The sequence below is a fragment of the Schistocerca gregaria genome, chromosome 7 (genome assembly GCF_023897955.1).
Source record: "Schistocerca gregaria isolate iqSchGreg1 chromosome 7, iqSchGreg1.2, whole genome shotgun sequence".
Lineage (NCBI taxonomy): Eukaryota > Metazoa > Arthropoda > Insecta > Orthoptera > Acrididae > Schistocerca > Schistocerca gregaria.
Window position 1 is genome coordinate 274,731,485 of NC_064926.1, and position 144,179 is coordinate 274,875,663.

General features: G+C 44.0%; 1 protein-coding gene across 1 annotated transcript; it reads right to left on the reverse strand.

Annotated features, from left to right (window-relative positions):
• Window positions 1–1,646: 1,646 nt before the first annotated feature.
• On the reverse strand, window positions 1,647–61,827 carry LOC126281456 (cytochrome P450 6k1-like). The gene is made up of 8 exons (XM_049980441.1): window positions 61,783–61,827; window positions 46,637–46,893; window positions 29,630–29,949; window positions 25,579–25,783; window positions 19,964–20,094; window positions 10,826–11,050; window positions 7,966–8,214; window positions 1,647–3,496 (listed from the first exon to the last, which is right to left on the reverse strand). The coding sequence occupies exons 2-8, from the start codon at window positions 46,885–46,887 to the stop codon at window positions 3,315–3,317; spliced, it is 1,563 nt and encodes a 520-aa protein (XP_049836398.1). The 5' UTR covers window positions 46,888–46,893; window positions 61,783–61,827; the 3' UTR covers window positions 1,647–3,314.
• Between the last annotated feature and the right edge of the window lie 82,352 nt (window positions 61,828–144,179).

The following is a 144,179-nucleotide window of genomic DNA, read 5'->3' on the forward strand; positions in this document are numbered from 1 at the left end:
CCCGAAACCCTACCACCCTATGGCGCAAGTCAAGGAATCTGCAGCCAATACGGTCGCAAAACCGTCTGAGCCTCTGATTCAGACCCTCCACCCGGCTCTGCACCAAAGGTCCGCAGTCGGTTCTGTCAACGATGCTGCAGATGGTGAGCTCTGCCTTCATCTCGTAAGCAAGACCGGCAGCCTTCACCAAATCAGATAGCCGCTGGAATCCAGAGAGAATTTCCTCAGATCCAAAGCGACACACGTCATTAGTGCCGACATGTGCCACCACCTGCAGCTGGCTGCACCCTGTGCTCTTCATGGCATCCGGAAGGACGCTTTCCACATCAGGAATGACTCCTCCCGGAATGCACACGGAGTGCACACTGGATTTCTTCCCCTCCTTAGCCGCCGTATCCCTAAGGGGTCCCATTACGCGCCTAACATTGGAGCTCCCAACTACCAGTAAGCCCACCCTCTGCGATTGCCCGGACCTTGAAGGCTGAGAATGATCCTATGAAACAGGGCAGGCAGCTGCATCTGGCTCAGCCAGAGACAGTGCCTGAAACAGGTTTGTCAGACGCACCGGGGAGGCTTTCTGATCAGCCTCCGGGGACGCCTTTTGCTGCCTGCCACGCCTTGGAACGACCTCCCAATCAACCACAGGCGAGGGCTCAGCCCCACTGCGGGCAGCAACCGGGGCAACCACAGCGGCAGACCGATCTGGGGACAGACGAGACGTGGTTGACATCCCCGTGATACCCAAGTAGCCGTGAAACTTGTAAATTCTGTTGTTACTGATTTTGTAAATTTTTGTGGGGTTTAAAATTCGAAAGTGCACTATCTTTCATTGTTTAAGAGAATATCTTGAAGTGTCATTCTCATTGTGTTATTCATTAATAGCTTTATGGTGGTTCCTATAACACCTCTTTTGGAAGAAGGCAAAATAGTTGTGTGTTTCCTGAAATATTATCTTCCTCAGTATTGTCTGAATTCCGCTGAGGCGATTAACAGTTGTAATAAAGTCTCTTTTCTTTCTGGATTTCTTGAGTTCAGAAATTTACCACTCCTAGCTCCAAGTTACAGGCCATTTCACTAGTATTTCGAAGAAATTATAAATTAAACTGACGTATACAGATCATTGATCTAAAAGTCTGGTCTAATTAGGATTTTGCACTATGCTACAACAGTACTGAAAGGGGAATAAATGACATATATAAAAGTTACGTCATTGCCTCATGCCTGAAGGGGTCTTATGAGACCTTTCGGCATGTGATCTGTAATTAATTTCTGTTGTTAAGCTTGAGCATTGTATAAACCTTTTTCCCCTTTTTTCCAGGATATGACTTATCAGATTTCCTTTATAACTATTTTTTGGATCCACCAAAATTTTGCAAATCAATCCCATACATTATTTAAAAGTACATACGATATGTATTTTCTCTTGTATAAAATGAACTAGTTCGTACAGCTTCCTTAACTGAAATATAGTACTTCCGCTAGTTCTTGTTCGAACGACAAACCAAAGTCGATTTTTTTAAAAGAAAGGTATTACTTACTTAATCTTGAGTTGCACTTAAAGGGGCGAAAAAGAATCCTGGTAGTAAGTTGATTGGGAAAGATTCTGTAGTGCATTTTTGGTGTGCAAGTCAGTGTAAAAGAAATCCTTATTTATTTTTGACAAAGATTTATTTTAACATCATACAATAACACTTACAAAACAGTTGATATCACATGAAATGGCAAATTATGACAGATATCCGACAGTTAGAATCATTCTGTTCCCATATAACGGACGGTGAAACGTGCAATGGTGGAGGAATTAGCGGCGAGAAGGAGATATCAACCTACATGACGCCCAGAGGAGGGCCTATGGCTCGTCAGCGGTTGCAACTCAGTCTCCACGCTTTCCTTCCCTGACTACACAATCTCACTGAGATCTTGGCCTCCGCTGGCTGGAGGACTACAGCGAAAGGTCATTGGCGGTTAACAAAATCATCAGTCCTGCCAGACTGTTGAAACTCGATCTGACGGATTCCTGCACAACAGCCCTTCGATTGCGGTATCGAAATAGAGCATTAGGACTTAAAAGAACAGAAATTGGTTTAAATTGAGACACAATGTCGCGAAGGAGGCACAGCATCCCTTTCAGATTGTCTCGTTTCGCTAAATAACAAATATCCACTTGTTACGCGTATAAATGCTTTTTTAACAGAAACAGAAACAAACGTTGTTCAAAGTATCGTGTAAAGTGATGAAGCTACAAAGTAGCATCAGCAGTTGACTCGATACGTTGTGTGAAGTTTGATCCTGATATCGCTGAGATGGCCCATGCTCGGACCGCGTCAACAAAGCATTTACGAGTATAACAAGTGTATACGCGTTATTTAGTGACATTAGACTACATTAAGTATATGTACCTAGTATAAAACTTTTATTTCTCACTCTTTGTACTTCATATTTGCGATCCTACTACTATATGCTACGAAACTGACAAGTAAGTTTGAAGCGCAGATTCTTTGTATGATGAAAGTGATGCTGTTGTGCCCAGCACCAAGCACAGTTTCGTAGCATCTGAAGATCCAACATCTACAGAATTTTTGGTGCAGTTAAGCTATTCAGTACATAACTTTTACCTCGATAGTTCTATGAATTAATGTGTGATAGATGTTCACCTACTAAACCACTACACATTATCCATATGATTTACTAAATACAGTTGTTATCTGCCTAGGCACGCCTAAGGATACTGTATTTGCGAAGTGAATTCGTCCATCATCCGTAAACTTAATTACAGTGAAACTCTGCGACGCTGTAACATATTCACAAGCAACCTGATATCTGCCAACCCCAAGCGCCGTTGTGCATTCACGGCGACCACATCGCCAGCTTCCCCTAATGTGTACAGTGGATCGTCACCTAGATCGGCAGATCCAAAAGACAGTAAGGTTAGCTCCTCCAAAGGTGGTCCGAGGACAACGGGTCACCGCTGGTGGACTGCATGCACTTCCCCAAGTCTTGACGCGTGCTCTGCATTCAACCACCTGGAAGTCAGAAGTGTAACCTCCTCGAAAGAGGACCTGAGGGCTGTGGTTGATCGTCGGGGGACTGTAAGTAGTTCTCCAACTCCAGATGCGTGGGAAGTACCCAGCCGCCTGTAAGCCTAAGCCAGTTGTTCCTCCTGTGTACAATGGATCATCACCTGGCGCGTCAGATCCAGAATACAGAGGAGGAATCTCCTCTGAAGAGGGCCCAGGGTTAGCAGGCCGCCATCGGTGATCTGTACGCAGTTTGTCAAGTGCGGACGCGCGGTCAGCGTCCAGGCGTTCGAGTGCCTACGCAGCGTCGGGCGCGCGCTTGAAACAGAGCGGGATCCCGCCCACTGTTCCAGTCATGAAGGAGTATTTGTTGAAGCGCAGCGGCGGCGTGGGCGTGTCCTCGGCCGGCACCACCTGCAACCCGCTCGATATCATCTTCACCAGTGCCAGACGCATAACCATTTGAGCGAACCGGGTGCCTGCAACCAATAAATCCGCCACTGTGACGAGGAATACTGCACTTGGCAGAAGGTTAAACTTCAAAATGAATGATAACACAGGTAGTACTAATGTAATATTCTACAATATTTATTATTTATTTCACAAAACAATTTTTGGCTGTTACGCCATCATCAGGTATAAAGATAAGTAGGTGCTGACAGATGTGAAAATTATCGAACTATCAGTTTAATAAGTCACAGCTGCAAAATACTAACGCGAATTCCTTACAGACGAATGGAAAAACTGGTAGAAGCCGACCTCGGGGAAGATCAGTTTCGATTCCGTAGAAATGTTGGAACACGTGAGGCAACACTGACCTTACGACTTATCTTGGAAGAAAGATTAAGGGAAGGCAAACCTACATTTCTAGCATTTGTAGACTTAGAGAAAGCTTTTGACAACATTGACTGGAATACTCTCTTTCAAATTCAAAAGGTGGCAGGGATAAAATACAGGCAGCGAAAGGCTACTTACAATTTTTACAGAAACCAGGTGGCAGTTATAAGAGTCGAGGCGCACGAAAGGAAAGCAGTGGTTGGGAAGGGAGTGAGACAGGGTTGTAGCCTCTCCTCGATGCTATTCCATCTGTATATTGAGCAAGCAGTAAAGGAAACAAAAGAAAAATTTGGAGTAGGTATCACAATCCATGGAGTAGAAATAAAAACTTTGAGGTTCGCCGATGACATTGTAATTCTGTCAGAGTCAGCAAAGGACTTGGAAGAGCAGTTGAACGGAATGGACAGTGTCTTTAAAGGAGGATATAAGATGAAAGCAACAAATGCAAAACGAGAATAATGGAATGTAGTCTAATTGAATCGGGTGATGCTGAGGGTATTATATTAGGAAATGAGAGGCTTAAAGTAGTAAATAAGTTTTGCTATTTGTGGAGCAAAATAACTGATGACGTTCGAAGTAGAGAGGATATAAAATGTAGACTGGCAATGGCAAGGAAAGCGTTTCTGAAGAAGAGAAATTTGTTAACATCGAGTATAGATTTAAATGTCAGGAAGTCGTTTCTGAAAGTATTTGTATGGAGTGTAGCAATGTATGGTAGTGAAAATGGACGTTAAATAGTTTGGACAAGAAGAGAATAGAAAAACTTTCGAAATGTTTTGCTGCAGAAGAATCCTGAAGATTAGATAGGTATATCAAATAACTAATGAGGAGCTATTGAATAGAATTGGGTAGAAGAGGAGTTTGTGGCACAACTTGACATGAAGAAGGGACCAGTTGGTAGGACATGTTCTGAGGCGCAGGGGATCACAAATTTTGCATTGGAGGGCAGCGTGGAGGGTAAAAATCGTAGAGGGAGACCAAGATATGAATACACTATGCAGATTCAGAAAGATGTAGGTTGCAGTAAGTACTGGGAGATGAAGAAGCTTACACAGGATAGAGTAGCATGGAGAGCTGCATCAAATCAGTCTCAGGACTGAATACCACCACCACAACAACAACAACATATAGTGCAATGAAATTTTGTTGGATCAATGATTTTAAACCAGTGCATCTACAGAGTATCTCCATTCCCAGAGATAAAAAATGTTAACATTAGGTTTAGGAATAAAACAAGAGGGATTATTCCAATGTAAAAGCGTTGTAAGATTGTTTAACTGAGATAAAATATGTGAAACATTAACTAATTAACTATATACAAATTACAACGGTTGTTCATAGAAGAAAATAAAGTGAACAATGAACTCTGGTCATGTGTTCCAAAAATATGACTGAACAAAATAATCTTGCCTTTAATAGGTCCTAAATTACATACAGATAATAACTGAAGCAGCTGTGATTATACAAAGTAATTTTTAACACAATAAGAGAATTTAAAGTAAATTCAGTAAAGCAACATGAGACTTATGAATAAGAGGGGTAATTTACAACATGACCTGGATGCGATTACGAATAATATCTGCAGTTAGAATTGGCGAGTAAGACAACTGTATCTGGCCATTCAGGACTAAGGTTTGGTTGACGACCATATGTTTATTAATTTCCATTACTTCAAGATAGCCCATTTTCCTTTCTTTATGAATGTGATGTAATACTTTATGTTTCACATTGTAACTTTAGCCTTCTTTAAGCAAGTGGTCTGTAATAGAACTCTTTCATTTCCTAAGTGTCTAACTTCTAAGGTGTTCCTTAAAGACAAGATTATTTTGTTCAGCCAGATCTTTGCAACATAACACCAAAGTTTATTATTCAGTTTATTTCCTTCTATGAACAACTGTTGTAATTTGTATATATTTAATTAGTTAGTATGCCATATATTTCATCTTTGTTAAATAATCTTACATAGGATTAACAGTGAAATTACCCCTCTTCTTTTATTCCAGAATCTAACGTTAACATTTTCCATCTCTGGAAATTGAGATACTCTGTAGATACAACAGTTTAGAATCTTTGAGGTAATAAAATTTCACCGCACCATATAAGTACCTTTGCAGTAGCCAAAAACAACTTTGTGAAACAAATAACAAATATTGTAGAATATTACATCAGTGTTGTAAGTGTTTTCTTTCATAATGTATAAAATATTCCACTAATAACTGACAGAACAGTCAATCAATACAAATAAACTTCAAAACATGAGAAAAGTAATACGATGGAGAAATTATAGAGAGAGATTACCCCCACATTAGCTGTCAAGCAAAGTTAAAACTAGTAAAGCAAACACCCATATAGAGCAGCGTGTACAAACATACCAAGTAATAAGTTGGACCATTCTGTTTCATGGAGGGTGAAAAGTGCCAGAACTGTTTATAACCTGGAAGTACAATATCTAGTATGTAGCACAAAAAAGTATACAGAAAATATGTATACGTTAATATTTGCAGTAACTGCTCCTCAGTTGCTACTTCAACTACGCTTCTCACAGGTGGACAGTAAACGCCTAACGCAGATGCTATATTTTTATGGATTGGTCGGCTTAAACGGAGCGCCATTCTCCCGTTTGTAAGAGTAACGCTGACTGGCAGACTATTTCTGACGCAGTGAGATGGAGGAGTGAGGGAAAGACAGCAGATGATGTACCCTTTCGCTGTTTGCGTGGAGAGGGGCCGTTGCAGTGACGCTCTTGAAGCGGGAACACGTAGCGGGAGCTAGTGCACTCTTGCGTGTACACAGAGAGCGAGGAACAAAGTCTCTACTTAGTACTGCACTGAGAGAGCACCTCTGTCGCTAGCGAATCGGAATGATACCCTATACTGAGTTGCTCGGCATTAAGCGTTAGTTCACTGTGTTGGCCGCGACACTTAATGTGCGGTGTGAACACAGACATAGTGTTATTTAGCGCCTGCGAGCGAACATTGAGTGGCATCGCAGTGGACTGGTTATCTGACCGGTGTACCAATAGTTAGACTAGGGGCAGACAGAAGTCATTGACTTCATCAAGGCGTAGTGAGAGTTCGATTGGTGAATGTCAATCCAGATAGAGATAGTTCTGTTATTTTTCAGCGGAGAACGACGCAGGCAGCAGTCGTCGCAGCTCACGGTATTGTGCGCTACAGCGTAGGTGAGCCCCATCTTTCCTCCATTAGAAATAAAATACTTCATTCATGTCACTCCGTTACATTTCTCACGCGACAGCCTCGACTGTACTTAGAAAAATTCAGTCGGATAATTATTCAAGTTGAGTAGGTATAGCTCTCAGCCATTCTGCCGAGAAAATAACATTCTTAAAGAAAAGGGATAAAAGAGCTTTCCCACACTTTGTATATAAATTTCATTAACAGGTTCCTATACATAAGAGGTAACCTCATATTCCGAAAAAAAACAGAAATTTGTGTATTAGTTAATAAATAAAAGTTTCACATGATTTTCTCAGGTTTTGCAATAAATAATATTTTCCATTCGTATAATGTTTTTCTTACACTAACTAGCAATACTCCAGTACCCAAGTATGCCACTAGTTACGTAAGAAAATAGAATATTTTTGTGTCTTTTCCTTACAGCGGTCGACTCCAGAAAACATTTATTGCTGAAAGTTTTTCAGGCATTTCTTTTTGGTACGTTAGGAGCGTCGAGCGTCTGTCTGACACCTGTAGTAGTGTGGGGTGGAAATTACTTCTTGCAGGAGCCAAAGGGTACTTGTCAGGTCAATCCGTTGCGCAACTCGTCAACAAAATAACACACACACACACACACACACACACACACACACACACACACACACACACAGTGAACAAAAGGCGAACGACTTTTATGATCAAGTCAACGGCGAGGCCGTAGATTTGAACACATTTCTTTGGGGAAAGGCAAGATTTGCTAAAGTTCCCTATTACAATGTCAAATTCCTTTGACATAATTATTTGACATATCACCTTTGACAAAGAAATATAGTATAATACCGGCATAAGATGCTGTTGTTATGCTTGCTGGTTTGGACCGTATGAAAAATGTTGACTTTCCTTCCGTAAATAAATGAAGAGAGTAAAATGGTTACCAATGCAGATGCGAGGTCCGTCGCCGAAGGGCAGGTAGCCCTTGGGTCCCTTGCCGACCACCTCCGGAGCGAATCTCTCCGGGTCGTAGCGGTCGGGCTCTGGGAAGAGGTCGGGGTCGTAGTGCATGGCCATGACGGGCACCACGACCGGCGTGCCCTTCTCGATGCGTAGTCCGGCCACCAGCGAGTCGCACGTTTTCACGCACTCGCGGTCCAGCTGCGGCAGCGGCGGGTACTTGCGCAGCGTCTCTGCAACACCGACCACGGCAGCGTCACGCTCTGGCCAGCCGACAGCGGCCGACCACCAGAGGCAGAGTCCGCCTCACTAGCTGCCTTACCCCCTACTGACAGCGCGAACATAGAGACTAGCTAAATGTACATCTACACCTATACTTCGCGAAACACTCTTGAGAGTGTGGCAAACGTTATCGCCAGTACATCTACATCTTCATGGATACTCTACAAATCACATCTAAGTGCCTGGCAGAGGGTTCATTCAACCATCTTCACAATAATTCTAACAATAATAATGTTATTCCAATCTCGTATAGCGCACGTAAAGAACGAACACCTAATCTTATCTGTGGGAGCTCTGATTTCCCTTATTTTATTATGGTGATCGTTTCTACATATGTTGGTCGGCGTTAACGAAATATTTTCGCATTCGGAGGAGAAAATTGGTGATTCAAATTTCGTGAGAAGTTTCTACCGCAACGAAAAACGCCTTCTTTTAATGAATCCACCGCAAATCCTGTAACATTTCAGCGACACTCCCCTATTTCGCGATAATACAAAACGTGCTGCCCTCCTTTGAACTTTCTCGATGTACTCAGTCGATCCTATCTGGTAAGGATCCCACAACACGCAGCAGAACAGTAAAAGAGGACGGACAAGCGTAGTGTACGCAGTCTATTTAGTAGATTTGTGACATTTTTTAAGTATCCTGGCAATAAAAAGCAGTCTTTTATTAGTCGTCTGCACAACATTTTGTATGTGTTCCTTCCAATTTAAGTTGTTCGTAATTGTAATTCCTAGGTATTTAGTTGAATTTTCGGCCTTTAGATCAAACTGATTTATCGTGCAACCCATGTTTAATGGATTTCTTTTAGCACTTATGTGGATGACCTCACACTTTTCGTTATTTAGGTCCAATTTCCAGTTTTTGCATCATACACATTTCTTTTCTAAATCGTTTTGCAATTTATTTTCATCTTCTGATGACTTTAATAGGCACGTTAATAAATATCGATAGAGCACATGTCCCAACAGACTAATTTGGGACCGCCCAATAAAGGAGGCACGTAAAATCCCGATTTAAAAATCATTTTGCTCATAACGGAATACAAGTCGACACTTTCTGTCGGCACTGGACGTCTCGTGGAAGACGTGCTGAGCAGTATTTGTGTGGACTGGCTTTAGCTACACACTGCAAAAAAGAAATTGTAAACATCTGCCGAAACAATAGAGAAAATGCGCCTCACGACTCTTAGAACTGACACCCTATATATACAGGGCTATTCAAAAAGAAAGAACGCATTTCATACATTTATTGCTGTCAACACAATTCCAACGTTCCTGGAAAGAGAAAAGTTCAAATTTTTATGCATTCAGTGTAGACACCATGTATCAATACAGTGGCTCATTTCCTGCCACACACGAAGCAGCTGATCTCTCGTTATCGAATTCACAGCTTCAACAATGCCATATCGCCGACTTTCAAATGTGTCAGACATAGAGGGGATAAGAACGCAGTCTATTACGTAACTAAACTAAATTCCTCCCGAACAGGCCACGAAGGCCCAATGGTACCGACCGGCCTCCGTGTCATCCTCAGCCCATAGGTGTCACGGGATGCCGGTATGGAGGGGCATATGGTCAGCACACCGCTCTCCCGGCCATATGTGTTTCCGAGACCGGCTTTTACGTAACTCCACAGATAAAAGTCACAAGGTGTGGGTCTGGAGACGTGGGAGGCCGCCGGCAATGAAGTTCTTCTTCTGCTTCTCCTCTTCCATTTGAACGTCCTGGAATGGTGTCATTCAGGTAACGTCGGACGTGCGTAGATAACTTCTCTAAGCACGTACAACGTTACCTGTATGCTTAGAGAATCTCACATATCTGGACGTTTACCTCTGGGGTTACGTCAAGACGTTGGTGTACGAATTCCTCGTAGAATGGGACGAAGAACTGATTACTAGGGTCTAATCTGCCTGTCTCCTGGTACAACGGACACCAGGGACCTTTGAGAGAGTGCGGCAGAAATTCATGCGCCGTTGCAACACGATGATCGTCATACTGAACAACTAATTTGAGCTACGTTTTTGTTATGCGGTGTACGCTTTATATGTCTGTAACACAATAATTACTGTGGTGTGCGTACTGTAAGACCTTCGGTACACACACCATCAGATTATTTGACTTGTCGCTCTAACGAAGTAGGCGAGTGTCAGCAATATGTCTCGTGGTCTCTAAGGCAGCGCCATCTCGTAGTGCGGAGATGGACGAGCGCTGCGCCTGGGCTGTTTTGCTTAGCGGGGCCCGCTCTAGTGGGAAAGTTGTGTACGCGCTGACTACGCGGAACTATGTACACAACAATTATGCATTTCCGACTATTTCCCTGTCTCAATATAATGGGTTGCGGACAAACTACCTCTTCTTTCAGTTTGACCTAAAAGGTTTGAGACACACTGTAGATGTCTGCTTAATTGATGGACCTAAGTTTTCACAATTTAATCTGCTAACACGCCTGAAGCTATGAGTTACAAAGATGGTTTAGGATCCTCCACCATCTGTATAATTTCTATTCTCAGCGTTTGCTGCACACTGTGCGGATGAAAGAGAGGCCCGTGGGTGTACCGACCTGCGATGCACATGTTGAGGTAGCGGATGTCGGCGACGGTGTCGTAGGTGAGCGGCCCCTGGGGCGCCTGGGCCAGCGCCTCCAGCACCTCCGCCCTGAGGCGCTCCTGCACCTCCGGGTTGTGCGCCAGCTCGTACATGGTGAACGTCAGCGCCGAGCCCGTCGTCTCGAAGCCCGCCGAGAAGAACACCGATGCCTGCGCCACCAGGTCGTCGCCTTCGAAGTCTGCAGTGGAAAATACAACAAGTAAGCGCCGTCACCTATTTGTGGTCCCACAGGTTGGTTGGTTGATTTGGGACACGGGACCAAACAGTGTGGTCATCGGTACCTCAGGATTAGGGAAGGAACGATGGGGAAGGAAGCCGGCCGTACCCTTTCAAAGGAACCACAACGGCATTTGCCTAAGGCGATTTACGGAAAACCTAAATCAGCATGGCTGGGCGCGGGTTTGAACCGTCGTCCTCCTGCATATGAGTCCAATGTACTACGAGCTGTGCCATCTCACTCCGTGTCGCCCCACAGAAACTACTGTGTGTCCGAGAATTTCATATATTCCTAGAGCAAAACAGTATATTCTGTACTGGAGTACGTATACAGGGTGATCCATTGATCTTGACCGGGCCAAATATCTCACGAAATAGGATTCAAACGAAAAAAACTACAAATATCGGAACTTGTATAGCTTGAAGGGGGAAACCAGATGGCGCTATGGTTGGCCCGCTAGATGGCGCTGCCATATGTCAAACTGATATCAGCTGCGTTTTCTTAAATAGGAACCCCCATTTTTTATTATATACTCGTGTAGTACGTACAGAAATATGAATGTTTCAGTTGGACCACTTTTTTCGCATTATGATATATGGCGCGGTAATAGTCACAAACATATGGCTCACAATTTTAGACGAACACTTGGTAACAGGCAGGTTTTTTAAATTAAAATACAGAACGTAGGTACGTTTCAACATTTTATTTCGGTTGTTCCAATGTGATACATGTACCTTTGTGAACTTATAATTTCTGAGAACGCATGCTGTTACAGGGTGATTACCTGTAAATACCACATTAATGCAATAAATGCTCAAAATGGTGTCCGTCAACCTCAGTGCATTTGGCAATACGTGTAACGACATTCCTAGTTCTTCTTCCGTAATGTTCGCACATGCATTGACAATGCGCTGACGCATGTTGTCAGTTGTTGCCGGTGGATCACGATAGCAAATATCCTTCAGCTTTCCCCTCAGAAAGATATGCGGGGACGTCAGATCCGGTGAACGTGCGGGCCATGGTACGCTGCTTCGACGACCAATCCACCTGTCATGAAATATGCTATTCAATACCTCTTCAACTGCACGTGAGCTATGTGCCGGACATCCATCATGTTGGAAGTACATCGCCATTCTGTCATACAGTGAAACATGTTGTAGTAACATCGATAGAACATTACGTGGGAAATCAGCATACAGTGCACCATTTAGATTGCCATCGATAAAATGGGGGCCAATTGTCCTTCCTCCCATAATTCCGCACCATATATTAACCCGCCAAGGTCGCTGATGTTCCACTTGTCGCAGCCAACGTGTATTTTCCGTTGCCCAATAGTGCTTATTATGCCAGTTTACGTTACCGCTGTTGGTGAACGACGCTTCGTCGCTAAATAGAACGCGTGCAAAAAATCTGTCATCGTCCCGTAACTTCTCTTGTGCCCAATGGTAGAACTGTACACGACGTTCAAAGTCGTCGCCATTCAATTCCTGGTGCATAGAAATATGGTACGTGTGCAATCAGTGTTGATGTAGCATTCTCAACATCGACGTTTTTGAGATTCCCGATTCTCGCGCAATTTGTCTGCCACTGATGTGCGGATTAGTCGCGACAGCAGCTGAAACATCTACCTGGGCATCATCGTGGTCGACATTTAACATGTGACAGGACACTTCCTGTTTCCTTAAATAACATAACTATCCGGCGAACGGTCCGGACACTTGGATGATGTCGTCCAGGATACCGAGCAGCACACATAGCACACACGCGTTGGGCATTTTGATCACTATAGCCATACATCAACACGATATCGACCATTTCCGCAATTGGTAAACAGTCCATTTTAACAAGGGTAATGTATCACGACGCAAATACCGTCCGCACTGGCGGAATGTTACGTGATACCACGTACTTATACGTTTGTGACTATTACAGCGCCATCTATCACAAAGCGAAAAAACTGGTCCAACTAAAACATTCATATTTCTTTACGTACTACACGAATATGCAATAAAAATGGGGGTTCCTATTTAATAAAACGCAGTTGATACCCGTTTGACCTATGGCAGCGCCATCTAGCGGGCCAACCATAGCGCCATCTGGTTTCCCCCTTCAAGCTAGACAAGTTTCGTTGTTGGTAGTTATTTCGTTTGATGCTTATTTCGTGAGATATTTGGCCCGATCACTATCAATTGACCACCCTGTATACAAGAACTCGGTATCCAGTTATGAAACGTCCCCTTTGAACAATAGTACACGACTGTGCTTAAACTGACACACAATAGTTTTTAGCGCAACGCAATCTGACTTTCAAAAATCCCTACGAAAGAATGGCCCTGACTAACATTAACTTATACGTTTCACAAATCACTTACCTCACAAAAATCTTCGTTACTGAAGCTACTGCAATACAGCGAGCGCCACTACTGCCAGCTAAATAAAAGATTCAAACTACTGATAGGCATAGTTAGCAAATGAAAGATTTTAATAGAGAACAAACAATGTATTTACCTTAATAGTCATAATATATATATCAGTTCATGACATCCATTCTTACAAATTTCAAAACTCCGCCATCTCTCTCCCCACATCCACCACTGCTGGCGGCTCACCTCCAACTGCGCAACGCTACTCGATGTTCACATCCAGCTGCCGCTGCCCAACACTACAATGGCAGACAACAATGCAAACCAGCCACAGACTGCACACGGCACAGCCAGTGATTTTCATACAGAGCTCTACGTGGCGGCTGCGTTACCAATATAAGAATCTAAACAGCCTACTTACACAGTGAATCTACAGGGCGTTTCAAGAAAATTAGTAAATATTTCAAGAGGCGGTAGCATAGCCTAATGGACAAAGTACAAGCATTTTGAATACTAGACTCACTGGGTGATTGGGCTGAAGAGTTTCTAGCAATCAGAACACAGTAGTTTATGTATATAGACTGAACGGGCGAGTAAAAATTTGTACAATGGCCGGAAATCGAACCCGAGTATCCTGCTTATTAGTCAGATGCGCTAGTCACTTAAAAAAAAACTCTTTTTTCTTAAATCTCATTTTGTTCGGTATTGTTCGTTGCATTTGTTTGAGGCGGATTTCTCATTACACCCATTGAAGTTCATCATCGATACATTCACTCTTTTTTTTTTTTTTTTTTTTTTTTTCCTGACCGAACACGCTGAGCTACCGCGCCAGCGCCACTAGGCTACCTCATCGCAGCTGTTCCAATAAACTGCACATATTACCCTGGCACGCCTCCCTCATCCGTCCAAATTCTTACTGTCGCTCCAGTCTACTTTAAATTGCCCTTACACACGAACAGAATTGTCGAGGCTTTCCATGTTCTGGAATATCACTTCAACATGGAAAGTAAATGTAGGATCCAGCCTGAAACCCAGGTGAAGATACTTAAGCAAATATTAAGTCACCGCTTCAGTCTATACCCATAAAATCATATCTGTATGAGATGAGTAAAGTCTCTGAAATTTCAGAACACAGTATGTCATTCTGAACGCAAAGAACTCTCATGACGTAAAAGTAGTTTTGACGTGACACAGAGGACTGTCATAAGACCATTACTTTTCACAAGATATATAAATTACTTACTAGGTAACGTCGGAAGGTTCATGAGGCTTTTTGCGGATGGTGCTGTTGTATACAGAAAAGTTGGGACGCTATAAAATTGTAGTGAAATGTGGGAAGACCTGAAGAGGATTGACGCTTGGAACAAAGAGTGACAGTTGACCCTCAACATAAACAAACGTAACGCATTGCTAACACATAAACAGAAAGACTCTTTTTTGTGTGGTTACAAAATTGCAGAACAGTCACTTGAAGCAGCTGCTTTCATAAAATATCTGGAAGTAAGCTTACGGAGTGATTTGAAGTGGAGCGACTACATAGAATTAAAAGCGAGTGAGGCAGATGCTAGACTTAGATTCAGTGGGAGAATCCTCAGGAAATGTAGTCCATCAACAGCGTAAATAGCTTACAAAACGCAAGTTCGACCAATACTTGAATATTGCTCGTCGGTATGGGATCCGTACTGTGAAGGACTGATACAGGAAATAGAAAAGATCCAAAGAAGAGCGCCAAGTTTCGTTACAGGTTCATTTAGTGAGCGCGAAAGCGTCACAGAGATGCTCAAGCCAGTCTAGTGGCGGACTCTGAAAGACAGGCCTTCTGCATCATTCACAGTAGTCCTCTCAGATTGTTTGCAGACGATGAAGTCATCCACCGTCATGTTAAGGCATCAGATGATCAAAACGAGTTGCAAAATGATGTAGACAAATTTCCGTATGTTGTAAAAATTGGCAATTGACTATAAATCATGAAAAGTGTGAAGTCGTCCATATGAGCACTAAAAAGAATTCGCTAAATCTCAGTTACACGACAAATCACACATTTTTATAGGACTTAAACTCAACTGAATACTTAGGGATTACAATTACGAATAACTTAAACTGGAACAATCACATGGATAATGTTATAGTGAAAGCAAACCAAAGACTGCCATTTATTGGTAGAACACTTCGAAAATGTAACAGATTTTCTAAAAAGGCTGCTTACAGTACGCTTGTACGCCATCTTCTGGAGTACTGCTGTCCGATATGGGATCAGTATCAGACAGAACTGACGGAAGACATCCAAAAAATTCAAAAAAGGACAGCTCGTTTTGTATTATCGCGAAATAGAGGAGAGAGTGGCAAGTTTTTCGCTTCGGCAGAACCATCACATGAAATTTCAATCACCAACTTTCTTCTAAAAGTCCGAAAATATTTTGTTGGCCCCAACCTACATGGGAAGAAATGATCATCATAATAAAATAAGAGAAAACTGAGCTCACACGAAAAGATTTAAATGTTCGTTTTCCCCGCGCGTTGTTCGAAAGTGGAACTGTAGGGAAGTAGCTTAAAGTTGATTCGATGAACCACTGTAAGGCATTTAATAGTGAATTACAGAGTAATCATGGGGTCGCAGATTTCCATTATGGTCTACTTTTAAAATACCAGGAGCATACCGTCCTAGAAAAGATAATCAATATGTTGCTTCCTCCTATGTATATCTTGCGAAAAGACCATGGAGATAAAATCAGAGGTTCAAGCCCACAAGGAAGGTTACCATGAGTCGTTCTTCCTGCGAACCATACGCGACTGGAACAGTAAAAGGAGGAAGTGCACTGGTGCACAAAGTACTCTTCGCCACACACCGTGAAGTGACTCATAGAGTACAGATGTAGACGTAGACTAATACGAATCAAACGATTCATACTCGGTGGGGAAAGTAAAACTTTTCCCTAAAATATTTTAAGCACCTTAAGATAGACAACCCAACTTCTGCACTCGGGGCAGCTGGTGTAAGTGGGATTGCCTATCTTCATGTGCGTGAAATATTTTATGGAGCAGTTTTATTTTGCCAACTATGTATACCGTTGAGTCCCATATATATTTGTAACAGAGATACAGCTATTGGAATGTAAACTAAAAGGCGGCGTTGGTGACCAAGAACAATGAGAAATTCTACCGTTGCATCTTCTGGCGATTGTTTGCTTTAGACGATGTGTCACCTGATGACCAGAATATACAGGGTCCCTATTATGGCTCTAAATGGTTTAAAATGGCTCTAAGGACTGTGGGACTTAACATCTGAGGTCTTCAGTCCCCTAGACTTAGAACTACTTAAACCTAACTAACCTAAGAACATCACAAACATCCATGCCCGAGGCAGAATTCGAACCTGCGACCGTAGGAGCAGCGCGATTCCGGACTGAAGCGCGTAGACCCGCTCCGCTACAGCAGCCGGCCCCTATCATGATGGGAGAACTTACCTACCCATATATCCAAAGGAATCTCTTCCGCCGCCGGCCGCAGTGGTCTCGCGGTTCTAGGCGTGCAGTCCGGAACCGTGCGACTGCTACGGTCGCAGGTTCGAATGGTGCCTCGGGCATGGATGTGTGTGATGTCCTTAGGTTAGTTAGGTTTAAGTAGTTCTAAGTTCTAGGGGACTAATGACCACAGCAGTTGAGTCCCATAGTGCTCAGAGCCATTTGAACCATTTTTTTTAATCTCTTCCGCCAATGCTCGAACCTCATTTTCAAGAGAGTTTAGATAACGGTTCGACTTATGACGATGCGGTAGCACAACACTTCCATTCAAGTGACTGTGTGTCATACCACACCACATATTTACACAGAAACATTGTTCAAAATGTGTCCCCACAAAGTCATGCGGGTTTCCGTTGGACCAACGTCGTGAGTTATGAGTGTTACTGGCATTATCACGAGTGGAAATGGCTTCATCATTAAACACTACTACACCTACATCTACATAATACTCCGCAAGCCACCTACTGGTGTGTAGCAGAGGGCACTTCTGGTGCCACTAACTGGTCACTCCTTCACTGTTCCACTAGCGATTGGCGCTTGGGAAGAATGATTGTTCGTAAGCGTCTTTATGAGCTTTAAATTATCGAATTTTCTCGTCGTGGTCATTTCGGGAGATGTATGTGAGAGGAAGTGCTCTCTTGAAATTGAAAAATTAAGCCTCTCTCTCATGCATAATGACTCTCTTATAGCGTCTGCCACTGCAGTTTGTTGAGCACCTCTGTAACGCTCTTGCGCCGCCTAAACAATCCCCTGACGAAACTCGCTGCTCTTCTTTGGACCTCTCTATCTGTTTTATCAGTGCTACCTAGTGAGGATGAACGATATTCAAAATCGATCGAACAAGCGCCTTATATGCCACTTCTTTCGTGGCTCAGTTACATTTCCTTAGGATTCTTCCTATGAATCTTAATCTAGCATCTACTTTTCCTACTATCTGCTTTATGAGGCCATTCCACTCAATATCACTCTAGGTAGTTATTCCCAGATATTTTACAGTAGATAATGTTTCCAGCAATTTGTCATCAATAGTTTAGTTCAACAGTAGAGGATTTCTTGTCTTATATATGCGCAATATGTGACATTTATTTACGATAAGGGCCATCTGCCAGAACGTGCACGATTCATCAGTCCTCTGCAGCTGAATCTACAAATCGATACTGTCTTCGGCTTTCTTATAGACAACAGTACCATCTGTGAACACTCTTAAGATATTCTGATGCTTTATTCTAATCATTTATATATACTGTCAACAGTAACGGTCCTATCACACTTCCTTCGAGTACTCCGGTAATTATCTGTACATCTGTCGATTTTGTTCCGTTAGGAGTTCTGTCTGCAAGGAATTATTGAATCCAGTCGCAAATCTGATTCAATGCTCGATAAACACGTGCTTTTTATGACTAAACGGCAGTGCGAGACGGTGTCAAATGCCTTCCTGAAATCGGGGAACACGGTATCAACCGGAGCGCTATGAATCTCATGCAGGAAAAGTGCAAGTTGAGTTTTGCAAGATCTTTGTTTGCGGAATCCATGTCAATTTTTATAGAGGAGATTGTCGTTCTCCAAAAACGTCATAATAAAATAATGAATCACTCGACGATTTGCAACTAGCCTCTGCCTTCGTCTCCGTCTGGAATGTGCTGCATCTGCTGCAGTTGAAAACGATAGATACGCAACGTTCGCGACAATCTCGTCTATGGAGTACTAATACATGTAGAAATTCTACACGTGGAATATGCTCCACCAACTGAATAATGCCTTTAACTTCATTCACACCTTTTTTATTTGCAAGTTCAGATGAAACAGCGTTGCTGCCCGCTGCAACAGTCTCACGCAGTGTTCTGGACACACCAGGTAACACCCTTCAATTTGGTTCTCTGCAGCTAGGAAATCATACACTGTGTTCTCTTCAAGCTTTCGTGGACACCTCTAAAATCTCTGGTGTATTTCGGTATCCAGGAGAAAAATAAACTACACATGGAAACCTATGTCTGAAACCATCATCCAAAAAGGCAACAGAGCATGGCATTCATAGGAGACAAGGCCTGTTTATGCAGCAGCTAGCTGCATCTTCTCCACCGGCGCTGGTGGCAATCAGTCGCGATCACTCAGCAACAAACAACATTGCGAGACGATTCACCAGTGGTCCGTCAGCGTACACAGTAACGTTTGCTGCCACTTCGACACTTTGTAGCGTCATTGGATGACGTTTCCGGACACGATTTTTCGAGGTCTCGATTTTTCCTCAAGAGACCCTGTACAACTCCTCGAAGTTCGTCACAACATTCCTGGGACGTCCTGTATAGAACCCCCCCCCCCCCCCCCAAAAAAAAGAAAAAATGCTACCATTAACAAAGGATCAACCAAAGCAAAACAAGATCGACCACATCCTGTCTTATAGAAATGTCATAAAAAAGACGTAAGAAATTCAGTTAGTGAACAACGTCAATTAGTGCGATAGTGATAACGCAAAATAAAGGACATAAGGCACATGAAATTGTATGTTACTCCCCTGAAAATCTTTTCTTCAATATTATCCAAAAATAATAATTTCTTCTAATTTTTACGCGTCTTTCTGATGTAGTGAAGTCTTCAAAAGCACTTGTAGCTATGTTTTTAACCTCCTTCCTTATTTTCTTTATCGAGTGATTGGAATAGCTAGCGATTCCTGCAATCCTCTCAAGCACACATTTTAATGAAATTTTTGATTCCTCGTTGGCCACTTGCATATAATAGTAGCCGTCTGATTAAGAGGAACCTTTTCTGCTCCCTTGGAGCGCATGAATACTGTGCCACGCTATGTGGCAAAATGATAGCAATTAAAATGTTCGAAGTGTGCGGGTCAGCAGGCGACAGACAGATCAGTTGGGCCACCCTTTCGAACAATGGGATGGACTCGCCCCGCAGTCACAACAAGGATGCGTTTCTGCGCCGGCGACACCGTATTTTGCAAGAAATCTCCTCGTAGGAATACGCAGGTAGAGGCTTACCGAATAGTCCCTTGTCCTTGGCCTCCACATTGCTGCTGTCCTTCTCCTCCCCAGCTGGCGAGATGACCCCCTTGTTCTTCAGCTGGATCAGCAGCTCCACGAAGTCACTCCTCTTCTCGCCGCTCTGTTCCCTATAAGAGAGCAAACCGTTTGGTGGCCTTACATTTAAGCAGACACAAGGCGTTGTGAGAAAGCTTTTGCACAGGGTGATTGATTTCCACCGTGTACCAACTCGAGGGATTGGTCGATGAGAGAATACGGAACAAAAAAGGTCTAATGGACTTATGTCCGGAGATGCATGGTTTCCATGTAGAGACCATTTATTCAACCATACTTTGTTACAGAGACTGCGGTTTAATACGATCTGCACCACGGAGCCACAGTTAAAGTGTGTGTTGAGAAAATTTGTGGTAAGTTTCTATGGGACCAAACTGCGGAGGTCATCGGTCCCTAGGCTTACACACTACTTAATGTAACTAACGTACGCTAAGGACAACACATGCCCGAGGAAGGACTCGGACCTCCGACGGAGGGAGCCGCGCGAACCGGGGCAAGGCCCCCATAGACCACGCTGCTAACCAGCGCGGCCAGGATGTTTTGAATATGGTACCATGTGCCTCAATGCATGCGTGTATGCGCCGTAGCATTTTCTGTCTCACACGTTCACATCAGCCAGGCTGCATCCGAATAGTGTCAAGGGTAGCACCAATACGCTGCTCAGTGTCTCAACATATGGATTGGGCTATGCATACACGATACTTTTGCGATGGCCCTATTACCAGAAAGAGCACGGCTTGAGATCCGATGACCGAGCAGGCCATGCAACTGGACCCGCTCGTCCGATCCATCGACCAGGGGAGAGACAATTGAGATGCGCCCGGATGTTAGTATCAAAGTGGTCTGGAGCACCATCATGTAGCATCAACATAACTCTTCGAATCATCAATGGCACTTCTTCCAGCAGGCGAAGAAAGAAGGAAGACTGTTCCCAAACTACGGCCGTCAGTTATACCGGCCCACATATTACGGCTCCGCCGTGTAATAACTAGTGACAATACTGCTCCCGATGTTGAAAGTCTGTCGCTAGTAAGACCTGGACACGCTCCAAGTAATAAGGGTGTCATGGGGAATGTTCCACACAGTCGTTTGGCTTACCCTATACTGAAGGGCCAACTGCGTCGGACAGACACGGCGGTCGCCTTCCACAATTTTGCTTCAAGTCTGATTTCGGGTACATCCTTCACGATTTCTTGCTTCGTGAAAACGGCGTGACACTGTTGCAAACATTGAATGCTGTGGTTGTTGTCGTCGGGGATAGGTCTCCATAATCAACCTCGCTGCCCACCGCCCACTGCCGTTTGCCTTTCCGTAAGTAAAGAAGCTCTCGATTTGAATAAGGAGCCACTGTGTACAACGCTATATCACATCCACTACAAGGTGACTCAGCGAGAGAAGTGAATGGGACACAACAATACCAATTACTATGGCAGGAGAGGGTGCTAATGGCATGACGTATAAGGAACAATACCACTCTCTAGGAGGAAACCATGCGTACTGTAATTGTGGCTGCATGGTACAGCGTGTATTATACAGCAGTCTCTGCAACTGCAACAAAGTATGAGTGAATAAATGGTCCCTAGCACGGAAACCATGCATTCCCTGAGATCAGTTCTTTAGACCTTTTTTGTTCCATATCCTCTCATCGATCAATCCCTAGAGTCTGTACATGGTGGGCAATATCACCATGTGTAGGTATGGCTCACATCCTATTCCATGATATGAGAAATGTCAGCTGTGTACCAAACTCCTCGTCACTGACCCATTGTTTTATGCTAGTAAGAAATAAATACAATTCACAGCAGAATTTGTGACTGTGTACAATATTTGTTTCGGTTTACTGACCAGTAGGGTTACTCGACAGCTGAGTAGCAGGAACGAGGCTGATCATGTGACTAGATATAACCATGGCCATCAACAGAAATTTATCTCGCGGAGAGGGGTCAAGACTCTAAAACTGCCATTTTTGATACGAGTGTAAACGAGCTGGTCACTTTCAAGATATGCCATGTCACATGAACTGAATTTCATAGGTGACACAAAAGAATTACCGATATTATATCTCTGACAATTGATGGTTACCCACACAATATTTGTTGTAGGTAGGTTGCCTCGATACTTAAAGGGTAAGAATGATTTGTTAATTACCTTAAAAGTCCGCTTTTTGTGTTACTAAAATGATCATGGACATGATACATTTTTGAAGTTGATCTGAAGTTATATCTTAATAGGATTAAATCTTACCTGTATCGAATACAATGATCAGTAAGTTAGGAAATAAAATAGTAAAATATTTAGGAAAGCTATTTTTATTCCTATTGCAATAACATTGGATTGGTACTGAATATAAAAAGTGTGAAGTATGAAGAAGTGAGAAATGAGAAAATACTGTTGGTCATAAACAAAAAAGATGCCTCTGACGAATCTACCTCGAAAGTGAAGATGCACCAAACAAATTTTTAAAAAAAGACAGGTTAAAAACACCGCTGTTATCCACTAAAAATTGCCTTGTTACGGTTGAAACAAACACCTGCTGTAAAGCACAGTTGTGTTCTTCGTGTAAAACTAAATGCAGTCTCAGCAAGCTACGACAAGCATGTTATGTTAACCGGGGACCTAGAAACGACGGAGAGGCTCCGTCCCCGCCGCAGCCGCAGTGGTCGACAACCCCACGACGACTACGGCAGTCCACTTCATCCCTCCGCCGCCCCACACCGAACCCAGGTTTATTGTGCGGTTCGGCCCCCCGCCATCCCTCAGGGAACGTCTCACACCGGACGATTGTAACCCCTATGTTTGTGTGGTAGAGTAATGGTGGTGTACGCGTACGTGGAGAACTTGTTTGCGCAGCAATCGCCTACATAGTGTAGCTGAGGCGGAATTAGGAGAGACAGCCCGCATTCGCCGAGGCAGATGGAAAACCGCATTAAAACCATCCACAGACTGGCCGGCTCACCGGACCTCGACACAAATCCGCCGGGCGGTTTCGTGTCGGGGACCGTCGCTCCTTCCCTCCCGGAAATCGTGCGTTAGACCGCACGGCCAACCGGTCGGGCTACGATAAGCACAGTTTGTGCACAGACGAAAGGTTAAGTTCTGCGTTGACGGAGAGAGCGCCGGCCAAGTACGGTACTACCATCTTAACGTCGTGCGGTATTGAAAAGAGGAAGGTTTCATTCCAGAAGTTCCTGGTAGCTTGTCCATGTGTTGGACTGTTCTTTGTCTGTACCCTGACAAGGACAAGTAGGAGGAATCGACAGGAAATGGACTAGGAAAGGGGGGGGGGGTCAGCTTTAATCACCGTGAACAAAGATATCGTGATTAATAGTTTTTCCGCAGGTTGTTGACCGCCATTTCTTCGCTTTCATTGCACACCACGAGGTTGTGGTTCGGTTAGGACATGAGTGCAGAGATGTTATTGCTTACCGCACATTTCAAGTAAACGAGGTGTAAAACCGGGACAAGGATCAGTCCTATTTCACGTCTAATTTGCTATTTATTGTTAGGACCAGGTATCATCGTAAAATAAATGAGTATGGGTGTGGTGTCACCGCCAGACACCACACTTGCTAGGTGGTAGCCTTTAAATCGGCTGCGGTCCGGTAGTATACGTCGGACCCGCTTGTCGCCACTATCAGTGATTGCAGACCGAGCGCCGCCACACGGCAGGTCTAGAGAGACTTCTGAGCACTCGCCCCAGTTGTACAACCACTTTGCTAGCGATGATTCACTGACAAAAAACGCTCTCATTTGCCGAGACGATAGTTAGCATAGCCTTCAGCTACGTAATTTGCTATGACCTAGCAAGGCGCCATTATCAGTTTCTATTGATATTGTAAATCATGTACCGTCAAGACCGACGTTAATCATTAATGGATTAAAGTTAATTATTCCACCAGCTACGTCCATTTTTCTGAAGTCTAATTTCCTTGTCCTGTTCCAGACCTCACGCCAGCCTGCGTGAGCTAAAACGCGTGCCTTTCGGCCTCCTCTAGTAACACGGTGTTGGCTCTCCTGCCAACCACAACAATGAGTCCGTCGCTGTATGGTTTAAAGGCCAAGGAAATTGTGTCGAAATAAAAGTGGATGGTGATCTTACCTTTCATTATAGAAACTGAAATAAAGTACCCTTCCTTCTCTAGAACGCGTCGTCTACCGCGGTGCGACACTGATCACTTAAAAACGGCTGTGTACTGAGCAGAGAAACCACTTCCAACACTGCTCCGCGTTACATACAACAACACTTCAGCACTTGTGATGTGACGCGCTGTGTTTGCGTATCGCCTTCAGCAGAGCTGATATGCAACACTGTCAACAGACAAGTAATTGTAATCGGACTGTAACTACAGCGTGCGGCGCTTAAATCCGGACAAATTTCAATTTGAATATCCCACCATACCGTAGCTCCGCCGGAGGACGCGACTGTCGTTCTTGAAAACGACACGCATCTAGTAAACAGTCAGACCCTCAAAATGACCGAGATGTTGCGGACAAGTGCGGAGAACCAGCGAAGAGCAGCGCTTATGGAAAGTCTTCGCGCGGTGCGTTCGCCCACTAAAATAGTTCCATTCTTCGGCTACCCGAGATCAACTGTTTACGATGTTGTGGCGAAGTATAATGCTTCGGAGAAGTCTGGGGAAGATTCTGCTAACGCGGCGAGGAAACCTCATTCGAGGAAACGCGTGTCACGAACTACGGCATCATCGAAAAGGCTCAGGTGCTGATTTCGGAGGACCCGAGGCAATCGCTGAGGAAATTTGTGTCAGTGTCGAATGTCAGTGAGCGAACAATGCGTCGGAGGGCAGAGGAGGACCCCATACGAGCCGTTTAGTCTAAAACTGGCTCTCGGACAACATTCTCATGTTCGGCCAAATGAGTTCTGGCCCCCGGATTTGAACCCCCTCCCCCTCCATCCCACGACTACTATGTTTGGAGCGTAGTCGAAAGAGTTACGAAAGAGACGAGGCACCCCAATGTCGCATCTCTACGCACCGCTATCGAATATGAACAGCGCTGATTTAAAGAGTGCGTGCGATCGCTTCAGGACAAGATTGGAGGCTGTCATTGCTACTGAAGGCGCGCAGTCCTGAACCGTGCGACTGCTACGGTCGCAGGTTCGAATCCTGCCTCGGGCATGGGTGTGTGTGATGTCCTTAGGTTAGTTAGGTTTAAGTAGTTCTAAGTTCTAGGGGACTAATGACCACAGCAGTTGAGTCCCATAATGCTCAGAGCCATTTGAACCATTTTTTTTTTATTTCAAAACGTTTGTTACTTTCTTGACATCTCTCGTATAGTTATGTGTAAACAGAACTACAAACGTACCCATTTGAATATGGAAACCTGAAATACTTGTATACTAGACCCGACTGTGAGAATAAGGAAATGTACTTTATTACTAGATCACCAACCAGATTTTGAGGCGTAAATACAAATGTGATCTAACTTGACTTTACCGAATAATACACTGGTGCTGGTGACTTACTAGCACGTGCTAGGTAAGCTGTTGTTACTGACAATGTCTGCAATATTGTGAACTGTACGGTGCGGACGTAGCTTACCTGCCCCTGATGACTTGCCACAGTGAGTTTCTGAGGAACTTGCTGGTCTCCGACTGGAAGAAGCTGAAGCCCAGAATGTCACTGAGCCACGGCGTGTAGAAGATGCCGTGTATCTCTGTGCCACGAGCCCTCGTAAACTCGAAGATCTTGCGGCCGAAGGCTCGGAAGGGGGACTTGGGGTCGCCCATAGCATTTGAGTTCACGCCTGTACATAAAAAAAGGTTATAAGTGACATTGCGCTTTATACAAAGTTGAATCGTTTTGCTACGTTCACTGAAATTTTAAGCAGTATCTATGCAACAATATATAGCTGTTTCTATGTACAAGATTATTCTTATTAATTTTTAAAACCCCCAGGGCGACGTGGATGATTTGGAGAAAAGTAATTAAACATAAGACACGTGAGGCGGCAAATGCTGGAAAATAGCTCAAAAGTGGATAAGATATGTTGAACATGTGCAAAACTCTGTCTCGAAATCTGGCAGAAAACCCAACGAGATTATGCTCACATATAGAGTGCACCAGCGGCAATCAACACCGGCATTGCGCAGTAGCAATGCTTATGTCGCTGATGGCAGTGCCACTTAAGTAGTGTTACTAAACACGGTTTTCCGAAGTTCCTTCACCAAAGAAGATCAAGGAATTATTCCAGAATTCCGATTAACAACAACTGCCAACATGACTAACATAGACGTAGATATTCTTGGTATTGCGAAGCAGCTTAAATCACTCAATAAAGGCAAGCCATGACGTGATGCCGTACTTCGCCGTACATTCGGCCGCTGGAATATCGATCCTCCCTTCGCCGGTAGGTGGCAGTGCTACCAGTCATCGGCAGAGGATGTCAAATTGATTCCATACTTTTAGATTTCCAGAGGGCTTTTTTTTTTTTTTTTTTAATGAAACTTCGTAACCACGGAGTGACCCCTCAGTTGTGATCGACATTTCATGAGAAGATCTTGTCTCAACGATAAACGCCTTTCATTTAATGATTGCCATCCAGATTCACGTATCACATGCGTGGCACTCCCTCCTCCCTTTTGCAACAGTACAAAAAGACGCGCCCTTCTTTGAACTTTCTCGAGGACGGACAAGCGAAGGGTAGGCAGTCTGTCCCATTTATAACTGTGTTGACAATAAATCCCATTTTTTGGTTCGCCTTTCCCACAACATTATCTACGTGATCGTTCCTATTCTGAATCTGATTTGTGTATTCATTTCTTGATCTCCCTCTAAGTGATCGTTCCAATTTAAGTTATTCGTAATTGTACTCCATAACTATTTAATTGAACTGACAGAATTTAAATTTATGCGATTTATCATGTAACCGAAATTTAGCGCATTCCATTTGGTACGGTACTCATGTGGATGACTTCACAGTTTTCGTTATTTAGAGTCAATTGCTACTTTTCGCTCAAGCTGTCATCTTGTCTAAATCATTTTACTATTGGTTTTGATTATCTGATGTCTTTACTAGACGGTTTAGTAACACTACTTGAGTAGCACTGCCATCAGCGACATTATCATTGCTATTGCGCAATGGAGGCGTTGTCTCTGAGCACTATGTGAGTTAACTTCAGAGGTCATCAGTCCACTAGAACTTAGAACTACTTAAACCTAACTAAACTGAGGACATCACACATATCCATGCCCGAGGCAGGATTCGAACCTGCGACCGTAGCGGCCGCGCGGTTCCAGACTGAAGCGCCTAGAACCGCTCAGCCACTACGGCCGGCAATGGAGGTGTATATTGCCGTTGGTGTACTCTACATGTGAGCAGAATCTCGTTGGGTTTTCTGCCAGGTTTCGAGACAGAGTTTCGTTGTGGAAACTATGAAAAGCATGTCGCATTGAATTTCACTCTAAATATCGAGATTCTTTAAAACTTCGTCAATCTTAGATATTTTGCATTGTTTTAAATTTCGCACGCTTTTTTGTTGCTTGTACAACAGTATTCTGAGCTGGGGGATCAATACCATCTGTCATTAATCTCTCAATTGCCACCGATAGTACTTCTTTCGATTTAAACCACATGTGGTCTACCCTTACATAGTCAAATCGGAAGGAATGGAGACTGTCTCCTAGGAAGGCGCCAAACGAATGTTTATCTGATATAGAGAGATATGAGAAACAGTCAAATGAAAACTGAACTCCCCCACAATGGGACCATGGAACGGTTCCATTCAAAACTAATTACCACACGTGTAAGATATTTATCCCTCTGGGAGATGAGACGATCAATTTCTGTTTCGTAGAATGCAGTCTGCCACTGACAGATCCACAACTGCACCCATTCTTTCAGTACCTCGTCCGCAAAGATGTGAAGGTGAAAGGTCTGCACTCTACGGACGACGTCACAGTGTTTGCCAACCAAATCCCTGAAGCATAGGCTTGGTCCGATTGGCAGTGTGGTGGGGGCTTTACCGTGCAACAGGATGATTCCACCAACAACATTCCGACAGCCTAAGGACAAACGACAGCAGTGGAAACTCCCACATCTCTCCCGCCAAAGAAATCCAGACTTGAAACTTCCTGGCAGATTAAAACTGTGTGCCGGACCGAGACTCAAAGTCGGGACCTTTGCCTTTCGTGGGCAAGTGCTCTACCGTCTGAGCTACCCATGCACGACTAAGGCCCCATCCTCACAGTTTTACTTCTGCCAGTACCTCGTCTCCTACCTTCCAAACTTTACAGAAGCTCTCCTGCAGAGAATCTCTCCTCGCAGGAGACGAAGGTAGGAGACGAGGTACTGGCAGCAGTAAAACTGTGAGGATGCGGCGTGAGTCGTGCTTGGGTAGCTCAGATGGTAGCGCACTTGCCCGCGAAAGGCAAAGGTCCCGAGTTCGAGACTCGGTCGGGCACACAGTTTCAATCTACCAGGCACGTTCATATCAGGGCACACTCCGCTGCAGACTGAAAATCTCATTCTGTAAATCCAGACTTGTCCACACAAGTTCCGGTAAGGTCATTATGGTGTCCTCCTCTGACTGCAGGTACCCTCTTCTCGTCGAGTTCTTCCAGCGTGGGATCTCAATCAATGCACAGCACTATGAAGACGCATTGCAGAAACTCAGACTTGCCATAATGTGAATACCGCGAGGAATGATGTCGGAAGGAATCATCCTTTTGCACGATAACGCCCGTCCGCAAGCGCGAAATATTAAAGTGCAGTCCATCCCTCGAAATCGCTCGGGGGTGCACTGTAAATCTGATGTAAACTGGCAAGATAAGAGAAGCCCTTTCTACAGGCAGTGTTATTCTTCGACAGAGTGTGTGGCGGCGAGGGGCATTGTGGGTAAGCGCCGTTTTCAGAAGACCCCGTGGGTCGCGGTTGGCAACGACCCAAAGCTATTGGTATCTACATGGAATTGCCAACCGGATGAAGGATACGCTTCAGCGATTTGGTTGGGAAACACTCCAACATCCTCTGCACAGCCCGGATCCTTCACTGTGTGCTTTTAAGATCTATGACGATTTAAAGAAAGACATGCTTGAACGTCGGTTTCATTTGGATGAGGAAGTTAACGAGTGGTTATAGTTGTGGATATGTCAGCGGCAGACTGCGTTCCACAAAAAAGGAACTGATCGTCTCCTCTTCTAATGGGATAAAAATCTTAATGGTTGTTGGGTGATTGATCTCGGAAGGGGGACCAAACAGCGAGGTCCCATCGGATTAGGGAGGGACGAGGGAGGAAGTCGGCCGTGCCCTTTCAAAAGGGACCGTCCCGGCATTTGCCTGAAGAAGTTTAGGGAAATTACGGAAAACCAAAATCAGGATGGCCGGACGCGGGTTTGAACCGTCGTCTTCCCAAATGCGAGTCCAGTGCGCCATCTCACTCGGTAATGTCTTAATGCGTATGGTGATTACTTTTGAATGGAACCATTCCATGGTCCCGGTGTGCCGGGAGTTCGGTTTTCATCTGACTATCGGTTATATTTTGCGTTTATTTTTGGTTGATTTGGATGTATCAGCTAAGCCCAAAATGGTACTGCACTGAGAGACACGAACTGCTTCTTTCTGGTAGTGTGGCTGGCGCAGAAAGGCACTCACCGAAGGCGCAGTTACTGATGACGTCGGTGGTGAAGCGGGCCATGATCTCGCGGGCGTCGACGGCGCCCTGCAGGAGTCCGAGCAGCTGGTCCGCGCAGCGGTCGACGATGGGTGCCATGCGGCGCAGGTGGCCAGAGGTGAAGGCGGGGCTGAGCTTGGAGCGCAGCACGCGCCAGCGCGGGCTCCTCATCAGGAAGAGGTTGGCGTGGCCCAGCGGGTCGCGGAACTGGCCCGTGCGCGCGTGCCGGTCGGGGAAGGAGGCGAACTCGGACACCAGCACGCGCTGCACCAGCTCGGGGTCGCGCACCATCAGCGCGGGCCTGCCGACAGGGTACAAGGTGACCATTACTGAATTGTTGGTTACAAACTTTATTCAGCATGTAAACATCACTACAGGTATTCGGAGATAAGTTGTGACATGTTCTATATGCCTGCCACCATTGGCGATGATGTGCCGCAGACTAATGGCGAAATTCTGCATGACCCGCCGAAGCGTCGGAACATCGATGCTGTCGATGACCTCCTGAACGGCTGTTTTCAGCTCAGCAGTAGTTTTGGGGTTATCGCTATACACCTTGTCTTTAATATCGCCCCATAAAAAAGGCGTAGCATGTGTTCAGATCAGAAGAATATGGCGGCCAATCGAGGCCTATACCAGTGGCTTCTAGGTACCTTGGAGCCAGAATGTTTTTTTCTGTGTTTTTTTTGTGGTTTTAGGGCGCACGACTACAGTGGTCGTTAGCGCCCAGACTAAGTTATGAATGCACTGCGAGGCACAAGGTTAAAACAGAAACTAAAAGAGACAACACTATAAGAGGCACATTAACAGGCAAGGGATTAAAAGAAAACAGCATAATCAAATGTCCTTAGACAGGTTTGTCAAGTGGATAAAACGAAGAACGCGAACAGTTGCTGCTAGGTCATTCGCTAAAATGGCATCCAGAGTACATTGCAGGCCAAGATCAACGCGCAGTGTATTAAAGTTCGGACAAGACGTTAAAATGTGGCGTACCGTCAGAAATTTCCCACCATGGGCAGAACGGCGCTGGCGCAGCCGTCAGCAGATGGCGGTGGCTGAACTGGCAGTGACCAATCCGTAACCGGGCCAAAACGACCTCCTCCCGTCGAGAAGGGCATAAAGAGGTCGTGCAAGCGTTGGGGAGAGGTTTAAAGGCCCGAAGCTTGTTGCCAGTAAGTGTAGCCCAATCGGCATGCCACAGCGATAAAATGCGCTGACAAATGACCCTGCCAAAATCAGATGAAGGCACACAACAAGAAGCTGTCCGAGGTTGGAGGACCGCAGCCTTGGCTGCGGCGTCTGCAGTTTCGTTCCCAGAGATACCGACATGGCCAGGAACCTACATAAAGGTAACCGGAGAACCGTCGTCCGCCAGCTGCTGAAGAGAGCGTTGAACCGGATACGGATCACAGAGGCTCCGGCTGGCGCTCAGGGAATCAGAGCAGATGACAGAAGCAGAATGTCGGTGGCGGCGGATGTAAAGAACAGCGTGGTGGAGGGCAAATAGCTCAGATGTAAAGACCGAACAGTGGCTATTGAGCCGGTATTTGAAACTGTGTGCCCCGACAATAAAAGAACACCCGGCACCGTCATTGGAGTTAGAGCCATTTGTATAAATGAAGATCACATTAATGAACTTCGAACGAAGTTCGACAAACTGGAAGCGGTATACTGAAGCTGGGATAACCTCCTTTGGGAGCGAGCTCAGGTCAAGGTGGACGTGAACCTGAGCCTGAAGCCAAGGTGGCGTTTTGCTCTCGCCCACTTGAAAGGTTGCAGGGAGTGGAAAATCAAGGTACTGAAGGAGGCGACGAAAGCGAACTCCAGGGGGTAGCAGGGCAGATACATACAATCCGTATTGACGGTCGAGAGAGTCGTCAAAAAAGGAACGATAAGACGGGTGGTCGGACATCGACAATAGCCAGGATGTGTCCCCACAGTCTTCCTCCAAACATCACACACTCTCCTACTTCCATGGGGTCGAGCTCCGGCTTACACGAACCATATCTTATCGAAATCAGGATCACTCTAGATAATGGAGATGAATTCATCTTCCAAAACCTTCACGTATCATTCGGTAGCCATCGTGCCATCGAGGAACATCACATCGATTATTCCGTGACTGAACATTGCGCGGCACATAGTCATCCGTTGAGGGTGAAGAGGCTTCTCGATCGCGAAACGCGGATTCTCAGTCCCCCAAATGCGCTAATTTTGCGTATTCACGAATCCGTCCAAATGAAAGTATGCTTCGTCGCTAAACCAAACCATATTCTCATCAAAGTCCTTTTCGGCAGTTTTGCGTCGGCCAAACACAACCGCTTTTCCATGACCCTGGGGCTTAATGGGTCATAAGTTTAAATTTTGTATGGGGAGAGATGCAGGTCTTCAACAAAAATTTGTCACAGTGTCTCACAGTTGATCCCCCACCTGTTGTGCAACTCGTTTAGTCGGTTTCACGGGGTTGGTTTCAAACACAGTGACTGTGTTATTATTGTTTTCAGGCGTTGTCGCCATTTTTGGACGACTGACATTGCCAACACTGCCATCACGAACATTGTTAGCACACATGGACCGGTTGTCTTCAGCTTGAACTCGGTCGCAAACTTCCGTTGAACCGCAGTTGGGCTATTATTGCTCGCATACTAGGCCTATACGCTCAGGCACGCTGTACCGTGACATTTTCACGTGCAAATGGCCGACAGCAACAAGGCGCATGTACATACAGATTCCCATCATGCCCCTCGGCCAACCGTGCAATCTCAACGTCCGAACGCAAACTGTTCAAAAGTTCTGACGATTCTATTTGATATATTTCAATAAATGTCACACTTTAAGTCACGCCAGCTCGGACAATAAACCACTGCCCTTCAGTCCCTTACAAAGATTGGCACACGCCTCTCTAGGTATCCGAAAGCTTTGCGATTGGTACAGTTGGTCCGCTCTAGATACGGTTGCAAACACTGCAACCGCGCGAATGCGTGCGACGCAGTCATTCTCGCAATATCCGTGGTTTGCGTCTAAGGCGAAAGATGTGCTGGTGACAGACAATGGACGGCTGCAATTGGTTTCGACTGACCAAAGGAAATTCTTCTGGCTCAAAAGCGTTTAATAAACCTGCTCCAAAGGGATCAGTGCGTGCAGCGCGTAGCTTTTTTTGATCAGTCTCGTAGTCTTGTTGTTGAAGAAAATAAGTATTAGTTTCCTGCTAGCCTCTGAAATGAACTACACATCTCACTCTTTTGAAAATTTAAAACATCCTAGCGGCTCACTTCAGACTTGATATGGCGTAGGTAGAAACATGGATGCTGTAGTGTCACACGTATTTTGGTGAAACTAAGCTACATACTAGATTCATAACCACTGGACACATTGCACCCCAGTGCCTAGCAACTACAACAGTGATAATTTTTCTTAAAATTAGATAATTTCCAGCACTTGCAATGTTTAGCTATTTATTGCATTGTAATTTATTAACATTGGCATTAATTATTTGCAATTTATAGTCATTCAGCAACAAAATTTGTGTTACTAAAATCAATGAGACAAGTTTATCAAATTTGTCATCGTTTTTATATAATGAACATGTGTAAAAGGAAGCAGGATGTTGATGAGGAAAGTGGAAAGTGTCAGGAATAATTCAGAACTCCTTCAGTTTAACATTATGTGCATCACTGCTTCTCCAAAAAAGTGCCGATCTCAAGTGGGAAGCAGAAACATTTGACTCAATTTTGATATTTCTGGAAAGCCTGCATATGTACTTAATTATTTAACTAATGAAATATTGCACCACTTACGTATTTTTTCATGCTTAGCACGACGCATTTCCAGAATTTCTCATTGTCATAATCAAATATTTACATTAGTATTTTGTGTGTTGTACTGCCTCCCTCGCACTGAAGAAGTCATGTTGAAGTTATAAGGTACTGTGCCTCTTCCATTATGCTGAAAACGACATACTCGCAAAAAAATTGTTCACACTGTTTGTTTCACACTATATGTGTGGTTCAAAAATGGCTCTGAGCACTGTGGGACTTAACATCGGAGGTCATCAGTCATCTAGAACCTAGAACTACTTAAACCTAACTAACCTAAGGACATCACACACATCCATGCCCGAGGCAGGATTGGAACCTGCGAGCGTAGCGGTCGCTCGGTTCCAGACTGAAGTGTTTACGTGGTTTTCTGCATTATGGAGGAGGCCCAGTATCTCATGACGCAACAGTACATTGCAAGATAGGCATAACCCATATACAGACAAAATACTTATGTAAATATTAGCACTTGACTATGAAAATAAATGTTCGAAACTCATAGTGCTAGGCATACGTACCAGATGCAGTGTTTCATTGCTTAATTCAAAAACGTTTGAGCAAAGGTGTCAACTAGCGCACAGGTGTCCAAACAACGGAACACGGGAGTTAGGCGCTCGAGTAAACGCAAAGGTTTCTGACGGTCGAAACTATCGCAAAGGAGCGCATGTGCAGTTGAGACAGTTTAAAAACCGTTGGACTCCTTTATGATGCCTTTCCGCGAACGAATCTAATGTAACTGCGCAGGGACTGTTCAGCACTAACAAACTGGTTTACCACGTGTGTCTGTTGTGAATTAAGAAAAGTTCGGTGGTTTTCCGTGTCTGTATTACTAGTGCACAGTGCCTCCACACTAAAATTAGTACTTCAAAATGAAAGGCAGGAAACTAAGTAGTCAATCTCAGCAGACTGTACACAACGTTTTAATGTTTATGGAAGGTGAGTCATCTCAGGGAAGGAACATTCCGGTGCAGAAAGTTCAGCTGAGAGCGCATATGGCCACAGACGTTTCGCGTTACGCTATCTAGAAAATTAAAAGAGAACGTAGGCTATGGTCATCTAGCGGAGCAAGGGAGTTTGTAACTGTAGATATAAAACGGAAACTCAAAACAATTACAGACAGTCTAGTTTTGATGAAGCCATTGTTTAAAACTTTTATCTGATCGAAAACGAGTGCCTATAGTGAAACGAATTAAACAGGAGTCGAAAGAAATTGTAAACTTTCAAGCAACGCTAGTGTACGGCAGTTGTGGAAGGAATTAAATTTCCAGTGGAAGAAAACAAAATCATGTAGTTACAAATTGTTAGAGAGAAGCGACATCCGCGAAAAAGAATTGCGTATTTGAAGCAATTAAAAAAAGAAAAAAAACAGGGAGGAAAACAAAGTACTTGTTTACTGATAATACAACTCACCGTCTCTTCAAAGCGGTATCAAAGGGATAGTACCTAATAATATCCCATGCAGGCGGTAAAAATTGTTACGTGGAAGTCAAATCAAGCAACGGAAGATTACCGCAACCACGTGAACCAACAAAATTATGAAAAATGGTTGACAGAAAAGATGATATCCAATTCAATTTAAAATCGAACTCTGTACTAATTTTCGTCAATTCTCCATATCACAACGTTAACATAAACAAAGCTCCGACGTCTAATTGTATTAAAGACGTTGTCAGAAATTGGTTAACGAAGGAACGTATCAGTGAATACAATTGTACTCCAGTCAATGACGTTCAGACCGAAGACGTTTCTGGAGACGCCCCGGACAGCGGTGTGGTGCCAGCCTGACTGTCGCCCGCTCTCCGGCCGAACAGCCTGGAGTGATGGTCTGGGGTGTCACTTCTTTTCCCAGCAGTACCCCTGTGGTTGTCATCCACGGCACCCTTACAGCACTCACCGCTTTGTTGCCCTTTACGCAAGCCATCCTGTGCTCACATTTCAGCAAGATAATGCCCGCCCGCACACGGCGAGAGTCCCTACTGCTTGTCTTTGTGCTTGCTAAGCTCTACCTTTGCCAGCAAGGTCGCCGGATCTCTCCCGAATGTCTGCGCCCTCCAACCAGCTCGGATTTTGACGATTTAACGGGCCAGTCGGACAGAATATCCCTCAGGAGGACATCCAATACGATTTAACGGGCCAGTCGGACAGAATATCCCTCAGGAGGACATCCAATACCTTTATCAATCAATGTCAAGCCGAATAACTGCTTTTTTGAGGGTCATAAGTGAACAAACGCGTTATTGTCTTACTTTATTTATGAATGTCTTTCTCTTGAATTAATCATCCAATTTTTATGATATTTTAATCATTTGTATGTCTTTACATGTAGAGTACATCATATCTACAGATTTCCATCCCATTCGGATAATTTCTTCGTGGTGCTTCTTTTTTTGTCTTCGAGTGTACGACGGCCATTATGGTTACTAAAAATAAACTAAAGCTAGCAACTTCATGGCACTTGAGCGGTTGAAAAATGAGACTTCGAAAGCCATGTCGTGTCAGGCAGATCTCTGTTTCGTTCGTCATTGTGTAAGCAGCATGCGATTGAAATGGACTGTATTATTGTATCTCCTGTCACTTGTGAGGTATGTTCTGTGATTCATCTCTTGCAAGCAGAAGGACTCAATGCGGACAAAACTCATCTTCGATTGTTTCGGTTTTTTTTTTTTTTTTTTTTTTTTTTTTTTTTTTTTTTTTTTTTTTTTTAGGGCGCACAACTACAGTGGTCATTAGCGCCCAGACTTAGCTATGAATGCACTGCGAGGCACAAGGTTAAAACAACAACTAAAAAGGACAACACTATAAAAGGCACATTAACAGGCAAGGGATTAAAAGAAAACAGCATAATCAAATGTCCTTAGACAGGTTTGTCAAGTGGATAAAACGAAGAACGCGAGCAGCTGTTCCTGTGTCATCCGCTAAATTGTCATCCAGAGTACATGGCAGGCCAAGATCAATGCGCAGTGTATTAAAATTCGGACAGGACGTTAAAATGTGGCGTACCGTCAGCACTTGCCCACATGGGCAGAATGGCGCCGGCGCAGCCGTCAGCAGATGGCGGTGGTTTCGGATGTATGGGCGGGAATGGGGTCGAGTGATGATGTTATGAGGAGTGATGCAGAAAATTAATGGCTGGTCGCACAGGTGTGCAAGTCGAAAGTGGTCGAGGAAGACATTCAGATATCAAATGGTTCAAATGGCTCTGAGCACTATGGGACTTAACAGCTGTGGTCATCAGTCCCCTAGAACTTAGAACTACTTAAACCTAACTAACCTAAGGACATCACACACATCCATGCCCGAGGCAGGATTCGAACCTGCGACCCTAGCAGTCGCGCGGCTCCGGACTGCGCGCCTAGAACCGCGAGACCACCGCGGCCGGCCATTCAGATATAACATGCATTTATGTAATATGTTTACGAAATTGTGCATTACAGACGTCTTTTCTCAATTTTCTAACTTTCGGAAAATCTGACTAAGATTTCAAGGACAACACTCTTCAACGTTGTCACAGAGGCTTTCGGTTACCACAAGTCTTATGCACGGTGGGTACCAAAATGTCTAATCGATGTTCACAAAACCGAACGAATGGGTAGGGCCTCGATTGCCATCGAGCGAGGTGGCGTAGTGGCTAGCGCACTGGACATGCGTTCGAGAGGATGGTTCAAATCCACTTCCGACCATACAGATTTAGGTTTTCCGTGATCTCCCTAAATGGCTTCAAGCAAATGTCGGGATGGTTCCTTTGAAAAGGAACGGCCGATTTCCTTCCCCATCCTTCATGCAGTCCGAGCTTTTGCTCCGTCTCTAATGACCTCGTTGTCGACGAGACGTTAAACCAAATCTTCCTTCCTTCCTTCCTCAATAACCTTAAGCGCTACAATGAAGAGAGGGAGGACGTTATGAAGAGGACCTTACGGGGAGCGAGACATGGATGCAGTACGTGATCTCTGATACTAAGGAAGTCAAAACAGTGGGTGCACACTCATTGTCCCAATGAGCTAAAAAAACTCAAGCAGATGGTATCAAATCTCAAAATATTTGGTACAGTTTTCTGGGATCGCAAACGATTTTTGACAATAGACTGTATGTAAATAGCGTTTGAGATAAATGCGACATCACAGATTTCTTGTGAGCTTCTTCCTAAACTCCGAAGGGCAATCCAAAAAATGTGGTGATTACCGAAGGAATGGCAATGCTTGACTCTCTATTGTGAATCGACTGAAGGAAAGACTCAGACTTTTCAGCAGGTAGATTTTCGAACATCCCCCCTTGCGCTCCTTTATAGTCAGAACTTGGCACCAAACGACTATCGTCTCTTCCCCAAGATGAAGACCTGGCTAGCTGTTCAGCATTTCACTGCCAACGAGGAGCTCAAGAATGCTTTCAACAACTGGCTGAAGCACTATGCAGCATCTGTTCTTGATGGAGGGGTAAAGAAGCTGGCGTCATGGTATGACCAATGATTGAATTTGGATGGTGATTACGTGGAGAAGTTCTGTCAACATGTAAGTACAGATTACATATAAAAATGTTCTTTTTTTTCTCCTTTTAATCGGCAATCGGAGTTTAATTTATGACTATCTTTCATGACTTCCTTATAGGGTCTCCAAACAACAGAACAATACTCTATAATTGCTCGCACTAGTCTCTTGTGGGCGATTTCCATTATACAGATGCACTACATTTCCCCAGACCAATTCCAAAAAATGAAGTCTTTTATTTGCCTTTCCTGTTACAGGTTTTACTTGATCATCCTACTTCATACTCCTTCTTCATGCTATCTGGAAATACTTATAACCACGTAAAATGGTCAACGTGTACATCAGTGGCATTAAGAATAGATGCTGCCGGTTGCAGCAGTTATTACAGTCAGTTATTACATTGTCTGCTCCGCTAGCTCCGGCCAGCATCCTCCTACGTCGCACCGGAGGTAAACAGGAGACCTGGGTTCGGTGTCCAGCTGTAGGATGTAATTAGAGCTCTCCAGAGACGTGACTCGTAGTGATCACTTGGCTCTGGTGTGCGAGAAGGAAAGTATGGATAAACTTCGCAGAGCTTGGCGCAAGGTGCCGAAGATAACAGACACTAAGAACAGAGCCAACTTCGCTGGCTTACATAGCCAGGCAGAAACAACGTAGACGCGCTTAAGTGGTTAAGGTGAAATGTGTGCAGGCTTCACACTCATGCTACATTGTGACGTAGCTAACCACCATGTTTTCTTAGCTTCTAACTATAGTAAATAGCATTTTCCGTTAAAATGTGTAGCTTCGTCAATCCATGTTTTTCGGTTATTCGGAAAGTCTCTGGTGCTTGCTATAAAACCTGATTTAGGATGACCTTTTCATTCAGCTATCTTAACTTCATTTAGAAGCAACTTCAGCCCGTCAACTACCTATAATACATTCTGAGTGACACAAAACTTCATGTATACGGCAACAGCTCAGCACATTATAACAGAAAACATGTAATGCAACAAAACCACGTACGCTATGTATAAGTTAAAAGTTTATTTAATGCTCGACTACTACAACATAGTCTTAGTATAACACAAAACTTCATGTGACGTAGCGACTATCACAACATAGTCTTAGTATAACACAAAACTGCATGTAATGTTGCAACGACGCACTCCACATCTTCGCCGAAGGCGTATTCTTGACATCAGACACATGGGAGAATGATCACTTGTTTATTAGAAGCCACACAAAATTTTACTCGGCGTATCTTCATTTTGTTCGTAAACAGCTTCGGCATTAAAGTCAGCACTTCAAACAGCTTCGGCATTATTAGTCAGCATTTCGGCTTCCCGTGAAGGGGCTGAAAAACGAGAAATTATGTGAGTACGGGGCTAGTGTGAAGCCCTGGGAGCTCCTAGAGCGCGGTTTGTCGTCAGAACGTACCTCTGTGTCATTCTCCCAACTGCTTCGACGCCACTACCTCGCCTGCTTCTGCGCTCCCCGTGACTTGGACACGACGGCGGCTTCGCCGAAAACTCCAGTCTTCACAGTCTCAACTTTGGCCATCACAGCTTGTTACAGTTGCCGAGGTTTGTATGCAGCGGCGATGTCATCGGGAACTCGGAACTCCTTATTCTCTCAAAGCCTCCTGTTACGAGTTGTGTGGCTTTCAAACTGTGTCACAAATGATTACCATGTCTCCTTTTATACCTTTCCAACAATGTTAACTTAGGTTTCCGTGGAAATATCTCGTGACGTTTTAGCTTCGCCTATTGTTTTCTAAAGCCGCCTCATTACATATCCATTTTAGATGTGTAATCAAGGACGATCGATTGTGATAATAAGCAATGGGCCGTCTATTCGTTATAAGTACTCCATTTACGTCGAAAATTGAGAGAACGTGTTTGAAGATTATTATCCAAGTCGCATCCATTTGCCCGGAGGCTGCTGTCATGTTGCCTTCACAATTGCATCACGCAATGGAAGGCGTCACACGCCTGTAGAGTTGCAATTGGCGTGTGCTCGTCCATGTGAAAGCAAGTGCGACCGAACCTCATGGATGGCGAGTCTTAGAGAACGACTTCCGCTCACTCGGATTCGACACAAGGGTGCAATGCTCTGGATGTATGTAGTGCCTAAAAACCCCGGCGAACGTAGAGAGAAAAGATAATGTTGTGGAACAATCGTCCTCCAGTTGGAAGCAATTTTTCGCCGTGCACAGACGCCTACGAGAGTCTGGGTCATTCAAGCCGCAGTGAGATCGCAAAAGTCTTCGACAAAGAATTGTCCACACAGAAGAAAGTGAGTAGACATTATTGGACCATGAGCGAAAAGAACGAATTTTCTCGGAGTGGAGGAGTACGCGCTAATATGAAACTTCCTGGAAGACTAATACTGTGTGTCGGATCAGCACCCGAAACAGAGACCTTTACCTTTCGCGGGCAATTGCTCTACCAGCTGAGCTGCCCGAGTACGACGCACGACCCGTCCTGACAGATTTACTTTTACCAATACCTCGTCTCCTTCCTTGCAAATTTCACGGATTTTTCCCTGCGAAACTTGTGGAAGTAGCTGTCCTGGGAGGAGGGATATCGTAAAGACATGGTTTAACCACAGCGTGGGCTTCGAGGAGTGCTGGTCGCGCAAGTTTCGCGTGAGAACTTCTGTTAAGTTTGCAGGGTAGGAGATGAGATACGGGCAGAAGTCAAGTTGTGAGGAGGGCTCGTGTGTCATACTAGAGTAGCTCAGTTGGTAGAGAATTTGCCAGCGAAAAACAAAGGTCCTGACTTCGAATCCCGATCTGGCACAGAGTTTTAATATGCCAGGAAGTTTCGTGTGGGAGAAGATTCTCAGCACACACCCTAGCCAATGAAATGGTTATTCTACTTCTTCTCAGTGTAGCCTGCAGGTATTAGTTGACACAGGTGAGATGTATTACGACTCTTAATCAGGTAATAGTCGGAAGTTAGTACGAGGGGCTTTTAATAAGTATTGCGAAACATTTTTTCTCGCCCAGTTTCGGTTGAAGACCATAAGGAGCAACGGGGAACCGTCTGTGCGGAATTGCTTGCGTGTTACGAGGCTGATAGTGAGAATTTTTTACAGAATATCGTCGCAGGCCACGGAAGTCGGTTTATTACTTCCAACAGGAAACAGAACGGCAATCCAGGGAGTGATGCCACACCACCTTGTAATATTTTTGGCTTAGTCAGCTATCATATTAGGCTCCAAGAAGCTGTTCCCAGAGCAGTGGAGATGTAAGAAGTATATATCTGATGAAATGTGGTGTGAGGTACCTGTGACAGATGTTAGATTCGATATCTTTCCCGTGAGAAAGACCGCCTGCATATTGCTACTGCTCTGTTATTGGCTGCTGTGTTCGGAGCAAGGGCGCCAAAACGTTAAAGTATAGTTATTATTATTAGTTAAACCACTCATTGGAATGACTTCACTTTTTAATATAAATATCTCTCAACAGCTGACTATCAGTTAGTCATTTTAGAATTATTAAAAACAATTTAAATCAAAAACAAAAGACTGACGAAATTGCAGACGAAGCACTTCGGAAGCGTTCGGGTCACGACTTTTCTGGTATGACGCGCGAAGTGTTTCGGGCTGTTCGTCACTCTGGATTAGGCACTCGAGATGTACAGTCATGTTGTCTCTGGCAGGATGTGTTTGCCAGTATTTAGTATTAAAAGATTCACTCCGGTAATCATGAGGCACAGACACGTGCCACAAATAGTGTAAAGATACATTTTCGTGAACATTGTGTTTGATCGTGTACTTTGCTGTATCAGAAAGTGTTGTGTTAAGATCATGTAGTCTTCTCATGTGGCTATATTAAAATACGCGAGTGGCATCCCAAAGAAGTGATACGTTATTTCAGAACAGAACCTCGCTAAAAATCAGTTTCAGCCTCAAGATACAGAACCTACGACCTGCGTGCTGTTCTCTGCGCTGGGGACATCAACTTGAAGACAGCAGGTTAATGAACTATAACAGAATCTCCGTATTCCACACAGGGCAGTGGAAACAACTAGGCACCTCACGTGTACTGCATGCACAGTACAAATGTTCTCAGTGACACGTCATCTGCAACAATGCAGAGGAGGTAAAGGAGGATGATCGTTATTAACACCAACAATCAATTCATTCTTCCATACTTGCCGTAATCTCTCGTCCGGAGAAAAAGTCCAAAGCCGCACCCTCATCCGCTAAAGTCGTGGTAACAGTCCTCTGGTTGCTGTGCTTCCTTAATGTGCAACGATCAACTCTGAAGTGTATTGCGCTACCCTCAGGAAACTGAAGAAACGGCTTCAGCGTGTTTGTCACCACAAAAACGCAAACGAACTTCTCCTTCTTCATCTCAACGCAAGGCCTCACACAAGCCCGCACCCGAAAGGAGCTCACAAAATATCACTGGACTGTTATTCCTCATCCATCCTACAGCTCAGATATCGCACCTCCCAACTTCCATCCCTTTGGCCTATGAAGGATGCACTCCTCAGCAAACAGTACGTGGATGATGAGGAGGTTACTGACGCAACAAAATGTTGGCTCTGACGTCGACCGGTAGAGTGGTAACACGTAGCTATACAGGGCCTTCGAGTAAGGCGCCGTAAGGCCGTAGCACTGAACAGAGATTATGTAGAAAAGTAGGTTTCTTAGCCAAAAGAGTGAGGAATAATGTGATGTATTGAAATTCTGAATCAAACCAAACCGCTTTAAGAAAAAAATATATTGTATTACTTATCAAACGTCCTTCGTAGAGTTCTATGTTGAAAGAAGCATTTATTAAATAAATTTCCTATCACGAACAACCTAAGACCAGTATTTACATCAGACAGATATTTTTACAAGACGCAGTCGGACCATACTTCAATTTTTATTGCAAAAAAGTTACATGTCTTGTGGATGGGAATGAACAGTGTAATGATAATGAAGTGTGATTAGAGAGTAAACCCAAGTAAGACGAAAGTAATGGGAAGCAGCAAAAATGATAATAACGGTAAACTTAACATCATAATAGGGGTTTTCAAAGCAGACAAAACGAAAGAATTGTTCTATTTTGGAATCAAAATAACACGTGCTGAACAAAGCAAGGAGGACATAAGAAGCGGACTAGCACATGAAAAGAGGGCGTTCCTAACCCAAATAAGTCTTCTAGTGCCGAACATCGACTTTAATTCGAAGAAGAAATTTCTGAGAATATCTTGAGCACAGCATTGTGAGGAAGTGAGTCATGGACTGTGGGAAAACTGGGAAAGAGAGTGAAAGGTTTTGATCTGTGGTGCTGTTGAAGGATGTTGAAAATTAGGTGGTCTGATAAGATATGAGGAGGTTTCCCGCAGAACTGGTAAGGAGAGGACCGTTTGAGAAACCCTAAGAAGAATTAAGAGCATTATACGCGGTTCAGTCACATTAATCCTTTCAGACATGATTTTTTTATGGAGGGAGGAAACTTTCTCTTTGTGTGCTAATGCTGTTAGGTGATTTTTAATAATTTTAGATGCAAGATTTATACAAAAAAATGCACCCGTTTTCAAGTCATACTTTGTACTGCTTGGCTACATTTTATGGACTAAAGTAACTAATTACGAAATATTCTCTACTGTAATAACTAGTATAATGATCATTCAGTACTTACCACGCGAAATAACAGTAATAATATTCAATTATACAATAGAATGTAGCGAACGAACCACATCCATGTATTCTGGTGGTCACGAGCTGCTGCGCACTGCTGCGTTGACTTGCTGATATTTTCATAGTGATGCTCAACAGTTGACAACACTTGCACGTAATGAAAAGGTTGAACATTCACAAACGTGAACCTCAGGTTTCCATTCGGAAAAAAAGATCCTGCTGCAGCTAAGCCAAAGTAAAAGTTGACGTATACAACTGAAGTCAGAGCGTCTGTGAGGGTTAATGTGACCACCGCCTATGTACGATGCCAAAGTGCAATAGCCATTCCCAGCGGCAGGTGATAGCAGTAGCAGTGAGTGGTATATAAAGCATGTCGGAAAACAGTCCTTGTTGACTAATGCGGAAAAGGAGGCATTATCTGACGTCCCAAAGGGCACATAGTTGGCTTTCCGGCCAAAAGTGGAAGCTTACCGCAATGGTTAAGTTTGTAAAGTGCTCGCATGTCGCCACTTTTAAAGGGGTATACCGTGCATGGCCAAATGGCGCTCTCCGAAATCGGCACAGAGTCAACTGCGGTGCACCAAGGGCCATAGATGGCAAGAGTGAAAGAGGGCTGTGGAGATGTGTAGGGGCGAACAGACCAGCAGCTGTTGAGCAACTGACAGCCCAGATGAACCAAGGAGTTATGTTACGTTATATTATGTTAACCAGGGACCTAGAAACGACGGAGAGGCTCCGTCCCCGCCGCAGTCGCAGTGGTCCACAACCCCACGTCGATTACCGCAGTCCACTTCACCTCTCTGCCGCCCCACACTGAACCGAGGGTTATTGTGCGGTTCCCCCCCCCCCCCCCCCCCCCCCCCCCTCAGGGAACGTCTCACACCAGACGAGTGTAACCCCTATGTTTGCGTGGCAGAGTAATGGTGGTGTACACGTAGGTGGAGAACTTGTTTGCGCAGCAATCGCCGACATAGTGTAGCTGAGGCGGAATAAGGGGAACCAGCCCGAATTTGCCGAGGCAGATGGAAAACCACCTAAAAACCATCCACAGACTGGCCGGCTCACTGGACCTCGACACAAATCCGCCGGGCGGATTCGTGCCGGGGACCGGAAAGCCGTGCGCTAGGCCGCACGGCCAACAGGGCAGGCTGACGAAGGAGTTACTGACAGCATCTCTTCAACGGCCGTTCAACGAACTTTGCTGCGTAAGGGCCTCCGGAGCAGGCGCCTGTTTCATGCACCCATGCTGACTGCTGTTGCCGGCCGCGGTTCTAGGCGCTGCAGTCCGGAACCGTGGGACTGCTACGGTCGCAGGTTCGAATCCTGCCTCGGGCATGAATGTGTGTGATGTTCTTAGGTTAGTTAGGTTTAAGTAGTTCTAAGTTCTAGGGGACTGATGACCTAAGATGTTAAGTCCCATAGTGCTCAGAGCCATTTGAACCATATGACTGCTGTTGGTCGGCGGTGAAAGCTGGACGTCAATGCCGCAACTGGACTCCGCTGGGTGGCGACAGGTGTAGCCTTTTCAGATGAAACACGTTTTATGCTCCATAGGGCAGATGGCAACAATCGTCGGAAGGGTGTAGGTCGGAGAAAGGGAGCGTTACGATGTGGGGAATGTTTTCAGGGTGATCTAACCATTCTGGAAGTCACAATGGATCAACACAAATATCCATCTATCTTTGCAGACCATGGCCACCTCTACATGCAGTTAGTTTTCTCCTTAGCACAATGGCATCTATAAGCAGGACAACTCTCAGTGTAAGTGCATAGTTCGAAGAGAACAAGAACGTGTCTGCCATGTATGCCAAGCCATCGAACTTCTCGGATTTAAACCCAATTGAGAATCTGTTGGACCACCTCGTTCGGGCCGTCCACGCCGTGGATCTTCAACCGAGAAATATTACACAGCTTCCCCCAGCTCTGAAGTCGGCATGGCTTCACACACCTGTCACTACAGTTCAGAACCAACTGATTCTTTTCCTGAAAATCCGCACTGCAAACGTTGCTTATTCAGGCCATTTGGCAGGTCGCCACTTTAATGTGAGCGGACCGTGTAATAGTACGAGTGTTAAGGCGTCAAGGAATAACTACCAATGTACTAGAGGGAGTTAAAGGGGGTAAAAACTGCAGAGAAAGAGAGAGAGACTCGGATACGAGGTACGGCAATAAAGTAATGAGACTGATGTGAAAACAAATATTGCTCACCGTTTTAGTCAAGTTTAGTGTTGTCTCCTTCCAAGTAGTTCCCTTCTAATTGCTGACACTTTTTCCAGCGCTTCTACCATTGATGGTAACATTTCTGGAACTCATATTCTGAAATATTCTCCAAGACCCTCGTCACAGTTTTGTGGACATCTTGTGTAGTTTGAAAAAGGTGTCCCTTGACCGCCTTTTTGACTCTTGGAAATAGAAAAAAGTGGCACGGAGCGATATCTGGTGAATAAGGTGGCTGTGGTAGTACTGAAATTTGTTTTGAGGTTAAAAATTGCTGTACTGACAGAGCAGCATGGGATGGTGCATTATCGTGATGCAGAATCAAGTCATCAGCAATGTTGGCACGGACACAAAGAAATCTTTTACAAAGTCTTTCTAAAATTTCTTTGTAGTAATACTGGTTAACTGTTTGTCCAGGAGGCACCCACTCTTTATGAAGAATTCCCTTGGAATCAAAGAAGCACACAAGCATACATTTCAACTTCGACATGCGAGCTTTTTTTAGTCTAGGTGATCCCTTTGGGCCCCTTTGCGAACTTTGGCGTTTTGTCTCTGGATCGTACTGAAAAACCTACTTTCATCACCAGTGATAACATGGCTCAACAACTCTGGATTGATTTCCGTTTGATCTAACAAATCGGCTGCCACATTTTTCCGTGTTTCTCGCTGTTGTGGTGTGAGATTTATGTAGAAACCACATAGAAGAGTGATGGGAAAACGAATCACCCTACGGGTGCCAGTACAGCCTGCAGCGTAGATGTGGCGACCTCACCCACTGGTAGCAATAAGCTACGGGATACATTAACTAGTACTAAATAATTTTTATGCGTGTTGCGGAGGCATTACTCACTTGTGCATGAAGTACATGCCGACGTAGGGGATGCCCTGTCCCGCGTCGTAGACCCGCTGTAGCAGGTCCCTGGCGGACTCTCTCAGCAGCGCGAGGTCCTGCAGGTGACCCATCAGAGGGTGCGGCCGCAGCGGGCACGCCACGCCGCGCTGCTGCCAGTAGCTGTGTGATTGGCGCACCAGCCACCAGCACAGCAGCACCGCCATCGTCGCCGCCGACAACCACAAGCTCGTCACACCTGCCGCCTCCATGCCGATCTGCAAAACAAGCTCCGACTGTTGTTGAGCCTAACACTGCCACATACTTATGGTACATGCCGACTTGCAAAGAACACGCAAACCAGCATTTAGCTTCACAGTACCGTAATCATAGGATCTCGTACTAAGTGTTTTCGATGATAATATAAACAAAACGTTACAAAATCCATACTCCCGTTAGCTAAGTGGTAGCTCTGCCCTCCCTTATGCCCCCACTGACGACGCAAGACACACCCCCACCCTTCTACTACTTCGGGAACTTTTACATTAAACACAGCTATGTCCGTATCGCAGCACCACCGACGAAACAGGCGTCGGCGCGGGATATACAGCGTGTTACAAAAAGGTACGGCCAAACTTTCAGGAAACATTCCTCACACACAAATAAAGAGAAGATGTTATGTGGACATGTGTTCGGAAACGCTTACTTTCCATGTTAGAGCTCATTTTATTACTTCCCTTCAAATCACAGCAACAGAACGTCCCAGCGTGACTTCAAACACTTTGTTACAGGAAATGTTCAAAATGTCCTCCGTTAGCGATGATACATGCATCCACCCTCTGTCGCATTGACTCCCTGATGCGGTGATGCAGCCCTGGAGAATAGCGTATTGTATCACAGTCGTCCACAATACGAGCACGAAGAGTCCCTACATTTGGTACCGGGATTGCGTAGACAAGAGTTTTCAAATGCCCCCATAAATGAAAGTCAAGAGGGTTGAGGTCAGGAGAGCGTGGAGGCTATGGAATTAGTCCGCCTCTACCAATCCATCGGTCACCGAATCTGTTGTTGAGAAGCGTACGAACACTTCGACTGGAATGTGCAGGAGCTCCATCGTGCATGAACCACATGTTGTGTCGTTCTTGTAAAGGCACATGTTCTAGCAGCACAGGTAGATTATCCCTTATGAAATCATGATAACGTGCTCCATTGAGCGTAGGTGGAAGAACATGGGGCCCAATCGAGACATCACCAACAATGCCTGCCCAAACGTTCACGGAAAATCTGTGTTGATGACGTGATTGCACAATTGCGTGCGGATTCTCGTCAGCCCACACATGTTGATTGTGAAAATTTACTATTTGATCACGTTGGAATGAAGCCTCATCTGTAAACAGAACATTTGCACTGAAATGAGCATTGACACATTGTTGGATGAACCATCTGACATTAGGTTATCGTCAACTGCACGAAGAATTGCCTCGTCCATTGCACGCGTCCTCGACGTTCTAGGTCTTCCCCAGTCGCGAGTCCTAGGCTGGAATGTTCCGTGCTCGCTCAGCCGTCGATCAGTTGCTTCGAACGTCTTCCTGTCGGGACACCTTCGTTCTGGAAATTTGTCTCGATACAAACGTACCGCGCCATGGCTATTGCCTCGTGCTAATCCATACATCAAATGGGCATCTGCCAACCCCGCATTTGTAAACATTGCACTGACTGCAAAACCACGTTCGTGATGAACACTAACCTGTTGATGCTACGTACTGATGTGCTTGATGCTAGTACTGTAGAGCAATGAGTCGCATGTCAACACAAGCACTGAAGTCAACATTACTACCTTCGTTCAATTCGGCCAACTGGCGGTGAATCGAGGAAGTACAGTACATACTGAAGAAACTAAAATGAGCTCTAACATGGAAATTAAGCGTTTACGGACACATGTACACATAACATCTTTTCTTTATCTGTGTGTGAGGAATGTTTCCTGAAAGGTTGGCCGTACCTTTTTGTAATACCCTGTATATCATGTCCTACAGCAGAGGCGCCCACCAAACATCGTGGAGACCAAAAGCCCTCAGGTTAATTGGAAGGTGGTGTGGAAGACGATTCACGCGGTTACACTGGCCACAGACGTCCGATCCACATGGTACATCACAGTCAATGGTAAGCAGATAACCCGATCACGCCTCCACAAGTTAAACATGGCGGAATCGCCTCTATGTGTAGACTGCGGGATGCCAGACACGGACGAACACCGTCTGACATGTGGCGCGGCAGAAGACGTATGGCGCTTGGAGCGACAAATTTTGTCGTATTTTCTACGAGTGACTCCGGAACACATTACACCTCGGTTTCTACTATTTCCAGATCAGCAGTATTTCCCGCGCACCAAGACCAACGCTGTCACGTGGATCTGTGCGCATGCAGTACACTACTTATTTCACGATGGACCTAAAGATGTATTCGACTTTTGGAACTACCTACAAGAACGTCATTGCAAGATCGTACGGAACCCAAAATACAGACACTATTTTTCTAATTACTTAGGGAGTGCCCTACGCGACCCTCCACGCAGCTGGATCATCAACAGGTAGGAGAAGACACCCATTGAGTGAGCTGACATGACTAAGTTCGATTCTCGGTGGAAAAAAATACGACATACGTGAAGACGAACCTGGATGATGAAGCGTAAGGAGAGTAGCGACAGACCCTTCTGCATCATGTACGCAGCACTTTTTTTTTCGTTTTCCCCATATACATTTCTTCGGTGTAGGATCGTGCCGAGATATTGTTTTCTTTACTCAGAGCACGATGCGGTGCTAGGTACATTTATTTTTGTTGTGGTATAAAGCAAAACCGAATTAAGAATATATTTTTAAAAAAAGAGTTCAGCGCGACAGTATGTTAATTCTAAAGGGCCCGGGTGCGATTCCCGGCTGGGTCGGAAATTTTCTGTGCTCAGTGACTGGGTGTTGTGTTGTTCTAATCATCATCATTTCATCCTCGTTGACGCTCAAGTCACCGAAGTGGCGTCAAATCGAAAGACTTGCACCCGGCGAACGGTCTACCCGATGGGAGGCCCTAGTCACACATTATTTTAATATCGATACTGCAGTCTGTAATATATGCAATATGTAGAATGTTTGTTTATGTGCAAGAGATGAACTGATGACCCTAATATTGCCAGGTTAAATGAATATATAAATAAATAAATAAATAAATAAAATAAAAGTATAGTCTTTGAAACATTGTAAAGGTATGTTTACATGTGGGATTCGTATCAGCATTAGTAAGCGCGAAATGCATAGACGCATACATGTCTCCAGGACCTGTATCACGACCTGTATGAGTGCGCTACTTGCAAGTCATACATGTATGATCGTGCATTTAATCTGACAATTTGAATCATTGCAGAGTTGTTCGGAATTCACGATGGCTTCTCAAAACGACGTGCAAGATTTTACATTTTTATGTACTGATGCACTTGCCCTTTTGGATGAAGAAAGAAAAAGCCATGAAACACGATGAGTAGAACCAACTCCACAGAACACTCAAGATAAAATAGACATGTGTAAATAAACACGGCGGCATGGCGCCAAGGAAGACTGGTACTGTGCATGCGTGCCTTCGGCAGCTTGTCGAAAATATCGCGAGAAAGCTATATAAAAAATGCATATGAGACCTGTATAACCAGGAAGATCTGCATATTTGGGTGAACTTTTGTATGAGATGATGTATTGCAACAAAAAAATGGTTCAAATGGCTCTGAGCACTATGGGACTCAACTGCTGTGGTCATTAGTCCCCTAGAACTTAGAACTACTCAAACCTAACTAACCTAAGGACATCACACACATCCATGCCCGAGGCAGGATTCGAACCTGCGACCGTAGCAGTCGCACGGTTCCGGACTGCGCGCCTAGAACCGCGAGACCACCGCGGCCGGCCTGTGTTGCAACATGTCAATTCAACATGACGCTCACACAAGTTTCGATACATGTATTACAGCGTAAACGTGCCTTTACATGTAATAATAATTTCCGTGTATCTCAATGGCCCGGTGATAGACTTTTTATTACATGCAACTACGGTGACTAGCGTGCCACTAAGTACCCCGGTTATCCAACCGGGGAAAGAAGTGCTACAGTCTAATGTGGAATTCGAACACCTTGCTGACGACTCCTTACTTCATTGAGAGGTGAAGGCTATGTTAAGTCGAATACTGAAGAACCCGTGGACCCACTGAGATTCGGTTCCGCGACCTCTCTGTTTCCATGCACACACTGTACCGCTAGACCTCCATGCCCGAGTTGAATACAAATAAATGGCAATTAATCGAAACCCTCTGCTGCCAATTAGTGTTGTTGATATACCTCAATGGGGACAGCTGTCTTCATATAGTTAAAATGCTACCCGGCTGTTGACATTCTTCTGTGCGAATGCGCACACTTTGCCCGAACTCTTACGGGAATCGTCACCTTAGTTGGCGCGAGTAATGAGTGAATGGGCAAATATCCTTCAGGATCATTACGAATGTAGGTTGTGGACAGTTGGGAATGTGAGTCTCACGGGAAGTGCGCAAGGGATAAGTCCCTGCACGCGCTATCGTCAGTGCCCTCGGTGGCTCAGATGGATAGAGCATCTGCCATGTAAGCAGGAGATCCCGGATTCGAGTCCCGGTCGGGGCACACATTTCCAGCTGTCCCCATTGAGGTATATCAACAACACATGTTGACAACTGAGGGTTTCGATTAATTATCATTTCTTTCTAGAGAAGTTGCATGGTCATCAGTGGTATCTGTTCTTTCGGAACAGTTATTATCTTCATGTGAATACAAATAGTTCATCTATATGATCTGATGAGTGAGTTTGCGTGTATCAAAATAGGAGATATATATGGCCGTATATTTTGGTTAAATTGACTTAGAAGTTTAAACTTTTTACATTGATGAGAGACCGTAGACTTTAGTATTTAACATAAATTTCAACTGTCTTCAGAGGGACAACAAATGCCGAAAAAATGTATATATTATACTATATAACTACAAATTACTAATTTAGGGTTTTTCTTTTCGTGTATTGTGAAACCTCGCTTGTTGTTAAATTTTTGTGATCCTAGATCAATGATAAGTACCCTATGGTTTTAATTAGTGAGTTGCGAGTATCGAAAGATGTGACAAAAATGGCCGTATCGTTTGGTTACCTTGATTCTGACCTTAAATTTTTCGCACAGCCAAGGGAGCGTAGACCTTAGTATGTGACATACGTTTCAACTCGATACCTCTATCTATTCCTGAGAAAAAGTGGTCTTAACAGCCGGACAAGACAGATAGACTGACAGACAGACGGACAATGAAGGGATCCTGTAGGGGTTCCGTTGCTACTAATTGAGGTACGGAACCCTTAAAAAAAAAGTGCTACTTGTTACCACGGATCCAGTATCAGAGTCAGAGTTTAACAGAACTTTGGAAGATTTGTGATCAAATAATGCAAAACCGAAAGCTAACATTCCTATAATATTAAAATCATTAGATGAAATGACAATCAGATGACTGTTCAAACCGGTATTTATGGGACTGGAAATATACCATCACTCTTTCTGAAAGGTATCATCCATAAAATCCCACAAACAGCAAGGGCAGACAAATGCGAGAACTACCATGTAGTCAGCTTAACAGATCATGGATTCAAGTTGATGACAAGAATAATGTACAGAAGAATGGAAAAGAAAAATGAGGACCTGTTAGATGACGTTCAAATCAAATGGCTCTAAGCACTATGGGACTTAACATCTGAGGTCATCAGTCCCCTAAACTTAGAACTACTCAAACCTAATTAACCTAAGGACATCACACACATCCATGCCTGAGGCAGGATTAGAACCTGCGACTGTAGCAGCAGCGCGGTTCCGGACTGAAGCGCGTAGAACTGATCGGTTACAGCGGCCGGCTGTTAGATGACGATTTGATTTGCTTCCGGAAAGGTAAAGGCACCAGGCAGGCAGATCTGACGCGACGCTTGATGATGGAAGCAGCACTTAAGAAAAATCACTTTCATAGAATTTGTGCACCTGGAAAAAGCGTTCGACAGAGTGAAGTGGTTTGAAATTCTGAGAAAATATAGTACTAAACTATAGGAGAAACTGGTAATATATGAATATGTACAAGAACCTAGAGGGTACACCAATAATGAAAGATTAAGAATGAAGTGCTCAGATCAAAAAGAGTATGAGGCAGGCATGCAATCTTTCACCCCTGCTATTCAATCTATATACCGAAAAGACGATGACCGAAATAAAAGAAACTTTCAACAGTTGATTCAGGGTGACAAAATATCAATGATAAGATTCACTAATGATATTGCTATTTTCAATGGAAGTGAGGAAGTACTACGAGATCTGTTGAATGAAATGAACGCCCTAAGCAGTAAAGAATATGTGTTGAGAGCAAACCGAAGAAAAATGAAAGTAAAGATTAGTAGAAGAAATGACGCTAGCTATGAACTTACCATTAAAATTGGTGCTCACGTAATAGTGGAAATGTAGGAACTCTGCTACCTTTGAAGTAAGACAGCGTATGACAGATGAAGCAAAGGGCATAAAAAGTAGATTAGCACAGGTAAAGAAGGCATTCTTGCCTATTATAGATCTATTATTACCAAATGTAGTACTTCATTTGAGGAAGAAATTCCTTAGGATGTATGTTTGGAGCACCGCACTGTATGGCGGCCAATCATGGATAGTGGGAAGACTTGGACGGAAGAGAATCGAAGCGTTTGAGATGTAATGCTACGGATAAAACGTGGGTAACACTGAAGAAAAAGAAGGGACTGATTGATAGGACGTTTTGAAACACCAGGGAATAGCTTCACTGGTACTAGAGGGAGCCGTAGGGGGTAAAAAGTATATCGGAAGACAGAAATTGGAATACTTCCAACAAATAATTGATGACGTAGTGTGTAAGTGCGGCTCTGAGATGAAGACTTTGGCACAAGTGATGAATTCGTCGCGTGCCACGTTGCCATGTATGACCAATCAGAAGACTGACGAATAAAAAAAGGGGGCATCGACTAATGCCTTTAATTGTTCATTCAGTTGATACTATTGGGGTGACAAGTTGTGTACCCATCGTTTTGGATTTTCTTTTTCTAGGTGCTAGCCGGCCGATGTGTCCGAGCGGTTCTAGGCGCTTGAGTCTGGAACCACGCTACTGCTACGGTCGCAGGTTCGGACCCTGCCTTGGGCATGGATGTATGTCATGTCCTTAGATTAGTTAGGTTTAAGTAGTTCTAAGTCTAGGGGACTGATGACCTTAGATGTTAAGTCCCATAGTGCTCAGAGCCATTTGAACCATTTTTTTTAGCTGCTAAAAATAACACTCCGAATTATGTAAGCACACACTAGTGCAGTGGTAGCAGCTGTAGTTATTGTATATCTGGCAGATGTTCGTGACATCCTGACACCTATAGGAGTGGTTACTCATGAAATTTGCATCGAAAAAGTCGTTGTAAAGTGTAAATGAATCCCAGTAGCTAGTATGTTTAATATCAGGAAATCCAGTTTGCAACCAGTAAACAGCATAGGAGAGAATCTGAACAGTAACACCATGACAGAAATCAAGAAGCGCTACCTATCAGTTTAACACTTTAAGATATTAGCCACATCAATGTTGTTATAATCAAGAATCAAGCATATACACTTTCAAGATACTTCAGCATGTCTGAAGGTTCACAAAACTACTAAGGATTTCCTTGCAGCTGTTGCAACAACAATCAACGAGAATGGGCAACACGTTGATACGTTACAGGGAAACTGAAAAAGAAAACATATTTGATATGTGGAATGAACATTAGAAAATAGCACAAGATAAGAATGATTTGCAAATTGGAATAGAAATGAATCTACACAGTTTAGTTACTATCTGAAAGATTGTCTTCTAGATCACAAAAATATCATTAGAAGTACAGAATCATGTCTTTCGCACTACTTAATCCAAAGTAACAAATGATGCACTAGGTGCATGAGATGTGTAGCCACGTCGTCAACTTATGGAAGTCTGTTAAAAGTAGTATTTGCTCTATCAACAACGCAATAAGCTGAATGGGAAACTTGTCTCACAAATGTTGGTTTTATTGTTTGTAGACAAAAAAGTTGTGAAATATGTTATTTCTGCATTTATTGATTAATAAATATGTTAATAAATATGATCTTAGAATTATGCGTACATTGCGTTTTAAAGCGTTGTATAAATTTATAATTTAACATCGATGTTAACAACATCAGTCAATAGTTTCGATTATTATCGGCCACCGATGTTTAGACGTCGATGATGAAATCGAAATTAGCATCGATGATACGCCAAATTTTCACTTCCTTACTTTATACCCGATTCGATGGCGATATATAGCTTCTGAACGCCTCATGACAATTATTATAATGAGTGTTACTCAATACCCTTTACCGATTCTAATGGCATCCAGCAGAAAACACAAGCATCGATTTCTACATCCATATCTATACCCTGAGAGTCACTATGAAGTTCCTGGTAGAGGGTATTTTTTATTTTAGGGAATTGTCTGAAGAGACGTTTTCAAATTTTGTAAACCGCTTTCAGTAGCTGTATAGCAAGACTATTCGAAAGAGTAAGGCTTTAATTACTTCATTCATTTTATTGGTTTTTGAACTTCGTGGCTGTGGGTTGTCCTAGGTGGGAAAAATAAAACTAACACAGAAAATATTTATAAGACAGACGGAACTGAGCCTTGTTTACGGCCCATAACAGAAATTGCTGGAAACCGTGATGTCGATGCAACGATTGGTTGCTGACATACGTCTACTCATGCACATCTGCTGCATGCTCTGTCCCAAGTGCTTCGATGTGTCATTACGTTTGAGTGAGTAATAGGAGCAGACGAACTAGTGAGCGCAACTCAAAATGGTGCTCATGGTAAAACAGCGCTTATTCCTTGCCGAGTGTCATGCGAAGTGCAGTTCGTGGAAAATCTGTGCGTAAATGTTGTTAAGGACTACAAGTGTTTTGGAAAAACCTCCAGCAAAGTCGACAAAGAAAAACTTAGTAGGAAAATAGTGCGAAACCGGCTTTGTAGCGAATAAAAGCCATACCATCCGAAAACAGTTCCATCACCGGGAAACATTGCTCGAGTGAAGAAAGGCTTGAAACGAAGTCCGACGAAACCTCGACGCCTTTTATCAGTGCCAGTGGGAATTAGAGATCGTCTTGTCGAAACATTATCGAAAATGACTTGCATCCATATCCTTAAAAATATACCGTTATGCACAGTTTAAGTGTCCAGACGATCTCTCACGTGTTGAGCTCTGAGTGAAGTCGGAGCTAGACTGCTGAAGCAGCAGTTGGACCCTGGTTCAGCGTGTCAAGGTATGCCAACTCCAAAATATGTGACATTATGCATCAGGAAATTCCCATCAGAACTTTAAAGAATCATTACATTATCTCAACATACGTGTTTGGTGCACGATTGTTTCCCCTAACAGGTAATGCTAACCAGCGTTTCCAGAAACGATTTAGTACATATTTCAGAAAGACGTAGCTGCAGCACAGGCTTCTTTCATAACGTCGTCATAAGTGTATGAGCTGTTCAGTGAGGAGAGGGCAATCAGCAAAGGCAGTGCCACCACAATCGCCTCATCTCTGTCTCTCTCTCTAAATGGTTCAAATGGCTCTGAGCACTATGGGACTTAACATCTGTGGTCATCAGTCTACTAGACCTTAGAACTGCTTAAACCTAACTAACCTAAGGACATCACACACATCCATACCCGAGGCAGGATTCGAACCTGCTACCGTAGCTGTCACGCGGTTCCAGACTGAAGCGCCTAGAACGGCACGGCCACACAAGCTGGTTCTCTCTCTCTCTCTCTCTCTCTCTCTCTCTCTCTCTGTGTGTGTGTGTGTGTGTGTGTGTGTGAGTGAGTGAGTGTGCGTGATTTGTAGCTCTGGAGCAAACTGAAGGGAGAGATGTACCTAAATACCGCACACATACTGGAAGAACTGCAGCAGAACAACGAAAACGCTGTTGCTCCTAGGGCAGCTGACATTGTTAAAAATATCGGGAATCTGATAAATAGAAAGTTGAAGAAATATCTTTGTCGGCTCTCACATATCGAAGAAAATAATCGATATATCAAAGGAGAGAATATCGAAGTGCCGGCCTATAAAAATATCCCCTGCACATTGCAAATATACACTCGGTTTAAGACTCGTATGTTTAAGTATTGATTTATTACTTGATACTCTGTACATAAACAAGTTAGGAGCCTGCTTGCCCCTCTTAGAGCAAGAATTTAAGGGAAAACAATGCACGTCTAGGCTTAGCGATAACCACTTTGCAAACGGTGGTAACTGCATATAAGTGGCACAATAAGTGTCCGATGGGTACGTCGATCGGTTTCTTCACATATCGGACGTTTCCAGAACCCTTAATGTCAACTACCCTGTTTTATCATTTTTGCAAACGCCAGCGACTTAGTAGCTGTAATGTCAAAATTGAGTGTTGAAGTTAAACGTTGCAGTTTCTGTTGGTAGAGTCGAACGCAGGTTACGGCAGCATTTCCTTTCACACGTCTCCACCCACCGCAAAGACCAATCTTGTTATTTAGATTTTCGTTCATCATTTCCAGCAACTATTTTTGAAGAATCACATTGGTAATATTGTCATTTTATTCTCACCACCAGCCCCTATTGTAATCGAGCTTCCTCTTTGTGAAATCTAAACTCGCTTCACACAGTCAAAGAGAAAAGACGAAAGATAAAAAAGTAGTAATATTTCTTCGCATAGTGAAAATAAAAACGGCGCGACAGTTTCTGTCGTAATGCACAGAGAGAGGGTTGCCTACCGCAGGCTACAAGACTGTAGGCAACCAAGTTTACGGCATTATATCATTGTGGCAGAAACTCAAGGTTTTCATTATTTACGGATATTAGGTTCAGAGGAGAGCAACCAAGTCTGCCATCACTAATTGTGCCTCTAGTTTTCATTTCGGTAGAAAAAAACCACATGTGTCATTTTAAAAAAGTAATTTTGTGTTGAAAGTGATCTTCGTTTACTTGTAGGGATTGTGCATTCCTACCTATTGTGTGAGCTCCTGACATAGGTGCATCTCTGGACAATTGCGTTTTTCATATTTTGTCTCATTTCTGAAATATATAAGGTGTCAAAGTTAGTTGGAATGTCCAGTATATAAACTCAGGCTTCTCGTAAATGATGCTGATAAATGCAGAGAACAATTGTAGCGAAATACAGAAAGACCTCTAGAGAATCGACACTAGGGGCAGGGACTGGAAATTGACTCTCAACATAAACAAATGTGATGCATTGCGCATAAATAGGCAGCAAGACCCATTATTGTGTAATTAAACGATTGCAGAAAAATCACAAGAAGAAGTCAGATGCATTAAACCTCCGGGAGTATGCGTTCGGAGCAATTTTTAAATGGTAGGACCACATTAAACCAATGGCAGGTAAGGAAGATGCTAAAATATTTTATATATGATCTAGTAGATCATCGAAATTCTATGGGGCTTGTCACTGATGATGTTGATAAATCTGGTTCTAAAGTACGCTTCGTGAGACACCGAAGCCTCCCTTCCCGGACTGACAACGATGACATAAACTGACAGTAGTAATCTCATGCATTTGTATATAGAGAGGTACTTATTTTCACAAATTATCCTTTTGAGTCTATCGTGCAACCAGCTAGAAGAAATGAGAAGATAAAACATAGCGCTCCGACCTAACGCCCCCTCCCCCCTTCATCCCCCACCGCCACCCACTCACCCACCGTGCCGCTAAGTAGCTATCCAGGATGTAGAAAGCACGTTTAAAATCAGTAAGCACACCTAAAGATCGCTACATTCACAACTCACTAGATGAAAGGTATGAAACCACTTCGGAGATGATAGCCTATTTGTAAGCAAAGCAAGGAAATGAGAGAGTTTTATTTCCTCTAGGCTACTATTAATTTTGAATACGAAATGGGTTGATCAAATGGGCTCAGTCGTAGGTAAATGAAGCGGTAAAATTTGGCTCACAGGTACAATACTAGGAAGAGTGGTCAGTCTAAAAAATGGTTCAAGTGGCTCTGAGCACTACGCGACTTAACATCTGAGGTCATCAGTCCCCCTAGAACTTAGAAGTACTTAAACCTAACTAACCTAAGGACATCACACACATCCATGCCCGAGGCAGGTTTCGAACCTGCAACCGTAGCGGTCGCGCGGTTCCAGACTAAAGCGCCTTGAACCGCTCGGCCACACCGGTCAGTCTACATAGGCCAAGTGCGTGGGACTCATAGTAAATGGGACTATCAGTAGACATTATCGTATACAACGAAGAGTGACACGAATGATCACAGGTTTGTTAGAGCAGTGGGGGAAGGTACGAAATAGAAACCAACTATCTCACGAAACTCTGCTTACCAAATTTGCAAAGCCAACGTGAAGTGAGAAATCTACCCCTAAGTATCTACGCGTCAATTCCACAGGGATAGTGAAAGAAGATTAAACTAGTTACAAAAAGCCCAGAGGCAGCTAAGCAATCATTCTCCCTTAGCTCCATACGCGAATGGGAAGAAGCTGTTCAAAAAGGTTCAAATGGCTCTGAGCACTATGAGACTTAACTTCTAAGGTCATCAGTCCCATAGAACTTAGAACTACTTAAAACTAACCAACCTAAGGACATCAAACACATCCATGCCCGAGGCTGGATTCGAACCTCCGACCGTAGCGTTCACGCGGTTCCAGACTGTAGCGCCTAGAACCGCTCGGCCCCCCTTGCCGGCGAAGAAGCTGTAATAAGAGATATAATGAGAATTACTCCCTGCCTTGCACTGTGCAGTAGGTTTTAGGATGGATACGATAATAACTTTGAAACGGAGGACTAGACAGAGAATGCCGAAATACTAAACATCTTTTTACAAAATTATTTCCGAGAGGAACGTCGCACTATAGTTCCTCCTTTAAATCACCACATTAACGACAAAATGGCTTATATCGAATTAAATGACTGTGGGATAGAAAAGCAACTAAAGCAGTTCAACAGAGGGAAGGCTGTTGAACATGACGGGATAGCAACATGGTTATGCGACAGAACTTGCTCCTCTTCTAGCAGCAGTATACCACGGGTTTTTGGAGTGAGGAAATATTACAGATGATCGAAAAAACAAACGCAGGTCGTCCCCGTCTTTAAGAAGGGCCGTCGAGCAGACGCACAAAACTATATGCCTATATCTCTGACGTCAGCCTGTTGTAGAATTTTGCAACACGCTCGAGTATTACGACATTTCTAGATACCGACAATCTCCTCTATAGGGATCAACGTGGGTTCCGAAAACAACGATCGTGTGAGACCAAGCTCACTTCGTTCGTCCACAGGACCCAGAAGGTAGCAGACACAGGTGCCCAGCTAGATATTTTATTTCTTAACTTCCGTAACACATTCGATACAGTTTCGGACCACTGCCTGATGAACAAAATACGAGTGTACGGAAAATCAGACCCAATGTGTGATTAGATTGAAGAGTTTCTGACAAACAGAACACAGCATATCATTCTCATTGTAGAGGAGTCACGACGCTAGAAAATTGTAGCGAAATGGAGGGAGACCTGCAGAGGATCGACGCTTCGTGCAGGGAGTGGCAGTTGACCCTTATTGTAAGCAAAAGTAACGTATTGCGTGTACATAAACAGAAAGACCCGTTGTTCTGTGATTAGACGATTGCAAATCTATCATTGATATCAGTTACTTTCATAAATGTCTCCGAGTATGTATACGTAGCGATTTAAATTGCAACGACCACATACGACTAATCACATCGATCAGTAATTGAATATTGTTCGTCAGTGTGGGATCCGTACAAGACAGAATTGATAGAGGGAACAGAGAAGATCAAAAGAAGAGCAACACGTTTCGTTACGGGTTAATTTAGTACATACGAAATCGTCACAGGGATAATTAAGCAGTTCCAGTAGAAGACTCTGCAAGAGAGGCGTTATGCATCACAGGGTGGTTTATTGTTAAAGCACCGAGGGCGTACGTTTCTAGAAGAGTCAACAAATAGAATGCCTCCTTCTACGTATATCTCGCGAAAAGAATGTGAAGACAATGTAACAGAGGTTCGAGCTCACACGGAGACTTAGCGACACTCGTCCTTCCCGTGAACGGTTCACAACTGGAATAGGAAAGGGGCAGGAATGAGAGTGGTATCCGAACTGCCCTCCGCCACACACTGCAAAGTGGTTTGCCGAGTGTATTATGTAGATAGCTGCTTATAACGTACTGTAGTAGTGTAGGGGAAGTCGAGACGGTCAGGTTGTTATAAGACGCCTGCGGTCTATCAAGCCGGTGTAGCCGAGCGGTTCTAGGCGCTTCAGTCTGGAACCGCGCGACCGCTACGGTCGCAGGTTCGAATCCTGCCTCGGGCATGGATGTGCGTGATGTCCTTAGGTTAGTTAGGTTTAAGTAGTTCTAAGTTCTAGGGGACTGATGACCTGAGATGTTAAGTCCCATAGTGCTCAGAGCCATTTAACAGTGCGAGAGGATATTAAAAACGTCGTACGGCGCATATGCGCTGCCACTTATGGGGCTTTCTTAGGCCATATTGAGGTTGTTTTACCGGCTTGATAGACCACAAGTGTTTGGTGTCAAATTGTTCGCCTCGACTTCCTCTACGCTACTGTGGTACGCAATAGACAGCTATTGTTTACGCCCCGTAGATGTAGAGGTAGCTGTAGAATACTTTTCAAAAGTCTGTTATTAAGAAAAAATGTAATACCGCCTACGGATCGAGCTTGCAAACCACAGGCTTACACCCGAGAATCTGCGCCCACTATGCCAGAAATAAGGAAGAAACAAGTTGGTAAACGACGAGAGCGTGAAGTTTTTCATTATAACTGTGACTTACTGTTACGGATCAAATTTCAGATTCCGGGTCAATCAGTCATTCTGCAGAACGTACTTTAGATACCCTAAAACTTCTTCATCAACACATCGTCGGATACACGCTGTGGTTTTCCGAAACATAGATCAAATCACTTGTCACTCTAGAACACTCTTAGAAGATACCTATCTTTGGCTACATAACATTACAGAACGTTTCGCTCTGCAACAAGTTGTCATCGTCAGCGCACTCACCTGCTGCTGAGATTCCGGGCAACCGCGCTTACGCCAGTGGCGTCGCAGACGCCGGGCGCTGGCGGACACGCGTCTTTATACCAAACTTCAGGGCCGTGCTAGAGCTGTTGACTCTGGCACAAGGACGTCTAGACACGTGAGGTTACGCGGCTCTTCCGGCACGGCCAGAGCAAGGCAGTTCTTTCACCGGCTAGATAGGCCAACCCAACAAGGCATATAGCAGGTAGGCCCTGGCACAGCTTCTGATGACGTAACATCGACCGCGCGCTTGGTCACGTCTAGTTCCTTGTATCGTCTCTGCAGTAAATTATGATTTATCGTCTGGAGTTCTCTACCAACACGCTCAAAAGGCCGGCCGGAGTGGTCGAGCGGTTCTAGGCGCTACAGTCTGGAACCGTGCGACCGCTACGGTCGCAGGTTAGAATCCTGCCTCGGGCATGAATGTGTGTGATGTCCTTAGGTTAGTTAGGTTTAAGTAGTTCTAAGTTCTAGGGGACTGATGACCTCCGAAGTTAAGTCCCATAGTGCTTAGAGCCATCTGAACCAATACGCGCAAAGGGTTGTTAGCCTTTCATATAGAGAAAAACAGGGTTTAATACCCAGTCGACGACGAGGTAATTAGACACAGAGGATCTACACTGAGGCGACAACGCACATATACAGATGGCGGTAGAATCGCGTACACAAAGTATAAAAGGTCAGTGCATTGACGGAGCCGTCACCATGTGGAAAGGTTTCCTACGTGATTATGGCCACACAATGGGAATTGATAGACTCTGAACGCGGAGTGGTAGTTGGAGCTAGATGCATGGGTCATTCTGTTTAGGGAATTCAGCATCCCGACATCCACAGTGTCGAGAGTGTGCTGAGAATAACGAATTTAAGGTATTACCTCTCACCATGGAGAACACAGTGGCTGACAGACTTCACTCAACGAACGAGCACAGTGGCGTTTGCTTAGAGTCGTCAGTGTAAACAGACAAGCATACTGCCTGAAATAACCGCAAAAATCAATGTTGGACTTAAGAGAAACGTATCCGTTAGGACAGAACGGTGAAATCCGGCATTAATGGGCTACGGCACAGACTGCCGACGCGAGTGCCTTTGCAAACAGCACGACATCGCCTGCAGCGCCTCTCCTGGGCTCGAGACCACTGGAAAACCGTGGCCTGATCAGAAGAGTCCCGATCTTGGTAAGAGCTGATGACAGAGTTCGAGTGTGGCTCAGACCCCACAAAAAGTTGGACTCAGGTTGTCAACAGCGCATTGTGCAAGCTGGTGGTGGCTCCTCAATGGTGTAGGATGCGTCCACGTGGAATGGACTGGGTCCTCTAGTCCAACTGAACCGTTCGTTGACTGGAAGTGGCTATATTCAACTTCTTGCAGACCAGTTGGAGCCGTTCTTGGATTTCATATTCCCAAACAACGACGGAATACTTATGGATGACAATGCGCCGTGTCGTCGGACCACAACTGCTCGCAGTTGGTTTGAAGAACATTCCGGACAATTCGAGTCATAATTTGGTCACCCAGATCGTCATACGTGAATGCCATCGAACATTTATGAGACGGAATCGAGGACAGGTCGTGCACAAAATCCTGCCAGGAAAAATTTCGCAATTGCGGACGGCTGTAGAGGCATCATGGCGCAATATTTCTGCACGGGTCTTCCAACGACTTGTTGAGTCCACGGCACGTTGAGTTACTGCACTACGCCGGGCAAAAGGAGGTCCGACACGATATTAGGAGATATCCCGTGACATTTGTAGTATGCTGCTTCCAGGATGCTGAGGAGCGACTCTGAACCCGTATCGAATCCGCCATGTGGATCGGCGACCAGCTAGCCTGGATGTGGTTTTTAGAGTGTTTCCCACATTCAACTGGGTGCATACTGGGCTGGTACCGACATGGCCTATCAAATACACGCAACAAAAACATTTAGAATATGTTCTCACGTTTGAACAGCAAAATTTTCTGTAGATGAAGAAAAAAAATGGTTCAAATGTCTGTGAGAACTATGGAACTTAATATCTGAGGTCATCAGTCCCATAGAACGTAGAACTACTTAAATCTAACCTAAGGACATCACACACGTCCATGCCCGAGGCAGGATTCGAACCTGCGACCGTAGCAGTAGCGCGGTTCCGGACTGAAACGCCTAGAACCGATCGGTCACCGCAGCCGGTTTCTAGATGAAGACAGACAGCGCACAAAATGTCCGTCCCGGAGGCAGTGATGGTTCACCAAGGTCTACCGGCCACTGTCACTAACATTGCCAAAATATATAACAAATACCGAAAGAAGATTAAGATTGAAGACGTTTCTTCTCAGTCTCTGAGTGATGCGAAACTCTTTGTTTAATTTCCAAATGAGTTTACTTTCGTTTAATTACACTCAGATTATTCATCTAGGGCCAATATTATGCAAACACAACTCTTTACATGCAACATAAAAATTGTTGGACGCACAAAATGGCTTCATATTACATTGCTTAGAACTTGCGGTAAGTATTTCTGATTTTAAGAATAACATTCCCAGCAAATTTTACAGACCTTGTAGCCACAACGTAATTATAATTTCCTCCTTTTATATCCCTTTTTTCTTTAATATCTTGTACCTAATAATTCGAATCATCCCAACATTTTTGGCTTTCATTTTGTCCCTACACTTTTCTTAATCTCTCATTTTGGCCATTTGATGTAAAATAATGTCATCATTATTCATTTTTTAGATTTTGTAATGTGTCTTGAGATCCTTACTGTTCTTGAAACTGAAACTAAAAAGTACTAAAACGAAAAGCGATAATTGATCTCACTCAGAAATGATGGCACCAGTTCAGCTGAAACAAAAGAGCAAAACTGATTCGAAATTGCATTTGTATTAAAATTGTGTGAATAAGAGTTTGTAAATTTTTAATTATACTCAACATTTTGAAAATACACTTAATAGTTTGAAAATATATTAGCAAAATTTTTAAATTGTGAAAGAATGAAATATTCAAGAGTGACGCCTTTTGGGCACACGGCACCTGTAATTTCTTTTAAAACTTCGTGTGTGGCAGAAATGTGTGATTTGTACTCGTATGTAGTGCAAATTTAGTGACACTGCAGAGACTGAAGAAGAGTAGTTTTCTATAAAGCTTAAGGAATATGACTTGCACAATAAATATGCACCTTTAAATGAAAATAACTTAACCTGGAAATCGACGTTTCTAATGATACTGATAAGCGGATTTTCCGAGAAATGTCGCGACAAATCTCGAGGGTTATAGAGAACGTCTTGAGGAACAAACCAGTCTGCGGAAATTATGGTCGCTGGCGTCTGCAATGAGGCCACCCCTTCGACAGAAAGCATGACTTTGTACACTGCAGGACAGTGGGCGGAACGCCTCGCAATGATTTGTTATTCAGTGATCGCGACTGATTGCCACGATCGCCAGTCGAGAGGATGGAGCTAACTGCTAGCCTCCATAAACGCGATGCTCTGTTGCCTCGGTGGATGACGCTTTCGGACAAAAGGTCTAGAGTCCCCAAATTATTTTTCTCCTGGAACCCTCTAAATTGTCCATTGTTTTCTGATGTACAAAAAAAATGAACGCTGGATGGAAAACCGTGTCCGAAACCGTCATCCAGTGAGCCAACAGAGCATCGCAATAATGGGAGACAAGGCCTTTCTATACAGCAGCTAGCTCCTTCTTCTCCACGGGCAATCGTGGCAATCTGCCGCCATCACCGAATAATAATCAACATTACCAGACGTTCTGCCTTCAGTCTATCTGCTCACCAAGTCATGTTTGTTGCCGAAGGGGTTGTTGTAGCGGGAGGCGCCGCTTCGATGGTCTGTAGCGTCGTTGGATGATGTTTTCGGGCACGGGTTCCTATCCTCGATTTGTTCCTCAAGGCACCCTATACAACTCCTAGAAGCTTATCGCAAAAAAAGAAACACCTATGTACTCAATATTTTAGAGTGTTACGGGAAAGATAAAAAGAAACATTTTTATGTGACAAAAATGTTACTTGTGCACCGTTTTCTCGCCAGGGGTCCTTGAAGGCTTCGACGCTATCCTAGGGATTTATTTTTGTGTGGGAGATGTGTACGAGACACAGATAGACATCCAGCTGGTTACCCGTTTGGCTGAGGATGCAGCCATTATTCTTGAAACACCCGATTTTTTGACCTTGTTAGACAGCCATTAGAATGTACGAGATCACTTGTCCATTACTGTAAACGGATATTTTCAGTAACAGTTCTGGAATAACAGTCATCACAAGGATGTTCCAACATCGTCTCTGGACATTACTACCGTCGATATCTTGATGAATTCCTAGCGGGGAAAAGATGTACCAGTGACAGTTTTGTCACATACAAAAGGTGTTCCTTTTTACATCCTCTAAACAAACCAAAACTTTGTGTATGTAGTATATTGACATACAGACAGAATGTTTCACAGTTCATATTACAGGCGTCTCTGGGTTGATTAAGGAACTTGGCAGATTAGAAACACATATCCGGAAACGTACCATTTGCATATGAAATAAGTTTGGAGACCGTATGACTTTGCTGTTCCCGCTTTGTGGCGTACATAATGGAAGATCAACTGAACGCATTTATCAAGAACGTATTAACGGATCACCTCAGTCCATCACATACGGTTTCTGTTGGCTTACAACGGCGACAGTGAAAAACTGGTACTTTCGCGGTACGGATGCGCGCCAGTGTTTGTGGTCCGTGTGTATGAAAGTATATGCGTCATAGATACAACTTGTGCAACGAAGAGCTGGGTCGCCACGTGGAGCACAAAGGTCAGAACCCATTGTCTCCACTATCTACGTACAGCGAAGAGGGTGATTTGAAGTTATTCCATCTTCAAACTTGTTTTATTTCCAGACGGTACATTTCCGGACATGGGTTTCTTATCAAAACTTCATCTACTAAGTTCCCTATACAGTCTGCGGAAGTCTATAAAAGGAATTATGAAGCACTCCATATCATGATGCAAAATTTGATTGTCACTGACCACCACGAGACTGAATGCGAGCAGGTAACACGGTATTGGCAGTATACGGGATGATTCTGTTATATGTTTCACAGTAGCTATTGAGGTGCGTATTTTAGAGACCATGTTACTCGACATGTTATCTTGTTTTGGTCCATAGTACCCGCTCTTCCAAAATATGGAAAGCAAAGAGCCTACAGTAAAAGAGGTCCTCTGTCAGAGACATCAGAACAATTTTCGTTTAATACGAGGGCTATCCAAAAAGTAAAAAACTATAGGTCGCGAAATGGAGACCACAGTGAAAATCAAAACTTTTTTATTTGCAGCAGTTAGCTACACCTTCCAGTTACTTCTCTACACAGTCGCCGTTCAGACTTAGACTTCAGCCGTAGCGTTGTACCAAATTTTGAATTCCCTCGTTATAAAAGACGGCCTCCAGTGCTTTTCGACAATTTTCTTCTCTGCACTGCAGCTCGTTGTCTGTGTCAAAATATTGTCTTCATAGCTGGCGGTTCATTTGAGCAGAGATGAACCTCAGGGGTAGCTAATTACGGGCTGTATTGTGGGTGATCAAACACTTCCCATCGAAAACGCTGCAGGAGCATCTTCATTGCCCTGCAGAGTGCGGCCGAGAATTGTCGTGTAGAACGAACCGCATGACAGGTATGTTATGTGGATTGCATAGCTTCAGGCGAAATCTTTCGCCAGGCTCTCATACTTGGCGAGAGCCGCTAATTTCTAGCCATCTTTACGTTCTCACTGTGAGCTCAGAATTGAAAAGAGAGACATGATGCGGTCGACGGACATACTAGACACAGTGCCCAACGAATCTGTGCAAAGCTTCATCAGATTTTCATTGTATTTTCCATTTCGCGACCGATCGTTCCTTAGTTTACGAATAATAATCCTCGTAGTTTCGATTCGGCCATTTGGGGACCAGGGTCCCTTACCTCAGCTTGATACATTTTCCCTTGTGCACCTGAGAGTTTGTAACATATTAATGTGTTCATTTCGTGTAAGTGGAGCAGGGAGGAATGAGGAATCATATCAGCGACTGTAGGGGTCGATAATGGGGAAGCCCACTGACACATATGTTTAAGAAGAGCGTGGAACGCTTGCTCAATTGAAATGCTCCACATTATAACTTTACCGTGGTTGTGACTTTTTGACATGTAAGTAAGCGATTATGCTTGTGGAGCCATTGTGCTGCAGCTACACAACACCAGCCTGCTGACTAATCGCCACTTCATTCTCTGCTGGGGTGTTATTTGACACCAGCACTGGAGACACATGTCAGTTCATGCTCTTCCAGATACCAAAGTAAGCATTCATCCAGTCAGACATCAGACACAAAATGACTGACCTGTGCCTCAGACTCGGGCAATTTCTTTGGTCGTTCCCTCCTGCTGCCAATAACACTTCTGTGAAAAGTACAACTTACTGGAAGGAATTATAGCAATACTAAACTGCTCAAAAACGTTTGGTATCACTTGCCTGTCTGTTTGGACTTACACTCACTGGGATCAGAGAACGAAAGAATGACATAATTAAAGTAAAACATAATATTATTCCGAAATAAAAACAAAATAGAGGCAGTATATTTGGACAGCACAAATATTTGAACTTTTGTTATAAAAAATCTGCTGCTGCATAACAATAGCATTCAGTGCCATGCGGCTCCATTCCCTGCTTTACAGCGTGTTTGGATCATCCTTGGGTTGCTGTCCACGAAGTGTGAGAGACATTGCTGCACAAGGTGTTCCATTCTTCGATGACGGCATTTCCTAAGGTTCTCCAATGTGCGAGGAAGCTCCCTAAAGCGACACACTCTAATTTTCAGCTGGTTCTAAGAATGCTTATTTGGGCTCATGTTAGCAGATACCGCTGGTCCATTCAGTTGATTCCTGCCTCCTGGAGGTAAGAGTTTACATCCTGCATGGCGTGCCCGTAGATTATTATCTTGAAAGCCGATCCCATCGCCGAAATGTTGACTGTACGGTTGTACAATAGGTTGTAATATCTTGCATCGATACTGTAGCTGGCTCAGATTACCCTCGACAGTGACGAGAAGCTCCCAACATCCATACAAGTTCTTGGATCAAAAGATGCCTGACCAGCCTGTCTACTGTATCTGTGCGACTGACTGCCTGCCTGAGACGTGCGTTGGCAGTGGCTCGACTTTTGATTCTTCTACGAAGATCGTCAGGCGCCAGACAAATCGTACACTGGTAGGTGAAGACCACCTGACGCTACTAAACCTGGTTTCATTGCTGTGTTCAGCTGTCTAGTTTGTTGACATACCATGGCGCTGATTTATTCGTACTGTTATTCGCAATGGACTCCTTGAGGCCAAACTGATCACCTGGAGACGTTACCGTACTGTGTGGATTAACACAGCACTCTCATCTGAGGTACAACGATTTTTAGGTAGCTTTCGTCAGCTGGTGTTGCGCAGTCAGACATTACGAGAGAGATCTCAACGCTTTGTGTCTGCAACATGGGCTGCATGTTCGAATGCCGTCACTAAGGTGCCTGCCAATACTTCTGGTGCTAATTGCCCTTCTTGTGCAAATTGTCAGTGTACAGAAGGCCTAAGCTTGAGACGATCTTCTGGAAGATTAAAACTGTGTGTCTAACCGGGGCTCTAACCTGGAATGCGCAACTTACGACGCGCCACAGGTTAACTTCTATTGGTGTGTATAGTGAACCTTTGAGAGCGGGTCGTCAGCCGTACCTGGATAACTCAGTCAGTAAGAGCATTTCAAGAAAGAGTCCCATTCTGGTAAATCGTTTTAATCAGCCACAGAGCTTCGTAACTGCGCCCTCTACACTGCAGAGAAAAAGATTTATTATTCTATGTAAGTCAACTTATTTTTGCTTATTTATCCCACAAAGCGCGGAAACCCATACTTCAGTCATCCATTATTTGAAAATGAGAGTACTTAAAGACATACAACAAACTTTACATATGATTTCAAACCTTTACAAAACTTTTTCTCATTGACGGTCCACACAAAATTATGAGAGGAAAAAGTTCGTCCCTTACTACATTTTCGCTATTCGCGCAGTAAAATTGGTGCATGATGCATTTTGCAGACAGTATTAACGTAAACCACTGAATGTAATATCAGAATTATATCATTGCACGGCATATAGGTCTTCAGATATGACGTCATAAACACTCAGATGCGTGAAAAGCTGCCACTTCATGCAAGGCGTTTAAATTTATTACTTCGTTGTTACTAACTCTATTCGCAACACTTTTCGCAGAGAATAAATATACTCATCTGCCGCTGAATATACCTACAAAAATACACAATTAATCGCCAAAGAAACTGGTATAGGCATGCACACTCAAATACAGATATCTGTCAACAGGCAGAATATGGCGCAGCTCTCGGTAATGCCTGTATAAGACAACACGTGTCTGGTGCAGTTTTTAGACTGGATATTGCTGCTGCAATGGCAGGTTATCAAGATTTAAGTGAGTTTGAACGTGGTGTTATAGTCGGCGGACAAGCGATGGGACACAGCATCTCCGAAGTAGCGATTAAGTGGGATTTTCCCGTATGACCATTTCACGAGTGTACCGTGAATATAAAGAATCCGGTACACATAAAATCTCCGACATCGCTGCGACCGGAAAAAGATCCTGCAAGAACGGGACCAACGACGACTGAAGAGAATCGTTCAACGCGACAGAAGTGCAACCCTTCCGAAAATTGCTGCATGTTTCAATGCTGGACCATCAACAAGTGTCAGCGAGCGAACCATTCAGCGAAACGTCATCGATATGGGCTTTCAGAGCCAAAGACCCACTCATGCAGTCTTGATGACTGCACGACACAAAGCTTTACGCCTCACCTGGACCCGTTGACACCGACATTGGAAACATGTTGCCTGGTCGGACGAGTCTCGTTTCAAATTATATCGAGAGGTTGGACGTGTACGGGTATGGAGACAGCTTCATGAATCCATGGCCCTGCATATCAGTAGGGGCCTGTTCAAGTTGATGGAGGCTCTCTAACAGTGTGAGGCGTGTGCAGCTGGAATGATATTAGACCCCTGATACGTCTAGATACGAATCTGAAAGGTGACACGTACGTAAGTATCCCGTATGATCACCTACATCCATTCTGGATTCCGACGGAGATGGTCAATTCCAGGAGGACAATGCGGCACCCCACGTTTCCAGAATTGCTGCATGTTAAGCGGAATGACTCCAGGAACACTCTCCTCAGATTAAACATTTCCGCTGGCCACCAAACTCCCCAGACGGGATTATTATGGAGCATATTTGGGACGCCTTGCGACGTGTTGTTCAGAAGAAATCTCCACCCCCTCGTATTCTTACGGATTTGTTGACAGCCCTGCAGCACTCATGCTGTCGGTTCCCTCCAGCACTACTTCAGACATTTGTCAAGTCCATGCCACATCGTGTTGCGGCACTTCTGCGTGCTTTCGGGGGTCCTATGCGATATTAGGCGTGTGTACCACTTTCTTTGGCTCTGTGTGAGCCACATAGTTCAGGAGATATGATGTCAAACACTGAGATGCATGAAAAACTACTGCATCATGCATGATGTTTTAATTTATCACTTCTTTACTGCTTTCGCAACACATTTTGCACACAGTATCCACATGTGTTGCTGAATGTACCTCCAAAATGTATCATTGTACTACACATACTTTAGGAGATATGACATCAAATACTGAGATACTTGAAAAACTGCAGCAATACATTTGACGTTTTAATTTATTATTTTGTTACTACTAATCTATTCGCAACATATTTCTCAGACAATATCTTCATATGCCGCTGAATGAACCCAGAAAGATATATTATCACTGTACAACACATAGCTCAGAAGACGTGACATTATAAACAGTGAGATCCATGAAAAACGGCCAATTCATGCATCAATTTATTACTTATTTACCAAAAACTCTATTCACAACAGATTTTGCAGACAGAAGCCATACATACCACTGAATGTACTAGCAAGATTATATGATTATACAACGCATAGTTAAGGAGATAAGATGTCATAAACATTGATCTGCATGAAAATGTAACTGCAGGGCGAAATTCGCTAAAACGACGAGTGAAAGATGTGTACAAATACGTGCGAAATATGTTAAATGCCTCTGAAATAAATTTGAAATGCATGTATAGGAAGCCACAACTTCAACCAAAGTTGGTACACATACTAGTTACAATCTGGAAAGGAATACTGTTGGGTAAGAACCACCAGACTCCTATTGGGTGGTGTGTAGGGAGCAAAGGAGGAGGAGAGATGTGGACAGAGGTCAGTGGGGCACGAGTGGACACAGATGGGAGAGGGGAGGAGATAGAGAGAGAGAGAGGGCAGAGGGGGAGATGTATAGTGTATAGAGAAAGAGGAAGAGATGGAAAGAGACAGAGGGAGGAAGAGACATGCAGCGGGGATGTGGAGGAGATGAACAGAGAAAGAGGGAGAAGGAAATGGACAGAGAAATGGAAGAGGAATAGACCCCTTAGGGGTATTAGGGGTATTTTAAACGCATAGTATTTAATATATATGAGTCATGTACATAGAGAATTAGGATGAAATTATCCCAGCGTTAATGACGCATGTAATCCCCTTTCAGCCCACCCTCAGTCATAGAGAATATAGGAAATATGGATGTCTAATTGTCCTTTTTCAGATGGCAAGTTATACATGTGCAAGTTCCACAGAAACTACTTGAGGCGTTACAGACATATACTGGTATGATACAGTCTTTGAATCCTTCCCACACTCCTGGGGGTGAATCATTGTCAGGGCTGTCACCAATGAACCTAGCGACCAGAAAACTATCTGCGTCTACATCATTACTCTGGAACTCACAAGTAATTGCCTGGCAGAGGGTTCATCGAACCTCCTTCAAGCTATTTCTCTACCTGTTCACTCTTAAACAGCGCGCGGGAAGAGCGAACGCTTAAAAATCTTTCCATGCAAACTCTGATTGCTCTTATTTTATTATGATTGTCATTTCTTCCTATGAAGGTGGGCGCCAACAAAATATTTTCTCATTCGAAGGAGAAAGCTCGTGATTGAAATTTCGTGAGAAGATCCTGCCGCAACGCATTCGGGCGAATGAGTTAATGATTGAAATTTCATGAGAGGATCCTGCAGCAACGAAAAACGTATTGTTTTAATGATGGCCGCCCGAATTCTCATTTCGTATCCGTATCGAGTGATTGTAAATGATTGCTATGTATGGAGCTATTGTATAAGCTTGCTCTGAGATGAACGTAACTGTTATGCAACGTGGTCCACAGACCTTGCTTTTGTTAAGTAATTTAAACTTCGGTACAACGAGGGTATTTACGTCTAAGTTACTCAAGTTTGGCAGGTGTTCTTGATTTTAATTCTGGATTCGATTCTAATATCGCTCGTTATCGAATAATTTTACAAGTCACTGCTTCTCACTCCCACCCCTTGGGCTCCAATGGGTATGTAACTCCCACAGTATTTTATGCAAATGATGACATCTGTATCACATACAAAATTTGGTTGAAATTACTCCAGACACTCCTGAGTTAATCTTCTACATCGTTCCCTTTTCACCCACGACAGCATACCCACTATTATAGGGGGTAGGTAGTTCTTACCCTCAAAGTATTTTTTTCCGGTTAGCTACTAACATGTGTACCTAGTTTTGTTGAAATTGGTCCAGTAGTTTAGACGGAGATGTTGAACGTACACACATACACACACACATATTAGGATATGTGAAGACGGACTGGCAATGGCAAGAACAACGTTACTGAAGAAGAGAAATTTGTTAGCATCTAATGTATATTTAGCATTAGTAATTCTTTTCTGAAGGCATTTGTTTGGAGGTAGCCTTGTACGGAAGTGAAACATCGACAGTAAAAGCTCAGACAAAAAGAGAATAAAATGTTTTGAAATGTGGTGCTACAGAATGTCCTGGAGATTAGATGGGTATTTCATGTGACTAGTGAGGAGGTACCGAATAGTACTTGAGAGATAAGAAATTTGTGGCACAACTTGACGAAAAGAAGGGATAGGTTGATAGGATGTGTTCTGAGACATTAAGGGATTACCAATTTAGTACTGGAGGGACGTGTAGGGGGCAAAGATTGTAGAGAGAAACCAAGAGATGAATACAGTAAGCAGGTTCAAAGAACGTAGGTTGAAGTCGTTTTTCGGAGATGAGGAGGCTTGCACAAGTTAGAGTAGCAGGGACAGCTGCATCAAAGGAGTCTCCAGACTGAAGGCCATAAAAACGGCAGCAACAATGGGTAGAATGGTAAGAAGATTATAACGTAACTGACAGCGTAATGGTGAAATGAAGCGGAATCTAGAGAGTACTTCAACAGAGTGCACTGATAAAACAGGTAACTTTTACCTTCTGCCAAGCATTGTTAGTAGTTTGTGAAAGTTAGTGTAATAAGAAGTAACAATAATGGTAATAAGTAATGCGTCTTCTTGAAAACACAATAAGGATGGCCTACCTTTGGCGACGGCGATCGCTGCAACGGAGTACTACGTTTCCGTAGCCGTTTCCGCCTTTCTTTTATACCGTGAATCCTGACCGTCTGACAGGTATTTGCTACAAATAAGCAAGGTGAAAACAAATAAGCACTTTGCCAATTATTGCAACATGACACAACCGAAACGAGTTGCGTGTAGACCGGTTTGCCAGCAGAAGCAATGCAATCGTCCGCAAATGTAATTATAGAGTACGTTCAAGCTCCGTCACGTAAGGCGTCCCGTGTCCCAACAGGGTTGTTCTCTCTGGGTTATGTTCCGGAACAGTCTGCTCTCCAGGATGTTGTCAACAGGCCATCGTCCTCAGCCGCTGTGGTTTTTATTTTTATTGTTTACTTGCTGATTACGAAACGTCACTCTATTACTTATTTATTCTGAATCTTCAATTAATCAGGAAAAGACTTGAACTCCAATTATATTTTCAAAAATCCTTTTATTCCATATTTCACCACCTTAGGGGTGAAATTTCGTAAATATCTAACTGAACAACGCCCACAGTATGTGTTCAACATCCTCTACAGATTTCAAGTTCCTGTCCTTAACAGTTTGGATTGTGCGATGATGAGTCAGTAAATTAATGAGATTCCATTATAGCTCCATAGGGGTTGAATTTCCAAAAACACAGCTATGCGCATTTTTTATTTCTAAGTGAAAAGGCAAATACAAATACTCATAGATATATCTTCAAAAAATGCCTTCGTATTGAAATATTTTCGTAAAATATTTCATGCTCTTTTTAATCCCTAGAGGTTGAATTTCCAAAAACGATGAAACACGTATTTTCTTATTTCTAACCGAGAAGTCAAATACCAAATTTCATGGATACAGCTTTAAAACTGCTTTAGTAGTGCTTTGATAAAGACTTTCACCCAGTATTGTACACTCTTAGTGGCTGAATTTGCAAAAATGCTGAAAAACATATTTCTTCATTTCTGAGTGACAAACCAAATACGAACTGTTGCAGTTCTAGCTTCAAAATTGTCTTAATAACGACACATTTTCAAAGAACCTTTCATCCTCCATTTCACCCCTTCAGAGGGTGGTATTTCGGAAAATCCATTATTAATCGATGCCAAAACTAAAATCAACACCCTCTCCAAATTTCAAGCTTCTGTCCGTAGCAGTTTGAGCTGGGCGACGAATGAGTCATTCGAAATTAGAATCATATATCAATACCTTCAGCTGCTGACGGGCGTTGATATATATCAACTGGGACAGGTGAAAATGTTCGCCCCGACCGGGACTCGAACCCAGGATCTCATGCTTAGATGGCACACGCTCTATCCATCTGACCACCGAGAGCACAGATGATAGTGCAACTGCAGGGACTATTTCGCGCACGCCTCCCAAATTCTCATCTTATATGTCCAGACACTACATTCGTAGTGTCCCTACCCAACACACTCATTGCTCGTGGAAGACATTCTTACTAAGTCCTGTAAGAGTTCGGGTAATATGTGTGCATCCGCACAGAGGAAGAGGTTACGGCCGCTAGTGCCAAAACTATATACTTATATGGATATTATATACTTATATGGATTCGGACATGTCCGGAAGAACAGACACCATATCCATATACGAGTCAGTCAGTCAGGACATTTCCTTTTATATACGAGAACATTGATGTGACGAGAGTCACGGGATACCTCCTAATGTCGTATTGGACCTCCTTCCCTCGACGTAGTCCAGCAAATCGACGTGGCACGTACTCACCAAGTCACTGCAAGTCCACTGCTGTGAATGTTGAGCCATGCTGCCTGTACAGCCGTCCGTAACTGCGAAAGTTTTCCTGGTGCCGGATTTTGTGCACGAACTGACCTCCCGATTATGTCCCGTAAATGTTCGATGGGATTCGTGTCAGGCGATATGGGTGGCCAAATCATTCTCTCGAATGTTCTTCAAACCAATGGAGAACGATTGTGGCCTGGTGACATGGAGCACTGCCAAAAAATTCCATCGTTTTTGGCTGTAAGTGATCTCCAGGTAGCCGAACATAACATTTTCCAGCCAATGATCGGTTCAGTTGGTCCAGAAGACTCAGATAATTCCATTTAAACGCTGCCTACACCACCAGCTTGAACAGTGCCATGTTGACAACTTGGGTGCTTGGCTTCGTGAGGTGTGCGCCAACTCGAACCCTATCATCAGCTTTTATCAACTGAAATCGGGACTCATCTGACCAGGACAAGGTTCGCCGGCCGGGGTGGCCGAGCGGTTCTACGTGCTTCAGTCTGGAACGGCGCAACTGCTACGGTCACAGGTTCGAATCCTGCTTCGGGCATGGATGTGTGTGATGTCCTTAGGTTAGTTAGGTTTAAGTAATTCAAAGCTCTAGGGAACTGATGACCTCAGATGTTGAGTCCCATAGTGCTCAGAGCCATTTGAACCACGCCAGGTTCCAACTGATGTGGTCACGAGCCCAGGACAGGCGCTGCAGGCGATGTCGTACTGTTAGCAAAGGCACTTACGTCGCTGGTGTGCTTCCATAGCCCATTAATGCCGAATTTCGCTACATTGTGCTATCGGATACGTTCTTCGTATGTTCCACATTCATTTCTGCTATTATTTCACACAGTGTTGCTTGTTTGTTAGCACTGATAACTCTACGCACACACCGCCGCTCGGTCGTTAAGTGAAGGCTGCCGTTCACTGCATTGTCCATTGTGAGGGATAATACCTCAAATTTGGTATTTTTCGGCACGCTCTTGACGCTACGGATCTCAGAATATTGAATTATCTAACGATTTTCGAGATGGAATACCTCAAGCGTCTAGCTCCAACTACCATTCTGCATTCAGAGACTATTAATTCCCGCCTAGCGGCCACAATCACATGAGTAACTTGAGTACAAATGAGAGCTCCGTCAATGCACTGTCCTTTTATACACGGTACTACCGCCATCTGTTTATTTGCATATTGCTAGCCCATCAGCTTTGTCGCCTCAGTGGGCTTCTTCAATCTGAAGATGGGCTTGACGCATCTCTCCATGTTAGTATATCCTGTGCGAGATGATGGTCATAATTATAGCAACCTAACTACTGTCAATCGTACTACAGTCAAGCCTAGGTGTCACGCTCCAATTTTTAACCTCTCAGTCACCGCACTTCCCTTCATTACCAAACAGACAATACCTTGGTGCATGAGAAAGTGCCCTATCAACCTATCTTCATTTTTATGTCCTTCCTTTTGTCTGGAGGTCTGGAGGATCACGCCTACAGCCATCATTATGATCTTATTTATTGTGTAGCTATCAGCTTCGATGCTTTGTTGCGCCATCATCAAGCCTTAGTTGATGCTGAAGGGGTTATCGCGATCCATATTCACGATGCATCGGTGGCCAGCATAACTGGTTTACGCGGACTATCTGTAATTGTGAAGTCGACTCTCCACTCATCACGGTAGTCGGTGTAAACCAATAGTGTTGGCCACTGATGTATATATGGATCGTGATAACTATATGGGTCGTGATAACTCCTTCAGCATCAACTAAGATGCAGGTGGTGCATTGAAGCGCCGAATCTGGTAGCTACAAAATAAATAAGATCATAAGGACGGCTTTAGGCGTTTCATTTTCTTAAAAAATCCCTCCTTTAGTCAAGTTGTGGCATGAATATCATCCCCCCCTTCCCCCAAATTACTCATTTAAATTTATATTCGCCGTTAGCAAATTTCTGTTTTATAGAAATGCCAGTCTGAAATTTATATTCTCTCTATTTCGGCCATCGTCAGGATTTTTACTGCCTAAATAGCAAAACTCACTTACAATTTTTAGCGTCTCATTTCCTAATCGAATTCCCTCAGTGTTGCCTGCTTTGAATCTATTACATTCCCTTGCACTTGTTTCACTGTTCGAGGTATTCGTAAACTCTTTTCAAGACACTTCCCCTTCCTTTCAACTGATCTTCCAAGTCCTTTGCCGTCCCTAGCAGAATTACAACGTCATCGCGAAGCATCACAATTTTTATCCCCTTTCCAAATTTCTGCTTGGTTTCCTTTAGTGCTTGCTCAGTTTTCAATTTGAATAGAATCGAAGATAGGCTACAACCCTGTCTCACTCAATTAATAAGTTTCGTCTCTTATAATACCAGTCTGGATATTGTATGATGTACACAATCTCTCGTTCTCAGTATATTATCCCTGTTACCTTCAGAATTTCTGAGACTGTATTCCGATCAATATCATTAAGAACTTTTTCTAAACGTGCGAATGGTATAAACGTAGGTTTACTTTTTTCAATCTATCTTCCATTATAAGTCGTAAGCCCAGGACTACCTCAAGTGTTCTTACATTTCTTTGGAACTGAAACTGATCTTCCACGAGGTCTGCTTTTACTATCTTTCCATTCTTCTGCGAATGATTCGTATTAGTATAAGGGGCGGTCAAACGAAAACGAGACAGGTGGAAAAAAGTAAATAAACTGTTTATTATCTCAAAATTAATCCCCACAAGTGATAATACATTTGTCCCACTGTGAGACAAGACGGTCGGCGCCTTCACAGAAAAAATGTTTGCTGTTGCCTGCGGAACATAATTGTATCCAGCACGCACCTCTTTGCCCGTTGCAAATCGACGGTCGTAACTGTCTACATCTAAATCTACAGCTACATCTACATAGATGCTCCTCAAGCCACCCTACTGTGAGTGACGGAGGGCATCCTGTACCACACCTAGTCATTTCCTTTCCTGTTCTACTCGTAGGTAGTGCGAGGGAAAAGCTACTGCCTGTATGCCTCCGTATGAGTCCCAATTTCTCGTATCTTGTATTCGTGGTCCTTACGCGCAATGTATGTTGACAGCAATAGAATTGTTCAGCAGTCAGCTTCAAATGGTGGTTCTCTAAATTTTCTGAACAGTGTTTCTCGAAAAGAACATCGCCTTCCCTCCATGGATTCCCATTTGAGTTCCCGAAGCATCTCCGTAACACTTACGTGTTGTTGGAACCTACCGTTAACAAATCTAGCAGCCTGCCTATGTATTGCTTCGATATCTTCCTTCAAACCGACATGTTAGGCTCCCAAACACTCAAGCAGTAGTCAAGAAAAGGTCACGCCAGCGTCCTATATGCTGCCTCCCGTACATGTGAACTGCTCCTTCTTAAAAGTCTCACAATAAACCGAAGCTCGACCATTCGCCTTCCCTACAATAGTTCTCACATGCTCATTCCATCTCATATCACCGAGAGAGGTGGCGCAGTGGTTAGACAATGGACTCGCATTCTGGAGGACGACGGTTCAATCCCGCGTCCGGCCATCCTGATTTAGGTATTCCGTGATTTCCCTAAATCACTCCAGGCAAATTCCGGGATGGTTCCTTTCAAAGGGCACGGCTCACTTCCTTCCCTGTCCTTCTCTAATCCGATGAGACCGATGACCTCGCTGTCTGGTCTCCTTCCCCAAACAACCCAACCCAACCCCCATCTCATATCGCACTGCAATGTTATGCCCAGATATTTAAACGACTTGACTATGTCAAGCAGAACACTAGTAATACTGTGTCCAAATATTTCAGTTCCATTTCAGCATTAACTTATATTTTTCCACATTAAGGGCTAGCAGCCATTCATTACACTAACTGGAAATAGTTTACTTATTTTTTTCATCTGTCTCGTTTTTGTTTGACTGTCACTTATATGCTGTCATGACTTATTAATCTATTGGTTCCGTAATATTCATACCACCCAGTATCTGCTTCTTTTGGAATTGAGTTCCTCAAGCATCTCCGTAGCGCCGGCCGGAGTGGCCAAGCGGTTCTAGGCGCTATAGTCTGGAACCGCGTGACCACTACGGTCGCAGGTTCGAATCCTTCCTCGGGCATGAATGTGTGTGATGTCCTTAGGTTAATTAGGTTTAAGTAGTTCTAAGTTCTAGGGGACTGATGACCACAGCAGTAAAGTCCCAAAGTGCTCAGATCATGAACCACCAGCCACTCCGAGGGATTTACGCCGAATCGCCATCTCCGTACCTCTTACGTCTTGATCGAACGTACTGGTAACAAATCTAGCCACCCGCCTCTGAATTGCTTCGATGCCTTCCTTTGAAGTCTATAGGGAAGAAGGAAGTTTGTTTGTCTTCTATTGGTCATGTATTCTTTCCACCTTTCAGCCTTCCCATCTTCGTTTAGTAATGGGTTACCATCTGAGATCGTGACCTTCACACAGTTGTTTCTCTTTCCTCCAAAAATCTGTTTAAGTTTCCTGTAAGCGACCTCTATATTTCCTCTAGGCATGCCTACTTCTGCAGACTTGCATTTGTCCTCTAGTCATGCTCACCCATTTTGCATTTTCTGTCAGTCCCATTTTTAGACATCTCTATTCCCTATGCTTGTATTATTCGATTCATTTTTTTGTATTTCCTCCTATCGTTGATTGAGTTCAATATCTCGTGAATTATCTAAAGATATTTAATGGGCGTAGCCGTTTTGCCTTTTTGATTCAGTGCTGCATTCACTATTTCATCTCATTAATTACCAATATGTCTTGTGTTGTATCAATCTCCCCTGATTCATCTAATCATTTCCCAGTGCTCACATTGAAATCCCAGCCAGTCTCTGGTTCTTTCAGCCTACCGAGTTCTAATCTTAATTTCCTAGCTACCTCCAATTTACTCAGTTTTTTTCTGCCGTTCGTAACTAGTAAATTATAGTCAGAGTCAGAGTTTTTTTTTTTTTTTTTTTTCTGATTAGAATCTGGTTTTGAAATCTCTCTCTTACTCTTATATAAGCTACATGAAACCTTCCGGTTTTTCCAAGTCTATTCCGCTTATGCAACCGTCTTTCATCACTCTTAAAACCAAGCGTTTCCAATGAATGATATGTGTTTCGTCCAAAATTCTGCTAGACAAGTTCCTTTTCTCAGTCCATACTCTACTATTTTTCCTTCTTTTCCTTTCCATACTATCGAATTTCATTTCCCAATCACAATACGTTTTCATCTCCCATACGGTTTAAGTAATTTATTTTGCCTCTTCAAACATTCTTTCAGTCTTTTCAGCATCTGCTGTGATAGTAGACATATAAACTTTCACTAATGTGGTGCATGCTGGCTTTGTGTCTAATTTGTACTTGATAATGCGTTTGTCATGTTATTTATGCTAGCTCGCCCGGATTTCTATTTTTTTACTCATTGTTTGACCTCCTTCTGCATTATCCGTACCCGATTTTGTTTTGATCATCCTATATTGACCTTACCAAAAGCCCTGCTCTTCCTATAACTGCCGCGCAGGGTTGCCTCGCGGACTGAGGCGCCTTGTCACGGTCCGTGCAGCTCCCCCCGTCGGAGGTTCGAGTCCTCCCTCGGGCATAGGTGTGTGTGTTGTCTATGGCGTAGGTTACTTTAAGTCAGATTAAGTAGTGCGTAGTGTGTAGCTTAAGTCAGATTAGGTACCAATGACCTCAGCATTTTCTTCTTACAACCGCTCTTCACTAATTCTTACTATATCTAGCTTCATCCTGTGCATTTCACATTTTTAATTCTCTAGGTAGTCCCGCCCAGATATAAAGCCTAGTTTACACGACGACACTACGTTGCATGCAACTGCGCTGCCGGCCACTGCGCATGCACGTCGCGCGTTTTTCGCAACTCGTTGGTGAAACTAAACACTTTCGGCATGTTCCAACTTTGGCGACACTAGTTGCATGAGTTTTGGGGTTATGTGTGTTCGTCGAGTGTAGATAAATCGAAATATCAACTGGGGAGCGGAGAATAATGTTCGCTTTTTAGATATCTCTGCTACTATGCTTTGCATAGGTGTTTGTGGGATTTCAGTGATGCTGATTACAAAAAATAAGCAACATATTGCTGCCGCTGAGACCGTCATGTGCGATCATAACATAGATAGTTTGACAATATCTGAGCTGCAGGGCAAAATGTATTGAGTTAGGAATTAATAAAAATACAAGCAAGTATAATTCTAGCTATGGCAATGCTCTCGTCTACAAGACTAAAATCCCATCGTTCGAGTTGGCCAACTCTTTGTTAAGTAATATCGTTGACAGGAGGGAAGGTTATACAAATTCAAGAAGCTGCATTCTTTATTCAATACTCATCTATTTAAAAGGTCGCTGCAATGCTCCCCATTCACATATGGTAGAATTTTGAAATATTGCCACTGTACAGATCTATCTTCAAGAGAGTAGTTTGCAAACCATTCTCTTCTTAATGCGGCCTGCTTCGAATAATTACTGCTGTTATTGTTAATAATCATTGGTGTTAACGAAAAAGCGTGAACCGCATCTTATAGCATGCCGAGTGTTCTCGATTGTAGTGCACTCAATATGATACGTAATTTCAGTTCTGGCCACAGTGCTTCATGCATTACAATATCTTTATTCCTTATCGCATAATTAAATCTATTTAGAAGAAACGGTAACAGCTTTGGTGACATTCTAAGAGAATTAGAAGAACTTCTTGGATCTACCGTTATAAATTATTTCAGCAAGGATGCTTAGCAACAGAGCTGACGTCTTTTCTTCATCCAGTCACGAATCTAAACATGCTTCTTAATGTTTTATTTTGCAGCGATTCCACGCAACAAACCTTAACTCCATCACAACTCATGCGACTTGCCATAACTTTCATTTCAGACACGACTCAGGAACCCACAAAACGACGAAACTGATGTTTATACTGGTTTCTCCGTGTCTACAGTCAACTATGAAACCATTTGCGTGCAACTCATTACACGCAACGAATGGTGCAAACCAATGTCGTCGTGTAAACTAGGCTTAATAATAGGGAACAATTTTGGCTTCGGCATATTCCACCGACAATTTTGCCGCCACTGTTAAGCTGTTCAAGTGGGCTACATATCTTAGGGATACATAAAGGCTGTAGTTCCTCCTTGAATTCAACCATTCGCAGTGCTAACATAGCCAAGTCATGATAGCTGATAACTACAATCAGTCAATGTTACAGATATGTCAATTATCCAGTCTGTTCAACCTGCAACTACTGAAAAGCTACTAGCCTTCTTCCGGAACCACAGGTTAGTCATATCTCTCCAAAGACACTCTTCCAATGTGGTTGCAGCTATCGTTCGGCAATCTCTGTTCTTGAGGTACGTAAAGGGCACTACCTTGGCAAGGTATGGTTAATGGGAGGCCACAGCACGAAATTAAATCTAATCTGTTTGCACGGTATTTCCGGATCCATGTGGTTTCCGTGAATTCTCTGGAGGTCACTAATAACGAGAACTATTATAGAAATTGCGAAAAATTTGTAATCTGCCGTTTACTGCGTGTGAGGTAATTTATGAAAGTTTCGGCAATGTGAATATCTTTTCCCCTACCTTATATAATCTCTCATTTTAGTAACATTATCTATTTTGTGCTGAAAATGGCACGGATATAGACGAACAATTGCGTTTTTGGGCACTGGAATGTAAAAGATGTTGTTGTAGCAATAAAACATGTTAGAGAAATTTAAATTCTATTTTCCAGAGTTGCGAAACGATTCATTTGGCCAGGAAGCACACTACGTGCTGGGACAGTCGTTCCCAACTTTTCTGAGACCATCACCCCAAATTTCAAACAGAGATCAGCTGGTATCCCCAGAGCCCGCTTCCACCATTAGCGCCCAGTTAAACGTCAGAAAGGAAAAGAATTTTCCTTGAAGACCTTCATTTTTAAAACGACGACGGATAATTGATATTTGGTTTTTGTGGGTGATTAATTAAACCAAAAAAGAATCAGTCAGTGAGACAGTTGGTACCAGTAACTCCTAACAACATTTTTTTTAAAAAATAGAATGACGAAGGAATTCTCAATTCGTCGCGAATGCTATTTACAACTCCTTCTCAGAAAAGAAACTAACCGTCTACATTGGGGAGGGGGATAGACTCTTGTTGCAGGGCAACTTTCCTCTGCACCATTCCTCTCCCTAGCGACAATTGCTTCACCTTTACCCCACGCCCCCAAGAACCCACTTAAAATCAGCCTTATTAAAATGGATACGATATTTCAATGCCTGTGTTGTTCACAATTGCGATGGAACATGCATGCATGTCCGAAGAACAGGCACTGAGATGATTACAGCCATTATGAAATACATTAAATTTATCCGCAGTTGCGATTATGGACAACCATCAGCCTTATAATTTAAAGACGACGTGTGGAGATTTGAGTCTGTTCGTGGCGCTTGCTCGGATGGTGTAATGCTGCCGGCACGGTAGCTCAGCATCTTTGGTTCGTGGACTGGCTGTCTTAAGTAAAAAACAAAAAAAAAAAAAAAACAAAAAAAAACTGCGTGAAGTATTCAACGACGATGTTGATGAGGTGTCATGTGGCGTTAGTCCAGACCAAAAACCGAGGAAATGACAGACAAGACTGGAAAAAAAAGGCAAGGCGCCAGCTCGCAACAGGCGGGAAATCCGGGTTTGAGTCTCGGTCAGGCACAAATCTTCACTGTCGTCATTTCATTATACAGCTGATGCTTTGTCCACATTCATATATTTCATTTATATTAATGCGTGTACGCTACACTTATGCCCAATGTTTGTAAACCACTTAACTGCTGGACTCCTTACTTCTGAACTATCAGAAATTGGAAGACTTTAGGCCACTAGAACTAGCCACAGTTCTGAGAACGCATTTTAATTAGCTATTTAAGAACGTTTGATGTATGTATTTCAATTTCACTCTCCTAGATGCATTCAGGAGGACGACGCTTCAATCCCGCGTCCGGCCATCCTGATTTGCGTTTTCCGTGATTTCCCTACCGGGATGGTTCCTTTGAAAGGGCACGGCCGACTTCCTTCTCCGTCCTTCCCTAATCCGATGAGACCGATGACCCCGCAGTCTGGCCTCCTCCCCCAAACAACCCAACATACTCTCCTAGATGCATTCTACAAAACACAAAGTATATGCGTAGTGAGTCGACTATTTGAGGAAGATGATGTTTATACATTCGTTTCACTAACTGCAGTCTCCACCACACTGTGTCACGATTTGATGATAGTTGGAAAAATATGTAATTGATGGTAACGTACGTAATCAGACTTATAGTCCTACGAAATACTTACAATAAAAACGCTCTTTTGAAAACAATTTAGTTTCATAATTGAAACGCAATTGAACTCTTTTGTTTTTAGCCCTCAGAAAATTATATTTTAGCGCTCAGAAAGTAATTATCCAACGCTTGGGAACCACTGTGCTAGTATGATTGCAGGGATTTCACACAAAAGGCAAATTGGCGAATTTGCTACTCACGGAGGATCACTTTGTCGATCATCTTTTCCTGTTATTGGAAAGGCTTTGCTTCACCAGTCACAGCCCTGAGTTCTCTATCGATAACGTCAGGCAATCAGAGCTACGAACAATAGTGGGATCCTTCACATACCATAGCACTTCATATGGGGAGGAGGATCTTGACAACTGCAGTACAGAATGCAATGGTTTCTTCCTCGTGAAAATGGGATGGAAAAAAAGTTCGCAGTAACTGCAGGCATGACGGGGAAAAAGATTGCAAAAGACTTGAAACTTTATGAACCCTTAGATTTCAAATTAGTAACGAGATCACCATCGTCAGGGAAAATCCAATGTAACTTTGTACAGATGTGTGGGGAAATTTCTGTACTATGCCTGTTGATGGCCTCACGTCGGACCTTTCGCTTCTGAGCGCACGTTGGACACATAAAGATGCTTAGAACAGATAGCAATGTGGGGCTGTTTGCTGATGATGCTGTGGTGTACGGGAAGGTGCCGTCGTTGAGTGACTGTAGGGGGATACAAGATGACTTGGACAGGATTTATGATTCGTGTAAAGAATGACAGCTAACTCTAAATATAGATAAATGTAAATTAATGCAGATGAATAGGAAAAAGAATCCTGTAATGTTTGAATACTCCATTAGTAGTGCAACGCTTGACACAGTCACGTCGATTAAATATTTGGGCGTAACATTGCAGAGCGATATGAAGTGGGACAAGCATGTAATGGCAGTTGTGGGGAAGGCGGATAGTCGTCTTCAGTTCATTGGTAGAATTTTGGAAAGATGTGGTTCATCTGTAAAGGAGACCGCTTATAGAAGGCTGGTGCGGCCTATTCTTGAGTACTGCTCGAGTGTTTGGGTTCCCTATCAGGTCGGATTGAGGGAGGACATAGAAGCAATTAAGAGGCGAGCTGCTAGATTTGTTACTGGTAGGTTCGATCATCACGCGAGTGTTACGGAAATGCTTCAGGAACTCGGGTGGGAGTCTCTAGAGGAAAGTGGTGTTTCTTTCGTGAATCGCTGCTGAGGAAATTTAGAGAACCAGAATTTGAGGCTGACTGCAGTACAATTTTACTGGCACCAACTTACATTTCGCGGAAAGACTACAAAGATAAGATAAGAGAGATTAGGGCTCGTACAGAGGCATATAGGCAGACATTTTTCCCTCGTTCTGTTTGGGAGTGGAACAGGGAGAGTAGATGCTAGTTGTGGTACGTGGTACCCTCCGCCACGCACCGTCTGGTGGATTGCGGAGTATGTATGTAGATGTAGATTTAGATGTAGATTCTTCCGCAAAGTGTGAAGTGCTTGCTGAGGGGTTCCGCCTGATTTCTTGCAGCCCACGTAACGTAACCGCCATGTCTTTATTTCTTCATGAAAACGCTCGGCCACGCACTGCAGGTTTAACAACTACGCTCCTCTAGCGTTTTCGAAAGGAAGTGTTTGACCACCCACAATACAGCCCGGACTTGGCTGCCTCCCATTTTCATCTCTTTGCTCACATGAACCGCTGGCTATGAGGACAGCATGTTGACATACACAGCGAGTTGTAGACCAGCACGGGGAACTAGCGGAAAGTACAGGTGCGTGCCTTCTCTGACGTGGATTTTGGAAAGTTCGTATCACGGTATGAAAAATGTCTAAGTCGGAGCGGCGACTACGTAGAGAAGTAGCTGGAAGTTTTAGCTAAATGTTGCAAATGAAACATTTTCGATTCCGACTGTGCTTTAATTTGGCGACCAACCAGAGATTTTTAAAAAGAGCGTGCTAATTATTATTTCTGTAATCAACAATTAAAATGTCTTTTTCCGCTTAAAGACAAATAAATTGTCAGAAATTATAATGAAATATTTTAATCTCATAACGTCTCGAGATGTTGCCAAATGACCATAAGTTTAGCATGTACACTGAGTAGCCATGTGAAGGCACTGAATGTAACGTTGACAGCAAGTTTCACCCCCGCTGCTGAAGACTGTGCGGTGCATTTGTCTGCCTGCAGTGCTGGTAGAAATGGGATCCTGACGCCCCCACAATCAGACTGACTGACAGCGTAGCGTCCATTACCCGTATGCGTAAGTTTGAGTCTCGTAACAAATAAATACCCCACTCATACGGTTATAGTTGGTGGGGACTTCAACCTACCCTCGGTATGTTGGCAAAAATACTTGTTCAAAACCGGTGGTAGGCAGAAAACGTCTTCCGAGATTGTCCTAAATGCATTCTCCGAAAATTATTTCGAGCAGTTAGTCCACGAACCCACGCGAATTGTAAATGGTTGCGAAAAAACACTTGACCTCTTGGCCACAAACAATCCAGAGCTGATAGAGAGCATCATGACTGATACAGGGATTAGTGATCACAAGGTCATTGTAGCTAGGCTCAATACCATTTCTTCCAAATCCATCAGAAACAAATGCAAAATAATTTTATTTAAAAAAGCGGATAAAGTGCCACTAGAAGCCTTCCTAAAAGACAATTTCCATTCCTTCCGAACTGACTATGCGAATGTAGACGAGATGTGGCTCAAATTCAGAGATATAGTAGCAACAGCAATTGAGATATTCATACCTCATAAATTGGTAAGAGATGGAACAGATCCCCCGTGGTACACAAAAAAGGTCCGAACGCTGTTGCAGAGGCAACGGAAAAAGCATGCGAAGTTCAGAAGAACGCGAAATCCTGAAGATGGGCTAAAATTTACAGACGCGCGAAATTTGGCACGTACTTCGATGCGAGATGCCTTTAATAGGTTCCACAACGAAACATTGTCTCGAAATTTGGTAGAAAATCCGAAGAAATTCTGGTCGTATGTAAAGTACACAAGCGGCAAGACGCAGTCAATACCTTCGCTGCGCAGTGCCGATGGTACTGTTATCGACGACTGTGCCGCTAAAGCGGAGTTATTGCACGCAGTTTTCCGAAATTCCTTCACCTTGGAAGACGAATGGAATATTCCAGAATTTGAAACACGAACATCTGCTAGCATGAGTTTCTTAGAAGTAGATACCTTAGGGATTGCGAAGCAACTCAAATCGCTTGATACGGGCAAGTCTTCAGGTGCAGATTGTATACCGATTATGTTCCTTCCAGATTACGCTGATACTATAGCTCCCTACTTAGCACTCATATACAACCGCTCGCTCACCGATAGATCTGTACCTACAGATTGGAAAATTGCGCAGGTCGCACCAGTGTTCAAGAAGGGTAGTAGGAGTAATCCATTTAACTACAGACCTATATCATTGACGTCGGTTTGCAGTAGGGTTTTGGAGCATATACTGTATTCAAACATTATGAATCACCTCGAAGGGAACGATCTATTGACACGTAATCAGCATGGCTTCAGAAAACATCGCTCTTGTGCAACGCAGCTAGCTCTTTATTCGCACGAAGTAATGGCCGCTATCGACAGGGGATCTCAAGTTGATTCCGTATTTCTAGATTTCCGGAAAGCTTTTGACACCGTTCCTCACAAGCGACTTCTAATCAAGCTGCGGAGCTATGGGGTATCGTCTCAGTTGTGCGACTGGATTCGTGATTTCCTGTCAGGAAGGTCGCAGTTCGTAGTAATAGACGGCAAATCATCGAGTAAAACTGAAGTTATATCAGGTGTTCCCCAGGGAAGCGTCCTGGGACCTCTACTGTTCCTGATCTATATAAATGACCTGGGTGACAATCTGAGCAGTTCTCTTAGACTGTTCGCAGATGATGCTGTAATTTACCGTCTAGTAAGGTCATCCGAAGACCAGTATCAGCTGCAAATCGATTTAGAAAAGATTGCTGTATGGTGTGTCAGGTGGCAGTTGATGCTAAATAACGAAAAGTGTGAGATGATCCACATGAGTTCCAAAAGAAATCCGTTGGAATTCGATTACTCGATAAATAGTACAATTCTCAAGGCTGTCAATTCAACTAAGTACCTGGGTGTTAAAATTACGAACAACTTCAGTTGGAAGGACCACATAGATAATATTGTCGGGAAGGCGAGCCAAAGGTTGCGTTTCATTGGCAGGACACTTCGAAGATGCAACAAGTCCACTAAAGAGACAGCTTACACTACACTCGTTCGTCCTCTGTTAGAATATTGCTGCGCGGTGTGGGATCCTTACCAGGTGGGATTGACGGAGGACATCGAGAGGGTGCAAAGAAGGGCAGCTCGTTTTGTATTATCGCGTTATGGGGGAGAGAGTGTGGCAGATATGATACGCGAGTTGGGATGGAAGTCATTACAGCATAGACGTTTTTCGTCGCGGCGAGACCTTTTTACGAAATTTCAGTCACCAACTTTCTCTTCCGAATGCGAAAATATTTTGTTGAGCCCAACCTACATAGGTAGGAATGATCATCAAAATAAAATAAAAGAAATCAGAGCTCGAACAGAAAGGTTTAGGTGTTCGTTTTTCCCGCTCGCTGTTCGGGAGTGGAATAGTAGAGAGATAGTATGATTGTGGTTCGATGAACCCTCTGCCAAGCACTTAAATGTGAATTGCAGAGTAGTCATGTAGATGTAGATGTATGGCCTTAAGGAGGCTTTACGCCGCCTGTTCGCCAAATACTTGTGACGGCGATTGAAAATCGTCGCTGCGCTGTTGAAGATCCACACTTGGTACTTATGAGCTCGGAAAGACGAATTCTTGCGTAAACACCAGTACGTTATGACTCAGTCATCTATCTCTAAGTATCACCTAACGCTCAAAGTTAGTTATCTAGTGCCGGCCAGTGTGGCCGAGTGGTTCTAGGCGCTTCAGTCTGGAACCGCGCGACCGCTACGGTCGCAGGTTCGAATCCTGCCTCGGGCATCGATGTGTGTGATGTTCTTAGGTTAGTTAGGTTTAAGTAGTTCTAAGTTCTAGGGGACTGGTGACCTCAGATATTAAGTCCCATAGTGCTCAGAGCCATTTGAACCATTAGTTATCTCGTAACATGCTGCCATGTTCATTACACATCTGCCTGTAACAGTCTGGTAAGGTATCGTGTTTACACTGCTGCCATACATCGTATCTAGACCAGTCATTCTGATGTCATACATGACGCGCCTTGAAATGGGACAATCCTTTCCGTGGCTTTCAACCACTCAGCTTTAATTCTATGATTTGCATCTCTGGCATAAAATCTGTTTCACCTTTAGCAAATACCATAAAGTGTCTGAAAATTAAAGAACTTACTAATCAGTCTGACTATAACACTACTTCTCCAGCAGTTCTAAGAAAATACCAGAAGGATCTATTGAGTTCTGTTCGACTAAACTTCAAATTTATTTCATCATTGTGATGTGCCGGTTGAACTGTTTAGTATACGCCTAAGATACTATAGATCTGATCCCTGATGACATACAGGGAAGGAAAGCTTCACATAAGAGCATGCAAATTTAAAAGAAACAATGGCACATATAAAAATTACTAGTGGCGGCCCAAAATGTTCGAAAGTATGGGTACCACACACACCTTATGTGGATATATTAATGAAGACGAGAGATTTTTTGCCTTCTTTCCCACACGATGCCAGTATTAGTTAACCATGACAAAATCCGTTGTAAGCAACAACCGGTGACTATAAAAATTTGGTTTAATGCCGTAAGATATAAACATGATTTATCCACTAAAACATGCATATAAACATTTAGTAAGTGGAAACAGATTGCAAATACCAACTATAGCCTTTGCACATGAAAGCATAATACCAAACTATATCATGGATATTGCCAATGACTGTGAAAATGATAAGTGATTTAAAGAAAAATCCCCGGAAAAGCAAGATCGAATACCAATACTCTCGCCAGAGTGCATGATGGGTGCGGTTAGCTGGCTGTGAATGTTAAGGTAGTGAATAAAAAGAATGTCACAGTTTAAGTGCACACAAAACAAAATCGTGTCAAAGCTAATAAAGGGGCAACGAGTCATACAGGTTACAAATCATTTTCTTTCCTTTTCTTGTTGTAGTTCTGGTGAAAAGGAAGCAGTATACACATTTCACATTTACTCGATCTATCTCTCATCAAATGTTCTTAGTTTTGACACACACTGTTGTTCACTAACAGATACATGAACGAGTGATGTGGTGCAGTGGTTAGCACGCTGGAGTCGCATTCGGGACGACGACGGTCCAAAGCCGCATCAAGCCATCCTGATTTTGGTTTTCCGTGATTCGTTACATCGTTTGAAGCAAATGCCTGGATGGTTTCTTTGAAAGGGCTCTGCCGATTTGCTTCCCCATCCTTGCCTAATCCGAAGGGACCGATGACCTCGCTGTTTGGGCCCCACCCCCAAACCAGACTATCCAACCATGAACACAGGGAGGCGACATGGTTCAGTTCAGAGAGACCAATCCACGTTAACATCCTCAGTCATTCGCTGCTACAGTGTTACGGATTTGGCGTCTTCAAGTCTATATCTTGCACAAGCCAGTCTGGGCATGGTTGGCCAGGCATCTCGTCGCCGTGTTTTCATGGTAAAACGGAGTTGTTGGTGCTGTGACTGAAGCAAAAGGGGTTTGTGGCCATTTTCTTGTTAGTAGTCTGGAGCTTGTATTTCTCAAAAAGGGATTAGTGAACATGTAATTTCAGCTTTACCAAGTCTCAAAGTCGTCATCAAATGAGATAAAACTCCTGCAATCGTACAATCATCAGTGAGAGGAACGTAGTTCTCACAAAGAGAAAAAACTAAAGTCACTTGTGGAGCAGCATTACTGAGCACCGTAGGCTATCCAGAAGTACTGGTAGATGAGGAAATGCTTCTGCCACTGCTTCAAAAAAGAAGTGTGTGAAATCTTATTGGACTTAACTGCTAAGGTCATCAGTCCCTAAGCTTACACACTACTTAACCTAAATTATCCTAATGACAAATACGCACACCCATGCCCGAGGGAGGACTCGAAGCTCCGCCGGAATCAGCCGCACAGCCCGTGACTGCAGCGCCCCTAACCGCTCGGCTAATCCCGCGCGGCTGCCACTGCTTAACCAGCGGTGAGAGAGACATATTTTTCATAAAGAGAAAACGGGACTGTCGCTTGTGACACAGTGCTACTGAACAAGTAGGCTGCCCATTACATTCCACATGGATAAGAAGGCGCTAGAATGACTCTTGGGATCGCAGTAGTCCACATTCCGTACTCTGCCTGTGATAAGCTAGCGTGCCTGCTCTCTGTGGTTACAGGTGGTTAGGAAAAGCGACCCGACTCACATCACGGGGTATCTTCAAAGACGTGTTTGTCCTCCGTTGTAGACTGGCACCCTGTTGTGCCGGGATGCCCAGCAGGTGTCTGCGCACGATGTATGCCTGCCACAATTACCAGTGGAAATTTTTGTAGTAAGTTCCTCTGGGACCAAACTTCTGAGGTCATCGGTCCCTAGGCTTACACACTACTTAATCTAAGTTAAACTAACTTACGCTAAGGACGACACAACACACACACCCATGCCCGAGGGAGGTCTCTGACCTCCGACGGTGGGTGCCCCGCGAACCGTGGCAAGGCACGTCAGACAGCAAGGCTACCATGTGCGGCGAGTATCAGTGCACATCGCCCATGTTCCATCGTCTGTAAAGAACTTAACTTACTGGTCACTAACACCTAATACTTTACATATTGAAACTAAAAAGTCAGATTCCCCATGGAGCCACATTGAACTTAACTGTGGTATCAACTCAACAATCTTTATGACAATGCTAAGACAACAATTAATTCTAAAAAATTTCTTACTGGTGAAGGTAAATCGTGGTCAAATAAAGATCAACTTACAGTACACAACAGTCCGTAACGAGGTCTATGTACACATAAGAAATAATTCCTGAATAAAAATGAGAAGAAAACTCATAGCCCTGTCATAAATCCACTCGTCTCGCCTACATATGGATCTAAGCAGTTGATACACAATGACGTAAACATTGGGCGTTACAATTTTGGATTCTGATCAAGAATTATCATAATGTTTGAGTGGCCATGGCAAAAAAGTCCCAAGACTTAGAATAAGTACCCATCTGAAACTTCCTGGCAGATTAAAACTGTATGCCGGACCGAGATTCGAACTCGGGACCTTTCCCTTTCGCGGGCAAGTGCTCTACCGAATGAGCTACCCAAGCAGGACTCACGCCCCGTCCTCACATATCTGCTACTGCCAGTACCTCGTCTCCTACGTTCCAAACTTTACAGAAGCTCTCTCCTGCGAGAGGTACTGGCAGAAGTGAAGCTGTGAGGACGGGGCGTGAGTCGTGCTTGGGTAGCTCAGTCGGTAGAGCACTTGCCCGCGAAAGGCAAAGGTCCCGAGTTCGAGTCTCGGTCCGGCACACAGTTTTAATCTGCCAGCAAGTTTCATATCAGCGCACACTCCGCTGCAGAGTGAAAATCTATTCACGTACCCATCAGTTTGCAGGAGATTCGTTAGTGGTCATTTACAATGTATACAAACTACAACCTCGGCTCATACTTTCTAACAACCCAAATCACAAAAACATAACAAAGAAAAAAAGGAAGTAGAAAATGCAGACTCTAGCCATATATTGCTAAATGTAATTAAAAATGGCAAGCAATTCTCGTATCCATTTCCTTGTTCTTGTTCTCCCTTCTGCTACAATCCATTTTCCATCTTTCTTTTCAGTTTTCTTCATGGTTCCAGGTGTAGGTGTCAAGCAAATTCGCATAGCAGACTGACCAACCACGTAGTAGACAACAACCAATATCAGATGATTTTCCTTATCTTAGGACCTTCGTTTCCATACTCCCGCGTCATCACCCCGAGTTTCTCTCCTGCCATTACTTGCTTTGACGTTTACTTTCATTGAATTTATAGCATCTCTTCCCATAGGCGGTATGTGCTTCTCCTCAGTTTTCAATATTTATTAGCCAAGGCTGCATTGTCATCCATATAGCGGATGCACACATTACTTGGAGAAACAAAGCATCATTAGGGTTACTTTATGTGCACTCGCCACTTATAATGTATTATTTCCGTATACGACACCTGTTGTAGACTGATGTTTAAATTTATGAAATTTATCCTAACAAAGGCTAAAAGATCCCAAATGAGAAACAAAAACAAATAAGTATTTTATCCTTTACTTTTATAGAATTTTGGAACACGTATTATGTTCGAGTATAATGTCTTTTCTGGAGACTAGAAATCTACTCTGTAGGAATCAGCATGGGTTTCGAAAAAGACGGTCGTGTGAAACCCAGCTCGCGCTATTCGTCCACGAGACTCAGAGGGCCTTAGACACGGGTTCACAGGTAGATGCCGTGTTTCTTGACTTCCGCAAAGCATTTGACACAGTTCCCCACAGTCGTTCAATGAACAAAGTAAGAGCATACGGACTATCAGATCAATTGTGTGATTGGATTGAAGAGTTCCTAGATAACAGAACGCAGCATGTCATTCTCAATGGAGGGAAGTCTTCCGAAGTAAGAGTGATTTCAGGTGTGCCGCAGGGGAGTGTCATAGGACCGTTGCTATTCACAATATACATAAATGACCTGGTGGATGACATCGGAAGTTCACTGAGGCATTTTGCAGATGATGCTGTGGTGTATCGAGAGGTTGCAACAATGGAAAATTGTACTGAAATGCAGGAGGATCTGCAGCGAATTGACGCATGGTGCACCGAATGGCAATTGAATCTCAATGTAGCGAAGTGTAATGTGATGCGAATACATAGAAAGATAGGTCCCTTATCAATTAGCTACAAAATAGCAGGTCAGCATCTGGAAGCAGTTAATTCCATAAATTATCTGGGAGGACGCATTAGGAGTGATTTAAAATGGAATGAACATATAAAGTTGATCGTCGGTAAAGCAGATGCCAGACTGAGATTCATTGCAAGAATCCGAAGGAAATGCAATCCGACCACAAAGGAAGTAGGTTACAGTACGCTTGTTCGCCCACTGCTTGAATACTGCTCAGCAGTGTGGGATCCGCACCAGATAGGGTTGATAGAAGAGATAGAGAAGATCCAACGGAGAGCAGCGCACTTCGTTACAGGATCATTTAGTAATCGCGAAAGCGTTACGGAGATGATAGATAAACTACAGTGGAAGACTCTGCAGGAGAGACGCTCAGTAGCTCGGTACGGGCTTTTGTTAAAGTTTCGAGAACATACCTTCACCGAAGAATCAAGCAGTATATAGCTCCCTCCTACGTATATCTCGCGAAGAGACCGTGAGGATAAAATCAGAGAGATTAGAGCCCACACAGAAGCATACCGACAATCCTTCTTTCTACGAACAATACGAGACTGGAATGGAAAGGAGAACAGATAGAGGTACTCGAACTACCCTCCGACACACACCGTCAGGTGGCTTGCGCAGTATGGATGTAGATGTAGATGTAGACGTAGATATAAAATAAAAAAAATTGCTGTACCTTGAGCGTAAACGTTCTATGTCTGAGAACAATTATTTAGAGACAATATATTACACTGTAGTCGCTTAAAGGTGTTAGTGGATGAAGTATTATGAATTCTATATTACAGTATTTCAGCTATTTTCGTGAGCAATAGTGATGTTGCAACACCAAAAGTCATTTATGAAAAATAAACAAAAGTTATCGTATCACGGAAATGATAAAGACATCAGCTGTAATACATCACAACTATACTCATAGCAATAGTTCAGTTGCAAATGAAAGAAAATTATGTTCGGTTTTTCTTATTAAGCATTGTTAACAAGAAATGTTCATTATTTAAAATTCCAGGCGACGCGGTCAAGAAAGAAGAGATACTACGTCTTGGCTACAAAAAGACGTCAGAAGAATTGTTCTAATGCGCGTCAGTAAAATCACTGCGCAAGATATTAGTAAGAAAATACAAGATGCTTTACACACCTTAATGAAATACACAGCTTCCAAAATTGACTCAGGAATCAATTGTAATGATTTTTGTAACATAGTCTAACTTTCCTAGGACAGTCACATCATTGTATCATTATCTATACTGAATAATTTCAGTATAGTGGTGCTTGCGCGTCACAGGACCTGTATAAATTCCTAATTATTTGCCTTTTATTCTAATCACGCAGAGTTTTGACCTCTTACAGACAGAACTATGAACATTGTGTGAATATAAATTTCCACAATTGTCCAAATGTAGATGTATTAATGCTAACAATTTTTCATTTCATGGAAAAACGGTTCTATATATAAACGGAAAATATTTATTGTGATTAGAAGAATCTTGTAAAAGTATAAATAATTAAAAAATATAACAAGACATTTACAGGGAACGACATTCACGAACGTACTCGTCTTTGAAACACGTGACTAAATATTCCGTTAACATCAACTGAATCATACTAGGCATATTTGCATTTAATTTTTACAATTATAGGAAAGTCAGGCATTTTACCTGACCCTATTAAACACTTTTCTACAACACAGAACAGAAATCAATTGAAGGCTTTTCTGGGACTAACTTCATTCCTTAGGAAATTCAAACAATTGTTAAATAGTGAACCCCTCCTGACCTGTTAAGAAAAATAATACATGATTATGGACTGATGAAGCCAAAGAAACTTCCAGGCCATAAACTAAATTTTAGTAAATGCAAATACATTACATCATCCAGACATGCCACAAGAGTTTTTCTTAAGCACAGATGTATCGTTTCAGTGTCTCGGTGCTTGTCTGTTTCATACTAGAGATGCAGATGGAAAGAGCACAAGATGTATAATTAGTTTTGCTAGCCGAGAACCCGCCGAGTGTGAAAGATCACATTCGTCTTCCAAACTCGAAGCATTAGCCATAGTGTGAGGCTTTCGGTAGTCTGAATACTCTTTGTGTGTAAAACAAACAAAAATTATTATGTTGACTTGCAAGTTATTACATAAGCGAATTGCTTGTTGGTCCTTATTAATACAGGAATTCAGTTTTGAAATAATATATATATATAAAAGGGGAATGAAACATTATAACCGATACACTTTATAGACACCCACAAGGATTATATGAATTTATAGCACTAAATGAACAGACCTCAGCTTTCAAAATATAATTAGTACAAGACGAAATTTATAGACTCTTTTACTTTAAATTGTGTCAAGAAATCGGAAATTTATAAGGAAAAGATCCTCTAGAGGGGTAGGTAAAAGAGAAATGAATAACAAGGAATATGGAAATCCAGTTAAGATTAAACGTTATACAAAGGAGTGCTACTTCATTGGTGAGCGCTAGAATCGAACTGTTGATGCACCTGTATACATTTGTGTACCTGAGGTTTATGTAACAGATTATGTTAAGTTTACACACCAAACATGGTGTCATTGTCGAGTACAAAAGTATAATGAGAAAAATTATGCCGGAGTGGCCAAATTTGCTCCAGAAGATGCAAAGAGCAATAAAAACATGTATGATATGACAGTAGGTCAGACACTGCAATCGGTATCGCCTGAATAAATTACATCCAATCGTTGCAACGAAATCACTAGAATTAGTGTCACCTGACAGCTGGATCATGTTCTTGAGGGAGAGAAGCTGTCAAATATTTGATTCCTAAGTATATTGTCTTCACAAAATCTGTTGTGCTTATGCTACGAAAACTATTGTAACTGATAGAATTATTAGGAATGCAGTAGAGGAATATATTTATAGAGGTGCACTTAAGGCCATATTAACTGATAATGCATCATATTTTACAAATCCTAAATGGAAAACCTTCCTCGTAGCACAACAACTAAAACACATTTTAGTAGCCCTGTTTCACCCAGAAACAAGTCCAGTTGAACATATATCCAAAGAGTTTCATCGCTTTATATAGTACATTGCTCCATTTCAACTCAATTAATAAATTATCACACCCATCTACAGGATTTACACGCAATAAACTAAGGTTAGCGAAAAATGAACTTGACAAATGACCAAAACCTTTGTCACGTAAACAGCGCGTGCAGTTTCACTTAAAGAGAAACTAACACGAGCTGTGATTATTTTGAGTGAAAAAGCACAAATAAAGGAAGGCCACGTATGACAAGAATTTAGCCTGGATTTTCACATTCCAGGTAGGAGATCAGATGCTGCTGTGAACGCATCCAAAATCTAGTAGTTAAACAAATAAAAAAGAAGTGGAAAATACTATATTCAGGACCTCTCCTGATAACGGAAATTCCACATTTAGGATCCCATTTGTCAGCATAACCCAAATCGGGATAGTTCAAAGGAACGTACACAGACAAAGATATGAAGAAATTATTCAGTTAACATGTGACTTCATGATGCCTGTAATAAAAGGTAGAAGAGTGTAAATATGTAAATAGTTAGTAATAAGTTTAAATATAGTTAGTAAAAAGTTTAACTTACGAGCATTGTCCTAAAGGAAGACACGTGAATAAAGATCCATATCGCATCACTACTAGGGGACATACCTGAAAATTATGTTCGTAGTATATAACTTTGCTATGACCTTACATTACCGGGGGGCGAGTGCTAAATAAAAAACATGTACATAGAGGACACTATTACGTTGTGAGATGATAATAGCAATACTTTATGAGAGCCAATTGAAGTAATACACTATGTGATCAAAAGTATCCAGACACCCCCAAATACATACATTTGTCATATTAGGTGCATTGTGCTGCCACCTACTGCAAGGTACTCTATATCAGAGACCTCAGTAGTCATTAGACATCGTGAGAGAGCAGAATGGGGTGCTCTGCAGAACTCACGGACTCCGAATGTGGTCAGGTGGCTGGGTGTCACTTGTGTCATACGTCTGTACACTCCTAAACATCCCTGGATCCACTGTTTCCGATGACATAGTGAAGTGGAAACGTGAAGGGGCACCTACAGCAAAAAAGCGTACAGGCCGACCTCGTCTGTTGACTGACAGAGACCGCCGAGAGTTGAAGATGTGGGATAGGCAGACATCTATCCAGACCATCATACAGGAATTCCAAACTGCCTCAGGACCCACTGCAAGTACTATGACAGTTAAGGTGGAGATGAGAAAACTTGGATTTCACGGTCGAGCGGCTGCTCATAAGTCATAAATCACGCCGATAAATGCCAAACGACGTCCCGCTTGGTGTAAGGAACGTAAATATTGGACGATTGAACAGTGGTAACACTTCGTGTAGAGTGACGAATCACGGTGCAAAATGTGGCGATCCGATGGCAGGTGTGGGTATGGTGAATTCCCGGTGAACGTCATCTGTCAGCGTGTGTAGTGCCAAGAGTAAATTTCAGAGGTGGTGGTGTTATGCTCTAAACATTCATGGTGGTGTCTGATTGTTCTATATCGTGTCTCCCTACCACTTTCGCGCAACGACGCTCTGAGCATGTTTTTTAAGGAATTAACTAGTTTGAAAATGGGACGTGTTGCTGGTAAGGAGACGCCAGACCACACATGACATGTAGACTAGCGATGATATAACCAAATACTAAATGATCTCAGCGTCAGCCCCACTGCACTCCCTGTAAAAGAATCTTAATACTAACTAAATATAGTGGAAAGGGTTCAAGGCTTTCCTATTTTTAGTTACCTGGTAAAATAACGAAGAAAAAGCAGTTAAGTTTACCATTGATAATTTTATTCTACTCACAAAACATCGTTTATAAATTGCAATATAGATAAAAGGAAATGTTTCAATACAGGATGGTAAAAACCAACTGCGTTCAACAAAATTGTGAACGAATATTCCCTGAGTGGTTTTCCAAGTTCTACAATGGATCGAAGGATGACCTATGCCATATCTCATATATAATCTATGTTTAAATTAAGTTTCACAAAAGAGAAAACTATCAAAATGGTCTACAGTGATCTTTACTTCAAGTGGCAAATGTGAACACCATGAGTTTTAATTAACGATCGACACAAGTATTACGCAAAAAAGGGGTGTAACAGATGAGTCTTCTGCAGTTCTGAGTGAAGCCTTATGCGCTCAAAAATGCTGCATCGCGTGCGTTCATTACCTTGTCGGTGTTTAGGCAGCGTCAGGGCGATAGCGGCCGGCGCAGCAGCCATCCAGCTCGCCGACTCGGAACTAACTCTCTTCTAACTTCTCCTTACTACAATTTACCGAAGTTGGTTTAAAAAAACTATCTGGCTGTGTTTTCATCTGACCAATCAGGGTCTCAATGTTAACCTTAAGCTCCGCCTACAAAAATTCTGTCTATCCAATGAGAAACGTTATACTTTTCGTGGTGGGGCAATGTTTTTAAAGTTTGCAACGTAACAGAGACGTTAAAAAGTCTCACGCTAAAACCTGCAGCTGGTGTGGTCCTTTTAGCGTTATCGTAAGATCTATATTGTTCTTCTGGAGGGCTCTATCTTTTAACATGGGCTGGGGGGTGGTCCTTGACGTACCTGAGACGTGAAAAAGTCTCAAGCTAAAACTTGCGGGTGGTAGTGGCCCTTTTTGTGTTATCATAATATCTATACTGTTTTTCTAGAGGGCTCTAGCTTTTAACATGGGCTGGGGGGTGGTCCTTGACGTACCTGAGACGCGAAAAAGTCTCACGCTAAAACGTGCGGGTGGTGAGCCCTAGTGGTTAGCTGGCGAAGTGGGTGACCAGTCCATCCCTTATCGTAGGGCCTTGTAGCTTAACACGGTTCTGCTCTCGTCTTCTGTTCTCGTTTCTCCCTTCGGAACTGCGTCGGTCTCTTGGTGGGAAGGTACGACATGCATTTAGGTATTCTTGAGTTAATCTGTGGTATTCCATTTGCTCACTCGTTACTTGTATTACTTTGGTCAATTTAATGTCATGATTTATTCGGAGCTATGTGACATACTGCTATCTTTGCTTATTATGTCAGGGTTTTCATGGAAGGTGTTGGATTTGCCTGACACCTTACATATCACCACCCTTCGAACTTAATTTTTCAACTGAATTTAGGCAATGATTGAATCGTTGTCTAAGTCAGTCAAAAATTTTCTAATATATCTAAATTTTGTTGCATATTGTTCAGCCACATTATTCTGTTCTATGCTAGTTTGTATTAATAATTTATATTTTTATATTCTTCCACATTATAATTAAAAATGACAAGAGAAGAATATTTTTATACTATTATTAATTTTTAATTATTTTCTTTCTTTATTTAAGTGTGAAGTTTGTTTTTTAAGAAGTTTGTTATCGAAAGTGAGGAGTCTTTCACATCGATTTTCTTAGAAATATTGTTTTTATAAATGTAGTAATTAAGTAAAATCTAATCCTAACACATTTTCTAAATATCATGTACCAGTAAAATGTTTTTGTTTTTAGACATGTATTTCAACATTGTTACACTAACAAATAAGAATTATTTCCAAGAATTGTTTTGACAAAGAAATATAGATACACAAGTATTGAGATATTATCCTAACAAATGGTACAAATGTTAAAAAAAGGGAAAACATCCAACAAGATAATTTTTTATTCTTTGTTTTTATAAGGAGAAAATAAGTAAAATATAGTTATTCTTTTATTTTTATGAGGAGAAAATAAGTGGCATGTTGTTTCTTTATATACTGTCCATTTCAGAACTAATGACTTATTTTTATCGATAGTCTATTTTTACTTAAGTCCATAGTCAATGACTGTTATTTTGTAGCTTATTAGCTGTCTGGTGTGTTTAACTTACTTATTTTTTCACATATTTCTTTTGCACAATTCCTACATCACATAATTTGATTTCACACACTCACACAATCCTATGATTGTTCAAGCATCAGGCTGGCGAATGTTTTTGCACGAAGGTGATGGACTTGTGTGAGATGGATGTGGGAAGGTATTTGATGTACAGCTTTGTTCGTTGTTCCTTGTTGGCTTTGCAAGTGTGTGTCGCTGTTGTGGAGGTCCCATAATGGAATGGAGCTGTGAGTGCAGAATCTCGTGGTTTACTGGCTTGTATGTGTGAAAGTCATCGTTATGTGTCGCTGAATGCGGTAGTTTTTCGTTGTAATACTTCGCAGACGACTAGTTTACAATAGGATAGGGATTTGGGAAAGTATGTCATCTATTCTTCACCCATCTTCTTTCTTGGTCTCAATCTTGCGAATCTTCAACTTCTGTTCTTCCTGCTTTTTCTCTGCTTCTTACTTGCTTCTTGGTTCTTCTCTGCGCAGGATATGGAAATATTTATTGAAAAATAGTCGCTTTGAAGTTCTCCTCCTAGTAACAGTTTGATAAATTGTTTGGGCGTGTCATTTTTACTTTGTGGAAGTTCTTCTTCAGTTTCGTGCATCAGCGTGCTTTTTAATAGCAGTAGTGTGACTTTTACGCATATTTTTTGCCAGTGGTGGATTGCCCCAGCGGTCTTCTCCTCAGGCCGTTTTTTGTTCGCTCTGCTGAGTGGGGGGCGCCCCGGGGTTTACGAGCGGTGAAAATTGGGTGTCCCTACACAGGTCTCTCCTGACGTTCGGCGTTCCCTCGCGTCTCTGCAGGGATCTGTCACTGTGCGGCTCGGTGTTCCATCCCTGCAGGGCTCCTCCTAGCGGGCAAATTTATTGCCCACTTTCTATACAAGGGCCAAGGGCCTTCTGTTGGTTTCGCTGTCCTTTCCCTTCTCTTGACGCTCCTGCTATGTAAGAATCGTGTCTTGCTAATTACGTCCTTTTCTTTCCTGATACATTTGGCGTTGCAACTTGTGGGTCGTTGCATGTCTTCCTTGCTGAAGTTTTTACAATGGTTCTTACAAAAGTTTTACTTATAATCATCTAACATATGTCTAGTACGTACATTATTTTGCGCCTTCCTAAAAAGCTTTACAAATTTCGGCGCCCTTTTCATGTTACAATTCTAAGATATTTGGAGTCTTAACGTCTACTCAAGAATCCTCAAATTCGTTTTTTATTTTTGTGTAGTGTCGTGATGTATGGCATTTTAGTATTTCATGCTGTTAGACTATCTACGCTTTATCCCTTCACCTTAATCTATCGTACTATTGGTGTTATTATTGAAACTACTTTCTTTTTCCCACCTTCCTCTCTCTTCATTCTTGTTTCACCTGACGATCTTGTCTGCAACATAATCTTGAAATATTGTGCTGATTATTTACCAGTAATTAAATTAATCTTCAAACTTGTACTAAAAGTGTGTAATACTGACAGTCTTAGGTAAAAATACCTCTGCTTTATCTTGTAAAATATCCTCTAATTCTCATTTACTGTGTTCCGAAATACTTTGAACTTCTTGCAATTTTTCGTCAATTTCTTTATGGACTTCTAACATGAGTTGAGGCGATTCCTCCTTTTGTGCATACCATTCTAATTCTTCATCCTCTTTATCTCGCATCATTCTTAATTGTTTGTTTATAACTGGTATTTCTTATAATTTTAGCTTTTACTCAAAGAGAAGTGTGATATTCCCGAATGTTACACTACCTTTCCCCATATCTATTATCGCTCGTCTCTTATTTAAAAAATCTGCACCTATAATCAAGTCTACAGTTAGTTTAGGTATGATCACGAAGTTGGCTTCGATCTTTTGACCTTGGCACGAAAGAGTTAACCTTGTTTGTCTCGTAACTTCCGCAGCATTGTTTCTAATTGGACCTCTTACTTTAATCTTACATGTTTTCAGAACTGGCAATTCCTCATTGGCATTACATTGCATGAATAAATTTTCTGAGATCGCAGTCAGTTCACTTCCACTATCAATTACAATATTGACTGGGATATTCTTTACCATGGCCTTCACAATTGGTTGAATTTGAAAGGGTTGGTTCTGTTCTTCTTCTTCTTGCATCAACGAATCCTCCACTGAATCATACATGAGTCTTTTTAGGAATTTCCCTTGTGAATTCGAACTTTCTGTAGGATAAGCTTCGACTGCTACTTCTCTCTCTTTTATTTCCTCTTCTCTATTTCTTCCTTCATTTACACTTTCTTCAACATCCTCTACTTTTTCCTCATCCTCGTCTATCTTCTCCTTTTTCGTCGCTACTTCCACATAATCGCATCTAAATGCTCTAATTATCGCTTCATAACTTCCTTCATTATATACGTTGGGTTGTGTGCCCACATGTAACTTATTTTCAACTTCTGTCGACTGCGAATTATCTTCATTGAATTCGCTTTCCCTGATTCCCATCTCAAATAGCTCTGCAATACTCATTACTTCGTCCTTTCGTCCCAGATTCATTGTGCATGCCTCTGGTAATTCATCTTCCTCGTCAGTATTCTCCCAATTAATTTCGTCCCAACACGATATTCTTATTTTCTTGTCTTCGTTTTCATCTGGTCCCTGCGGATTTGTTTCTTCCTCCTTCTCTTCTCGTGATAAGATTTTTACTTCTCTGTTCAAAGTGCTGCAATTGTCCTGGGTCGGTGCGTCATTCTCTTTGGCATGGGCGCTTAGCTGTCAACTCGAACGTCTATCGGGTTTTGGTGGTCTTACCTCAACCTCTTCTATCTGTATTCGCTTTTCTTGTTCAGCTTGTTTATAATGGTTTCTTTGTTGATAGTTTGTCGGTCTATTGGTTCTCCAGTACCCGTTCCTGTTGTCGTTATTCCCTCTGTAATAGTTGTTGCCGTTCCTGGGTGAATTATAGTTATTGCCATATTCTCTTCTAAATCCATAACCGGTTCTTTGTTGCAATCTATTGTAGTTTCTTGGTGCGAAGTTATCACACGATTCGTAACTATTGTTACTTCGTACTGTGTCTTGTGGATTCCACTGCTTTTTGCCTTCGTTTTCACGTCCGCTTCGTCTTTTTCTTGCGTCATCTTCCGAAAATATGAACTCTAGTTCCCTTAGAATACCTTTAAATGCTTCGACGTCATTGCCTCCGCGACCTCCTAATGATTGCTGGTATTTCAATGGTAGCTTCATCGCGCATAATTTAATCAACTCTCCGTCACTGTATGGTACATCTAAGCATTGGTTTTTGTTTGCCATTACTTCGAAAAATTTCACGGGACTCTTCTCTCCTGAATTTTCAAAGTATGGGTTCTGCAATAATTCGTACTTCACTCTGTTCTGTGCTTCGCTGGACCAATATCGTGAGAGAAACTTCTCTCTGAAATCTTCGTACGATCGGCATGTCGCTGCAACATTCTGCATTGTTTCTGCGACTGTTCCTGACATGTGTGCACATACAAAGTCTAATTTGTGTGCTAGCGTCCAGTGTTCTGGTAATCCTACTCGGAATTGCTCAATGAAAGTTTGTGGATGTAATGAGTTTCCTTCGCGAAAGTGTTGAAATTTTCTGACTGCGAGGAAATGATCGTTGTCGTACTTCGTCATAGTTCCATATGAAATTCGCAATTCTTCGCCACTTTTGTTTCTGATCATTTCTCTCGTCGTTCTTTCCTGTTGTGGTAGATCCATTGGATATTGTCCACTGTAACTTTCGCGTACCCGCGGTGCAGGCTGCTGATTTCACGTATGTTACTTTCCGCCTGTGATTGGAATCGCGTAATATCTTCGTTAATTTCTTGTTTCTACGGTGCTGTTACAAATACGGATGTGGTTGTAGACTCTGTGCTTGTTCAGTCCTGTTCACTACGCTCTTCAATGGTTTGCAACAACTCTGTTCGCAATTTCTGAAATTGTCGCTTCGTTTGCGCTTCTATTTTGACTATGCGGTTATTACACCTTTTCAGCGCTGCTTTTATGATACGTTTGTGTAACACACTTTTTTCAACAATTTCACGCGCTGTACCTGCTGCTTGTCTAGTAATTTCGTTTATCTGTTTCTTTAGTTTCTTGACTTCTCCCTGGGTGTTCTTACATAATGTTTTGATCTTGTCCTGAGTGTCATTACGCAATGTTTGTACGTCCGCTTGTACCTTGTCAATGTCTGTTCTCAATTGATTGTGACCTGTTATTAAGTTTCCTATTACTTCTCGAGATTCTTTTGCCTCGTCTTCAATATGACTTAGGTGTAGCTGAATTTTTTTGTTTTGTTCTTTAATCTCACACATTTATCTCGTGGTTTCTGCATTCTGAATTTGAATTTGGTTCGCAATTTCTTTATATTGCATTGTCATGGTTTCCGTAATTAATTGTAATAATTCTGCCAGATTGGTGGGTCCTATTGCGTTTTCTTCCGACGTCCAACGCTCTGTGTTTTCGTCCAATTGTTGGTTTGGAACCGATTGTATTGAACTGTGCTGTGACACGTTTCTGCTCGCATTCCTTGTACTCTGTGGTGAGGTAGCTCTGATTACTTGTACTATGGCTTCTACATATTCAAGACGCAAGTTAGAATCCTCATCGATTGTCTCTCTACGTTCCTGCTCCTCTGTCGTATGCTGACCTAGGTTTTCTGTGCCTTGGCGTACATTATCCTCGTTATGGTGCGTTATCTGTCCTATTTCTCGCGATACTGCATCGTCTGTTGCATTGACCTCTATTCTCTGTCCATTTTCATGCTGGGTCCCTACCTCAATTCGGTCAAAGTCTCGATATGCCATTGCTAATCTTTCCGAATCCCTTATTTTCTATTTTAAAAGCACTTCACGCGCACTACTTCGCGTCAACATGCGCTCATACGATCTCACGCGTTGTATAAACGTTTTGTTCACACGACTTGACACTACCAAGACTGACAACCTATTCACTTACTTGTTGGGTCAGAACCAACTTGTCAACGATGTACACGCCACCTGCGCGGTTGCATTGGGGAGAAAACTTAATCTAACAATTTTCAAAATTCATAACTTAATTATGCTATTGTCTCTGCTAGAATGTTATTGAATCCTTTCTTACTATCTATCGCTGCAGCTACTGTTTTCAGCTATGTATAAGTTTAGGAAACAATTCTTTCTTACAAATTTTTTTCAATAAGACATTTTTCTGACCTAGTTAGTCATGTGGTCGACCTTCAGTTATGGTATTTTACCATCCTGGCAGGGTCGCCATTTTCTAAACATCCATGGTGGTGTCTGATTGTTCTATATCGTGTTTCCCTACCACTTTCGCGCAACGACGCTCTGAGCGTGTTTTTTAGGGAATTAACTAGTTTGAACCTGGGACCTGTTGCTGGTAAGGAGACGCCAGACCACACATGACATGTAGAATTCAGAAGAGTTCGGTGAGACTAGCGATGATATAACCAAATACTAAATGATCTCAGCGTCAGCCCCACTGCACTCCCTGTAAAAGAATCTTAATACTAACTAAATATAGTGGATAGGGTTCAAGGCTTACCTATTTTTAGTTAGCTGGTAAAATAACGAAGAAAAAGCAGTTAAGTTTACCATTGATAATTTTATTCTACTCACAAAACATCGTTTATAAATTGCAATATAGATAAAAGGAAATGTTTCAATACAGGATGGTAAAAACCAACTGCGTTCAACAAAAATGTGAACGAATATTTCCTGAGTGATTTTCCAAGTTCTACAATGGATCGAAGGATGACCTATGCCATATCACATATATAATCTATGTTTAAATTAAGTTTCACAAAAGAGAAAACTATCAAAATGGTCTACAGTGACCCTCAATTATCTTTAATTACTAATCTAACCTGTCGTAAATTACAGTGGCTGATGTGGCTTCTCAATAACTATAAAATAGAAAAATCATTGCGTTTCAGATCTTTACTTCAAGTGGCAAATGTGAACACCATGAGTTTTAATTAACGATCGACACAAGTATTACGCAAAAAAGGGGTGTAACAGATGAGTCTTCTGCAGTTCTGAGTGAAGCCTTATGCGCTCAAAAATGCTGCATCGCGTGCGTTCATTACCTTGTCTGTGTTTAGGCATCGTCAGGGCGACAGCGGCCGGCGCAGCAGCCATCCAGCTCGCCGACTCGGAACTAACTCTCTTCTAACTTCTCCTCAATGTTAACCTTAAGCTCCGCCTACAAAAATTCTGTCTATCCAATGAGAAACGTTATACTTTTCGTGGTGGGGCAATGTTTTTAAAGTTTGCAACGTAACAGAGACGTTAAAAAGTCTCACGCTAAAACCTGCAGCTGGTGTGGTCCTTTTAGCGTTATCGTAAGATCTATACTGTTCTTCTGGAGGGCTCTATCTTTTAACATGGGCTGGGGGGTGGTCCTTGACGTACCTGAGACGCGAAAAAGTCTCACGCTAAAACTTGCGGGTTGTAATGGCCCTTTTTGTGTTATCGTAAGATCTATACTGTTTTTCTGGAGGGCTCTAGCTTTTAACATGGGCTGGGGGGTGGTCCTTGATGTACCTGAGACGCGAAAAAGTCTCACGCTAAAACGTGCGGGTGGTGAGCCCTAGTGGTTAGCTGGCGACGTGGGTATCCAGTCCATCCCTTATCGTAGGGCCTTGTAGCTTAACACGATTCTGCTCTCGGCTTCTGTTCTCGTTTCTCCCTTCGGAACTGCGTCGGTCTCTCGGTGGGAAGGTACGACATGCATTTAGGTATTCTTGAGTTAATCTGTGGTATTCCATTTGCTCACTCGTTACTTGTATTACTTTGGTTAATTTAATGTCACGATTTATTCGGAGCTATGTGACATACTACTAGATTTGCTTATTATGTCAGGGTTTTCATGGAAGGTGTTGGATTTGCCTGACACCTTACAATGCTGAGGTCGTGTTTTTCATTGGGGGAGGGGGGGGGGGGGGCTTGCAGCCCTTGTTGTTTTGCGTGGCACTGTCACAGCAAAGGCCTACATTGATGTTTTAAGCAGCGTCTTGCTTCCCGCTGTTAAAGAGCAAATCGGGGAAGGCAGTTCGAGCACCTGTTCATAATTCACGGCCTGTGTAGGAGTGGTTATACGACGATAATATCTCTGTAATGGACTCGTCTGCACAGAGTCCTTACCTGAATCCTATAGAACACCTTTGCGACGTTTTGGAAAGCCGATATTGTGCCAGGTGTTATCGACCGACATCGATACCTCTCCTCAGTGCAGCACTCCGTGAAGAATGGGCTGCTATTCCCCAAGAAACCTTCCAGCACCTGATCGAACGTATGCCTGCGAGAGTGGAAGCTGTTATCAAGGCTAAGGGTGGACCAACACCATATTGAATTCCAGCAATATCGATGGAGGGCGCCACGAACTTGTAAGTCATTTTCACCCATTTGTCCGGACACTTTTGATCACATGGTGTTAATTTTGTGCTCTATTTTAGGATATGTTAAATGGATACCATTCTGTTAAGCTACAAGATGTATACAACTATATATGAATATATACAGCTATAAACAACAACGATCTACGAATATATACAGCTGTGTACAAACCAACGACCTACAAACTAACTATACCTAGTTATATACTCCGTCCGAACAGGCCTTGGAAGGCTCGACGGTACCGACAGGTCACCGTGTCATCCTCAGCCCACAGGCGTCACTGGATGCTGATAGGGAGGGGCATGTGGTCAGCACACCGCTCTCCCGGCCATGTGTCAGTTTGCGAGACCGAAGCCGCTACTTCACAATCAAGTAGCTCCTCAGTTTGCCTCACAAATGCTGAGTGCACCCCGCTTGCCAACAGCTCTCGTCAGACCGGATGGTCACCCATCCAAGTGCAAGCCCAGCCCGACAGTGCTTAACTTCGGTAATCTGACGGGAACCGGTGGTACTACCGCGGCAAGGCCGTTGGCTTATTCATATACAGGGTCACAATTATCCAGCTAAATGAAAAAAAACGTAAATTAGATACAAACTATGGCCTGCACACACTTTATTCAACATGTAAACGTCACTACAGATATTTGGATATGATATGCTCGATATGCCTGCCATCAATGGCGATGATGTAGCGCACACGAATAGGGAAATTCTGCATGACTCGCTGAAGTGTCGGAACATCGATTCTGTCGATGACCTCCTGAATGGCTGTTTTCAGCTCGGCAATTGTTTTGGGGTAATTGCTGTAAACCTAGTCTTTAATATAGCCCCTCACCATACAGTCACCTGTTGAGTGTGAAGAGACTTCTCGATCGCGAAAAGCGGATTATCAGTCACCCAAATGCGCCAATTTTGCTTATTGACGAATCCATCACAATGAAAGTAGGCTTCGTCGTTAAACCAAACCATGCTTCCGCACACTGAGCTTCCTTCTTTGTGGATGGGCTACATTTCCTGAGGATTCTTCCAAATAATTTCAGTCTGGCTTCTGTTGCACCTGCCAGTAATTTTATGTGGTCTCTCTACTTTAAACTGTTCCGTATTCATACTCCTACAAACGAGTGTTTTACGGGTGTCACTGTTTCCAGTGATTGTTCTGCAATCGTGTAACCAAACAACAAAGAGTTTTCTGTTCATATATGAGCAGGACGTTACATTTGTTTGTGTTGATGGTCACTTACCAAGCCATACACCAAGCGTCTAACCCCTGCACGTCTTCGTGCATTTCGCTACTATTTTCTGGCGTTGCGATTTCTTTGTATCCAATAGCTTCGTCCGCGGAAAGCCTCATGGTCCTGCCGACGTTATCCACTAGATTATTTACGTGTGTTGTGAAAAGTAATGGCTCTGTAACATTCCCTTAATCTGCAACAGAAGTTACTTTTACGTTTGAAGAATTCTGTCCGTTGTGTATCACATGCTGTGTTCTGTTTGACAGAAACTGTTGTATCAAATCACACAGCAGATCTGATATTCTGTAGGTTCGTATTTTGTTGATTAGGAGACAGTGCAAAACTGTGTAATTGTAGGTTTAATTTACCAAGACGACGTAAGTAGATCAGTGATTAGAGATAGGTTATGGATATATGAAGCAGCTGACACCATACGGTTATCGAAAGAATACGGAAGGTTTAACATGAAGGAATAGTTGACGAGAGACCTTTGAACATGATGGACGCTGCATTTTGTTGATTGCTGTTTAAGTGCAAAACTAAATTTTTTAGCAATGTTTGCAGCGCTTTAAAAGTAATTCAATCGAGTTTGCACGGCGATGTCTTGTTGTGCGAATTAGACCAGGGAGCACCATTTCACGTCCAGAACGAAACAGCAGTCAAAGCAGTAGCTGAAAAATCGTAGCCTTTCACCAGAAACGCGAAGTATATTTCATCCGTTATAAGAGTCATGGCCAGTATACTCTGGGATACAAAGAAAATTGTTCTTATTGATTGCTTTGCGAAGGATGAAAACAGTTTGGAATAACTGGGAAATACGATACCTCTGGATGAAAAATATTTGATATACTGTCTGAATTGTAAAATTCTGTCAAGACGACAACTTGACCACAAAGGTACTTCGATTAGAAGAAAACTAAGTGATTTGAAGTGAGACGCTCTCTCTCACACGCCCCTCCATACAGTTAACTTATCTAATGAAATCAGTGGCTGCAAAAAGTTTTGCTTCTACTGAAGAAAAAGATGGGTACTGAATTCTGCGATTATTCCAAAATTACTCTTCAGAATAGAACTGTAATCTCGGATAAATTACATTTAGGTAGAAGGCTACTGTGTCGAAAAATAAAAGTATTTTCATGGTAATGCACATAATTTTCCATTTTCAGCACGAGACATTTTTACTTTGTCTTTGTGATCTGATACAACTCAGTCAAAATCAGAGCAAAGACGACACGAATACAATTTCTGATACGAATATTGATGCAAATCACAGACTACATTTGTCAGGAAGTTTCAAAACAACGCGAACAGCGCTACGGAATGAATTTTGATAATCAGCTTACTTTGAGACAAAGTGTCGTCTTTGCAGCAGTGATAGAAATTGCACGCGTATTTCACTATCACGATCAGCCCGAAATATGTCCGGAAAAATACACTGATGGAGCCACCATTCCCTGATAAGTTAGGCTCCTCTTACAGAGTAGGAACGTTTCTCATTGAAGATACTGTTACTGAACGATGTAAGTGACCCTCATAGCGTGCGGATGGAAGAAGTGACTGACTGCGAAGTGCGATTACAAGTAACTGGTGGACTGAGGTACATTTTTAAATTTGTGAATAGAAGCATTCAACTTTCTTCGGTAATGTTTACGTTTAATAAAAATGTTTAGCTTCCAGAATTGTTTGTTGTTCGCCTTCGCTAAAGGAGACCGCCTTGAGTTAAACTGACTCATAGTCATTGCATTTTATTTAAAGTGTCAGATCTTTGATTATTTATCTTCTTTATTTATGGTACTGAAACAAAATCAAAAACAGGTTCGTGGAAGATTGATCATTAGCAGTGTCTGGATAGCTCTCCACATGCGTGATTAATTTGGCGCTGAAAGTTTGCAACTTGTGACTTGAATTAAGTAGGAAATAGCGATCCCGAAAACAATTAGTATAATGCTGTATCATAACCTAGAGAGTCGAATAAGCCGCCATCATTAGCGGACAAAAATTATAGGTAATGAACCCTCATAGAAGACCTGGTGGATGAGGGTTGCCTGACTGTGCCTAATTAGCATGCCCTGTTATTATACATTATACAGTGGCATGTTCCCTAATACTTTCTGGTTTTTAATTCTTTCATGCTGTCAAAGTCGAACTGTGTGAACAGTGCCCTGTTCCATAAGTCAAATGTTACACAGGACCAATTTATTTAGCAGTAAGGAAGATATCAAATACCACAAAACGATGCTATTAAACTACAGGTTTTAGAATATGGAGGTTAACATGAGGTGAATCAATTTTTCTTCTTGTTCTTACAATAGCGTTTACTGTGGGCTTCGTATTACTTTCTGACATAGCCATACAAACGTTTAACGTGCCTGCATTCCCACAGGAAAGTCAGTTACCCAGTCATGAAAAGAACGCACTGCACATCAAAACATATTTATGCAAATGAAACAATAATTTATTTCGGAGAGGATTCTCCAAACATACCACTTCATAGAGCTTACCTAAATAAGGAACAGACCTGCAGGTGTTCTACTGCAACCGACAGCAGGGAAAACGGGCGCTAACAAACAGCAGATAAGCAGTAGGGAGTAATCATATAAGAGCGTGGTCACGTCACAGTTTGAAATCCGAAATAACGGTATGTAAAGGGTAAAAAATCTGAAAGCAACAAAACTGAGGCACGAGCATCGCAATTGCTGCTAAATTCACCGCAAAACCAAATATAATGCAAGTTACAGAAAAAACAGCAACAAAGATACTACAAGCAATTGATCACAAGACAAAAATTTTGCACCCCTGAAGGATCTGCTCTAAGGTATTTCAGACCTGGGAGGACCAACACATCCTGACGGAAACAGAGCTGAAGTACCTGCATTTATAATGCAAATGGCTTTACACTAACAAAAAACAATGTATTAGTACATTATAACTAAAACGAAGAACATATACGAGTAGTATTCCTAACTGAAACATCTATTGAGAAACGGCAACCCTAAATGTAAATAAGAAGTAGGGTGTTCTCGTCGCGGTGTTGGAAAAAAAATCCACCGTGTGACAAAAAAAGTGAAGCACCAGAAAGGGGAGGAGGAAACGGAATGAAACTTAATGGATTGAGAGGATACCTGATGTTATTTCAATGGATTCAAAACTGAGTCATATTTACAAAGAACTTGGCAGTACAAGTCCACTTATCGGTGTAACGTTCCATCCACTTTGGACTGGATGCACAAACTGATTCGGTTGTGAAGGACATCATAAAACCATTGGATCCTCTCCTGAGACAAACTGGCTCTCAACTGTTGTAACTTGTCCTTCATATTCTGAATGCTGGCACTAGGACAGAGTCGACGCTCTAGCAGGTCCCATAAATATTGTTTCGGGGACAGATCCAGGGACCTTGCCATCAAAAGCAGTAATTCAGCATGAGGCAGACAGATCATAGAGACATTTGCCATGTGTGAATGAGCATTGTTCTGCTGAAAAATGGCATCACAATGTTGTCGCATGAGAGGTAACACACGAGGACGCAATATGACCATGACGTACCGCTGTGCTGCCAGAGTTCCTTCAATCACTACGAGCAGTAACCTGCATCGCGCCCGATGGCTCCCCACATCATAACACCAAGTGCCTCTCCAAAACATTGGAAGAATGGGACCTCTCCATAGATCACCGCCATACTCAGTGATGAATGTCATTTTGGGTAGTGCAGAACCGCAATACAGCACTGAACACAATGCGACAACATTCATCAACGCCCAAGCTTCCCGATCATGACACCATTCCAAATGCAGCCGTTTGGTGTTGTGCTATTAATGGCAGCCCACGCTTGGGATGTTAATTCGCTAGTCCAGCCGCTGCTAGTCTCCGAAAACTGGTGTCGGATGACAGAGACTGTTATCGGGCGTTCATTACCTGTTCTCGGATGGCAGGAGCACGTGTGAAGGGTGACGATGATCTTGGTATACAGTTCGTTCAACCTCCCTTGTGGTGGTCAGAAGTGTTGATATGTCTGCCCTCACGTTCCCATGCAGTCCAGCGTCGGGCCGCTGTCACAGCTGTATTCCCCAGAAATCTTGATACTGAACGATTAGACCAGCTAGTCAGATGGAGACCCGCAATGAGGTCCATTTCAAGCTGCGTCACGCGCTAATAACGCTGTTTTATACGAGTGCGCGGCATCTCCATGTCCTTCACTAAGAGTACGCGAAAGAACTTGCCCCCCCCCCCCTTCTAACAGCCGTGTACCGCAAGTCTCTAGAGGAACGGAAGGTTCCAAATGATTGGAAAAGAGCACAGGCAGTCCCAGTCTTCAAGAAGGGTCGTCGAGCACATGCGCAAAACTATAGACCTATATCTCTGACGTCGATCTGTTATACAATTTTAGAACACGTTTTTTGCTCGCGTATCATGTCGTTTCTGGAAACCTAGAATCTACTCTGTAGAAACCAACATGGATTCCGGAAGCAGGGATCGTGAGAGACCCAGCTCGCTTTATTTGTTCATGAGACCCAGAAAATAATAGATACAGGCTCCCAGGTAGATAGATGCTATTTTCCTTGACTTCCGGAAGGCTTTCGATACAGTTCCGCACTGTCGCCTGACAAACAAAGTATGAGCCTACGGAATATAGAGACCAGCTGTGTGGCTGGATTGAAGAGTTTTTAGCAAACAGAACACAGCATGTTGTTCTCAATGGAGAGACGTCAACAGACGCTAAAGTAACCTGTGGCGTGACGCAGAGGAGTGTTACGGAACCATTGCTTTTTACAATATACACTCCTGGAAATTGAAATAAGAACACCTTGAATTCATTGTCCCAGGAAGGGGAAAATTTATTGACACATTCCTGGGGTCAGATACATCACATGATCATACTGACAGAACCACAGGCACATACACACAGGCAACAGAGCATGCACAATGTCGGCACTAGTACAGTCTATATCCACCTTTCGCAGCAATGCAGGCTGCTATTCTCCCATGGAGACGATCGTAGAGATGCTGGATGTAGTCCTGTGCAACGGCTTGCCATGCCATTTCCACCTGGCGCCTCAGTTGGACCAGCGTTCGTGCTGGACGTGCAGACCGCGTGAGACGACGCTTCATCCAGTCCCAAACATGCTCTATGGGGAACAGATCCGGAGATCTTGCTGGCCAGGGTAGTTGACTTACACCTTCTAGAGCACGTTGGGTGGCACGGGATACATGCGGACGTGCATTGTCCTGTTGGAACAGCAAGTTCCCTTGCCGGTCTAGGAATGGTAGAACGATGGGTTCGATGACGGTTTGGATGTACCGTGCACTATTCAATGGCCCCTCGACGATCACCAGAGGTGTACGGCCAGTGTAGGAGATCGCTCCCCACACCATGATGCCGGGTGTTGGCCGTGTGTGCCTCGGTCGTATGCAGTCCTGATTGTGGCGCTCACCTGCACGGCGCCAAACACGCATACGACCATTATTGGCATCAAGGCAGAAGCGACTCTCATCGCTGAAGACGACACGTCTCCATTCATCCCTCCATTCACGCCTGTCGTGACACCACTGGAGGCGGGCTGCACGATGTTGGGGCGTGAGCGGAAGACGGCCTAACGGTGTGCAGGACCGTAGCCCAGCTTCATGGAGACGGTTGCGAATGGTCCTCGCCGATACCCCAGGAGCAACAGTGTCCCTAATTTGCTGGGAAGTGGCGGTGCGGTCCCCTACGGCACTGCGTAGGATCCTACGGTCTTGGCGTGCATCCGTGCGTCGCTGCCGTCCGGTCCCAGGTCGACGGGCACGTGTACCTTCCGCCGACCACTGGCGACAACATCGATGTACTGTGGAGACCTCACGCTCCACGTGTTGAGCAATTCGGCGGTACGTCCACCCGGCCTCCCGCATGCCCACTATACGCCCTCGCTCAAAGTCCGTCAACTGCACATACGGTTCACGTCCACGCTGTCGCGGCAAGCTACCAGTGTTAAAGACTGCGATGGAGCTCCGTATGCCACGGCAAACTGGCTGACACTGACGGCGGCGGTGCACAAATGCTGCGCAGCTAGCGCCAGTCGACGGCCAACACCGCGGTTCCTGGTGTGTCCGCTGTGCCGTGCGTGTGATCATTGCTTGTACAGCCCTCTCGCAGTGTCCGGAGCAAGTATGGTGGGTCTGACACACCGGTGTCAATGTGTTCTTTTTTCCATTTCGAGGAGTGTATATAAATGACCTAGTAGATAGTGTCGTAAGTTCCATGCGGCTTTTCGCGGATGATGCTGTAGTATACAGAGAAGTTGCAGCATTAGAAAATTGTACCGAAATGCAGGAAGATCTGCTGCGGATAGGCACTTGGTGCAGGGAATGGCAACTGAGCCTTAACATAGACAAATTTAATGTATTGCGAATACATAGAAAGAAGGATTCTTTATTGTATAATTATATGATAGCCGAACAAGCACTGGTAGCAGTTACTTCTGTAAAATATCTGGGAGCATGCGTGCGGAACGATTTGAAGTGGAATGATCATATAAAATTAATTGTTGGTACGGCGGGTACCAGGTTGAGATTAATTGGGAGAGTTCTTAGAAAATGTAGTCCATCAACAAAGGAGGCGGCTTACAAAACACTCGTTCGACCTATACTTGAGTGTTGCTCATCAGAGTGGGATCCCTACCAGATCGGGTTGACGGAGGAGATAGAGAAGATCCAAAGAAGAGCGAGGCGTTTCGTCACAGGGTTATTTGGCAAGCGTGATAGCATTACGGAGATGTTTGGCAAACTCAAGTGGCAGACTGCAAGAGAGGCGCTCTGCATCGCGGTGTAGCTTGCTGTCCAGGTTTCGAGAGGGTGCGTTTTCGGATGAGGTATCGAATATATTGCTTCCCCCTACTTATACCTCCCGAGGAGATCACGAATGTAAAATTAGACAGATTCGAGTGCTCACGGAGGCTTTCTGGCAGTCGTTCTTCCTGCTAACCATCCGTGACTGGAACAGGAAAGGGAGCTAATGACAGTGGCATGTAAAGCGCCCTCCACCACACACCGTTGGGTGGCTTGCGGAGTATAAATGTAGATGTAGACTTAGAACATGTGACGCTGTACACGCCACTTATATATCTTTCCAGGCCTGGGAACAGCTACGTACGATACCGCTAATGCACTATGGTGGTCGTTCTACTTGTCAGAGAGAATTGAAGCTTTAATCATTTACGTACTCGCCAATGAGATGTACTTGTACGAAATAATGAGTCGTAATACTGAATGCGATGTACACACATCAAAAAACGTTTTACATCACCCGGTTCCCAGAACTCCTGAAGACAGACGTTGACTGTGGATTTGTACCGCAGACACAGTCCCTTTGACTGTTCAGAGATGTCACTAAACCCGCCCAAAGATGTAAACAACCATGCATGGGCATCGCTTATTAGACGGAGAGGGCCCCACAGTCGATCAGTTCCAGTCTTTTCACCAGGAAGGAGGTACACAATTCGTGTTGTCTGTAGTTCAACCACGCCTAGACGGTCAATACCGCCGCTCTATCGCGTCCTCATTGCTGCTTTGTGCCAGGATGGGCTTATACTGCTCTTCGGTGGTGGTGTGTCTGTTAAATTATATTTACTGCGCTAGCCGACAACACCTGCTAAAGCGACTACTATTTACCAGAGTGTCAAACCTGGGTGGGATGGCACTGATACATAGACATGACAAGTGTATTAAAAAGGATAGCGGCACCATAGTGCTCCAGCGGACACACCAGGAACCGCGGTGTTGGCCGTCAAATGGCGCTAGCTGCGCAGCATTTGTGCACCGCCGCCGTCAGTGTCAGCCAGTTTGCCGTGCCATACGGAGCTCCACCGCAGTCTTTAACACTGGTAGCATGCCGCGACAGCGTGGACGTGAACCGTATGTGCAGTTGACGGACTTTGAACGAGGGCGTATAGTGGGCATGTTGGAGGCCGGGTGGACGTACCGCCGAATTGCTCAACACGTGGAGCGTGAGGTCTCCACAGTACATCGATGTTGTCGCCAGTGGTCGGCGGAAGGTGCACGTGCCCGTCGACCTGGGACCGGACCGCAGCGACGCACGGATGCACGCCAAGACCGTAGGATCCTACGCAGTGCCGTAGGGGACCGCACCGCCACTTCCCAGCAAATTAGGGACACTGTTGCTCCTGGGGTATCGGCGAGGACCATTCGCAACCGTCTCCATGAATCTGGGCTACGGTCCCGCACACCGTTAGGCCGTCTTCCGCTCACGCCCCTACATCGTGCAGCCCGCCTCCAGTGGTGTCGCGACAGGCGTGAATGGAGGGACGAATGGAGACGTGTCGTCTTCAGCGATGAGAGTCGCTTCTGCCTTGGTGCCAATGATGGTCGTATGCGTGTTTGGCGCCGTGCAGGTGAGCGCCACAATCAGGACTGCATACGACCGAGGCACACAGGGCCAACACCCGGCATCATGGTGTGGGGATCGACCTCCTACACTGGCCGTACACCTCTGGTGATCGTCGAGGGGCCACTGAATAGTGCACGGTACATCCAAACCGTCATCGAACCCATCGTTCTACCATTCCTAGACCGGCAAGGGAACTTGCTGTTCCAACAGGACAATGCACTTCCGCATGTATCTCGTGCCACCCGACGTGCTCTAGAAGGTGTAAGTCAACTACCCTGGCCAGCAAGATCTCCGGATCTGTCCCCCATTGAGCATGTTTGGGACTGGATGAAGCGTCGTCTCACGCGGTCTGCACGTCCAGCACGAACGCTGGTCCAACTGAGGCGCCAGGTGGAAATGGCATGGCAAGCCGTTGCACAGGACTACATCCAGCATCTCTACGATCGTCTCCATGGGAGAATAGCAGCCTGCATTGCTGCGAAAGGTGGATATGGACTGTACTAGTGCCGACATTGTGCATGCTCTGTTGCCTGTGTGTATGTGCCTGTGGTTCTGTCAGTGTGATCTTGTGATGTATCTGACCCCAGGAATGTGTCAATAAAGTTTCCCCTTCCTGGGACAATGAATTCACGGTGTTCTTATTTCAATTTCCAGGAGTGTAGTATACGTGCAGCTCAAGCTCTGTCTCAGCAGTGCAACACCATCTCCGTGAAGGCTTGAAGTGTTAAAGGCTTAAAGGGTTGCATATTGGCCCGAAAATCTTTTTTTATGCAAACAAAATAAGGTGAAACAATTGCTATGAGCAGAGCAACATAAAAACTTGAGTTTGCAGCAGTGGTTCACGGTATTATTCACGGAAGAATCTACATCTGAAGTATTTCGAATCCGTCGTCAAATGTTAGGTCGTCGACTTCGTAGAGAATGTATGAAGAGATAGTATGATACGCGAACGGTGAAGCATGGTGGAGGGTCGGTCGTGGTGTTGGGATGTTTTGCAGGTGATAAAGTAGGTGATCTTGTGATAATTAATGGAACATTAAAGAAGGAAGGAGATCACAGGATACTGATCAACAATGCAATTCCATCTGGCAAGAAGCTTGTTAGTCGTGGCTTCGTTCTGTAACAGGACAACAATCTCAAATATAATTCTAAATTGTGCAGAGTATATTTCATTACAAAGGAACAGTATAATAAGTTTTGGTTAATTCCGTCATCTGACTTAAATCCCACTGAAATTTTAGGATGAACTTGACAGGCAAGTGAGAAAACAGAGGTCATCTGATGCTGAAGGTCTATGGAATATTTTATAGACGTGTCGGTCTGCATTTCTGCGAAATCACTACAAAACCTGATCTCCAGAACACCAAGAGTTCGTGCAGCTGTTCTGATGGTAAAGGTTGGATAGTTTGAAGAGAATAAAATGTAAGCCATATTATATTATACTTAATGATAGAGAGAGAAACTGTTTATTTTGTTGGTCAGTTTAGTTTTTACGATGTGTTTGTACATTGAAATGAAAGGTATGGCTTTTTTCATTGGTGATCGAAAATGTTGGACTGGTATCGTACGCCGAGCGGTTCTAGGAGCTTCAGTCCGGAACCGCGCGACTGCTACGGTCGCAGGTTCGAATCCTGCCTCGGGCATGGATGTGTGTGATGTTCTTAGGTTCGTTAGGTTTAAGTAGTTCTAAGTTCTAGGGGACTGATGACCTCAGACATTAAGTCCCATAGTGCTCAGAGCCATTTCAATCATTTTTGATTGGTAGTGTACATAGGAGGAACCAATATATTTGTTGGCTCTTCTAGGAATACACGATCTCGAAATTTAGCCCCAATCGCGCACCTTCGATGCTGCGTTTGCTTGTGACTAAGTCTTATCATTAGGAAAGACCTACCAAATTTTCTTTCCCTGAAGTTCAATTCAGCAATACATGCACCTGATCTCATGTTGCGTGTAGAGGCATTACAGGTATTTGATTTACAAATTGGTAGGGCGGAGCTGTTCCAAAACATCGGTCTCGCACCCATGGTTACCTGTGCAGCTTCACTTCCGCCCGGCTCGCTTGCATCCTCCGAGGCAGCGTCCGCAGTGCATCAATACCGGCCTATGCGACAGGACTGTGTGACGTGTTCTCTAGCGTTGCTGCACTTCGAGACACACAGGCGTTGACCCTGAAGAACTTTCCGTCGACCGTGCGTGTTCCTTCCTACCAAGGCGAACTGCTCAGTCTGCCACGCCTACAGTTGAAAAAACTGTATTTTACACTAAAGTGAGCTGTAATAATACGCCACAGCTACGCCTGTTAAAGTAGCGTATTTACTACAACTTTACGACGAACTTTTCTTATAGTAGTGAGCTGAAACCTCAGCGGATAAAAACTCTAGACAATCGTCCACAGCCGGCCGGAGTGGCGAAGCAGTTCTAGGCGCTACAGTTGGGAATCGCGCGACTGTTACGGTCGCAGGTTTGAATCCTGCCTCGGGCATGGATGTGTGTGATGTCCTTCGGTTAGTTATGTTTAAGTATTTCTGGGGAACTGATGACCTCAGATGTTAAGTTCCATAGTGCTCAGAGCCATTTTTTAGACAATCGTCCACAAAATATCAGATTCAGAAGTTCAAGATAAGATCTGACAGACGAGTTTCTTGTTTAACTTTGTTTAACCCACGTACAACGGCTCACGATGTTGTAAGGAACATTCGAGAACGTTATGTTTTTCCATCTTCATTCAATGAATGATTGTTAGTCTCTGGTAGACAGAGAGCACCCTCTATGTAAAGTGACAAAACCAGTTCACTGACCACGATTGTCATTGGTATCATATGCGTGTGCGTTCTTCTATTTGTGGTAAATGAGAAAGATTTATTGTTATGTAAGTCCCAGAAAGTCATATATATATATATATATATATATATATATATATATATATATATATATATATATATGTGTTTGTGTGTCTGTGTGTGTGTGTGTGTGTGTGTGTACGTGTGCGAGTGAGTGCACGTGCGTTGCGCGTTAGCAATATGACATATTGCTATTAATAACACTTTACAATGCCAGTTATTATTAGTAAACTTCTGCCCTTCAATGTACAACAATTTATACACGGAAACGAAGAAATTTCTGTTTTTCGTAAAACATCCATTTCGCTTTATTTTTTTCGTTGTCTTGTCTTGGAAGTTATCCTGTCCCTAGCTATAGGTCTTTACTGTCCATCGAATGAACATTCTTCACACACAGGAGAGTTGTCCATAGTCCCGCGATGTGCCACATACCATAAAGCGCAGATAATTAACCTGCTGAAATAGGCGCGTCACGTCTATCACACAATGATGGGCCGCTATCTTCGGACTACTGACAAACTGGACGAATTACGTTGTGAACGTTGATCGCCAATCTGGCCGAACTTATTATTTTCTTAAACTTTACTTCTGACGATGTTTTGTGTACACTGCATGGCGCCAACCCAGCTAGAAAGCTTTTAGGCTGCAAAAGTGAACTGCACCGTCTGGGCTGGACGGGGTAAAACACGATGAACTCAGGGGTGTAAATTATTCTGTCCTCTAATTGACTGAACAATACGAGTAGAATGACTATCATCCATGAATCCGATGTGTTGGTTCTTACAAAAATCATTCAGGTTTAACAACTGAATTGGGATTTCATGTAACTAATGAATTAATAATCTTGACCACATACAATACCATTTTAAAATAATTTCACATGAGTGCATAAATAATCAAGAAAGCAATAAATTAAAAAGTATCAGAGACTACCAATTATGAACATTAGTGTTGAATCCTGCCTAGTCGTCGAATATGGGGTGTCTAGGAAACCTGGTTTCTTGGATCGCTAGTCAACAATTCAAGCAAATCGTTTTAATGAGTTTTATTACGCAACGTAAATGCCAACACTTAACTTTGTGAATTACACAGATGTGTGTAGGAAGCAAAGGCGACATACAGAATAAAGAATGTTCTTCAGTATAATATTCCAAGACTGAGCCACATAGAACGTACGATGAAAGTAATGAGCTTTGACGCTTCTATCTAGTTGCTAGTCTTCAAGCTGCTGTACAACTGGGTCGCGGTCAGTCGGGCGCGGCGCTTGTGTCCTGTTGGCATTGAGGCCGCTGCTGTCGCGTCGTTGTCCTGAAGAGGGGTCGGTCAGCGTGCGGTTGGCTGACGTCTTCTTCACAGCGCTCTCTGCTCTCTCGTTCCCGACTGGCGTGCCGGCGCTTGACTTTACGCCGGCAGAATTAAACGCACTTAGATCGGGGGTAGATTGGCTTGGCAAAATCTACAAGTCTCAATAGTTCATTCCCAAAAATTCATAATTGTGGACGGCTGTGTAGTCATTAGCCTGATCGTGCCAGGAAGACATATGAAAACCGCAATCAAAACACAGTCTGCTGGGTCATGGATGAGCCTCCGAATCTCTGATCGGTTGTCGAATCAAGTTCAGACGCAACGAACTGGAAAAACGAGTAACTTCTTTGCTTTCCCTCCCGGTTAGCCTACGCCGCCAGATAATCTCACCATAGGTAATGAGTCGGAATGTCGGGTCCTGCGTGCAGAGGAGTCTCCTGTCAGATACTAATCGTTAGCCACCATATGATCGGTTGACCCCCAGAAATACGAGTACGACCTCCACCGCACCTCCAAAGTCAGAACGTCCGCTTCTCTGTGTCTCCAGAACCAGAGCGTCTGATTCCGCATCTTCATCCAAAAGTGTTCGCATAACATTCTCCTCCAGAGTGTCAGAAATATTTTACTTTTTCTCTCTGCTCTCTGATCTGCACAAAACCCGTACAAAGGAATACTCTGCCAGTCAGTAGGCTCCCTTAAATAATGGCCAATATTTTTTTTCAACAGTGACCACTTCTCCACGTGGAAAAAGTTTTATAGGTGATCCAGCTGTCTCCCTTCCAATGCATGGAATTCTGAGATAGCTGAGCTCCCCCCGCTTCCCAGATATCCTTTTACCTTGCCAAATGGGCTGTTTTCCCGTAGCAGAAATTTCTAGAAAAGGACATCCAGAATTTACATATATTTTTTAGAGCAACTAGCGGGCTACCTCCCCGCCTTGTAAGAGAGAGAATTCTTTTCTCCTTGTGGAGTGGCGTCAGGCCATATCACACCCACCATCGCATAGTGAGAAGAAAAAAATGTTATCAACAAACACCGAGGACATTCGCGTAAGAAATCACGACCAGACTGGGACCCTCCATTTTTCTAAAACAAGCGTTATCGGCGAAAAATAACATTCCACCGAGGTATTCTTTGAGCAGTGAGATCGACTTGTAGAAATGATTTATTCCGCACGTAATTAATATATTTTTAGACATGCTCTGGGATCCCACAGTGTGTGACTGTGTCAGTGCAATCTTGACGCCTTGTAGCGCACTGGGTCCAGTTTGGGCAATTCATGGCCCCGGAACTGCCTACTTCACGTCGCAGTGTCTGGGTCATGGTCCTTGCTTCCAGTGGCCCATTTCCAAGCAGCTGCCTATTCTCCTAGGAATCTCCGAGGGCTGGCTGGTAGCAGCCACTGCCCCTGATGCCGTGAGGGACTCTCCAAGAATCTGTCAAGCTCATACAGCTCAACAATACTGGACATGGGATTAACTACAGACACAGAGCAAAATTAAGAGATATGTTAGCGGCTCGATCTTCGCGAATCACTGATGACGCCTATGTTTTCAGTAGCAGATATTCATTGACCGATAGAAACAGCATATGGATTTTGATTCAATGAATCAAAAGCAAGAATATATGAGATGAGTCAGCCCATCACTTGGATGATGCATTTCATCACATCTGACACCAGAGTGTGTCGCACTCTGTAAATTCACAGTGTGACCTCAGCGAGCAATTTTTTTTTTTTTTATTTAGAGGATGTCCTTACGATTGAAACGAATGGTTAGAGTGTAAATGAATCTCTGCCAAGGCCAATTTTGCTCAAGTTAATTGCCATCCACTATACTCGAGAGCCATCAATACTCTCTCATACTCAGGGCTGGTATTTGAGCTCTACACTTCGTTTAAATTTATACAAAATCAAAGAAAAATGAGAACAAAAAGTTCAACTTGCATACCCCAATCATTCATTAAAGTAAGACTTAAAAGTAGTTGTTACTTTAATCCTCATTCATATTTTTATACTTTACAGTTTCTTACATATGTGTTCTACAACTCTCTCTCTCTCTCTCTCTCTCTCTCTCTCCCTCTTGCCCTGATGATGGTTCCACTAACTTCTAGATTTACTCCATTCATTCCCTTAAAAACTTACAATTGGCCACATTCATCCACTAGTTGCGCAATTTGGCCTTTCTCATGGGGCAGTCACAGTTAAGCTACAGTAAACTAAAATAAGGTATTTCATCTCTGACACGATATACATCATTAGTCTTAAACTAAACCTGAACATTCAGATTTCCAAAAAACGGAAAAAATTCAAATATACAATGACCAAAAACAAAGAATTAGTTGATACGAAAAATAAGCAAAATTCAGAGTTCTTAAACAACAATGAAACACTTTCTTAGCTGTATCGAAAATCTAAATACCTTTTGCTATTACCAAACACTATAATAGAGCATTTTTAATAAACTGCACCGTACGATTGGAATTTCTTGTGCCGAAAGCACTGTTCTGGTTTTCCCTGTTACTCTTAAGGAAGTTGCACACATCAACAAAAGTTCTGCGTCACCTCGGTTCCGAGAGTTCCGGAACCTGTACACAAAATTGGAATAGAGATCAACATAAAAATCATCTCCGCCCTTTTTAGTGCTCATGAAAACCACACATTTCATGTTCTACTATCATACAGCGAGACCTTCAGAGGGGTGGTCCAGACTGCTGTAAACACCGGTACCTCTAATACCCAGTAGCACGTCCTTTTGCATTGGTGCATGCCTGTATTCATCATGGCATACTATCCACAAGATCATCAAGGCAGTAGTGGTCCAGATTTCCCCACTCCTCAACGGCGTAGATTCCTCAAGAGTGGTTGGTGGGTCACGTCGTCCATAAACAGCCCTTTCTAATCTATCCCAGGCATGTTCGATAGAGTTCATGACGGAGAGCATGCTGGCCACTAGTCGAGCGATGTTGTTATCCTGAACGAAGCCATTCACAAAATATGCACTAAGAGGGGGGGGGGGGGGGCGATTTGTCATTCATGAAGACGAATGCCTCGCCAATATGCTCCCTCCCGATATAGGTGCACTATGGATCGGAGGATGGCATTCACGTCTCGTACAGCCTTTACGGTGCCTTCCATTACCACCAAGGGCGTACAACGGCCCCACATAATGCCACCCAAAACAGCAGGGAAGTTTCACCTTGCTGCACTCGCTGGACAGTGTGTCTAAGGCTTTCAGCCTCACCGGATTCCCTCCAGATACGTCTCCGACGATTGTCCGGTTGAAGGCATATGCGACACTCATCGGTGATGCCAATACTAAGCGGTCCATTCGGCATGTTGTTGGGCCCGTCTGTAGCGCGCTGCAAGCTGTCGTGGTTACAAAGGTGCATCTCGCGATGGACGTCGGGAGTGAAGTTGCGCAACATGCAGCCTATTTGGCACAGTTTTAGTCGGCGACATCCTGTAGCTGCACGAAAAGCATTATTCAACATGGTGGCGTTGCTGTCAGAGTTCCTCTGAGCTATAATCCGTAGGTAGCGGTCATCCACTGCAGTAGTAGCCCTTGGGCGGCCTGAGCGAGGCATGTCATTGACAGTTCCTGTCTCTCTGTATCTCCTACATGTCCGAACAACATCGGTTTGGATCACTCCGAGACGTCTGGACACTTCCCTTGTTGAGAGACCTTCCTGGCATAAAGTAACAATGAGGAAGCGACGGAGCCGCAGTATTGACCGAATGGCTGAACTACAGACAACACGAGCCGTGTACCTCCTTCCTGGTGGAATGACTGGAACTGATCGACTGTCGGACCCCTCTGTCTAACAAGCGCTGCCCATGCATGGTTGTTTAAATCTTTGGGCGGGTTTAGTGACATGTCTGAACAGTAAAAGGGACTGTGTCTGTGATACAATATTCACAATCAACGTCTATCTTCAGGAGTTCTGGGAACCGGGGTGATGCAAAACTTTTTTTAATGTATGTATTTACAGTAACTGCAATTCAACATAGCACGTTATTAAATCTGCACAATGGAACAATGATGCGAATTAAGTAGCTTCGTGCCCCTTTGCCTCAGTGGCACCATATACGGTACATTATGAAATTTTCACTCTGCAGCGGAGTGTGCGCTGAGGGCGAGTCGTGAGTCGTGCTTGGGTAGCTCAGTTGGTAGAGCACTTGCTAGCGAAAGGCAAAGGTCCCGAGTTCGAGTCTCGGCCCGGCACACAGTTTGAATCTGCTAGGAAGTTTCATATACGGTACATACTTACACCTCTTGAACAGTTCGAGTGTAGAAGATGGCGCAATAGCGGCCTGTAACTCTGAGCCCAATTCATACTCTGTTCTTTGTTCTAAGTTGGAGAAATCCCTCAATGCGAATGTCTTCTACAGTTGCGCATGAAAAAGTGCATTCTCTGAAGCAAGTGCTTCTGACTTAACTTTATGAAACTTGGACGGTTCTGCCAGCATCAGAATCTCGTCTGCCAAACGCAGGACATCTTGCAAATTCCAGTCAATAATAATGTTATAAATTAGTTTTACAGTTTCCTACTCTCGCGGATTTTGTCATGGTTAACCAATAATGGTATGGTTTGGGACTGAAGGCAGAAACTCTCTCCCACTACGTAACAGATTTGCAGCCACGATCAACAAAAAGCTGTAGATATGCATGGGTAATCGCCCCACTACCAAAATGATTAGTGTGAGTCAGTCAGAGGATTTGTACAAACATTCCTGCACAGCACAGCAGTGTCTAATGACTGGTCCTGCGATCCGAAGTCTGAGTTTTCATCTGCCCATGAGATCTTATAGCTAAAAAGTATTCTTTTCTGTTTCTCAAACAATGCAGTTTTTATGGAATGCAGTACAGCCTCTACTAAACTCATGTGCAGACACAGGAGACTGCCGTTTCTTTGGTCTATATCTTCTGGGAGACAACTTTCAGCAACAAACAAGTTTATGATACTACAGTCCTTCTAATATAACTTCCCTGTCATGATCTAGTTGATGAAAGCTCCCAATACTGCAAAAATAGCGGGTCTATCGTATCATATTAACACAAAAGAGAAGAAGAAGTAGTCAGCAGTGCAACATTGGCAGTAGCAAATAGTACCTGCAGTTTTCTTGCAGTGCTAAGGAACTGAGAATACCGACTGTTCGTAACTGCATAATACATAAAAAAAAGTAGCCTACATGGCAACTTAGGCATAAACTCATCCTCAACCCTACCAGTAGGCGTGCTTTTGGTGTGCTAGCCCCGTAAAATCTTTTTTTATAGCTCGTTATATGTACACCAAAATTGATTACTGATGGCGTCCAACTCTCAGTATTTTTTGTTTTTTTTTGTTTTTGTTTTTGCAAAATGGCAAATTGTAAGTGTGTCAAATGTTTCTAGTTCTGCAAGGTTCGCAGGAGAGCTTCCGTAAAGTTTGGAAGGTAGGAGACGAGGTACTGGCAAAAGTAAAGCTGTGAGGACTGGGCGTGAGTCTTTCTTGGGTAGCTTAGTTGGTCGTCCGCTGTTAGCAGCGGTGGGGCAAGGTCGCCGTGCCTGTGTCCCCCTGTTAGCGCACCGCGCGCGCGAGTGTTTACTGTTTACGTTCCGCTGCGGCGAGTGTCACGCGTCCGTGTCTCGGTAGTGCCATGGCGCACTCGTATCGCAAGTCCACAATTAAAATCACATTTCAAGCGGACTACGCAAGACCTCGAGCACTTGACATTGAACGTTTCATCCGAGAAGAACTTCATATTGCACCTCAAGACATCATTGGGATCCACTTTTCTATAACACAAAGTGTCGTCTACATAAAAATGATCAATGAAAAGGCGTGCACTGATTTTGTGTGCCGACACGCTCATGGACTTAAATTTAAGCATTCTGATGGTCACATAGGAACTCTCATGATCGACCACGCTGGATTAGGTCTTCGCACTCTGTGGGTCTTCGAGCTGCCATTCAAAGTCCCGCCAGATGTTGTGATGACAGCTTTCAAACCGTACGGCAACGTGCTAAGCCACTTGGCTGAAAAATGGCAAACGTTTGAGACGTACCCCGTCTTAAATGGAGTGAGACAAATTAAGATTGAACTGACGAAGCATGTGCCATCCTATCTAGTAATTGGCGGCTGCAGAGCTGTTGTCATGTACGACGGACAACCGCGTACTTGCGCCGGCTGTGGGCAGGAAGGACATGTCCGATCGGCTTGCATTCAACGCCGACTGACTCAGACACCGGTTGGTGAAGTTCCATCCCCGGCGACGCCTACTTCACTCCCCATCACGTATGCAGCGGCTGCAACCACAACAGCTGTTCCTGCCGAGGATCGTAACACCATATTGCAGTCAGTGGTCGATGACAGTGTGGTGGATAGCATATCCCTCTCTACGACGTCTTCGGCAGACTTGCCTCAAGACGGTGATCAATTGTGCCACCAAGACGAGCCTAAAGAGAAGATGGAAGTAGAAACAAAAATTGTCCCGACCTCTGCCTTCCTACCAATGGAGACTGCATCAGATGATTGTCGCCCGCACTCTGACACAGAACAACATGTCCGGAAACAACGGTCCCCTCGAAAACGCAAGAAACGGCGCCATACGCCATCCGACGATTGCCTGCTTCGGATGTGTGACCCAGACGAATATCCAGCGTCGGACGACACTCAGGACTCTACCACCACAACTCAACCTTCCCATCACGATGCTACGGTGGATACAGCTTCTGAGCCTCGGTCTGACAACATCATTTCCGCTACTGAACATACGCGCAAGCGCTCTACTGACAGCACTAATCAACAGTTACCAATTGCTGCATCTGATTCTTGGGCGGATGATGTCGAGGATGAGCCACAGCACCAGGAGGATGCCGAAGGCAGAGATGCTCCCTCGGCTGCACCCAGCACCAACCAACAACAGTGACTACGGCTGTATCGTCAGCCTCTGTGGGGCCGCCCCTGACGCCCACACCTGGCCTCCTACACAACCCAGTTACCCACCTGGCTGACCAAACATACCGTCTAGCGACGATTAACATCAACAACATACTAGCGATGCTACAGGATCTACTCAACACAGCAGACATCGACATTGCGTTCCTTCAAGAGGTGTATGTCGCCGACTTAAGGGACTCTATGGCTACCAGACTTGGGTCTCACATGCGTCTGCCAATGGCAGTGGTGTAGCGATCCTCCTCCGCGAAGGTATATCCGCAGAAGACGTCGAGTATCTCCCTGACGCCAGAGGCATGGCTTTAACTATCCAAGGAGTCAAACTTATTAACATCTATGCACCGTCAGGATCTGGTCGGCGTCGCGAACGATCCACCTTTTTCGCTCATACAATCACACCCCTTTTTATGGGCCGTCAGGACGCCTTGATAATGGGAGAGGACTTCAACTGTAGCCAAGCACCTAAGGATCAGTTACCACATCATTCTCCCTGCGCAGAACTTACGACAATTATAAATAATCTTCAATTGGTGGACTCGTGGGAACATGTTTGTGGCGATCGGCCCGGATTTACTCACTACATCAGCCATTCCTCCAGCCGCATCGACCGGATTTACACCTCGCGCTCCATAGCTGTGGGGACAAGAGCTGCCGAAGTTTGGCCCACAGCTTTTTCTGACCACGAGGCCTACATCTGCGCTATTACCCTCGGCCGCCAGAAGCTATGGCACAGCCGTGGTCCTTGGAAGTTGAACGTCGCCCACCTAGCTTCTCAGGAATGGCGCCGCCTTATAGAGAACACGTGGGACTCTTGTAGCCGCCGGCGTGGCACCTACCGGTCTACACTGTCGTGGTGGTTACTCTGCGCCAAACCAGCCCTCCGGAAGACCTTGATAGGCTACGGCCGAGATGTTGCAGCATGGAAGAGACATACCATGGACTATTACTGCAGCATCTTAAGGGAATGTGCAACACTTCCCTACTCACCTGCACGGCAGGTGACGGTGAACCGTGCCAAGGCACAGATCATCAGATTAACACGTTGCCACCTTGAGGGTGCGATCGTCAGAGCGTGGGTGGCGACCTACGGTGCGGCATCGGGGAGCCAACTCAATCTCCACAAATCACACGCTCTGTCTGCAGGCAGAGGCCTACCCGACGAGAGCTTCGCACCGCTACGAATCAGTGACACAATCCACTGTCTTGGCATTGATTTCACATCTGGCATGAAGCGTTCAACAGCCCTTAACTACAGACGTTTATTGAATCAGATGAGAGCAGGAATAAGTGACCACCGTCTGAGACATCTAGACCTCCTGCAACGGACACAATATGCTAACGTCTATTTGGCGTCACGTATCCCCCATTTTGCACAGATACTCCCCATACCACCTACTCTGGCTCACCGCATGTTGGCGGTTTTGGGATCCTTTGTTAATACGAGCATGTTATTTAAGATTCGTTACGAGTCCCTAACCCTCCCGAGGAGCAGAGGAGGCTTAGGCCTTTGCCATGTTCAGAACAGACCGAAGGCCCTGTTCGTCAGCTGTAACCTGCAACTGTGGCGACGAAGTCCGACGTGCCTCACAAGTCTCTTACTAGAAGCCTTACGCCCAATCTCACTCGCACCCCCTGTGATGATATCGGACATCCCAGCACCTTTCTTCTACATTAGCCAATTCTTCCTTGAATTAAGCTACATCCGCACTGCACTACTACCCACACGCTTGATGATGACGAGGGCGATATATGCTGCCATGCAAATGAACATGACGCCGAATGTGATTGAAAGCAAACACCCCAATACAAAGTGGCGCGCTGTGTGGCAGGCAGTGAATGCCACCACCCTTGATACTGACGTGTAATCTGCATGGTACGTAACTGTTAATGGGAAACAGTTGTGCCAGTCCCGCCTGCATCACATCCACCTCGCTGATTCCCCCTTGTGTGCCACATGCCAAGTGATTGACACGAATGAACATCGTTTCGAATGCGGGTCGGCAAAGGACGTATGGTATTTGGTGCGTCAGATTTTGGCTTTTCTCACACGCACGACTCCCGACAGGATAACTACCCGATCTCTTCTTTTCGCCGATATGATTTATTTTCCAAGAGCAAAAACGAACTCTGTGACGTGGATAAGCGGCCACGCTGTTCACTACCTCTTCGGCAATGGCGAAAAGACAGTACCCGATTTTTGGTATTACCTCACTGAACGACTTTGAGCTATCGTCAAGAACCCTAAATACAGACAATATTTTTCTAATTTCCTTTGGAGCGCATTCCATAATCCGCCTCGCAGCTGGATTATCGATGACACGAGAAGATAACCACAGCACCTCTTCCCAGTTCCTTTTTTTATGAGATTGAACAAAGAACGGAAACAACACAGCAACGAGAAGACAGTCATCGAAAAATTCGCAGCGGGCTATAGTATGGAGCATCCTTTGTCGTAACGGGACGACTTCCTATTATTCTGTTTATGCAGCCGAAGAGGAACGGCCTTCCTTTTATCCATTTGTATAAAAATAAAATGAAATAAAAGTAAAAAAAATGAGAAAAACAAACCTACCAAAATCCTTTTTCCTTTTTTTCATTTTTGTTAACAAAAAGTGGCTAGGATAGCTGGCTATTAAAAAAATGCCCATTTGTGTTACGTACGCATTTTTTTATTTTAAGTAGCGTAAAAAACAAAAAGATGGATAGAGCGTCTGAAAAAAAAAATGGTAGAGCACTTGCCCGCGAAAGGCAAAGGTCCAGAGTTCGAGTCTCGGTCCGGCACACAGTTTTAATTGCCAGGAAGTTTGTGTCAAATGTGATTGAAATTACCCCAGATGTTCCAAAAATATATGGGTTTACACATTTTGCACCGTTGTAATCCCTTCCTATCCTTAGGGGATCTTGCGAAACACGGCTTGCTCTGTTCTTCCATGAGATCCACATTTCTGCAGACTTCGGCGCTTAGATTGATGCCGTGTTCTTTGATTTCAGGAAGGCTTTTGACATTGTCCCGCAGAGTCATTTAATGAAAAATATACGATCACAGCGAGTATAGGACCAGATTTGTGACTGGATTCAAGTGTTCCTTGGAGACAGAATTCAACACGTCACTTTTAGCGAGGCAAAATCTACAGATGTAAAGATAATTTTAGGAGTACCTCTAGGACGTGCGATAGGATCGTCGCTGTTTGCAGTGTATATTAATGATCTGGTAGAAAATGGTGGAATCTCCTTGCGGCTATTCGTAGATTCGTCTATAAGAAAGTAGCAATGCTGGAAGACTGTAACAATTAGGACCTACAGAGGACTGGGAATGGCAGGGGACTCTGAACGTAAATAAATGTAACACACTGTGAATATTTTATTATATTTTTTAATTAATTTATTTAGTTAGGAAATTTATTTAAGCAGATTCTCTGCTTCTTATCTGTTTTTGATATTTTTAGTTATGAATTCCAGTTGTTTTATTTAGGATTTAGCTTCAGTCTTTTAAAGGCTAAAGAATATAAGTCTTTGGTCTTAAATACCACAGGAGAGCTAGATATTTGTCCCGCAGCGTCGATCTCGCTGATACTTCTCGTCGGAACTGCTCCACCTGAAATCTCTAAAATGTATATTTCGCTACGAAAATCGTTCGGCACAACTAGGTGCTGTGAAGTATGATGCGTATGGATTGATGTGTCTAACTTTTTTATCAACGAGAAGTTTATTGCTTCTGAGACGTTCTCTCGAAGAATACTGAACGTGAAAAGATGCAAGCTCGCACCATCATTCCACACTGCACCTCCGATCGATATACGTCTCGTGATATCTGAAGAATATTTGTCAAATGTTTTATAAATGATAAATACTCACCTTGAAAGCGTACTGTTTTCTTGAATTTGTTTATTGTGCCATCGACTAACTAAACATTCACAATGGAGCTTACTGGCGTCTCACAACAATAGCAAAATCTTTCCAAGCTAAAACACGTCCGATCTCTGTAATCGCTTAACACCAAGTCCTCAAATATGCATCTTGGGTTACTTGTGCTAGAGAGATGCGTCCGTAGCACGGAACGTTCACTTCTCGCAGGCAGTTTATACTACTCTTGGCATTAAGAATTCGCCGCAGCTGAGTCCATGTGTGTCTCTAATTACAATCAATTACATCACGGAGTGGTAGACGTTCAGTGCTGTACAAGATCATTATTGTTGACCAATATCGGTAAAATAATCGGGAGTGTCTATGTAAAAGATCATTATTGTTGACCATTATCGGTAAAATAATCGGGAGTGTCTATATTGATCGGCCGTCTGTGTAGTAAAATTAGTTGCAGGACTGAGATTCATATTAAGAATCGGAAGTAAATGTAACTCATCCACTAAATACTAGCTTACAATGCGCTTGTCCGACCGATTCTTGAAAATAGCTCGTAATTCTGGGGCCCTTACCAGGTAGGACTGAGAGAATAGATAAAGTATAGCAAATGAACAGCGGCGCGCTTCCTCACGGGATAGCTTGGTCGGCGCGAGAACGTTGCACAGATACTCAACGAACTCCAATGGAGGACGCTACAAGAGAGGCGTTGCGCATCACGGAGAGGTTTATTATCGAAATTCCCAGAGAGTACGTTCCGCGAGGAGTCGTACAACATATTACTTCCTCTCACATACATTTTTGATTTCAGTTGATTGACGATGGAAAAGAGAAAATTCTGTGTCATTCATGCTAATAGGAAACTACTGATCATTTGGAGGAGTTGAGTTGCTACCGGTATGTCACATCAGTCACTTTGCTTCTCTTGCTATTTATACTATTTTCGATTATACACTCCTGGAAATTGAAATAAGAACACCGTGAATTCATTGTCCCAGGAAGGGGAAACTTTATTGACACATTCCTGGGGTCAGATACATCACATGATCACACTGACAGAACCACAGGCACATACACACAGGCAACAGAGCATGCACAATGTCGGCACTAGTACAGTCTATATCCACCTTTCGCAGCAATGCAGGCTGCTATTCTCCCATGGAGACGATCGTAGAGATGCTGGATGTAGTCCTGTGCAACGGCTTGCCATTCCATTTCCACCTGGCGCCTCAGTTGGACCAGCGTTCGTGCTGGACGTGCAGACCGCGTGAGACGACGCTTCATCCAGTCCCAAACATGCTCTATGGGGGACAGATCCGGAGATCTTCCTGGCCAGGGTAGTTGACTTACACCTTCTAGAGCACGTTGGGTGGCACGGGATACATGCACACGTGCATTGTCCTGTTGGAACAGAAAGTTCCCTTGCCGGTCTAGGAATGGTAGAACGATGGGTTCGATGACGGTTTGGATGTACCGTGCACTATTCAGTGTCCCCTCGACGATCACCAGAGGTGTACGGCCAGTGTAGGAGATCGCTCCCCACACCATGATGCCGGGTGTTGGCCCTGTGTGCCTCGGTCGTATGCAGTCCTGATTGTGGCGCTCACCTGCATGGCGCCAAAAACGCATACGACCATCATTGGCACCAAGGCAGAAGCGACTCTCATCGCTGAAGACGACACGTCTCCATTCGTCCCTCCATTCACGCCTGTCGCGACACCACTGGAGGCGGGCTGCACGATGTTGGGGCTTGAGCGGAAGACGGCCTAACGGTGTGCGGGACCGTAGCCCAGATTCATGGAGACGGTTGCGAATGGTCCTCGCCGATACCCCAGGAGCAACAGTGTCCCTAATTTGCTGGGAAGTGGCGGTGCGGTCCCCTACGGCACTGCGTAGGATCCTACGGTCTTGGCGTGCATCCGTGCGTCGCTGCGGTCCGGTCCCAGGTCGACGGGCACGTGCACCTTCCGCCGACCACTGGCGACAACATCGATGTACTGTGGAGACCTCACGCCCCACGTGTTGAGCAATTCGGCGGTACGTCCATCCGGCCTCCCACATGCCCACTATACGCCCTCGCTCAAAGTCCGTCAACTGCACATACGGTTCACGTCCACGCTGTCGCGGCAAGCTACCAGTGTTAAAAGACTGCGATGGAGCTCCGTATGCCACGGCAAACTGGCTGACACTGACGGCGGCGATGCACAAATGCTGCGCAGCTAGCGCCATTCGACGGCCAACACCGCGGTTCCTGGTGTGTCCGCTGTGCCGTGCGTGTGATCATTGCTTGTACAGCCCTCTCGCAGTGTCCGGAGCAAGTATGGTGGGTCTGACACACCGGTGTCAATGTGTTCCTTTTTCCATTTCCAGGAGTGTAGTTAGTTCCTCGCGAATTTCAAGTCCAGTACGGGCACTGTGACCTTTACTCTGTATACATATGGCCGTCCGCCGTTGCAGAGCGGTTCTAGGCGCTAGAGTCCGGAACCGCGCTGCTGCTACGGTCGCTGGTTCTAATCCTGCCTCGGGCATGGTTGTGTGTGATGTCCTTAGGTTAGTTAGGTATACGTAGTTCTAAGTCTAGGGGACTGATGACCTCAGATGTTAAGTCCCATAGTTCTTAGAGCCATTTGAACACACATGAACTGATCTTCCCAGGATGATGTGACTCGGGGTCCTCCAGATCGCGAAGCAGTTTGTTTGAACCGTTGCAGTGTAGCCACCTATGAAAATTGGGCTATGGCAGCGTTCGTTGATAGTGTCTTACTACAGCAGCCTTCCTGATGCAGAGCTACAATTACAGCACTTTTTTCAATTCCAGTCTCCTGCTTCCGTCCTAATTAGTTATAAAAGACACAGCCAGATGCAACCTTTGTACTGTGAACCAATGCGAGCTGACGTCTACTCAGACAGCAGAAGAAGTGAGGCCTGTTCGATTGGAACTGTGTTAGTTAAATACATATCAGTCTTGTTGTGAATACTCATCAGAGCCTCTATAGGCAAACAACCAGTCAAATAAACAGCAGAGGAGCTTAGTTTTTACATGTTTTACTTGTTTTATTGTCAGTATGGAGATATTGTAGAATATTCGAAACAAAATCCCTGTTTCAACAACAGATACATACTTGTGATAGCTGATCGAAAACTTTTGACCGGTAGTGAATATCGCGAGAAAAGACCATAGACGTAAAATCAGAGAGATTCGAGCTGACACGGAGAGTATCCAACAATCGTTCTTCCTTCGAACCATTCCCAACTGGAATAGGAAAGGGGGAAAATCACAGTGATACGCATAGCACGCTTCGTCAGACACTGCAAGCTGGCTTGTGGAATATGCAGGGTGACAAAATTGCACTATGTGAATTAGAATCGTCGTAACGTCTGAACGGTGTCCGTTAGAACGTTCAAAGTGGACGGTTGGCCTAGGGCCATGATGGGAATTAATATGGTTTGCTTTAGGGACGAAGCTTACTTTCATTTGGATGGATTCGTCAATAAGCAAAAGTGGCAAATTGGGGGACTGAGAATCCGCATTTCGCTATCGAGAAATCACTTCACCATGAACGGGTGACTGTGTGGTGTGCAATCTCCAGTCACGGGATAATCGGTGTGATATTACTGCATGGCACTGTGACTACCGAATCGTACGTAAAATTTATGGAAGATGATTTCATCTCCATTATCAAAAGTGACCTCGATTTCGACAAGACGAAGTTCATGTAACACGGAGTTCGAACCCATAGCAGCAGGAGAATGTTTGACGCCCTGGAGGAGCACTTTGGGGGACGGCATTCTGGCTCTGGGGTACCCAGAGGCCACTGGCATGGGCCTCGACTGGCCACCATATTCTCCGCATCTGAACACATGCGACTCATTTTTGGGGGGAATATAGTAAAGACAAGATGTACGGTAATAATCCCAAAACCATTGCAGAGCTGAAAACAGCCCTTTAGGAGGTCATCGACAGCATCGACGTCCCGACGCTTCAGCGGGTCATACAGAATTTCGCTATTCGTGGTGTGTTGGGGCTTATGGGCGCTCAGCGTCGAGGTCATCAGCGCCCTGACATACATTAAAAGGAACGAATGTGGACAGACCGAATAAAACTAAAGCAGGAAAAGAAGGAAAATGCTGCACAAGAAAGTGAAACCTAAGGAAAGGGAAAACATAGCAACAAGAATGCCTCAGGAAATTGTCATTGGCTGGCCACTTACATAAAATATGGGCGAGCTTGTCACACAGTGAGCAAATTAAAATCCTCACCCTAAAATCTGTGTAAAAACATTTGACATGGCACAGAACTTTAAAACTTTAACCACATTCATCCGAGTGTTGCCTAAAAGAGATGGCAGGTCCGCTGGCAAGTCAGCCGCGGCCTGCTGGTCATAAAATAAAACGCAGTCCAATAAAACGTGGCGCACAGTGACCTGGACGCCGCAAGCACCACACATTGGAGGGCCCTCTCGCCGGAGCAGGAAGCCATGCGTCATAGGGCTGTGGTCTATTCGAAGCCGAGTGAGGAGAACCTCGTCCCGTCGATGGGAGTGAAAGGAAATACACCACACACGCGTTGTGGGTTTGGCTATACGGAGCTTATTGTCAGTCACTTCCAGCCACTCATCCTCCCACCGACGCTTGAAACGTGAGCTCAACAGCGAGGTGAGGGCGTGCAAGGGGATAGCACACTGAGATACTTGTGGATCGAGACACGCCTCCTTGGCTGCGAGATCTGCCCTTTCATTCCCAGCAATGCCGACGTGCCCCGGAACCCAGCAGAAAGCTACAACCTTCCCCAGTCGCTGTAATCGGAGGAGGGCATCCTGGATGGTCTGGACTGTTTTGTCTGCCGGATACAAACGTTGCAATGAGTGAAGGGCACTGTGTGAATCGGAACAGACAAGAAATTTAGGAAAGGAAGAAAGTCTCATCTGCTCCAGTGCCCGCAAGATCGCAGACAATTCTGCATCAAAGACAGTAAAAGTCTGAGGCAGGCGGACCTTGAGGACACGATCCGGAAAAACAACTGAGTAGCCAACGGAATCCCCTTGTTTCGACCCATCCGTAAAAACAGCTACATAGTCGTGGTGCTCAGATAAAATGGCAGAAAATGCTGCATTAAAAACGGTGGTAGGAGTGCAATCTCTCTTGTACTGCAATAAATCTAAAATCACTCCGGGCCTCTTCAGTAACCAGGGTGGCATGCGGTTAAAACCCAGGATTTGGGGTTGTACAGACTCCACACCGAGGGACTCTAGCACACGTTGCACACAGATCCCAAACGGCAACGTAGCCCGGGGACGGCGGGAAAAAAGACGGTCCAGAGGTGAATGGGCAACAAGATGGTGAGCAGGCGAGCTGGGAACTGCAAGAAACTTACATGCCTGGCGCACCAGCAGGAGCTGCCGCCGGATGGCGGTTCGTCAGCCTCAGCACAGAGGCTGGGTACGGAACTGGCCCGATAAGCACCCGTGGCCAGTCGAATCCCAGCATGGTGGACAGCGTCAAGGATCTGCAAATAAGACGGCCTTGCTGACCCGTATACTGTGCACCCATAGTCCAGCCGTGAACGCTCAAAAGCTCGATAAAACTGAAGGAGACGCGCCCTGTCCGCTCCCCAAGACCTGTGGCTGAAGCACTTGAGGATGTTCAGTGCCTTCAGGGTTCTGGCTTTCAAGTCACGTAGGTATGGCAGCCATGACAACCTGGGGTCAAAGATTAGGCCCAGAAACCGCACTGTGTCTCTAAAATGTAGGACAGTATCCCCCATATGCAAGGCAGGCAAAGTAAAAAGACGACGAGAACGATTAAAATGAACACAAACACACTTATCGGCAGAAAACCGAAAATCCGTCTTTGCAGCCCACTCCTCTAACCGTCGCACTGTTAGCTGCAACTTAGGGCTCACAGTTGCAACACTGGAGGAGGAACAGAAAACAGCAAAGTCGCCCACAAACAAGGAGCACTGTACTGGCCTCCTCACTGTAGACGTTATACTGTTGATGTCTATGGCAAAGAGGGTAACGCTTAAAATACTGCCCTGGGGGACACCGTTCTCTTTCTCAAAGCTATCAGACAGTGTGTTACCAACGCGGGTCCGAAAAAACCTCTGAGACAGGAAAGACCCAATGAAAATGGGGAGGCGGCCACGATAGCCCCATTGATGAAGTTGTGCTAGAATACAGTGTCTCCAAGTAGTATCATATGCCTGACTGATATCAAAGAAGATACCGATACAGTGATTCTGACGGAGGAAAGCCTGCTGAGTAGCCACCTCTAGGAGGGTCAGGTTGTCGACCGTGGACCGAAAGTTTCGGAATCCACACTAAAGCGGCTAAGGAGCTGTCTGGTCTCTAACAGCCAGACCAGACGACGGTTAACCATTAGTTCCAGGGTCTTTCCGACACAGCTTGTCAAGATGATACTACGATAACTACTGGGACATGTGCGGTCCTTTCCTGATTTGAGGAGAGGGATGAGGATTGCCTCTCTCCACGAGAGGGGGAACACTCCTGTCTGCCATATCAGATTAAAACATTCAATGAGGATTTCCTTTGACGCGGCTGGCAGCATGGAGTACCGGATGCGGTCGTAACCTGGTGCAGTGTCAGAAGTCACAGTAAGTGCCGATTCAAGTTCCCACATGGAGAAAGGGGAGTTGTAGGCCTCAGAACTGTTCGACCGAAAGTCAAAGTTCGCTCTTTCAACAGTCGCACGATAGCGACGAAACGCTGGATCCTGGGTTGCAGTGGCAGTACTTTGTGCAAAATGCTCTGCAAGCGTCTGAGCAATGGCTCTGGGTGTCGTTTGGAAGCATCCCTGGTTCAGGACTGCAGCTATTGGGAAACGGCTGCGTTTACTGGAAATCCTCCGGATGGCTTCCCATACTTTTCTGGAACAAATGGAACGGTTGATGGAATCCAGGAACTCCTGCCATTACTTTTTCTTGCTCTCTTTAATGACACGGCGTGCCCTGGCTCTCGCGATTCGAAAGGCGGTAAGATTGCCCGCTGTTGGGCGGCATTTAAATAGTCGAAGAGACGCACGCCTGTCCCAGATGGCTGAACGGCACTCTTCTATCCACCAAGGCACAAGGCGCCGCTTAAGAGGGCCAGAAGACCGTGGTATGGACAGGTCAGCAGCATGATCCACCCATTCCTGTACGCTGTTGTGGCATTCAAAGACAGCCAACTGAGTAGAAAGTGGCCGTTAGCCCTGCCAACCGTCCACGACGGCGGCCTCTACTCCAGCAATACACCATCCAGGAGATGAATGCGGATGGGGAAGTGATCGCTGGAATGAAGGTCGTCAATGACCTCCCAGTGAACAGAGTCGGTGAGGGTTGGAGAGCAGAAATATAGGTCAATGGCTGAGAATGAGCCAGTAGCAGTTGAGAAATGAGTCGGAGTACCTGTGTTGAGGATGCACAACACATGAGATGTTAGGAGGCTCTCCAAAATTCGACCTCGAGTGCAAAGAGAAGTGGAGCCCCACAGGACATGATGGGCACTGAAGTCTCCCAGGAGGAGAAATGGGCGGGGGAGTTGTTCGATAAGATCTGTGAGAGCCTCTAAGTTTACTGCATCCAGAGGGGGTAAATAAAGGGAGCAAACGGTAACCCTCCGACGTGAATGAATTTCAACTGCAACTGTTTGCAAGTCAGTATCCAGGGGGAGAGCAGAGGAGTGGTGGTCATTATTGACAAACACGGCGACTTCACCTTTGGCCCTTTCTCCAGTCAGGTCACCTTTGCGATATAACGTATAGCCCCTTAGTACAGGAGCATCAGAAGGTTTGAAACGCGTTTCCTATAAACACAAGCACAGGGGACGTTGCCGTGCTAGGAGGTTAAGTTCCTCCACATGTGCCCGGAATCCATGCATCTTCCACTGTCTAATGGTAGCTATCTATCAGGGTGGGAGTATCTTCATTCTCACATTCTGTCGGGGAGGAGAGCCCACAACAGGTGGAGGCTCAGTTTTGGGGCGGGATGATTGGCCCAATCTGACATCAACATCCGCCGCCTCTGAAGATAAGTCGAGAGAGACGTCAGAGAGAATGACATCAACATCAGCAGACTGTATAACTTCAGTCTCCTTCAGTGGGCGAGTCTTTGCCTTTGACTTTGGTTTAGATTTTCTGGCCTGAGGTGGCATTGTAGCCAAAACCTCAGAAGCAGTAGGGGGTGTAGCAGCGCTGGGCAGTGCACAAGACTGGACCTGGGAAGGGGCAGGAAGTTCCATGATGTCAGCTACCACGGCCTGGTCAGAAGGCCGGGGGGGGGGGGGGGGGCAGCAGACTTCACAGGAATGGCAGCAGCACACGTACATTGACAAACGCAGGTACTAGAGCTGACAGTAACAACCTCCGTTTGTGTAGCGGCATCGGTTTTCAAGACTGTGTGTTTCAGAACGGAAGAAAAGGAGGCAGCGAACGTGGGCGGCTGCATGGACTTGTAGATTTTCTTTGCCTCACCATACGGGATGCGTTTAGTGGTTTTAAGTTCCTGGATCTTCCGTTCCTCAAGGAAAACTCTGCATTCCCTACTCCACATAGGGTGATCCCCAGAGCAGTTGACACACTTGGGAGGAGAGGAGCAACCAATTCCCTCATGGGCAGCTTTACCACATTTCTCACAAGTGGCTTCCCCTTTACAGCTGAGAGTAGTGTGCCCAAAGTGTTGGCATTTAAAACACCGCATGGGGTTGGGGTAATAAGACCGTACAATGAGACGTAGGAAACCTGCCGTCACATGCTCTGGCAATTTGGTGCTGTTAAATGTAAGGATAAATGAGTCAGATTTCATGAGAGTACCATCCACCCGTTTCATAACGTGTTGCACGTCGACAATTCCTCCCCGGGACCATTCAGACTTCAGTTCATCTTGGGGAATGTCACCGAGATCTCTGCAAATCACAACACCCTTGCTGTAGTTCAAGGTGTTGTGAAATTCAGTCTCTATCGCAAACTCCCCAAGAAATTGGGCCTTCTGAAGGTTCTGGACTTGCTGGAAGCTAGATGTTTCAACCAGCAAGGTGCCATTTCGCAAGCGCTTTACAGACTTTAACGTGCCAACAATACCTTCTAAGCCCTTCTGTATATAAAATGGCGAAACTTTTTCGAAACTCCCATCTTTTCTTTTAATTAGGAGAAACACATTCTGCGAAGCAGCATGCGTTCTGTTACGACTACCTGAATCAGGAGGACTGGCTACACGAGCCCTCTTGTTAGATTGGGTGTTAGAACCTACCAGCGGCCCGCCCTTTCCGCTGGGAGGAGTAGAAGAAACGTTCGAGGGGTTCCATCTCAGTCCCGCGAGCAGCTAGGGAACTAGAAGTCCACCTAGACAGAGCCCCGAGTGCCTAGGTAAGCCTTATACAACTGAGGTGCGGCAGGTTCCCCAGAGGTTGCCCGCTAATGACTGTTCCACCTCAACAGCCATGCATCTCATTAGGGCGCGGCACACTTTGAGATTGAGGGGTTGTTTATAGAAGTTTATGTCATCCTCGCCATCCGGGCGGTCAAGCCAAGATCGCCATTCCCTGAGGCACACAACGTTCCACCGCCGCGCAGCACGGTGGTCGCTGGAGTACGTCCAGAGCTTACGGTGACAGGGGACTGGCGGCGCTTACCAGACCCCAGCTCCGGAACCCCGGGGTCGCCGATATTCGTCTGCGCCACATCATCGCCAATGATGGCAGGCATATCAAATATGTCATGACCTAAATCTGGATATCTGCAGTGACGTTTACATGTTGAACAAAGTGTGTGCACGCCGTAGTTTGTAGCTAATTTACGTTTTCTTTTCATATACTTCAATAATTGTCACCCTGCTAGATGTAGATGAAGATTTAGCCGAAGCGACAATATGTGTGACATGCCGTAACGGAAATGTCACTAGCACGTTGCAGGTCGAGACAACAAGTTACTTCTTAATCGAAGATGTTTCGAGAGTGCAGCTGGTCATCTCCTAGCGCTCACGATATTTTGTTTGAGCACATGCCAGAATTTTATAGCTGGCAATTCGACCCCAAACACAAAAGAATTTTATTGACTGTGACAACAGCTGCGGAAGCCTACGTTTAAATACATTTCTTTATAATTAATTGCGAGAATATGTAGTATATATTTTTACAAATGATGGTCCTAATTTTTGTAAGATATTTTTCAACTCTTTTATAAAGCACTATCAAAAATGTGG

Excerpts from the sequence above, each read along its gene's own strand:
- LOC126281456 (XM_049980441.1), bottom strand. The coding sequence starts at position 46,887 with ATGGAGGCGGCAGGTGTGACGAGCTTGTGGTTGTCGGCGGCGACGATG. Across the intron at positions 8,215-10,825 it reads CCTCAACATGTGCATCGCAG|AGACGCTGCGCAAGTACCCG; the intron begins GTCGGTACACCC and ends TCGGTGTTGCAG. Across the intron at positions 3,497-7,965 it reads CGGACCTCGCATCTGCATTG|GCACCCGGTTCGCTCAAATG; the intron begins GTAACCATTTTA and ends TATTGGTTGCAG.